This window comes from Globicephala melas, chromosome 10 (assembly GCF_963455315.2).
Source record: "Globicephala melas chromosome 10, mGloMel1.2, whole genome shotgun sequence".
In the NCBI taxonomy this organism is placed as follows: domain Eukaryota; kingdom Metazoa; phylum Chordata; class Mammalia; order Artiodactyla; family Delphinidae; genus Globicephala; species Globicephala melas.
Window position 1 is genome coordinate 64,209,848 of NC_083323.1, and position 121,896 is coordinate 64,331,743.

The 121,896-nt window shown below is 48.8% G+C and overlaps 2 protein-coding genes across 5 annotated transcripts; one reads left to right on the forward strand and one right to left on the reverse strand.

The window, feature by feature from the left end:
* Positions 1 to 8,158: 8,158 nt before the first annotated feature.
* Positions 8,159 to 14,643, reverse strand: TMEM106C (transmembrane protein 106C). 4 transcript variants are annotated; one of them, XM_070046423.1, is made up of 8 exons: positions 14,512 to 14,643; positions 13,826 to 14,040; positions 12,833 to 12,896; positions 12,176 to 12,335; positions 11,946 to 12,086; positions 11,454 to 11,503; positions 10,696 to 10,749; positions 8,586 to 9,815 (listed from the first exon to the last, which is right to left on the reverse strand). In XM_070046423.1, the coding sequence occupies exons 2-8, from the start codon at positions 14,010 to 14,012 to the stop codon at positions 9,719 to 9,721; spliced, it is 753 nt and encodes a 250-aa protein (XP_069902524.1). In that variant the 5' UTR covers positions 14,013 to 14,040; positions 14,512 to 14,643; the 3' UTR covers positions 8,586 to 9,718. The 4 variants fall into 4 exon arrangements, with proteins under 4 accessions (XP_030691132.1, XP_069902524.1, XP_030691133.1 ...); XM_030835272.3 differs by lacking the exon at positions 11,454 to 11,503 and having other exon boundaries at positions 8,159 to 9,815; XM_030835273.3 differs by lacking the exon at positions 11,454 to 11,503 and having other exon boundaries at positions 13,826 to 14,089; positions 14,512 to 14,623.
* A 51,414-nt stretch (positions 14,644 to 66,057) lies between these two features.
* Positions 66,058 to 120,501, forward strand: VDR (vitamin D receptor). Its single transcript, XM_030835286.2, has 10 exons — positions 66,058 to 66,102; positions 87,314 to 87,397; positions 90,299 to 90,446; positions 100,790 to 100,920; positions 108,255 to 108,439; positions 108,637 to 108,757; positions 111,932 to 112,103; positions 117,630 to 117,781; positions 117,951 to 118,067; positions 119,339 to 120,501. The coding sequence occupies exons 3-10, from the start codon at positions 90,301 to 90,303 to the stop codon at positions 119,596 to 119,598; spliced, it is 1,284 nt and encodes a 427-aa protein (XP_030691146.1). The 5' UTR covers positions 66,058 to 66,102; positions 87,314 to 87,397; positions 90,299 to 90,300; the 3' UTR covers positions 119,599 to 120,501.
* The last annotated feature ends 1,395 nt before the right edge of the window (positions 120,502 to 121,896 follow it).

Here is a 121,896-nt window from a genome sequence, read left to right on the forward strand (position 1 = left end):
TCAGGAGTTTGGGGTTAGCAGATGCAAACTGTTATATACAGGATGGATAAACAACAAGGTCCTACTGTATAGCACAGGGAACTATATTCAACATCCTGTAATAAACCATAATGGAAAAGAATATGAAAAAGAATATATATTGGGTGGGCTAAAAAGTGCCTTTGGTGTTTTAAGTAAAAATAAAAGACACATTTTTCATTTCCACCAAGAACTTTATTGAACAACGTATTCACCCTTTTGTTCCACTATCTTCTGCCATTTTTCAGGCAACTTCGTAATTCCATCTTCCCAAAACTTTTTATCTTTTTAAGCAAAGAACTGTTCCAGGTGCCTTTTACAGTCTTCCAGGGAATTGAAATTTTTTCCATTAAGAGAATTTTATAAAGACTGAAATAAATGGAAATCTGAAGGTGCAATGTCTAGTAAATATGGCGGATGAATCAGAACTTCCCAGCGAAGCTGTAACAGTTTTTGCCTGGTCATCAAAGAAACATGCAGTCTTGAATTATCCTGATGGAAGATTATGCATTTTCTGTTGACTAATTCTGGATGCTTTTAGTCGAATGCCATTTTCAGTTGGTCCGGTTGGGAGCAGTACTTGTTGGAATTAATTGTTTGGTTTTCTGGAAGGAGCTCATAATAGAGGACTCCCTTCCAATCCCACCATATACACAACATCACCTTCTTTGGATGAAGACCGGCCTTTGGTGTGGTTGGTGGTGGTTCATTTCGCTTGCCCCATGATCTCTTCTGTTCCACATTGCTGTACAGTATCCACTCTTCATCGCCTGCCACAATTTGTTTTAAAAATGGAACATTTTCATTAGGTTTCAATAGAGAATCACACGCAGAAGTATGGTCAACAAGGTTTTTTTTCTTTTGCTTAACTTATGTGGAACCCAAACATCAAAGCGACTGGCATAACCAAGCTGGTGCAAATGATTTTCAATGCTTGATTTGGATATTTTGAGTATGTCAGCTATCTCCCGTATGGTATAAAGTTGATTGTTCTCAATTATTGTTTCAATTTGATCCGTATCAACTTCAACTGATCTACCCAACCGTGGAGCATCATCCAGCGAGAAGAAACTTCACAAACCACTTCAGACGTGTTCAATCAGTCACAGCACCTTCTCCATACACTGCACAAATCTTTTTTTGGGGTTTTAGTTTCGTTTTTACCTTTCTTGAAATAACAAAGCATAATATGCCTAAAATGTTGGGGTTTCCCCCCCATCTTCAGTGTTAAGATGGCTACACAAAAATTCACCAATTTTGATGTCTTTTTTTAAATGCATGCTGACATGACAGCTGTCACATACAATCTAACAAAATTGTTTCAGATGAAGTTAAAGACAACTAAGTGCCACTAGAGCCATCTTACAGAAAAAAACCAAATGAACCTTTTGGCCCACGCAATATATGTATAACTGAATCACTCTGCTGCACAGCAGGAATTAATACAAATTGTAAATCAACTATACTTTAATAAAATTTAAAAAAGAAACACACTCCTTCCAAACCTCAATCCAGTACAGATACAATGGTGATAGCAATGACACCAGAGCCAACCACTTCCCCTTTCTATTTTGGTGTTGCCGAGAGCAAATTCTATGTATTTGTCCAAGAATTAACAGAGAGCATGATACAACTACGCAGAGCATCCCGCAGTGCAGTATGGGATGCTGAGAATATAAACAGGTATGAGAGTTTGTAGCATTATTAGATAAGACTTACTGCTGTATGTTTACAAAAGTTAACTGCTCTCATTTGAATACCATAGCTGCATTTAAAGATAACATTGACTCCCTCTTGTGAGAACACCAGAATCACAACTAACTGCTGAACAATCATCAACAGGAAGACACTGGAACTCACCAAAAAAGATACCCCATATCCAAAGACAAAGGAGAAGTCTCAGTGAAATGGCAGGAGGGATGCAATCATGATAAAACCAAATCCCATAACTGCTGGGTGGGCGACTCACAAACTGGAGAACAATTATACCACAGAAGTCCACCCAATGGAGTGAAGGTTCTGAGCCCAATGTCAGCCTTCCCAACCTGGGGGTCCGGCAACAGGAGGAGGAACCCCCAGAGACTCAGACCTTGAAGGCCAGCAGGATTTGACTGCAGGACTTCGACAGGACTGGGGGAAAGAGACTCCACTCCAGGAGGGCACACACAAAGTAGTGTGCACACCAGGACCCAGGGGGGAAGGAGCAGTGACCCCAGAGGAGACTGAACCAGACCTACCTGCTAGTGTTGGAGGGTCTCCTGCCGAGGCGGGGGATGGCTGTAGCTCACCACGGAGACAAGGACACTGGCAGAAGTTCTGGGAAGTACTCACTGGTGTGAGCCCTCCTGGAGTCCACCATTAGCTCCACCGAAGAGCCTGTAGGCTCCAGTGCTGGGTCGCCTCAGGCCAAACAACCAACAGGGAGAGAACTCAGCCCCACACATCAGCAGACAAGTGGATTAAAGTTTTACTGAGCTCTGCCCACCAGAGCGACACCCAGCTCTACCCACCACCAGTCGCTCCCATCAGAAACCTTGCACAAATCTCTTAGATAGCATCATCCACCAGACGGCAGACAGCAGAAGCAAGAAGAACTACAAACCTGCAGCCTGCAGAACAAAAACCACAATCACAGAAAGATAGCAAAATGAAAAGGCAGAGGACTATATCCCAGATGAAGGAACAAGATAAAACCCCAGAAAAACGACTAAATGAAGTGAAGATAGGTAACCTTCCAGAAAAAGAATTCAGAATAATGATAGTGAAGATGATCCAGGACCTTGGAAAAAGAATGGAGGCAAAGATCAAGAAGATGCAAGAAATGTTTAACAAAGACCTAGAAGAATTAAAGAACAAACAAACAGAGATGAACAATACAATAACTGAAATGAAAAATACACTAGAAGAAATCAATAGCAGAATCATTGAGGCAGAAGAACGGATAAGGGACCTGGAAGACAGAATGGTGGAAATCACTGTCACGGAACAGAATAAAGAAAAAAGAATGAAAAGAAATGAAGACAGCCTAAGAGATCTCAGGGACAACATTAAACACACTAACATTCACATTATAGGGGTCCCAGAAGGAGAGAGAGAAAGAAAGGACCTGAGAAAATATTTGAAGAGATTATAGTTGAAAATTTCCCTAACATGGGAAAGGAAATAGCCACCCAAGTCCAGGAAGCACAGAGTCCCATACAGGATAAACCCAAGGAGAAACTTGCCGAGACGCATAGTAATCAAATGGACAAAAATTAAAGACAAAGAAAAATTATTAAAAGCAACAAGGGAAAAACGACAAATAACATATAAGGGAACTCCCATAAGGTTAAAAGCTGATTTCTCAGCAGAAACTCTGCAAGGCAGAAGGGAGTGGCACAATATATTTAAAGTGATGAAAGGGAAGAACCTACAACCAAGAATACTCTACCCAGCAAGGATCACATTCAGATTCGATGGAGAAATCAAAAGCTTTACAGACAAGCAAAAGCTAAGAGACAACACCACCAAACCAGCTCTATGACAAATGCTAAAGGAAATTCTCTAAGTGGGAAACACAAGAGAAGCAAAGCACCTACAAAAACAAACCCAAAACAATTAAGAAAATGGTAATAGGAACATACATATCAATAAGTACTTTAAATGTGAATGGATTAAACACTCTAACCAAAAGACAGACTCACTGAATGGATACAAAAACAAGACCCGCATATATGCTGTCTACAAGAGACCCACTTCAGACCTAGGGATACATTCAGACTGAAAGTGAGGGGATGGAAAGAAATATTCCATGCAAATGGAAATCAAAAGAAAGCTGGAATAACTATACTCATATCAGATAAAGTAGACTTTAAAATAAAGAATGTTACAAGAGACAAGGAAGGACACTACATAATGATCAAGGGATCAATCCAAGAAGATATAACAATTATAAATATATATGCACCCAACATAGAAGCACCTCAATATGTAAGGCAAATGCTAACAGCTATAAAAGAGGAAATCAACAGTAACACGATAATAGTGGGGGACTTTAACACCTCACTTATACCAATGGACAGATCATCTGGACAGAAAATTAATAAGGAAACATAAGCTTTAAACAACACAATAGACCAGATAGATTTATAAGACATTCCATCCAAAAAAGCAGATTACACTTTCTTCTCAAGTGCGCACGGAACGTTCTCCAGGATAGATCACATCTTGGGTCACAAATCAAGTCTTGGTAAATTTAAGAAAATTGAAATCATATCAAGCGTCTTTTCCGACCACAATGCTTTAAGATTAGAAATCAATTACAATCAATTTGTAAAAAACACAAACACACAAAGGCTACACAATACGTTACTAAATAACCAAGAGATCACTGAAGAAATCAAAGAGGAAATCAAAAGATACCTAGAGACAAATGACAATGAAAACACAATGATCCAAAACCTATGGGATGCAGCAAAAGCAGTTCTAAGAGGGAAATTTATAGCAACACAATCCTACCTCAAGAAACAAGAAAAATCTCAAATAAACAATCTAACCTTACACCTAAAGGAATTAGAGGAAGAACAAAAAACATAACCCAAAATTAGCAGAAAGAAAGAAATCATAAAGATCAGAGGAGAAATAAATGAAACAGAAACATAGAAAACATTAGCAAAGATCAATAAAACTAAAAGCTGGTTCTTTGAGTAGACTGGGATCGACATATCTACACTAATATGTATAAAATAGATAACTAATAAGAACCTGATGTATAGGACTTCCCTGATGGCGCAGTGGTTAAGAATCCGCCTGCCAATGCAGGGGACACGGGTTCGAGCCCTGGTCTGGGAAGATCCCACATGCCACGGAGCAACTAAGCCCGTGCACCACAACTACTGAGCCTGTGTGCCACAACTACTGAAGCCCACGTGCCTAGAGCCCATGTTCCGCAACAAGAGAAGCCACCGCAGTGAGACGCCCGCACACTGCAATGAAGAGCAGCCCCCATTCACTGCAACTAGAGAAAGCCCATGTGCAACAACGAAGACCCAATGCAGACAAAAATAAATAAATAAATTTATTTAAAAGGAACCTGCTGTATAAAAAATAAAATAAAATTCAAAAAAATAAGTAAATAAAATTAAATTTAAAAATTGAGAAACCATTAGCCAGACTCATCAAGAAAAAGAGGGAGAGGACTCAAATCAGTAAAATTAGAAATGAAAAAGGGGAAGTTACAACGGACACTGCAGTAACACAAAGAATCATAAGGGAACTACTACAAGCAACTCTATGCCAATAAAATGGACAACCTAGAAGAAATGGACAAATCCTTCGAAAGGTATAACCTTCCAAGACTGAACCAGGAAGAAACAGAAAATATGAACATACCAATCACAAGTAATGAAATTGAAAGTGTGATAAAAAATCTCCCAACAAACAAAAGTCCAGGACCAGATGGCTTCACAGGCGAATTCTATCAAACATTTAGAGAAAAGCTAATACCCATCCTTCTCAAACTCTTCCAAAAAATTGCAGAGGAAGGAACACTCCCAAACTCCTTCTATGGCGGCACCATCACCCTGACCAAAACCAGACAAAGATACTACAAAAAAAAAGAAAATTACAGACCACTATCACTGATGAATATGAATGCAAAAATCCTCAACAAAATACTAGCAAACAGAATCCAACAACACTTTAACAGTATCATACACCACGGTCAAGTGGGATTTATCCCAGGGATGCAACGATTCTTCAATATACACAAATCAATGTGATACACCACATTAACAAATTGAAGAATAAAAACCATATGATCATCTCAATAGATGCAGAAAAAGCTTTTGACTAAATTCAACACCATTTATGATAAGAACTCTCCAGAAAGTGGGCATAGAGGGAACCTACCTCAACATAATAAAGGCCATATATGACAAACCACAGCAAACATCATTCTCAATGGTGAAAAACTGAAAGCATTTCTTCTAAGATCAGGAACAAGACAAGGATGTCCACTCTTGCAACTATTATTCAACGTAGTTTTCAAAGTCCTAGCCCTAGCCACAGCAATCAGAGAAGAAAAAGAAATAAAAGGAATACAAATTGGAAAAGAAGTAAAACTGCCACTGTTTGCAGATGACATGATAGTATACATAGAGAATCCTAAAGATGCCACCAGAAAACTACTAGAGCTAATCAATGAATTGGTTAAAGTTGCAGGATACAAAATGCACAGAAATCTCTTGCATTCCTATATACTAATGATGAAAAATCTGAGAGAGAAATTAAGGAAACACTCCCATTTACCACTGCAACAAAAAGAATAAAATACCTAGGAATAAACCTACCTAGGGAGACAAAAGACCTGTATACAGAAAACTATAAGACACTGATGAAAGAAATTAAAGATGATACAAATAGATGGAGAGAGATACCATGTTCTTGGATTGGAAGAATCAATATTGTGAAAATGACTATAGTACCCAAAGCAATCTACAGATTCAATGCAATCCCTATCAAATTACCAATGGCATTTTTCTTTTACAGAACTAGAACAAAAAAATCTTAAAATATGTCTGGAGACACAAAAGACCCCGAATAGCCAAAGCAATCTTGAGGAAAAAAAAACGGAGCTGGAGGAATCAGACTCCCTGACTTCAGACTATACTACAAAGCTACAGTAATCAAGACAGTATGGTATGGGCACAAAAACTGAAATATAGATCAATGGAACAGAATAGAAAGCCCAGAGATAAACCCACACACCTATGGTCAACTAATGTATGACAAAGGAGGCAAGGATATACAATGGAGAAAAGACAGCCTCTTCAATAAGTGGTACTGGAAAAATTGGACAGCTACATGTAAAAGAATGAAATTAGAACACCCCCTAACAGCATACACAAAAATAAACTCAAAATGGATTAAAGACCTAAATGTAAGACCAGACACTATAAAACTCTTAGAGGAAAACATAGGAAGAACACTCTTTGACATAAATCACAGCAAGATCTTTTTTGACACACCTCCTAGAGTAATGGAAATAAAAACAAAAATAAACAAATGGGACCTAATGAAACTTAAAAGCTTTTGCACAGCAAAGGAAACTATAAACAAAAAGACAACCCTCAGAATGGGAGAAAATATTTTCAAACAAATCAACAAAGGATTAATCTCCAAAATATATAAACAGCTCATGCAGCTCAATATCAAAAAAACCACCCAATCAAAAAATGGGCAGAAGACCTAAATAGACGTTTCTCCAAAGAAAAGGCACATGAAAAGCTGCTCAACATCACTAATTATTAGAGAAACGCACATCAAAACTACAACGAGGTGTCACCTCACACCGGTTAGAATGGGCATCATCAGAAAATCTACAAACAATAAATGCTGGAGAGGGTGTGGAGAAAAGGGAACCCTCTTGCACTGTTGGTGGGAAGGTAAATTGATACAGCCACTGTGGAGAACAGTATGGAGGTTCCTTAGAAAACTAAAAATATAACTACCATACAACTCAGCAATCCCAGTACTGGGCATATACCCAGAGAAAACCATAATTCAAAAGGACACATGCCACATGCACCCTAAGTTCACTGCAGCACTATTTAGAATAGTCAAGTCATGGAAGCAACCTAAATTACCATCGGCAGATGAATGGATAAAGATGTGGTACATATATACAATGGAATATTACTCAGCCATAAAAAGGAACAAAATTGGGTCATTTGAAGAGATGTGGATGGACCTAGAGACTGTCATAGAGACTGAAGTAAGTCAGAAAGAGAAAAACAAATACCATATACTAACGCATATATGTGGAATCTAGAAAAATGGTACAGATGAACCAGTTTGCAAGGCAGAAACAGAAACACAGATGTAGAGAACAAATGTATGGATACCAGGGGGGAAAAGCAGGGGGGTGGGGTGGGGGTATGAACTGGGAGATTGGGATTGACATACATACACTAATATGTATAAAATAGATAATAAGAACCTGCTGTATAGCACAGGGAACTCCACTTTGCTGTACAGCAGAAACTAATACAACACTGTAAAACAACGATACCCCAATTAAAAAAAAATGAGTAATCAACTTGAAAGTTCTAAAATAAAAAAATAAAGATAACGTTGAGAAGCAAGAAATGCTACTGAGGCACATGGTCACAAAAAATTATTCAAAACTGAAGTACCAATAGGAGTAACCTTGTCAAAATCACATGAAAAATACGCTAGAGGATGTTTGGAAAATTGGAAAACAAAAAAATGTAGCAATGTGTACATCTTCATGTGTTCAGGGCATGTCCTCAAAAATGGTGCACATCTGCTTCCATACAAGTCGTGTTCCATCATTTACACACAGAACCGTCATCACCATCGTGTACTACAGGCCGTTAAAGGATCCAGGTTAACAGGGAAACTCGGCTTTCAACCCTCAGCTCTTGGGTTACTCAAGCATGGTCAGCATCGACCAAACACCATGAAATTTAGCCTTAGCCTGAAGATTCAGAGTGCAAAGATCATTGATGTTGAAAATCAAGCTACGTGAATGAGGACAAAAAAGAAAATAGACCCTGTGCCACCACCTGTTGCTGTTAGGGTTTCCCGAGGCACGAGTGCTGGAGAAGGAGCTGGAGCCCACCTCAGCGGAGTTCTGAAACTGACTACTCAAGCTTCCCCCTAGATGCCCTGCCACCGTGGGGCTGGAGCCTGCGCTTTGGGTGGTGGAGAGGGTGGAGACAGTTCAAGAAACTTTCAACTTCAAACCAGGTCCTCTTAATTAGCAAGTTATTCCTCCTCAGGGAAGCAGCTTCTCAATCCTCAGGCATCACTGCTCTACCTCGTCCAACCTCCAGGGGGCATTAAGTGCTCTGTTCTACAACAGCGATAGGCCAACCTGTCACCATCAGAGGTAGACGGACTGCGATAGGAGCTCACGGGGACAGTACAAGCAGGGCTTCTTCTCTTCCCTTCCCATCGTGTGCTGATAACACTTCACAAGCAACTATTCTACGGTCCCCCAGAGGTGCCTACTGAGACATCCAGACAATCAGAGGAGACACAGATGAATCAAAAGCAGGGTTTACTTTTCTACCAAATTCTCCAATCCATGTTCCAGCCAATGGACGAAGGGTAAATCAGACCCCACAGACTCTTGGTAAAAACAGTTTTAACTTTCTACAGGAAAAAAAAAGTTATTTTTTTTTCTTTAATAAAGTTCCTAGGCATTTGGAGGCAGATGAATAAATTTCACATATTGAATGGTCTGTGCTTTCTTCTTTAATGTATCCAAATACTCCCTCCCTGCTGCCTCTTCTGTGATGAGGCCCCGAAAACAGTTCTGCAACTGCACCGACCGTCTTATTTCTGGATCACTCTATCGTCTGATACCCTAGAACCATGGTATGATTGTAACTGATAATGTCCCAAGAACAGTTGAAAAGATCTCAGTTAAACTCTTCAAACCTTCTTTGAGTGCCTACTATTTGCTGGGCATAGGCTAGGCACTAGGCGGTGATCCTGCTGGTTCTGAGAAAAGTAAATGGCGCTACAGAGAGGAGTTTTCCTCCCTAGTGGCAGGAGGAACGTCTGCTGGGGACTGAGAGAACCAATTTCTCCTCTGGTTCTACCCCCTGGGGTAGGTACAGGGCTCAGGCCCTGGAAACAGATGCTGTGTCTCTTCTGACAGGTGCTGCCATGGAAGGACCACGAGCAGTTTCTAAACAGCTGTGGAATTTGCTCCACAATCCACATAGTGGTGTGTCTCCAGGGAGCTCTGGGTCATGTGGCCAATGTAGGAAATCTTCACTGAAGTTCTAGGGAAAGGAAAACCAACGAGAATTAATTGTTTCTGAGACGAAATAAGTAAGAAACATCGCCCGAGTAATTTCTTGCAAGCTCAGGCAGGAATATCCACAGGTCCTAGATACGTATCTTCATGGTTACACAACCAGGAGGTCAGAGGATCTTTCCACATCCCCAGAGACACTGTGCCCTGAGCTGACCCTCTAAATATGTGGTTCTGAACCGGGGACGATTTTAACCCACAGGGGACTTCTGGCAACGTCTGAACATTTGGGGTTGTTACAACTGAGTGGGGGAGGAGGTGGTGTTACTGGCATCTAGTGGGTAGAGGCCAGGCTGTAAAACGTCCTACAAGGCACAGAACAGCCCCTCGCAACAAACAACTGTCTGGCCCAAAATGTCAATAGTGCCAAGGCTAAGAAACCCTGCTCTAACCCTGCTATTTCAAATGTCTGCAGCAGAACCTTGTCACTTGCGAATTTAACAGTCACGGTTCTAGAGATTACGCTACCGGTCCATGACAATGTGGTAAGTTGTGTGGCTACAGAGTAAGTCTGGCCAGATGCCCAGGGCTTATGCCTTGAGAAAGCTTTTCTTTCCTTTACTAGTTCCATCAGGATTCTAAAGGGATCACAAAACTCGACCCCATTTCATGGAGAAAATTCTACAACTAACCGTTCACTGTGACCCTGGTGATTTGTGACAGGGATTTGGACACTGTATCTAAACGACAGCAAGGCTCTGCCGTGTCTGTGCCTGTAAGGTACTGGGCATCCCCTCTTTGGTCTGTGGGTCCCACGGGCTCTCCTGAGCAAAGGTGGCCAGCTCACGTGGCCTGACGGTCCAGGCTCAAACACAAAGGCCCTGGACACAGGGAAATGAGCAACGTACCGCATGAAGACCACTGTGCTGTGCACCAGGATATCGGGTAACCTGCAGAAGAAGCTGCAAAACAGCAAACGGAGAAAGGTTGTTTTTGTTTTTGTTTTTTTAAGAAAAGGCGACTCAGCAGGAGTGCTGAGTTACACTGTCAAACTGAGGAGCAGTCAGCCCCGTTTGGGCACCTCCCCTGCCCCACACCCGCCCTTCTGGCTTAAGTGCTGTCCTGGCTCACTAGTTCCGAGTCCCCACAAGTGTCCTTCCATCCTCCCACATCACCATCTTTTTGTTTGTTCATACCCATCACAAAATGCTGCAGCTTGGACATGTTTCTAGTGCCCTAATGTTCTCTTTAAGAAATTTGAGCACTTCAGTCACATATCAAATACCACATCCTGGGCTTCACTGGTGGCACAGTGGTTGAGAGTCTGCCTGCCGATGCAGGGGACACGGGTTCGTGCCCCGGTCTGGGAAGATCCCACATGCCGCGGAGCGGCTTGGCCCGTGAGCCATGGCCACTGAGCCTGCACGTCCGGAGCTTGTGCTCCGCAACAGGAGAGGCCACAGCAGTGAGAGGCCCGCGTACCACAAAAAAAAAAAAAAAAAAAAAAAATACCACATCCTCCAAATAAATTTCAAGATGCCCAAAACTAGGGAACCCACAGGTCCAAGGCTGGAACTTAAGGCAGGACCGGCCCCCAACAATTGAGCTCAACTCTGAATCCCTTTCATCCAGTAAAAAGCACACATGTAGAGAACACTGTCCTTACTACACATAGGAAAATGGTCCTCCCATCTCAGCCTTCACGGTAAAATTCACCTGAAAATAAGACACCAGAGTCAGTCTGTGGCTAAGGAGGCTTGACAAAGAACAGTACTACAATCTGCAACACAAGGACCTGAGAGCATTCTTCTATCACATACAAAATATTTCCCCAAGACTGTCCCTGATCCAGACGATGAGCCTCTAACAGATCTTCCAACCTCTTCTCTGTTGAGAGGCCAATGGACCACACGGCCTCTCCTCGATTGCTGGCAAATCGCTTTCTCCGACAAATTCTTTTGTTCCTGTAACACTTAAATGCTAGCTGATTTTTTCCCTTAATTTTTCATAATTACAGAGCTCATCACGTCTTCCTCATCAACCAGTTGCTACAAGTGGAAATGAGGAGAGGAAGAGGAAAGTAATGAGGTGATAGCATTCCACAGTGCCTACTCTTTTCTCAGGCCCACGGGGCCAGGATCCTAAAAGGATGGCATACCAGATGCTCGCTCCGAGGTGGAATGAGGGAGATGTTAGTTGTCACATATGACCCAACCACGGTGTTCATGTACTGAACCTGGCTGGACAGGCTGGTCACCGCCACAGAGTAGAAGTTGGAGTTCCTGATTTTCAGGGTGGCCTGCATCAGAGCAAGAGAGGAAACACGTGTAAGTGTCCTGGCTACAAGACTCACAGGTGCACACCCAGGAAGGGAGGCCCTAATCTTACCGTGATGGCGAGGATTACAAGGGAGTCCTGCTCATTAAACGTGACTTTCACCACTTTGATGCCGTCATCATCCACGAGGACCGAATGTGGAAACAGGAAGAAAACCACCAAACCAGATGCCAGGAGACAGAGCAGAACAGACAGGAGGACATACTGCTTCCTGCAAACGACAAAGCACATGACCAACCCAGGCAGTCAGAGATCAAGGTCCAATCAGTAAAGATTAAATGCAAAAGCAGGAATGAGGCGGGGAGGGACAAGAAAGTGAAAAGAGCAAGGAATCTCAAACCAGGAAAGAGTACGTGGAGCGGGTTCACAAACCCATCTGAATGCTGTCTGCCGTCTGGGAAGAGAAGCTGAAGAGAGGAACTGTGTGGACAGAAACATCTCTTCACCTGCCAGGACACCCTCTTCTCCAATTCCTACTGATTCAAGTTCCTTCATTTGGCCCTCTGTTCTCAAAACATTTCTAGCTTCAAGTTCCCTTCCCCAGACTGTGATGGGGGCAGAGACATCTTGCTTGAGCAAACAGTATTAAAGCAAGTGGGGAATTTACAGGAACAGATAACGTTTTCAAGAAGTTAACTGGCATTCATACACAGAAAAAGGGACTAGGGACCACCGTAGGCATTAACAGGAGAGACGCAGGTGACTCACGTTCTCTGAGGACGCAATCTCTGATCACTGTGTGGGATCAAAGCCACCAACTCATTTACTTGCTCTAGAAAAGAAACAAACACTTTCGGTAAAATAAACCCCACGTGTTGTAGTACTTTCTATCACATACACAGTAGCCTGTCACAAATATATTGTCTGGAATTAGACGTTTCTAAGATACCAGTTTTATATTTGGGGTCTAATGAACAAGAAACAGTATGTAGAGAGTGCTACAAATTACAAAATATCTATCGGTGCTCCCACGGCAGTGACGTGGAAGTTGAGAAATCTAGGATCTCGTTCTGGCTTTACTGCATGGCCTTGAGCTGCTGCATGGCTTTCAGCTATGGCATAGCCTTGGGGAAGTCATTACCTCTCTAGGCCACTGTGTCCTCATCTGTAATATGAAAGCTTTGGAGTAAATGGTTTCTAAGGTTCTTACCAGCTCTAAACCTCTGTGACCCTCCATCTACCCTGTTAAGACTTCTTGAGAGCCAACTTAGTGATAGATGATTCTGTACCCAATCCAGGCTCCACGCCTGTGCGTGTTTTTCTCCCTCCCCTTGACTTATTTTTCAGATCTTAGGTCGTTAATGATTCACTACCTGCTTCCTTGAACAGAAGCTTCCAAGATGGTGTCTGCTCCTCCCCCACAAAGCCACGCCAGGCCTTATGAGCGACAGCAATAAAGAAGTGCGCCTGTCAACAAACCCCACAGTCTAGAGCAAGCCAAACGTTCCAAACCAAGGAAACAACGAACAAAAGAGTGCAAGTGAAGAAAAGCAAGGCTTTCAAATACTGGGAAACCTAGAGAAGTTGTGGAACCTGCGCAAGTTTATCAAGGCAGCTCAGCTGGCTCCACAGGGCATGGCCTATGACCGTGGTACTGCCGCCCAGGAGAAAAGTTCTGGCTGGGAGACCGGAGAAGCCCTCTGGGCATCCTGGAATTCTCCTCGGGGAATCATCCTTCCCATGATCACCAAAGACTCTCACCTGTTGGAATGTAGCCTGTCCCCTGGCACGTGAGACAGGTGATGCTATCTCGCCCTGTGAACTCCACATATGGGAACTGAGCAATGGCTTCTTCCTGCTCCCGTTCAGCCAGCAAATCCTCCCTGTCATCTGCCTTCTTCCGCTTGCAAGAAGGGGGGTGAGCATAAGCGGACTGCTGGGACCCCATGGCCAGGATGTGCCACTTGTGTCATGTCCTAGGATGCAAAGAGGCAAGTGAGCGCGTGTTGGTGGCCGTGCATCTTTCTGTGAGAAAAGTGAGAACACAAAAATGACCGAATTGCCGTCCTGAATGTGATCCCAAACACCTGCACAATTTCTAGCAGGCTCTTTTTGTAGCAGTGCTCCCTAATCTCCCTCCGACTCCTGACACACACAGCCGGAGAAACGGGGCGCCCGCTCCTCACAGCCCCACGGCTCAGGTCACCCCAGCTCCCACGTGGTCCAGCTTCACCCCTTCCTGTCCGCTATTTGCAAACTCTGTGCCCTCCTCGAGAAAACCTCCCCAGCAATCAACAGGCACCAAATTAATAACAGGCCTCAAAGATTCCCCACCCCCCTCCACTCCCAAACCCAGGAGGCGGGCTCAGGTCACGCCCCTTGGCAAAAAGCGCGCTCCGAGCCCACCGGAGTCGCCCAGGAGGGAGCAAATGCCGAAGGCTCCAGACCTGCAGGGCACGAGCTCCCGGCAGCTCCTTCACGAGCCGGACCGCCAGCCACCTGCCCGCTTCAGCAGGTTTACCTTCCTCTTGGGTCTTCGGAACTGCCCGCACTCGATGCGCACGCGCAGAATGGCAAGCTGGCCCGGGGACGCCGGCGAGAGCGCGCGCGTGCGCTCTTCGCGGCCCTGCTGACGGCGCCGGGAGAGGGCGGCAGAGAGCTGGGGGGGTGGGGTTCGGGTTGGAGCAGCGCTTCTCGGGGCTTGAGGCTGGTGCAGTGGAGATGATTGAGTCCCCCAGAAATGCTGGGAAAGGCTCAAGTTTCCAGAGGAAGAGGAAGGCGGAAAGAGCCGGCAGCCAAAGCCATTCTCAGCTATTCTCTGAGCATAGGGGTTGTGTGGAGACGCCGAGGGTGAAAAGTGCATCAGACAAAGAACCTGCCCTCATCCTGCTTTAGGGCGTCCCCTTCCCCAGCCCTAGACACACACACACACACAAGGCATGCACATAAGGAGTTAGAGGACACTTTTTAAAGGGCGGGTTTCTTTGTAGGGACTGCCTGGTTGCGCTTCGCCTGCAGCAGAAGGAAGCAAGCGAGGGCAGACTTTAAGCAGGTGAAGTTATAAAGACGATGCTGGGGAGAGGAGAGATTCTGAACTGGGTGAATGGGGGGCATGCCCTGCAACGTGGTGGGAGGCTGGCGACCTTCGAGGTCTCTGCCATCTCCACTTCTCTCTCCTCCTTCTCCTGTGAAGAAGGCTGATGCCACTGCTGCTGTCTAGGCACCTGTGCAACTGCTGGTCCCAGTCAGCCCACTGAGTCTTTAGAGTAAGAAATGGTAAAGAAAAAATTATTGAATGACACTGGTTGGAGACGGTAAGGCAGACTTTGTTCAAGGTGGGCAATGGTGATAGGTGTGGAGGGACAGCTGCACCAATGGGGTCTTCCAGTGGGGGAGAGAGATTGGGTTCAAGTCTGAATCAGCAGGGTAACTGGGAATTTAGAGTCAAGGAACAGGGTGCCGGTCAGTGGGTGGAAAATTACTAAGAGAAAACAGCGGTGAGGGGAATTCTGGCTAAACTGACCTAACGGGATTATTGCTGAAGACACACCATGGTGGTCAGACATTACCTGGGGGATGATGGAGGATGAGGAATCCAATCAGATATGGAAGGTGATCAGATTTTGAGAGGGGTTCTTGCTAAGCTGACTTAGCAGGGTTTGTGCAAAAACTGGATTATACAATAAGTGCACAGATGGGCCTAGGAGAAGGTTCAGGAACCTGACTAAAGTTTGGTCAAGAAAAGAATATTTGGCAGAAGCAACAAGAAACCACTGCTCCTCTTTTTCCATCTACGGCCCGTACCTTCCCCTTCCTGAAATCGACCTTCACCTCTCTCCTTGCAAGCTCTATACCAGTTTATATTCCTCGTTTACACAAATCTGATTTTGTTGGAGGCAACGATTTGCTCAATGAAAAATACATTTCCCTGCCTACTTACCATATGACACAGTTTGAGCCAATGAGGTGTGTGGGACTTCCAGGAAAGCTCTTAAACGTGATGGAGACTCAACCTGTGATTTGATCTTCCTCTTCCTGTTTGGAATTTAGACTTGATGTTGGAGATGGGGCAGCTATCTTGTGCCCATGAGGCAAGAAGTGCATGTTAAGGAAGGCTGGGTAGAGGGATTAAAAGAGCCTGGGTGCCTGATGACCTTTGGAGCCACACTCAGGCTCTGGACTACCTTTCTTCTGACTTCTCATCACATGAGAAAAATAACCAACCCCACCCCGACAAATTGTGTTTTGTGTGTGTGCGTGTGTGTGTGCCTTTCTCATAGTGGGATGCAATCCTAAAAGATACAGACGCAGAGCTAGTTAAGGGGGAAGCCTGGATTTTAACACAGGCAGTCTGACTGCTTTACCCAAACACCATGTAGGCCACACTTAGGTTTCTATCCTCTTCTAACATCCGCCTTTAGGGCACATGCCTTTAGAGAGAGGGAGGCCTCTTGCCTGTCTGAGGCCTGTCTTCCAAGTTCAGCTTTCTTGTCTGAAGACCCACTTCTCACAGGGAATTCACCTGGGGAATCTGGGGAATGAGCCCATCCTTTAGTCACATGGGGATTGCCTCACTTTGTGGCCTCTGCTGGAACCCTGCCAAGGGCAAGAGGCAGTGAGCCTAATGTCCACACTGTGGATGGACACTGCAGAGGGTGGTCCAGGCTGTCCCAGGCACAGGGAAGGTGAGGAGGCAGCAGCCTGATTCATACCAGCTTAAGAGGAAGAGAAGGCCAGGGGAAGATTGAGGGCTGTGGATGCTTCATAAAGGAAGAGAAACAGGCTAAGGGCTTGGGCCTGTGGTGAGGAAAAGCGGGGCCCATGTTGCTGGGGACTGTAAAGGGGGTCTGGGGGCGTAACCAGCAGAACCCTTGAGGCTTTCTGTCCACTGTCTGGGACAAATAGACTGTACCCTCCAGTGTGGCTCTTCCCTGTTCCCCCAGCACCCAGCTTGAAGCCTGAGGCATAGCAGGCCCTCAGTAAACACTTGCAGATCGACTCCACCTGGAAGCTGGCCCGCACCGCCTGGGGGAGTAGTCCCAGCATCCCCCACGGCCGTCCAGGAGGCCGTCTTAATTGGGCAGCACATTCCAAGGAGACACACATCCCTTCTCTCTTGTGCCTGGCTTCCAAGGCTGTCTCAGCACCCCAGTTATGAGCAGTGAGGTTACTGCAGACGTGAGCTCACGGGGGGCTCTCTGTGGGGGGGGGCAGGGTGGAGTGGGACAAACTGGGGATCCCTGCCCTCCCAGCCTCCTCGATTTCTCCAGGTGTGTTATGTACTCCCGGCCCCACAGGCTGAGGGCAGTCAAGGTATTGAGAGGCCTGTGGTCCTGAAAGGCCCTGCACGTGGGAAAACCGAGGGCTTAGAGTTGGAGGTGTTCTGCATGGTCTTCATTCTGCCCCCTTTACTAAGTCCACAGTGGAGAAAACTTGCTTGAGGTTAAATGACACCCAGTTAGTGAAAAAATCCAGACCAGAACCAAATCCTCTATTTCCTTGTTCAGTATACTTTCCAAAGAGATCAGGGGACCAGTTAGAGTGTGGGCAGTGAGGGGCAGAGCCAGGTCGTAGCCCATTGCTCCAGCCACCGTGGCCACGGGCAGATTTCAGGGGCACACGACCCTTTTTATTTAAGGGATTCTGTGTTTATCCGAACTCACATCAGAGATCTCACCGTTCAAAGCTCTGGTGCATGTGTTGCTCAGATAAAGAGGAAATCGATCCCACCCTCCAAAGTTCCAGGTCCAGTTCTCTAAAGGAAGGTCTAGAGGGAGAAGGGGAAGAAGATGGTCCCTTGCGTTTAAGAACCTCTTCCAGCAATGGAGCATTTTGCCACTTGTGCTTCCATCTGTGTGAAGCAGCTGTTATTTCCATTTTACACTGAGACACAATCGGGGAAGCTGATTGCCCCAGCTATAGTGGTAAGGTCAGAACTGGATCATGGATTTTCTGCTCCCAAGTGCTGTCTCTTTTTACTTTACTGTGCTATTTCCTAGGAAGATTGGCTAAGAAAGAACGTTTACAGGCCTGTTCTAGGAAGAGAAGTGGCACAGAGGGTGCTTATACACAGTAGCGGTCTAGGTTGGGGGTTTGCACTGTGTCCTGGGCCCATAGCTGTGTCCTGGGCTCATAGCAGCTGAAGGCAGGAGCTCTGCCCAGAGAGGTCACCTTGATAGAGAGACCCCTTGGGATGCAGGGGCTTGTGTGTGCAAGGAACTGACAATCCACCTCCAGCCACTGAAGGTCTTAGCCTTTTACCGAAGCTGCAATGAACCATGGTGGTCCTCCGGGCCAAGGTCTTCCTCAGCTCCTTTCCCAAGGGGCGTAGAGGAGGGTGATTGTGGGGCTCATGCTCACCCGGCTCAGGGGTGCACGCTGGAAGAGCCAATAAAGTGTTCTGAGTGCTGGCTGCATGGAAGGCATGAACCTTCTTCCACAAACCCAGGTGGACAAAAGATGTCCTAGTAGAAAAATAATGGAAACCAACCTAAATCCAGCTCAGAGCCCCATCCTGACTGGCTGGCAGGGGATTTGGTCTTGGTCCCTGAGGCTGCCTTCCCTTCCCCAGGATGTCTCAGGAACCCAGGAAGCGGGGGTGGAAGGGCCTCTCGCACTCAGCCCACCGTGTCGCGCTCTCTCCTCGTTCAACACCCCATGGACCTCTGATCTGGGCGATGGTACTGCTTTCTTGGGGCCTGGGAATCTTTGCTCAGGCTGGCAGAGCTGGTGCCCAGGGTCCTGCATGCCCAGTGCACAGGCCAGACCCAGCCAGGGCAGGGGTCTCAGAGCCTCCTGGCCCCCCCAGTGGGCTCCCTCGAGGGAAGCCCCTTCCCTGCCTGGGGCAGGCTCCATCTCTCCCTGCCGTCCCCATATCTTCCTTTCTCTCCTCAACGGCACCTCAGTAGCATCTCTCTAATGAGCTGAGCCATTGATAGAAGACAGTTTAAGAGGTAGACTTAAAGCAACCTCGTAAGAAAATTTCTACCCCACATAAATCAAAGAGACCCAAAGGGCTGTTATCTCCTTGGAACAGGGGGACAGGAATACAGGGAAAACAAAACAAAACAAAACAAAATGACATCTTAAAAGGAGCACCTGAACCAGATTCTCTTGTAGGGGGACTTGGCAGGTGGAGGAGACTAATTCCTCACCCCTGAATACTAATAACAACTCTCCCCAGGGTCTATGTGATGGCTGCGGGGGCCTTGACCCTTATAACTGCCAAAAGTCCCTCCCCTGACAGTGACCTGAGATGAACACACTCTAAGTCACATCGGCATATGTGCTATACACACGTAATGTAAACTGAGTGGCCCTCCCTCCCCTCCAGGAACTGGCACCCCTAAGCATCTCCCTCCACCCAAGAGCTTCTGGACCGCCTCCTGAATGGGAATTATGTTAGGAGCTGGCACCCTCGGGGCAGGTGTGGGAGGAAGGCTGCCTGGGCTGGAGAATTTGGGAAGCCTGCCTGAGCAGGGAGGCCAGAGGTGGGCTTGCTGGATTGCTGGATTTTTTTTTTTTTTCTCCCCGTACGCGGGCCTCTCACTGTTGTGGCCTCTCCCGTTGCGGAGCACAGGCTCCAGACGCGCAGGCTCAGCGGTCATGGCTCACGGGCCCAGCCGCTCCGCGGCATGTGGGATCTTCCCAGACCGGGGCACGAACCCGTGTCCCCTGCATCGGCAGGCGGACTCTCAACCACTGCGCCACCAGGGAAGCCCGGATTGCTGGATTGTAACTCTATAGTGATGAGACCAGTCATCATCATTGTATCATCATCACTGGCAGCAGTGAGCCAGTCTTCCTGGTTGACCTCCCCCAGCACTGCGTTTCTCACTCCTGTGCCAGCTTCAGGGACAAACCTGGTGGCTGAGCTGCTGCACATCTGATTATCATCAGAAACTGCCGTTCAACTCCTGTCCGTATCTGCTGCCGCGCTGGGCACTTGCGTAGGGCCTCAGCCAGCGGAGCCTCTGCCCAGAGGAGGGACCGGCCCTGAACAAGAAAGCATCCTGCGCAAAGCAGGCAGTGAGGACGCAGGGGGTGATAGAAATAGTGGAGCTCCAGGGAGAACCTGAGGCCAGGAGGCAGAGGTAACCTCCAAGAGGTGTTTAGAGAAGCAAAATCCATACCCAACCCCATCCTGAAAGGCAACTCTCTGAAATAGCTCCTGGTGTCTTCCCTCCCTCCCCATCCATAGTCTGTGATCGGATTCAGGCCTTCTACTTCCTTTGCCTAGGCAATTGTAATAGGCTGCAGAGTAGGCTCTCTGACTTTCAAAAGTGATAATTTACTGAGTGTCTATTATGTGCCAAGCACTGGAGTAGGCACGTCGCACACAGTGTCTCATCTGGCCCTCTCAGCAGCTCTGCAGGCTGGGCGTCATCAGCCCCTTTGACAGACGAGGGGTCTGCAGCTCAGAGAAGTGAAGCGACCTGCTGCGCCAGCTGGGGTACAAGCACCACACCAGCCTCGACGGCTTGCTCTTCTAGCCCTTCCTCCACAGTCCATGGGTCTAGGGGTCCTTTGCTGAAATGCCAACGTGGTGGTATCATCCTGTCTCTTAAAACCTTCTGTGGCTCCTCAGAGGCTGCAGGAAAAGACCCAAACCCCTTCCACAGCCTGCGAGGCCCTTTCCACTCTCCTGCCGCCCTCTTCCCACTAACCACACACTCCGACCACAGAAGACTATTTGTAGCTCCCTAAACACGCTGGGACTTCATGTGTCTGCTCGTTCTGTCCTCTTTGTGCAGGATATTCTTTCCTCCCTGCCCCACCTCACTCCACACCCCGTTTCCTCTTCCCAGAGAGATCCTACGCAACCATCCAAACACGGCCCAGCGGTCACCCTGAAATCTTCTCTGCACCCCCATCCCCTGCTGTGCCTACACACGCGCTGCTTGGTGTCAGCACCACTGTCCTCACATCTTTCTGTCTCTGCTGGACTCCTCTCTAGCACCTGTGATTTCTCCACTATGTTATAATTCTCTGGTACCCAGGCTGAACGTCCTGTTAGACTGTAAACTCCGTGTGGGCAGGGTTGGTGTCTCTGGAGCCTAGAGGAGAGCCTGGTGGAGAGCAGGAGCTCCATGAATATTTGTCGAATGAGTGGGTGAGTTGAGTGAATGAATGGCAAGCACCTCGGGGCAGGGACGGTGTCACAGTCACAGGACACGGTCTGTGTCCCCATCTTGTGGCAGGTGCCTGGCATCCAGTGGACGTGCAGTCAAGGGTGAATGAATGGAGGCGACAAAGAGGAGGGAAAGTTGGACTCAGAACGCAGTGCAGGCCTGGCACTGCTCGATTCCTTCCGCCAGGGGGCGCGAGAGGCCCAGGAGCCGGGGCCCTCAGACTGTTGGTTCTCTTCTCCTTGAGGCTCAGCCATAACACCCGCAGAGGTTTGGGGTTGTTCTCCTCCGCAGAAGGATTCTGGAGGCAGCCCGGATCCGAGGGAAGGAGCCCACCCAAAGCTGGTTTACTGCAGCAGCGGACCCGGCACTGGCCTGGCCTGCCCTGCCTGGTGGCACCGGAAGGAGCCAGCTCCCCATCCTGGGATCCGGATGTACCCAGGCAAGGACCACCTTGGGGCAGGTGGGTGCTGGCAGCTGGAGGCTATGGCTGGAGCTGAGTTGGTCCAGAGCCAGGAAAGGGCTTCACATCATGGACCTGGGGGAGGTAGTTTGCACAAATTCCTGGACAGTAAGCAGCTCTTTAGAACTCACAGCTTTGTCTTCCTACCCAACCCCATGCCATTCAAGGCCAACCTTCCAGGGAATCGGGGTTGGGAGACAGTGCCAAGCAGGACATAGTCCCTGCCCTCCAGGTGCCCCCTCCCTCCCCATGGAAACCCTACACCCGAGTGTGACCTTGGGTACCGACCTTAACCCTTTCTGGGCCTCAGCTTCCTCATATGTAGCATTGTTAAAATGATGAAACGAGGTAATCCATGAGAGTCTCTTAGAATAATGCCTGTCAGGCTATCAACATTCAATAAAGGGCAGCTATTATCAGCTATTATCGTGATGATGAGTCTCTAGCAACAAGCCTTTAGAAGCTTGCATGGAAGGCCCACAGGAGACCTCCCAATGCCACCATCTTTGGATGAGCCTTGAGCACCCACCCAGCTGGGCTTCCCAGCTTCCCAGCTGGCAAGTCCTTAGGTATGGAGAAGAGGGCTGAGTACTCTGTGCTCATGGGGACTTCAGACCTGAAAGGGAACACACCAAACAGGTCCAGAGGGAGAACTGAGGCTCAGAGAGGCCCAGTGACTGGAAGAGGTCACAGGGACAAGTGGAAGCAGGGCCCAGTCCACTGACCTGCCACCCTACCTCTTGGGTTCTTGGGGCCCCATGGCTGTGTGACCACCTCCTGGGCCATTCATCCCAACCAAGACAGCTTGGTGAATTTGATCTAAATTAGATGCCGCCAAACATTTGTATTATAAAGAGTTTTTAGAGTGTTGTGCCTTTTGCCTCTCACCCGCTCCTGTGAACGGGTGTGCCGGGGGACCCGTACAAGCAGGAAGAGTGAGAGGGTTGCATGGGAGGTGTCAGAGGGAGGTGAGAAAGCAACCCAGGCTGCTGCAGAGATGGAGGGTGAATCTGGATCATGGTCCACAATGGCCAGGCCTGGGCTCAGCTGTGCGTTCTTCCCTCTGGGCACTGGGCAGGGGTAAAGCCAGCCTCTTGAGTGGTGGGGGCCATATGTTGGGAGCTGGGCCTCTTGGGTCTTGTTTTTGTCTCTGCTCCTGCCTCAGCTTTCTCGGCTCTATACCTTCTGTCCCTGCCACTGAGCATAGGCTCAAAATCCTCACTATCCTTCCAGAAGTAGTGCTTGCATTACCTCCTCCATGAAGCCCTCCTTGATTCTGACCCTCTGCCAGGGGCCATCTCTGAATTTTCATGTTAACTTGTTTATACGCTCTCATGGGGTTTTTGCTTTGCCTCTTGCACTATGGTACAGAGGCAGCAGATTACAGAGCTGAGTGCATGGATTCTGGACTCCCTGGGCCTAGATTCTGATTCTAGCCTTTACCGGTTGTATGGTGGGGTAAGAGTTTCTTTTTCTTTTTTTTAATATTTATTTATTTATTTGGCTGGGCCGGGTCTTAGTTGCAGCACATGGGATCTTCACTGCAGTATACTGAATCTTTAGTTGTGGCATGTGGGAACTTTAGTTGTGGCACGTGGGAACTTTAGTTGTGGCATGCAGGACCTTTAGTTGCGACCTGAGGGATCCCTGACCAGGGATCGAACCTAGACCCCCTGCATTGGGAGCGCAGAGTCTTAACCACTGGACCACCAGGGAAGTCCTCCCTTTTTTTTTAATATGAGAGTTTCTTAGTTTCTGTGTGCCTCAGTTTCCTCCTTTGTTCTAGATGGAGAGAACAAAAGTACCTTCCGTACAGGGCTGATAGGACTTTAATTGAGTCATACATGTGAAGTGTTGAGGCCAGGACCTCGAATGTAGGAAACATTCTCTAAGTGTATGCTCTTGTTGTCAGTGAAGTGTTTGCATCTGCTCCTTACCTCCTCATGAAGCCTGCAACTCCTTGGGGAGAGGTCTCATTACTTAAGCTAATTTGTGTCCCCCCAGGATCCCAGCAGACGGCCTGGCCACTGTGGGTCCTCACTGACCATGTGTGGAATGGTGATGGGACCCGAGGGCCCTCTCTCCTTCTGCTGTCCCACCCAGGCCCCTGCAGAGCGGGACTGCCTCCGTGGCTGAGGCCTTCCCTCTCACTGCCCCGCCTGAGCTGTGGCAATTTTCCCTGGCAGCTCCCACGTTCTGGACTAACTTTAGGGTTGGTTTCCAGCTGTGGTTGGATTTTTCTGTTTGAAAAATATTTTAAGCAGCTGGTGGGGAAGGGGTGGAGAGGTGGGAAAAGAATAATAAATAAGCTCGTGAAAGGAAGATTGTCTAAATGGCTTGGAGTGGCCGCTTCCTCCAGCTTGGTCTCTGGGTTGTGCCCAGGACTGGGGAGCTATCAGGTGGTTGGAGATGGGGAGGGGACACCCTGGCGGCTTCACAGGCCGAGGAGAAGGACTCCCCTCCCCTCACAAGCACCTCTCGTACTTGCCTTCACTGTACGCCCGACACGGATTCTGTGGATGCAAGAAAAAACAGATGAGAAAGAGCTAGTTCTGCAGCAGGCAGGCTTGAGGTTAGACCGTGAAAAAAACTTAATATCAGAACCTATCCCAGATTACGTCACTCAAGACTCTGTGTCACTCCAGAGCTCAACTCTCTTCTTAGCTCTTATTGAGCAAGACCTCAGGCAGCCTGTCCCCCGCCCCCGCCGCCCCTGTTGCTCTTCGTTCCCCTGTAACAACAGAAGTTCCATCTTCCTGCACCCCAGTTTCGTCAACTTCCTCTTCCCTTTCAGCTCGGCTCTGCCACTGAGGCCCTCAGGCTCTTTTCTGAAGTCTTCACCTCTGTTACTTCACAGGTGGGAGAGGAGCAGGCAGCAGCTCGGGCTGATGGCCAGGACCAGAAGCCCACGGGCTGCCCCACACGCAGATGGAAGGTTCCTGCTGCCCCTTTGCTGGCTGGGGAGGATTGTGGAGACAGAGGCCCATAGAAAAGCAGGGATGGGAGACAGACTAAATCACAGAGTCGAACAGAAGCCGAGTCAGAAAGAGACAGGGAGCAAATCAGATGCGGGGGTAGAGAGTGAATTTCCCTGCCATGGAAATTCCTGTGGCCTCTGATGGCAGGGTGGGCTCAGCCCTGAAGGCTGTTGGGTGCTGGGGCCCAGCATGGGGTCTCTGGCCTGGGAGGGCGGGTTGGTGGGGGGACGCCTGCCTTCCATGCCAAGTCTCCTGAGGGCTCCCTCCACTGGAGTCAGAGCCAGTATGGGGGGGATGCCATCGTGCGGACTGGGCTCTGGAGCCCCGGGATGCTTTGGGTGGTAGAGAGTTCTCCCCATCTAGGGGAGCCAGCAGTGGGGCCGGGAAAAGCCGGGAAGTTGGGGGCAGAGCTTCTGGGCACAAGGTAGGACGCCAGTGGAGCAGGAAAGTGCTGGGCCTGAGGACCAAGGAAGGGACCGTGCTGTTGAGGAATATGGGGTGGTGGCCAGTGCAGAAAGGAGGTTGCCTGGGGTTCAGGGAGCTTTGCAAGGGCAAGGATTATGCCAGCCAGGAAGTCTGGGTGGGCAGACGTGCCTGTGGTTCTCAGCACTCTGCGGCAGGGAGGAGCCACGAGGGAGGGCAGAATTGACCACTTTCTTCAAGGCCTCCCCCATAGGATCCACACCCCTTAGGCACCTCTGCCCTCGAGGCCTCCCCTAGCAAGGAAGACAACACTGGTCTAGATTTATAACTGAAATCCCTGCTTATTAGCTGATCCTTGCCACCCAGCTAACCCTGACCATGGCGAAATTCAGAGTCCCGGACGCTGCTCAGAGGGTATGAGAATGGGAATTTATGCTTGTTAACATTATTTTACATTTATGCTGAACATGAAACTTTCCAAAGCATTTTTTCTTATTATGAAACATAACATACGTATGTTAAATATATATACAGTTTAATAAATAATTATAAATTAAACATCCATGTTTCCATAGCCCAGGTCAAAAATTAGAGTACTGCCAGCACCTCAGAGGTCCCTGTGTCCTTCCCTGATCACAGCCCTATCCCTCTGCCCTGGAGGGAACCAGGATCCTGACATCTGTGATCCCCATTTCCTTGTTTGTCTTCCAAAGCGTTTAGTCTCTTAGATATTATCTTCTTTGAGTTTCACAATAACCTTATTATTCCCATTTTACAGATGAGAAAACTGAGGCTCAGAAGGTTTTAACAACTAGCCCAGGGTCACCCAACAAGTAAGCGGCAGAACCAGGGTCATATTTGGACTGGCTGATGCCCAGGTGGTTTCTTAGTCAAACCAGAATCCAAAAGAAACCCTGGAACAACCCCGGTTTGGGAGATGGGTGCCCCAGTGCCCCAGTGCCCCAGAGAAGGGGGAGGCCACATTCACGGCCAGGCCACAGGCTCCCCTCCCGCATTTGTTGACTCTCCTGACTGCCCAGGGTCCTGCTGTGTGAGTACCTGGCAGGAAATGACGGAGGCCCAGGGGAGAGCATTTGGAGGTTGGGGAAGCAAGAGTAGCTGGGGCCTGATCTGGGATGGGATCGATGCCCAGAGGGAGCTTCGGGCCCTGCCAGGCACATGCCAGGGGAACCCTGCACTGTGGGGTTGTGCCTGAGCCAGGTGTGCGCCCACGTTTCTGCCAGATTTACCAGGTGTGCCCTCCTTGGTGGGCCAGATGTGCTTGGTGTGAGCACGTGTGTATGTGCGTGTGCGTGGGGTGTGTGTGTGCGTGCGTGCACCTGGCATGTCTGTGTGTGTGCCCAGCTCTGTCTACACACTTGGGCTGCTCTGAATCATCTCCCCCACCCTCATCATTTTCCTTTGCATTTCAAAATTATACATGCGTAGTACAAAAACTTCTAATACAAAAGTCTCTCCTTTTACTCTAATTCTAATCCAAATGGCCCCAGGCATACGTTAGCACATTTATCCTTCTTTCTAAGCACATTAAAATATGTAGTTATTTAGGTACGCATATCCAAATGCAGTGGTTTGAGGTTTAGGTATTTTTAAGAAAATTGTATCAGAATCTTCTTATCGTTTTCCCACTTACTATACTTTGGTCATCCTTCCTGTCAGGATGCATGGATGTACCTGACTTTTTAAAAAAGTTGAAGGGTACTCCATTCAATAGATGTACCATCGTGTGTTTTAACTGGGTGGACCCCTCCGCGTCGCAGATCCCCCAGAAGCTGAGATAGTCGGGTACGACGGGGGGTGGAGGACACCGAGACTGGCCTCACTGTGGGGGAAGGCCAGGCCCAGCTGCCCTTTGACTTCCTGCAGACGGATTCCCCTCAACGCCCTCCCCCGCCTGAAGCCCACGCCTCCTGTCCTCTGTCCTTTGTCCCCTCCCCCTTCTCTCTCTGCCCAGTGCTGCAGGTTTGGGGGGCTGCTGGGTGAGCTCCTGGCCTCCAAGACCGTCTGATCTCAGAGAGCTGGGCTCGGGGGACCCCAGAGTTCAGGACACTGCACGGACACTGCAAGGGCAGTGAGCTCGCCTCCTGCCGAGGCAGCCCCAGGAGAGGGTGCCATGATGATGTGGAGGCTGGCACTGCCCCAGGCCCGGATGGCAGCTTCCTGCTTCCCACAGGGCACGGGTGATGGGCGCTGCGCCAGGCAGGCTCGGTGCCCCCGCCCCTGCACAAGTGTCATGGAAAATCCGAAGCCTTGATCTTCGTTCTTGATCGCTCCTCCGGACTTTTACAACTGGAAACTTGCAGCCTCTTTGTTCCCATCAGCTTGGGAGGGAGGTGTTGGGAGGGGAGCGGGAAGTGGCTGAGTCAGCAGCTGTGGTTTCAGAGCCTGGTGCGTCCAAGGACCAGGCACGGCCCCCTTCTCTCTCTTACCCACACTCATAGTTTTCCTATAAACAGAGGGCACTTCTGTGCCAGGAGGAGTGAGAATGGGCACGGCCTCTGGGTATCTTCCTGGGCAAACTGTCTCCCCTCGCCCAGTGCCGGTCCCCCAGGGGTCCAGGCACTGGGTCCCTTGCTGCCAACACCTCTACTTCTCTAATGTCCTGGTGGTACGTGGTCCCCAGCCGTGCTCATTCCTCGGGCAGGCCCAGTGTGTCTGTTTATACCGCGGGATCCAGTGAGGAGTTTACGGTAAGGAAACCACTAGGGGAGTTACTTCCCTCCCCTGCGCCTTGCCCAGCTCCTTTGGGCCTCTCCCCCCGCTTTTCCCACATGGCCAGAGTTCATGGAAACTTCTCAGGTCAGTGATTCTCACCTTCCTTTCCTCCTCGGGAGAGAGGGGCCCAACCCCCCCCCCAACTCTGGAGCCTGGTACCTTCCTTCCCTCAAAGTCCTGCTTTCCTCGGCGATGGCATGCCATGGGGAGGAGGGGCAGGCGTGGGGCTGGACCCAGGGCAGAGCCTCAACCCCATGGCCTCACCCGCATCTTCCGGCACCATCTGCTGGATGAGAAGATGTGTCTCTTGCTTCCTGTGATCTTAGAGGTGAGCCTGGGAAGTAGGAGGTGAAGCAGAGAGAGACTGGGGCGCATTTGCCCCAAAGTGAGGGAGGACAGCGGTGCTGAAACAAAAAGGGAGAAGGACCCCAAACCAGCCCACCACTCAATCAATTCATAGATGCTGTTAGATCGGCATCCCCTCTGAGGAGCCTATAATGTGCTGTGTGGTAGGGGTGGGGGGAGATCTGAGGGAGGCTGAGGGAGGCTCGAGGCGCTTCCTGAAGTGGAGTGGGACTCCGCCCCTCCCTGACCACAGGCAGTTGGGGCTGCTCTGGCTGAGGCTCGGTGGGGCTCTGCCCTGCTTGTCTGTCTGTCCGGGTGGTGTCCTCATCTGGGGTCCAGAGCAGGCGGTGCTGTGCGTGGGGCAAGAGGGGACCGAGCCCGCCGGCCTCGGCACTGGTGCGTGGGCGTCACCTGAGGATGCTCTGTCTGCGGGAACCATCGCTCCTGGCCGGGCCAGAGCAAGAAAGAAGAGCGGCGCTCGCCCCTGCAGGCCGGGGAGGGGTGCCAGGGGCTGAGGGGCCGCAGACCAGGCCTCTCCGCCCCCCACATCCGATCTGCCTCACCGCCCAAGCGGCACAGATTATTTTTGCTCCTTCAGACTCTGCCAGGGCCTTTGCCCCATCTCCAGGAGTTACTCAGTTACCAGCATCGGTTTTCTATTTCCAGAGCAAGGCAGGCCCTCCCCTCCTGGCTTCCTTCACCCAGGCCCTGGCATTTCCTCTGCATCCAGCCCTGGGAGGGGTCCAAGGGCAGGGGATTCCTCATCTCCATTGGAAGAGGAAGGGGCATCTGAGGGAGGACCAACCCCCTTCCCCTTCACACCTTCTCTCTCCGGCTTCCTCCTGGAATGTTTCCATCCGTACAGGGATGGGTCTTCTAAAAATCCCTCTACCACACCCACACCAGGGGCGGGGGGGGGGGTGCATGACACTCGCTGCTTCTACTTCCTCCCCGGCCGTCCCCGCTTCACTCCACCCCAGCCTGGCTTCTGCCCCACCACCATTCATATTAAATTCACCAAACTCTTGCCTCAGGTGTCCCCTCTCTCAGCAGCTTTAACTCACCCTGAAGCCCTCCCTTCTCCAGGCTTCCCCACATGGTGCTGTCCTGGTTTTCTTCCTGCTTCGCTGGTGGCTTCAAGGAGATTCTAGTGCCAGTGCCCTTGGACTTGGTCTTGGGCTCTTCTCTCCATGCCTCCACGGCTGTAGACACCACACACATGGTGGCAAGTCCACATTTCTAACTGGCCCCTTCCTCCTCTTTGAGGTCCGATTTTCAGAGGCAGGTGCCACGTGGCATTTCTACTTGAGGTCTCCGGATGTTTTGAAATTCGCCTGTCCCGACAAGAACTCTTGATTCTCACTGCTACCTACCCCACCAGGCTTGCCTATATCACCTCCACCTTCCTAGTTGCTAAAGACTGTGGTCCCTGATTCCTCCTCACATTCCACATCCATTACATCATCAGGTCCAGCAAACTCTGCCCCTAAAGCGTACATCTAATCCACCACTTCTCTCAATTGTCACAACCTCCCCAGCTTTTTCTAAATTACCCTCCTCTCCGTACCTGGAATCTATGGTGGCCTCATGACTGGTCTCCCTGCTCCCAGCTTGAGGTTCCTCCATTTCAATCTCCGTGAAGCATAAGAATCATCATTCAGACCATAGCAGACTTTCCCCACAGCCTTTCCTTTCAGCCTGCCCGTGTTTGTGTGTGTGTACGTGTGTTCAGAACGTTACTGCGGCCTCTCAGGCAGGCCCTGAGTGATTCTGGACTTTTCTCATATCCCTAGCTTCATCTTCTGCCCTCCTTACTGGCCGGGCACTCGGCTCTTTCAGTTCCTAATGGTCAAAGTTCTTTTCCTGCCTCAGGACCAAGAACTTCCACTCCCCCGCCACCTGCTCCCCACTCCCCCAGCAGCTGGCCCCATCCTCATCCTTTAGGTTGGCCTGAGTGTCATGTCCTCAGAAAGGCTTTCTGCACTGTCCTGTCTACACTAGCCCTCCCAGGTCTCAGCTGTCAGAGCCAGGTCGGTCTGTGGGGCTGGAGGAGGGGAGGGGAGGGGAAGTCTCCCCGGGACAATGCTCCCTGCAAGAAGGAACAGAGCACAAACTTCCAGCGGCCTCTTTACACCCAGGCCCAGGGGTTCTGCCTAGACGCAGGATGGAACAGGGCGTCAGCACGTGTTCAGGGGTGTCCTGGTCTCACCAGCCTCTCCCAGTGACATTAAACATATTGTGTAGTGACCTCAATCCCCCAGAGGCTTCCAAGGCCTGGGGAATACAAACAGAGTGGAGAAGGGGCTGGCGAAATGCTTGTGCCACCCTGACCCCCTCCCATCCCAAGGGTCTCCGATCCTTCCAACTCTGGGGCTGCAGGCAAGCTCACATCCCTTTGCTTGGAAACCCCAGATCTCATAGCCTTTCAGATCAGGTTGGGCTCCAAGAGGGCATCCTTGCCCTCCTCTTCCCTCCAGGAAGGCCAGGCTCCTGTGGCATCAGAGGTACATGGGAAGGAAAGGCTGCACAGCCTATCCTGCTCACCCTTCCCAGGGTCTTCCATGCCTAAGGAGTAGAAACTCCTTCCCATTTTTGTCCCTCCCACTGGCATTTGTGGCAAGTTACAGGTAGTCCAGGTCTCTGAGAACCAAGATGACCTTGTTTCAGCTAATTCTTTTTCTGTCTTTCCAAGTCCCCATGGCTCTATCTATTTTCCTTTGTGTCTCTCTGTTGCTTCCCAATTAATTAATAATTTTCAAGGAGATGTAGCTTGGGTGTGGGGAATCCCCTCCTTGTGTCCTCACGGGACTGACACGTACGATTTCCCAGCATCGGGTCCAACACCTAATGAATGAGTCCAGAGACACACTTTACACATTTTCCTATTTACATATGGTCTGATTCCTAGGGCTGCTTCCCACATGTGCAAATACACACATAGTCACACATACGCACACTTACGCATACACATTCTCTCAGCCATGCTTGCACGTACATTCACACACATACGCTAGCACATGGTTGCCATCCATCTATCTATCCTATAACAGGAGGCGTTGGTGTGTCAGGAAAGGGCCCACTGTCACTGACACCTGTGGGAGAATTCATCCTTGGGCCCTTTGTTGAACAAACATCATGATGGGCCATTTGAGTCCTGGAAGGCAGTCCTCCTCGAATGGGATAGGCTTGGACTGAGACAAAGAGAGAATCAACAGGAATTTGTGGGTGAGGGCTGTTTAGCTTAGAAGGCACTTGGATGAGGAAGGAGCCACAACATGGTAGGAAGCTTGAGCCCAAGTAGAAGACAATTCCCCATGACAGGAATGTGGGGGAAAGGAACAGCTGGAAGACTTTTAAGGACAAAGTTCTAGTAGTCAACATTAGGAGATATTCTGTTATGTGGCAGAGAACAGCCCCTCTGTTCCTTCCACATCCACAGGGAAAGTTGGCTGCATCCACTGACTTTGGTGAGTGATGTTTGGGAGAAATCAAGGAAAATGGACTGAATTAGATGCTTGAATCCATGCAGGTGGAGAGTGGAAATGTCCACAGGAGGCAAGATATAAAAGAGAAAATCCCACAGAAGCATGAACTTAGAGCCAGAAGTGACTGGGGTGGCCAGGGTGGGGTGGGGGGACATTGGGCCAGCCCCCTTCCCATCCCAAACATTCCTAGAGATATTGGGAGGGACCCTGGATTTCCCACCATCTGCGGGATGAATGTTTGAGTTGATATCTCATCTCAAAGAACAAATGACCCAAGTTGAGTCCCATGGAAATGCACATATTAAAACGTGTGTGTTCACACTCACATAAGAGTTTCTTTCCCCTTGATAGAGCGTGAATGAGGCAGTGATTTGGCAAGTACCAGGTTAACTCTATAAATGAAGACAGCCAAACCAGAATATTTAGGTTCAACAAGCTACTACTGGCCTGAATGATCTGGTTTGGCCTTCTTGACTTAGCAAATTAACCAGAAAATTGCCAAAGCCCTGCACTTGTGCTGGACAGACACAGTTTTAGCGTGGCCTGTATCCTTATAGATACATAGATATCTCTCCACACACGATTATTAAGTAGATCTCTCCACGTTATTACAACTAATTTATATTTGCAACCAACTCGATGATTGTCCCAGATTGGTCCAGAACCAATCTTTCGTAGAGGGCTGGATTTCTACAGCTGCCTAGCATGTGACTGAACCATGGGTATAAAACACTGAAAAAGTAGGACACGCTAAACAAAGAAAAGGCCATGATGGATTGCTTCTGTTCTTGTTATTGTTTTCATTCTCTATTAATGTGTGTCAGAAAATGAGATGACATTTACTGTTAGCCTAAATTGCACATAATTGGCAAAGAAAGCCTGCTTTTATAACAGAACCCCAAATCAAAGCACCGAATAGGAAAGTTCTTAAAGAAATAGGAAGAGGACAGGTATAACGGAAGCCTTTTGAGTCAAAAGAGAGATTTGCATTTTCACCTTAGTTTTGCTAGGGACTTGTTTTGAAAACTTGTCAGTGTCACCATCTGTACCATGATGGAGTAGGTGCTTTTGAGAAGTCCCTTCCAGCTCTACAATACTGAGACTCCCCAAGAACATCTAACTCATGTGGGTCATCAGGTGTTTGTGAGAATGGTCTGATATGGTGGACATAGTAGGCCTCAAATGTTAACGTGAGTATTAAAATGTGAATCACGTAAGGATCTTGTTAAAATGCTGATTCTGATTCACTAAGTCTGGGTTTGAAATTTCTTATTTCTAATAAGCTCCCGGGGTAGGCCTATGCTTCTGGTTCGAGGACCACACTTTGAGAAGCAAAGGCACTAAACCTCCTGGGTCTGACGTGAGAAGTCCCAGGTCTGTCCCCAGTTTCTTATCTTTGCTGAGCCTCAGTTTCCTCTTTTGCAAAGTAAAAACAGTCTTAAATACATACTCCCAGAGTCTGTCGTGAGGCTCATAGGAGAGAACATATTTTTGATAGAGTGTCTTACAAATGTTCGTTATTATTGTTTTGGGGTGGCAGAGCTTCACCTTCAAAGACTCCCGAGTGCTGCTGTCATGGCGGGTGGACCGATGGAGTGATAGCAGCCAGCATCCCTGCATCCTCGCATCGGTTCCACAGCGCGCTCACGTGAAGCCTCTTCCCTGGAAGCTGTTATTTGCAGAGCCAGATGCTCTGTGTTTCTCCCTCTTCCCCCCGATTGCTGGTCTGCTTGTTCTCCTGGCCCGTGACCCAGAGAGGCCACATGGCTTCCAGCTGTGCTGGGGCATCCGGAACACATTCCTCCTCCCCTCCACCCTTCCACCCGTCCTCCCCACGCCCCCTCTCGTGAACTCTCCCTTTAGCTCGCTATGTGCTCAGGGCTGGCCCAGGCAGAAGTCTGCACTATGCGGTTTTAACTCCCTGTTTCTCCCTCAGGCAGCCAGTGCCCTCATGTCCTCATGCCTTCAGCTCACTCCACCCAACCCACCCCATCAAATCCTCACGTTGGGAAAGCACCTGATTCTCGAATTCAGGGTTAGCAATGGCTGGTAACACTTAGGGTGACCTCTCCTGAGAGGACAAAGCCAGGATGCGGTTAGAACCACAAGGGAACAGTTCAGGCCTCAGTGCCTGGAAAGGGTGTCTTTGGAAGGGGTCAGGAGGCCTCTCTACTACCTCTGAAATCCTAGACTTCGGTGTCCTGCATCTGTCAGCCTTGCAGTGTTCCATTTTCAGCCAGAAACATTCCAACCTTGTGGTATTCTTGATCTTACTCCTGACCCGCATGGGTGTTTGTGAAAGCTGAGACCACCTCCTTTGATTTCATAGACTGATGTGAAAACCTGGCAGGTCCAGGCTTCTTCACCACATAGAAGCTTTGACACAGATGTCATGATGAACCAGGGGTTTCCAACCTGCTTCCCCCCTCGACAGCCTTGTTAGTCGGTGGTCACGTGTGGGACAAAATCTCCTCCAGGTGCCCTGGGTGATGAATACGAACCCCCCGCATCCCTGCCCCAGGTATAACTCTACCCTTTTCACTCTTATTCAGACCCGTCTCATGCAAGTAAGGAAGAAGAATATTATTATAAGGTAACTTTAATTTACTCTGATTATTATTTTTTTTTAAGTATGGGGTTTCTAAACTTTGGTGCTTTATTTAACAGCAAGAACAAATAGTGACCTCGGATAGCTGTTGAAGAAGAATATTATTATAAGGTAACTTTAATTGACTCTGATTATTATTATTTTTTAAGTATGGGGTTTCTAAACTTTGGTGCTTTATTTAACAGCAAGAACAAATAGTGACCTCGGATAGCTGTCCATGGACTCTGTTTGCTCCAATATTGGGGCCACGGACTGCCTGCTCAAGAAGAGGATTTGATTTTATGTAACAAACTCACTGAATATCTATTTTGTGCCAGGCTGCCAGCCTTTGAAGATACAAAGATAAATAAGACATGGGCACTGCGTAGCCAGCTGGAGAGGGGAGGGAGAGCTGTCTCCCCTAAGGACGTGCTATTCTTTCAGGCTTTTGTCGTATCTACACCGCCTCTAGTTGCCATTAGGCTGTTTCTGCCACCTCTTTTTTTCTTTTTTCTTCCTAAATGAATCTTGCTATTTTCTTTTCTTTAAGTGTGTCAAGTTCAGTAATCTTCTCAGAAACCAGCTTTTGAGTTTGTCCATTATTGTCTGTCTCTGGATTTCTTAATTTTGCTTTTATTTTTATGTTTCTACTTTCTTTGAATATTCTCTTGATTTGTTAAATTGAATATGTAACTGATTAACATTCAGCCTTTTTTTATTATCAATATATTTTAAACTATACATTTTCCAATAGAGTGTTTTCACGGCACCCACAAATTTTGAGGCGTACTGTTTTTATTATTTAGTTATACTTTTCATAGCTGTATTTTTTTTTCTTTGGCCTATAAATGATTTCTGAGAGCATTTGAAGTTTGCCAAATAAAAATCTTGTTTGTATTTTTGAAATCGAATTTTTGTTTTACTTCATTGTGGTCACAGAATATGTAAAAAAAAATGTTTTTGGTCTTTTTTTGAGACTCGGTTTATGGCCTACTTTTGTGAATATTCTGCAAGTGTTCTTGAAAAGAATGTATATTCTCCAGTTTCGGGGTGCAAGATTTTACACGTGGCCTTCGGATGCAGACAATAATAAGTTCTATTGTAACAATTCACGGTTTATGTTCTTATTCAACTTTTTTACTTCTTAAGACTTGAGTTTCTGCAAAAGCTAAATGGAAATCTCCCACTCTAATTGTGGATGTGTTCATTTCTCCTTGTAATTCTGTCAATTTTTGTTTCAAGTATTTCAAGACTATATGGCATGCTAAATGCAGGCAGGTTCAGTTATTACTATATCTTCCTGGTATAATATCTTTGAGCAATGATTCTCTTTATCCCTACAATGCTTGTATATTTTTCTTGCTTTAAAGTCTCTTTGATAATAATTATTAATATTATTATGGCTGTTATTAATATTGCTCTATCAACTTTTTCTATCATTTCACTTTCAACATTTTTGTGTTATTATGAATCACGAATAAAATATAGATTGACTCAAAAATCCAATCTGAGAGTCTCTGTCCTTTAGCGGGTACGTTATATCTATAAGCATTATACACATTTACTTTTTTGTATCCCTGGGTTTTAAACAGGAGGTATCTAGACGAATTGAGGATGACATGGCTATTCCCAGGAAAATGAATGTGAATTTTTCTCTCACAATTCTCCTGAGCCCTGGTCCTGGGAGTTACCTCATCCCGTACTTATTTTATCTTTATCATCCATTTAAGGTGCAGTCCCTTTCACTGCCGCCTGCATCTATAAGCCCTGGATCTGTCTGTGTACCTCTGTCCCCACTGCTTGGCTCCCACAACCCACAGGAGGGCGTTTTACTTTGGTGGTCCATTTCCTTCAGCACATATGAGGGATGCACGAATGGGCTGACGCAGTTCTGCACGGTGAGTCTCACTGGCATCTACAAGTCTGAGACAAACCCTCTGCTTTCCCAGGCTCTGTCCACCTGGATCTTCCTCTGTCCTCCCCTCCCACAGTGTCACTGTGCTTTCTCCTATCTCATAGGTCCCTTCATAAACCTCCCTCCTTGCGTGCACAGGGGCGCACGTGCATGTACACACACACACACACACACACACACCCTCAGATTCCTCTGCTGACTCCAGTGTAGACTGGCTAAGGAGAATTTTTCTCTGTTGAGTGTCAGTGTCAGGAATGTCTCTGCATTTCTTTGAAGTCAGCAAAACAGATATTTTTGTTTGGGGAGGGGAAGTACAGGTAGGGACAGTGATCTACTGACCAAATGGTGTTGGTGGGGGAGACATAAGAAGCACTAATGTTTACTCAGTTGTGGGTCCCACAAGAGGGTTGGGCTTGGAGTGTCCAGGCTCTCTCCCCACCCAACCTGAGGTCAGACCTCAAGCTGAGCTTGAGTTGGGGGGTTGGCGTTGTTCCTGAAAGTCCCACCCTCGAGGCTTAGGGGCTGGGGACTGGAGGCTGCCTGAGAGTCTGTGGTCTGGGGAAGCCCTGCAAGGTAGACGGCAAGGGCCCTGAAGTGCGTGCAGCACATCAGGAATCTGTGGGACGTGATGTGGGCAAGTCAGAGGAGGCCCCAAGAGACCTGTGAGCAAAAGGTCACCTAAACTTTCACAACCCACAGTACCTTCTGCCCAGAAGGGGGGCTGTCTTAGGGCCTGATCAGTTGCCAGGTGATTCGCAGGGACACAGGGAGACAGGGGTGGCAGATGCTGGGGGTGGGTGTATTGAAGGGGACTTTATATAAGTATCATCAGGGTCACGGCTACCATCTAACCTTCGCTGAACTGGCAGGATCTGAAGACCAGCTCATCAGAGACCCTACAGGGGGCGGGGGCAGGCGGTGAATTCCATTGTTTGAAAGGCTTCCTGCTGGAAGGAAACAATGGAAGGGGCCAGGTTTTCTTGGTAACAAGAGGGTTCTCAGAAACTATAACCTGTGTTAGGGACCAAGCAACCCCATTAAAAATGTATGTTCACACCAATCAATGACCCAAAATGATACAAGTCCTAAACAATGTGCTATGGTCAATCATCCGAGTTTTCAGTACTCAAGGATGGGATAAAAGGGAGCAACCTTGTGGGTGGACACACCTCTATGACATATTCTTCTGATTAAGCTGAGAGATCAAAGCTTCCACCTGTGCTGAACCCCAGCAAGCTCCTTGGCCCTCTCATCGACCCCAGGAATGGGGACATTTTCTCACTTGGGTCGTCCCCAAGCACACCCAGATATCACCAAGCCACCTGGCATCAGCTGGTCAAGACTGACTTGGATGGACAGATCTAGATAAGGATGGCACTCTAGGCCCAGAAGCAGGGTAGCAAGAACACAGCCCACGGCATAGGGTATGTGTCTCAGGCAGCTCAGCACAAACCCAAATCTTTCCACGGACTCTGTGCAGGCCCCTGTGTCGCCTACTTGCTCGGCTGAGACAGACTCAAGGTTTGTCTGCAGGCTCTTGGAAGTGCTCTCTGCCCCCCTTGACTTGCCTTGGGCCCTGATTCCTGTGGTGCGGATGGAGAGAGGAGTCGTCGGGAGCGGAGGGGACACGGAATTCCTGGAGAGCACCCAGATGTCAGCCCCACTCAGAGGAGGAAAACAGCTCTGGAAGAAAGTATCTCAGCGGCGGGTGTACGGGTGGGTCCCTCCGGCACATGCAGCGAGAGTAATTGGTCACATTACTGATTACCGCCATGGCACGTGAGGTGTGTAATTGGGCTAGGGTGTGTGTGTGTGTGTGGTGTTGTGTGTGTCTGTGTATGTGTGGTGTTGTGTATCTGTGTATGTGTGTGTGTATGTGTGTGTATGTGTGTGTGTGGTGTTGTGTGTGTGTGTGTGTATGTGGTGTGTGTGGTGTTGTGTGTGTGTATGTGTGTGTATGTGTGTATGTGTGTGTGGTGTGTGTGGTGTTGTGTGTGTGTGTGATGTTGTGTGTCTGTGTATGTGTGTGTGTGTGTGTGGTGTGTGTGGTGTGTGTGTGTGTGATGTTGTGTGTCTGTGTTTGTGTGTGTGCGGTGGTGTGTGTGTGTGTATGTGTGTATATGTGTGTGTATGTGGGGGGTATGTGTGTGTATATGTGTGTGTATGTGTGTGTGTATGTGTATATGTGTGTGTGTGTGGTGTGTGTGGTGTTGTGTGTGTGTGTGTGGTGTGTGTGGTGGTGTGTGTGTGTATGTGTGTGTGTGTGTATGTGTGTGTGTGGTGTGTGTGGTGTGGTGTGTGTGTGTATGTATATGTGTGTGTGTGTGTGGTGGTGTGTGTGTGTGTGTGTGTGTGTGTGTGTGTGTGTGTGGTGGGGACCGGAACCTAACAAAGCAAGTCTAGGAAATTGCGAGCTGGCTCGTTAACAGGGAAAGCACCCTTGCACCTGGTGCTCAGCCCTGGGGGCCTTGGGGCCTGGAGTCAGCGGTCAGAGTGAGGCTGGAGGTACTGATGGTACCCAGAGATCCCCAACTTTGGATCGCTTGCTTACAGTGGTTTTCTCTTGCTTCACTATAAGCTAATAAACTCGAAGTCACATCTGGCCCTTAGTTCGCCTTTGGACATCAAACCAGGGAGGATCTGATGGTGGCTGCCGACTCCGCCCAGCCCCAGTCCCCCCACCCATCTTTCCAGCCTGCGCTTAATGGGTCCAAAGTCTGGCTGAAGGCTTCATGCCAAGCTCATGGGCTCCGGGAGTCCCTGGGGAGCCATGGGGGTCTGGACGGCAGAGGATGTGACGCCTCCAAATGTGTCTCGCTTGTGGCCTCAGGCAGGCGGCAAATACCATGGGGCAGCTTGGTCTCGGGCTCAGCTTCCACCCTCCCCACTGGTCACGCTGACCCAGGCCTCCCAACCCCATCTTGGCCTGTCCTCTGTGTCTGGGGACCCAGGGAAGAGGGCCTGATTGTGCAAGTTTGGGTCCAGACCTCTGCTGTGGGGACTTTCTCTGGGCTCAAGAGGGAATTTGGGCCACGGGGTAGAGTAAATAGGCCATGTTCCTGGGAAGAACTGCCCTGACCAGCTGCTTGAGGTTGAGGGAGAGGGCCCGGTGTCCAGACCCAGAGCCAGGGGGCCAGGTCACACAGAATCATCTGGAGGAAGGGGAGACTGGACTCAGCTAAAAGGTGAGTCCTCTCTTGGGCCTCACGCCTTCCCTGGCCCTTCATATGGTGCTTCCATCGCGGACCTGGTCCTTAAAGTCCCACAGGGCTGGAGAAGCTTCCCCTGAAGCTTGTTGGGGGCTGGCTCAGCTGTGGGATTAGGCTGGAATGCTTAACCTTTCTGAGATAATGCTTAACCTTTGCTGAGATAATGCTGAGATAATGCTTAACCTTTCTGAGCCAAATGCTGAGAGGGAGCAGGGGGTTGTCCAAACTGGACAAGGCAGCCCGGAGTGCGTGTAGTGGGATTTGGGTCACTTAAGGACTCCATCTGTCCTAATAGTACTGACTGTGGCTCTTCATCAGAATTAATTTTAAAGTCTCTGGATGGTCAGAAACCTTCCTAGGATCATTCTAAGCCCAAGGAGGATATTTTAGGAGAAGAATGTCCTTATTTAAAGCTGAAAACATTAAAACAGTGTGATTCTTGCTGTTCTAGTAAATTTATCAATCCCCTATAATTTTCTTGACCCAAAAGATAACAAGCTGTGCTCTTAAAGAAAGACTTAACCACATCCTTCCCCTGTGCCATCTCTTTGCTGCCCCTCTCTCTCCAAAACACAGCTTTATAGCCCTGGCACAAATGGTCAGTCCAGCCCACAGCTCTAAGCATGGTTTCCCACCACTCTGAGTATGTAGACCCTGAATAGTTCAGGCTGCAATCTCTGGAAAATCCCTAATGTCCTTGGGCTAGAAGCTCCCACAATGACATATGATACCCCTGTGTTCACTCCCCCAAACTCTCTCCTCATATGGGAGGTGACTGCACTCATAGAGGGTCTCTGAACGGGAGGGCCAACATGGGGGCTTGGCTGTCATGGGGTCTTTCCCCTTTCAGATCATCCCTCCTCTGGATCCCACCAGCAAGAGTAGAGCCATAGCGAGGGTCCCAGGGTTAAAAGCAGTCACGTTGAGGCCATACGTGGCCCAGGTCACGGCAAAGTCAGCATCGTGGCAAGGCCAATGAGCCTCTTGCTTCCCTGACATGTTGATGATTTTCTGTTCTTCATTTCCACCCCTCTCCCAGATCCATTGCCCACCTTTCTCTGCCCTGTTCTGTGCCCCAGGAGGATGACAGCTCTGGACCACATCTTCCTGGGCTCCCTTGCTGACTGGTTTCTGATAGGATCCAGCTAGGGGAGGCACTTTCAGGGGGTCAGAGGGAGGAGAGAGAGATTAGGTACTTCTCCCTGCTCCTCCTTGCTTCAAAACTAATTCTTTGGTAATAGTTCCATGCCTCCATGACTACTGTTTCATCCAGGCGGCCCATTCTCCATGGCTCCAGCTCTCATTGGGCACTGGTTACTTTTTTCTTATCCTTAGGACCATTGAGGTTGAGGTGGTAATGATTTCCTGTCACTCCTATACTCCATTTTTGTTCCCTTAACCTTGCCCACACATCTGTCAATGACCTTTCTTCAAAGTCTCTTCTGGGAAAATTATATTTCCAGCTGGGACTCTGATGGACACACCTCACCTCTTCCATTTCCTAAACAGACAGCACTTCTTTGGCTAATAGGATCCTTGGGTCAGTCGCAGAGCCTCCCTGCCCATAATTCTTCCATTACTTCCTATATGAGACACCCAGGCTCTGATCCACTCTGTTCCTTCCATTTGAGAAGATTCTACTCCCTCTCACCATCAGCCAGTCCTTTCAAAAGGGCCTGGTGGTGGACACTGGTGGACATTGTCAAGGCTATGGCCGTACAACTGTGTCCTCTTCTGGCCATCATCAGGCAGGACTCCTGGGCGTCTTCCTACCTGAAGGGAAACAGTGCCAGAGTGAAGAGCAGGGATGATGCAGGTGGATATTAAACAGGAAAGGAAAGAAGAGAAAAGAAAGACAGATGCATTAAAAAATTGTATGGACATCCCAGACACTAGTCAAATAAGAGAAGTATTTCCGTGTTGGTCAGGAGATGATGGAGCTGGTAGGAGGGAAGGGAAGGTAGAATGTGGTGCTCAAGATAAAGCCCAAACTCCTCGACATGCGTGACATTCAATGACTTTCCTGGTCTGACTCAAACTCAGCTTTGTAGACTTCCAGGCTACTGCCTGTGCACTCAGGCACCCCACATTTCCAAGCTACTTGCTCTCCCCCTAAGTCTCTGGGCTTTTCCCTCTGAATAGAAAATGCTTCTCTTTGAGATTTTTATTGCTGTGTAATGAGTATCACATAGGTAATGGCTTAAAACAACACCCATTTATGATCTCACTGTTCTATAGGTCAGGAGTCCAGGCAGGCTCCACTGAGGTCTCTACTGAAAGTCTCACAAGGCCAAAATCAAAGTGTTGGCCAGGGTGGGCTCAGATCTGGAGGTTCTGGGGAAGAATCTGCTTCCAGGTTCATTCAGGCTTTTGGGAGAATTCATTACCTCATGGTTGAAGGACTGAGGTCCTGGGGTCCTGGCTGGCTGTCAGCCAGGAGTCTCTTTTAGCTTCTTTAATCCATCCTCATCCCTTCCCCTGTGGTTTCTCTATCTGCAAAGCAGCAATGGCATGTTGAGCCCTCCTCATGCTTCAGATCTCTCTGCATTACTCTTCTGACACCAGCTAGATAAAATCCTTTGCTTTAAAGGCTCGTGTGATTAGATTAGGCCCATATGGACAATTTCCCTTTTGCCATATAATCATAGGAGTAATACCATCCATCTTAAAATTCTGCTCGCCACACTTTCTGTCCTTAGTTCAAATGCTACCACCACTGTAAAGTCTTCCTGGTTAATTCACTCAGAATTAACTGCTCTCCTAGCACATCACTGGTCCTCCATTCAACCTCTTATCTCATTGTATTCAATATTAATGAGCAGTTTGAGAATAGGAACCATGTCTTACTCATCTTTGTATCTTCTGTTGCACCAATGCCTCCCACTTAGTAGGTGCTCAATAAACACTTATTAAAAGACAGGTAGGAAGGAAGGAAGAGAGGGAGAGAGGGAGAGAGAGAGGGAGGGAGGAAGGAAGGAAGGCAGGAAGGCAGAGGTAGAGGCTATAAGGGACATAATGTCTAGCACCTGAAAAGTCACCTAGTCTGAAGGATTACATCTCTATAAAGATATTGAGGACACTAGGACCACTTCATTTTTTTAAAACAAGTTTCTCCCTCCTCCTCCTGTTCCTGTTCCTACTTTTCCCCTTTCTCTTATTTCTCCTTCTTCCTCAAACTTGATTTGGAAGTTTCAGACTCAGCACTCATTTACTACACCAAGGGGTCGAGAATTAATGTTTGATACCTTTGTTTCCCAGCAAAGTGCATAGTCTATTCGTTAAAAGAACCAATTCAAGAAATTCGTCCTAAATTTTGTAAGCCCAGCTGTCATTCCCTCTCTCAAAGGGCCGGGGTCAAGAGGCCAGGCCACAAAGGACAGAGTCAGGGCACAAGCTCCTCCTGCAGGGCTTCTAAGTTGGCCTTTTCTGATTCTTCTCACATGTTTCCAGTTTCCTGTTCTTCCTACCCCAGCCCCAGGTACCAAGATGGAGAGAGGTAACCCGATTAGGGAAATGCATTCTTCTGATGCATTGACACTTAAAAAAACCTAATAAGTGTAATGCACAGATATAGTAAACACAGAAACTGAACAGAAAGATTAGAGGAAAGGTAAAAATCTCACTCTATGCAACCCTCACCCAACCTAAGTTTCAGACCCTAAGTTCGTAGAGGAACCTCTCTCCAAATGTTGTCTCCGTTAACAGTTACTTATAACTCCTTCCAGAGAAAAAATTTTATGGTACCTGCATTTCAAGCTCAATAATAATACTTCTGCAGCTAGTACACAGTTTAACTGGGGCCTGATTTCCATAAAGATCATTTTCTCTTCTCTGAACTAGTAAGCCAATTTAGAAGCGGTTAACAAAACCATTTTCCAAGCAAATTAAAGTATTGAACCCATTTACAGTTCATCCAAGATGACGATGAACCGTGTTATTTTAATCCCCCAGGTAACAGCTTCCTCTCCTCCTCCCCACCGCCATGCCCTTCTCATCTCCCAGTTCATCTGTCTGCTACTCAGATGAAAGTAGTCAAGAAGTTCAGAAAGACATTTTCAAGGACGTTTCAATATTTTCTCTCCAGAAGATAGAATGTGAACAAAACCATCTCCCTGGTACTTTCCCATCTGCCTTGACCTCAGCCCTTCATGGACGCAGCAAGAAAGCAATGACTGGGACATTCAGATAATTAACAGCCATAGTGTCGTAGGCACGAGGATCCTTGTTAGTTGCAAAATAACATCCTTGCTAGTTACATTCTAATTTAGCTGATAGGATATAATTTGGAACATTTATTGAAGTTGTGTTTGTGTGTGTGTGTGTAACTTTGTTTTTATTCAGGTTGGCAATCTTTCTGTTTTGTTTTGTTGGGTTTTTTTTGCAGTGCGCGGGCCTCTCACTGTTGTGGCCTCTCCCGTTGCAGAGCACAGGCTCCAGAGGCGCAGGTTCAGTGGCCATGGCTCACGGGCCCAGCCGCTCCGCGGCATGTGGGATCTTCCCGGACCGGGGCACGAACCCGTGTCCCCTACATCAGCAGGCGGACTCTCAACCACTGCGCCACCAGGGAAGCCCAACCTTTCTGTTTATAAATAAAGCTTCAGTAGAAGCAAGTGAGGCCAGCGGTAGGTACATCTGGGCTGAGCAAGTTCTTAATTCAAAGACATATCCTAAGAGAGATCTAATGATCTAGATGTTGGGGGTCAACCTTGGGCAAAGGTCTCCATCTACTACTTCAGATACCTTTTTCATCCCCACTCCCATTATCTATACATCTTTTCTCTATTTATACCTTCATGGATCATCTTGACTCTGCAATCCTCTAAACTAGCTTTCAGACAATCTAAAATTCATTTAGGTATAAAGTCATTCATAAAACCTAAAGCAGGGCTTCCCTGGTGGCGCAGTGGTTAAGAATCCACCTGCCAATGCAGGGGACACGGGTTCAAGCCGTGGTCCGGGAAAATCCCACATGCCACGGAGCAACTAAGCCCGTGCGCCACAACTACTGAGCCTGCGCTCTAGAGCCCGAGAGCCACAACTACTGAAGCCCGCGTGCCTAGAGCACGTGCTCTGCAACAAGCTAAGCCACCGCAATGAGAAGCCCATACAACGCAATGAAGAGTAGCCCCCTCTCGCCGCAACTAAAGAAAGCCCACGTGGCAACGAAGACCCAACGCAGCCCCCCCAAAAAATATTTCCTCCTTCTAGAACTTGCAATCTCTTAAAAAAAAAAAAAAAAAAACCTAAAGCAGTATCTCCAAAAGTATAAGCAATAAAAAAATTTTCCACTCAGTGCTCCAGGGAACACTTCGGTTTGGAAAAGCCTGAACACTACGTCTCCTGCTTGAAGAGCTCCAATACAGATTCATGCATGAAAGGCCCTGAGAAGTCTTGTGTTGAAAAAGCCTATTTAATGTTGGTTCCTTCATTCGTTCAAATATTTATTGAGTTTCCACAGTGTGCCACATGTTTTTCTAGGCACCAGAGCTATAGTTATGAATAGGATAGATATGGTTTCTCATTTTAATTGGTGGAGCAAATAATACACAAGTAACACTAGTAATTTCAGATAGTGTTAAAGATCGTTATGAAGAATGTTAATGGCATGGTCAAATGTGACATTTGAACCAAGATCTGAATGAGTAGTCAGAAGAAGCCAGCTATGTGAAAAGCTGGGAAGAGCATCCCTGGCAGAGGGACTAGCAAATGCAAAGGTACTGAGGCTGGAGTGAGCTTTTGCATGTTTGGGTCTGAAAGATGGAAGACAGGTGCCCTAGACCAGAGAGAAGAAGAGTGGTACCAGGTGAGATTTGAGGGGCAGGAAGGGGCCAGATCATTCGCAACCTTGTCATCTACAGTGAGCTATTTCCCAGCATTTTCCAACCTTATTTGATCACGGAACTTTTTTTTTCTGGTATAAACATATCTGTTAACATCCCATAGAACTAGTATGCTGTGGATTATAGGTTGCAAAACCCAGGTCTAAGGCGTTGTCTCTCTCAGAATGTTTGCATCTTTTTGGAGGAATCTGCATTCCAACAGGGATTTATTCTGATAGAATAAAGCTCTGACGTAGAGTTGCAGACTTCAGCTAGCAGATTGGAGAGTATTTTCTTTTCTCCTTTTGAGTTTTGTTTGAATGATAAAATGTGCCTCAGTTGTCCAAGATTATTTTAAAAGTTTATGAAAGGTTATTTATGTAAATTATTGCTTTCGTAAGTTCTTTTTTTTTTTTTTTTTTTTTTTTGCAGTACGTGGGCCTCTCACTGTTGTGGCCTCTCCCATTGCAGAGCACAGGCTCTGGACGCGCAGGCTCAGCGGCCAAGACTCACGGGCCCAGCCGCTCCGCGGCATGTGGGATCTTCCCAGACCGGGGCATGAACCCGTGTCCCCTGCATCGGCAGGCGGACCCTCAACCACTGCGCCACCAAGGAAGCCCCTGCCCTTGTAAGTTTTAAATGTTTTAATGCTGATGCTTCTTGAATGTTGGCTTTTTTATTGATAGTATAGCCTAAAAAGTTTTGAAATGAGTATGAATGACAGAAAGAGAGAAAGGAGGGACAAGCCAATTAAGATTCTTCTGTGTGGATAAGAAGGGGGTTGGAGAGTTTTCGGCTATTATCATAGAGTTAAAGATAAAAGCCAGTTATTCCCTATCCTCATTGAAGAATGAATGAGCATGAGCCCAGTGAAAGGAATTGAAATCAGATATCAGGAAGACACTGAAGACAAGGAGAAGAATGTGGTACTGTACGGAATTACTGAGAAATCGTATAGATTGTTCTGGCAGCTCAAGAACTTATAAGGACATGGACAGGCTTCCCATCTGCCTGGGGAGATTTTAGTTTAACTTCCTGGAGTCTCATTTTGATGCCAAAGCAGGGGAAGTGACAGTAGGAGGGTAGGTAAGTTGGAGAAAGGACTATTTCAGAGTCTAGGAAAGTTAACGAGAAATAAGTTCACCACGTGGAAGAACTCAGCATCCTAAGCAAATCCATAATATTAAGACAAAAAACAAAGGAATAATGTCTGACATTTATTGAGTGCTCGCTACACCTCAGACAACTTGCTTAGTGCTTTATTTAATTTAATGCTCATGATACCTCAGTGGAGTAGGAAAAATTAGTGTGCCTGGTATTTTCACAGTAAGCATCTTTGCCACAAGACTTTTCACCACAAACGTTTTCGCTGCATAACTAATTGACCATAAGGCAATTTTGCCATAAAAATAAAATAACAACAACAAAAAAGAGACATTAAAAAGGACATAATGAAACATGAAAAATGAATAATAAAATTAAAAAGACTGTCATGAAATACAAAATATTTGAATAGATTTAAAATGTGTGCATAATCATGGCACTACTGCACAAATAACTGATTTTATTTCGTGGGTTGTACCAAAGCACATGGCTTCCAAGTCATTTGTTTATAGTATTTTATGCATTTTTTTTTTTTTTTTGCTTGTTGATTTGTCTCCTTGTTCAGCATTGCGCTTCTTCTTTTTCCATAAAATTTCTTTATCCATTAAGAGATGTATCAATTTCCAAATCCTAGGTTACATATTTGTAAGCTGAGCTTTATGTTGCCTTGTGAGAGCCTCTATACTGCTGGCTGTTCTTGGCATATGGTTACATGTCCGTTGATAGACGTTCCAAAGTTCTATGGGAAATGTGGGTTCAACTCTGTGCCTTCAAATCATTGCAAAGTGATATGTTATCTTTTTCTAGTATAGTGTGCAACCTAGCTTTACACTCTCTTATTTCACACTTTCAGTAACTTTGATCACTGTATTTTCCATCAAGCCAATATACGTCCACAGTTGTTATCACCCACTACTTTAAGACTGCCACATCTACTCGTCACTGTATAGACCATTATGAAAGCTAAGATCTATGTAATATAAAAATGAGAGTACTGTGTCAATGCCAAGGAGTTGAAACCAAACTGTCAAACCAAACTGCCAACCAGTTATTTTATCTTTTAAATTGCCTTACAGCCAATCAGTTGTGCTATGAAAATGTTTACGGTCAAAATGCTTGCGGTAAAGGTGTGTACGGCAAAGACGTTTACAACAAAAGTACCTGGAATAAAAAAAAAAAGATCCCAATTATATAAATGAAGAAGGTGGGGATTCAAGTGGTTAAATAACTAGCTCAAGGTCATGCGGTTGTTAAAGGGCAGGACTGAGATTTAAACTTAGATCAGCTTGAGTCCGGAACTACAATACTTAATCACTACCCTATACCGACAAAACATGGAGACAAAACATTGATCGTTAACTTGTTGGATCTGAAGGTAAGGTGGGAAAAAGGAATCTTTTTATCCCAGGTCTGGATACAGACCCTTAAGCAGCATATTTTTCTTGTCTTGAGATGGAAAGAACACAAACAGCAGAACAATAAGAGGAAGACTGGGATGCTGTGAGTGGGCAAGTTACCCCCCAAGAAGGCGATGAGGTGTTGGCCTGGAGAACCTCAGCTCGGATAACAGGATGGATTTGGGAAGTAGAGCCGGAGGCCGCGGAACTTGGACAGAGGTCCAGGTGTTAGCAAATCCAGTCCCAATGGGAATGGAATCGAGCGGATCTGACTGTGCCACGTCAGGAGGAAGCTTGTGCTCAGAAACGACAGGGAAGGTCCAGAGGGTACTCAGGAAGAAGACCACAACGACAATTACCTGGAATGACCCGGCAGAAAATGAAAAGACTTTTTATTGATTTATTTATTTTTTAAATTATATATATATTTTTGCAGTACGCGGGCCTCTCACTGTTGTGGCCTCTCCCGTTGCGGAGCACAGGCTCCGGACGCGCAGGCTCAGCAGCCATGGCTCACGGGCCCAGCCGCTCCGCGGCATGTGGGATCTTTCCGGACCGGGGCATGAACCCGTGTCCCCTGCATTGGCAGGCGGACTCTCAACCACTGCGCCACCAGGGAAGCCCGAAAATGAAAAGACTTTTAAACACAAATTGAAAATGAGAAATTGGGTGGACTGCATAATAAAGTCAGCCTTAGTGAGAAGTGGAAAAGGGATTCTATCTACTAAATGTTCCCAGCTCACACTTAACCGTCAGAGTTATGTCCACCGGGCTTCCTTGGGGGTACAGTGGAAAAGAAGAGCCTGCCAGTGCAGGGCACACAGGTTCGAGCCCTGGCCGGGAAGATCCCACATGCCGTGGAGCAACTAAGCCCGTGCACCACAACTACTGAGCCTGCGCTCTAGAGCCCGCGAGCCACAACTACTGAAGCCCGCGCGCCTAGAGCCAGTGCTCCACAGCAAGAGAAGCCACCGCAATGAGAAGCCCGCACACAGCAACCAAGAGTAGCCCCCGCTCGCTGCAACTAGAGAAAGCCTGCGCACAGCAACAAAGACCCAACGCAGCCAAAAATAAATTAATTAATTAAAAAAAGAAAAGGAAAGAAATTTAAAAGAAATATGTCCACAGAAAGAAAGAAAAGGAGGAAGGAAGGAAGGAAGGAAGGAAAAAAAATGTCCACATAGCTTGCTCATCAGCACATCTTTCATTGAGCTAGTTAGTTATTATTGACTAATGGGCACACATACAATACACAAAAGAAAGTACTATTACACACACAGTTAAGCACTAATACTAATATCATAATGAATACTCATATACGTAGATTAAGAAAGAGAATAATATCAGTATATCAAAAGCCCCCGTATGCTCCTCTCCGCATAGTTCACCATTATCCTGAACTTTGTGTTAATCATTTCCTTGTCTTTATAGTTTTGCCACCTGTGTATGTATCCCTAGATATTAGATCATCTAATTTTGCATATTTGGGACATTAAATAAATGAAACTATTCTGTACGTATTCTTCTGTCGCTTGCCTCTTTTACTCAATATATTTTGGAGATTTACCCATGTGGACATGTGTTGTTTTAGTGCCTTCATTTTTCACTGCCATGTGGTATTTCATTTTGCTTAACATACCACTATTTATGTGTTCATTATACCATTGATGGATATCTATTTTTCCTCCAGGTTATTATTATTTTGGGGCTGTTGTAAATAATTTTGAAGTGAACATTTTGTGCCTATCTCCTGGTGCACATGGACACACATTTCTCTAGAGCTCCTATCTAGGAGTGGATTTGTTGGTTGTAAAGTCTGAGCACATTAAACTTCACTAGGTAGTCATAAGCTTTCTGTGTTCTCTATTGCGGTTCCAATTTACCCTGCCTTCAGCAGTGGATTGGAGTTCTGATTGCCCCACGTCTTTGCTAAAACTGGAATTGACTGACTTTTTAATCTGGGAGGTGTGAAGTGGTATTTTATTGTGGTTTTAATTTGCATTTCCCTGATTAATAATGAGGTTGGACTCCTTCCCAGCCCCTCACCCAATATGTTTATGGACCATCTGTGTTTCCTCTACCACGAAATGCCTGTTCATGTCTTCTGCTCATCTTTTTATGTGATAATTTGTATTTTTCTTATGGACTCAAAGTTGTTCTTTATATATCCTTGATACAGATCCTTCATTGGTTATCTATGTGGAAAATATCTTGTTCCCCTCTTTGGCTTGTCTTTTTATTCTTTTGGTGGTATCTTTTTGTAAATTGAAGTTCTCCATTCAAATACAGTCAGATTTGTTAGTCGTTTTCTTTTATTTAGTTTTTTAAAAAATTAAAAAAGTTACTCAGCCATAAAAAGGAACAAAATTGGGTCATTTGTTGAGATGTGGATGGATCTGGAGACTGTCATACAGAGTGAAGTAAGTCAGAAAGAGAAAAACAAATATTGTATATTAACACATATATGTGGAACCTAGAGAAATGGTACAGATGAACTGGTTTGCAGGGCAGAAATTGAGACACAGATGAAGAGAACAAACGTGTGGACACCAAGGGGAGAAAACAGTGCGGGGGTGGGGGGGTGGTGTGATGAATTGGGAGATTGTGATTGACAAGTATGCACTGATGTGGATAAAATTGATGACTAGTAAGAACCTGCTGTATAAAAAAAATAAAATTAAATTAAAAAATTAAAAAAAATTTATTGGAAAATTTTAAAAATAAAAAGTTTTATAGTTGATTTACAATGTTGTGTTAGTTTCTGCTGTACAGCAAAGTAAATCAGTTATACATATACATAGATCCACTCTTTTTTATTTATTTATTTATTTTTATTATTTTTTTTGCGGTACGTGGGCCTCTCACTGTTGTGGCCTCTCCCGTTGTGGAGCACAGGCTCTGAGGCTCTGGACGCGCAGGTTCAGCGGCCACGGCTCACGGGCCCAGCCGCTCCGCGGCATGTGGGATCTTCCCAGACTGGGACACGAACCCGTGTCCCCTGCATCTGTAGGCGGACCCCCAACCACTGCACCACCAGGGAAGCCCCAGATCCACTCTTTTTTAGATTCTTTTCCCACCTAGGTCATTACAGAGTATTGAGTAGAGAGTCTTTTTCTTTAAGTTTGCCCATTTTCTTTTTTGTTTAAGGAATCCTCCTTTTAAACATTCAATGAACTTTTAATTTTAGAATAGCTTTAGATTTGTAGAAAAGTTGCAAGGGTCTTACAGATAGTTCTCATGTCCCCCACACCCCGTTTCCTCTATTGTTAACGTTTTACTTTATTACTACAGTGCATTTATCACAGCTTATGAACAAATATTGATACAGCATGGTTATCTAAAGTCCATTTTAAAAAAATTTTATTGAAGTATAGTTGATTTACAAGGTTGTCTTAATTTCTTCTGCGCAGCAAAGTGATTCAGTTATACATATATTCTTTTCCATTATGGTTTGTCACAGGATATCGAATATAGTTCCCTGTGCTGTACAGTAGGACATTGTTGTTTATCCATCGTATGTATAATAGTTTGCCTATGCTAATCCCAAACTCCCCTTCCTTCCCTCCCCATCCCCCCTTCCCCTTTGGCAACCACAAGTCTGTTCTTTATGTCTGTGAGTCTGTTTCTGTTTTGTAGATATGTTCATTTGTGTCGTATTTTAGATTCCACATATAGGTGATAACATATGGTATTCATCATTCTCTTTCTGACTTACTTTGCTTAGTATGATAATTTCTGGGTCCAACCATGTTGCTGCAAATGGCATTATTTCATTCGTTTTAATGGTTGAGTAATATTCCATTGTATACATGTACTACATCTTCTTTATCCATCCATCCAGGTTGTTTCCATGTCTTGGCTATTGTGAATAGTGTAAAGTCCATATTTCATTCAGATTTTCTTAGTTTTTCTGTTCCAGGATCCCATTCAGGATACTACATCACATTTAGTCCTCATGTCTCCTTAGGCTCCTCTAAACTATGACAATTTCTCAAACTTCCCTTGTTTTTGAGGATCTTGACCATTTTGAGGACTGATCAAGTGTTTTGTAGAATGTCCTTCAATTGGGATTTCTTTGTCTAAAAGAACTGTTAGACAGGATTATGGATTTTCAGAAAGAAGACCACAGAGGTAAAGTACCATTTTCATCGTATCATATGAAGGATATATGCTATTAATATGACTTATTATTGATTACATTAACCTTGATCCGCTGCCTGAGGTACTGTTTTTCAGGTTTCTCCACTGTACGGTTACATTCCCTACCCCTTTCCATACTGTGTTCTTTAGAAGGAAGTCATAATGGACATACCACACTTAATAAGTAGGGAGTTATGCTTCATTTTCTTAAAGGGGGAGTATCTATAAAGTATTTAGAATTCTTCTGTATGGAAAGTGGTCTATCCTCCTCTATTTACTTATTCAATCACTAATTAACATTTATTTATTTATCATGGATATTTATTTATGGAACATGAATAGTAGAAGCTTAGTTTCTCACTATTGGAGAGGTTACAGATAAGTAAGGGGACAAGGCTGGAATGAACCATGTAGCTCTTGATGAGAGTTGGAGACATTAATATGAACCCATGGGGCTTCCCTGGTGGCGCAGTGGTTGAGAGTCCGCCTGCCGATGCAGGGGACACGGATTCGTGCCCCCGTCCAGGAAGATCCCACATGCCTCGGAGCGGCTGGGCCCGTGAGCCATGGCCGCTGAGCCTGCGCGTCCGGAGCCTGTGCTCCGCAACGGGAGTAGGCCACAACAGTGAGAGGCCCGCGTACCGCAAGAAACAAAAACAAAAACAAAAACAACAAAAAAAAATATGAACCCATGTTTAGCTTAATAGAGATATAGAAATAATTATAGATGTATGTATACACATGTATAGTATACATACATATATTTCCTAACTCTGTCTGCTGAGAGGGTCTACAGTACCCCAATAGCTATGAGCAGACCCAGTGCCAAGATTTTAATTTCTAATACCATTCACCAATAAAAAGAACCAGGGATTTTTAGAGAAATGGCTTATTCTAGAACTGGGCAGGAAATATACAGGATGAGCCTGGAGCATCTTATAGTGCCAGAAAGTAAGGAAGTACTCAAAACCCCCCAGAATGATGGGGGTATGTTAAAGGGACACAGCAGCCTTCAGAGCTCCCCATGGCCAAAGCTGGAATAATTTTAACAACACACTAAATGAGGGAGTATTGGATTATTACCCAAAGTATAAAAGAAATCCATTTTTAATGTGAAAGTCCTATTAGTAGTCTTCTATATTACCTACTAAGAGTTTTCTAGGTCTGCATTTTCCCATTTAAGGCTTGAATCAACTTGTAATGGGTTTGAGTGTACTGTTTGAGGTAGAGATCCAATTTAATCTTTTTCTAAATGGATAACCGTTTGTTCCAGCCCATTCAATAGTCCATCCTTTCCCCCACTAACATGCCATACTCATTCTGTTACAAATAGGTCTCCATACACGTGGGTCTCAATTCTGAGCCACTGATCTAGTTGTCTTTCTCTGCACTGATAACACACAATATTAATTATTAGAGTTTTGTATTATGATGATGTTGGGTAGAGTGAGCATCCCACCTTGTTCTTTTTTTTATCAGGACAATTTGGCCTGCATTTGGCTCTTGATTTTCCAAATAAACTTTAGAACTAGCTTACCCAGTTCCAAGAAAAGCTCTGTTGGGGTTTTTATTGGAATTGCATTGAATTCATAATTCCATTTGTAAATAATCGACAGCTTTATTATATTGAGTCGCCTTAGCCAAGAACATGCTGTATTTCTTCATTTACTTGATCTTCTCTAATATATTTCTATAGAGATTTATATTTTTCTCCTTGAAGAACTTGAACGCCTTTTGTTAGATTTTATTCCTAGGAACTTTATATTTTTGCTATTATTGTAAGGTGCTTCTTTTCACGCTTTTAAATTTTCCATCAGATAGTTCATGGTATATAGAAATGCAATTGCTTTTACATATTTCGTATTCAGCAATTGTCCTGAATTGCTATTAATTCTAGAATTCGTTTGTAAACGATCTCGGGTTTTCCAAACAGATAATCACATCAACTACAAATAATGACAGTTTAGCTTTTTCCTTTCTAACCCTCAAAGCTTTCACTTTTATTTCTTGACTTCATTTCTATTTCTTGACTTATATCAACTGTCTCAGACTTCCAGTATGATGTTGAATAGAACCAGTAATAATGGGCATTCTCATCTTGTTCTAGATCTTAACAGAAATATTTCAAAGTGTCATTATTAAGTATACTGTTTTACATATGTTTTATCAGGTTAAGGAAGTTCCCATCTCTACCAGGCTTGCAAATTTTTTTAAAAAAATCAAGAATGAATGTTACATTTTATTGAACACTTTTGGGGGGGCATCTGTTTAGATAGTCACGTGGCTCTTTCCCCTCTTTAATCTCTTAGTGTTTCACACATTGCTGGATTTGGTTTGCTAACATTTTGTCTAAGATTTTTCTGTCTGTGTTTATGGGTGAGATTAGCTTGTAATTTTCCTTATACTGTTATTATCTGGTTTTAGAATCAAAGTTATACTAGTCTCATAAAATGAGTTAAGGAATGTCTTTTCTTGAATGTTTTCTAGAACTTCCTACATGTACCACCTCTTGTGCCCACCTCACACCCTTTTTGCCCTCCAGCTATGGCAGCGATAACCAGGTTGATACAGGTGTAAAGTGACAGAATCTTGCCTCAGCTACCCCACCAATCTCTCACTTTCTGTCCTATGGCTTCTCCACTGTGGATGTTGAGGGGAGCCTGGAAAAACCCCTAGCACCTGAGGGTTTGCAAATCTGGAAGTTCAAGAAAGTGAATAACCTACGGGGCAACCCTTGACCAATGGAGGATGGAAACTGGTGGCTTTCCCCTTCCATCCCTTGGGCAAACAATTCTAAGGTACATTCCATGCAGCAAGATTGAGCCTTAGTTGCCCATAGTAGTGACTCCCTTGTGTTGGCTGTTCCTCCTTCCCTGTTTCATTTTTCCTGGTTCTCCATTTCCAAAATAAAACATTTCACTTTCCAAAATAAACCATCTACACCCAAATCCTTGACTCTGGCTTTGCTTTCTGGAGGAACCCAGGCCACAACAACTACCTGTAATTAGGTTGTGTGGCCTGGTGTTTTCTTTGAGGGAACAGTTTTTTTTTTTTTTGCAGTACGCGGGCCTCTCACTGCCGTGGCCTCTCCCGCCGCGGAGCACAGGCTTCGGCCGCGCAGGCTCAGCGGCCATGGCTCACGGGCCCAGCCGCTCCGCGGCATGTGGGATGCTCCCGGACCGGGGCACGAACCCGCGTCCCCTGCATCGGCAGGCGGACTCTCAACCACTGCGCCACCAGGGAAGCCCTGAGGGAACAGTTTTAACTGCCAGTTCAATTCTTTTTCTCTAATGCTTATACAACTATTCAGGTTTCTATTTCTTCTTTAGTCAGTTTAGCAAATTGTATTGTTCTAGGAGTTTATCCACTTCCTTGAAAACTTCAAATTTATTGGCATAAATTTGTTTTTAATATTTTCTCAACTATTTAATTTCCACAGCATCTCTAGTTAGATCCCCTTTTCAACTGCTAATATTGTTTCTTTTCAACTTCTTTCATTTCGTCTTGATTAATCTTGCCATAGGTTTGTCTATACTGTTTCAAAGTTGTTTCAAAGAACTAACTTTTAACTTGTTGACTTTTTTTCCCTATAATGTATCTTTTTCAACTTAATTTGGACCCTGTTCATTTTTTTTTTCTTACACTTTTCTGGGGCCATTTTGCTTTTGTTCCTCCCTAACTTCTTAAACAAAATTCTTAGCACATTAATTCTAAGCTTTGAAATTTTTCTAATGTAAGCATTTGCAACTATAACATATGGACTTGGAAGCCACACCGGCTGAGTTCAAATCCTGGCTCTGCCACTTGCTAGCTGTGTGGCTTCGTTCACTTTTCCGTGCTTCAATTTCCCCGTTTACGCCTGCCTCAAGGGTTGTTATGAGAATTAAATGAGTGAAATATGTAGAGCTCATAAACCAATGCCTGCCACACAGGAAATCCTAAGTAAATGTTAGTATTATATATTTTCCTTTAAGTACTATTTTAGCTACTTCCATAAGTTTGGATACATAGTATGGTTATTATTAAATTCTTACTAATTTCTCTTTTGCATTATAATTTATTCTTCAGAAGTGTGTTTTTAAAATGTTAGTTGTCAGTATTTACAGTTTTCCTCCCCTCCTGGACCTATGAGAAGATTACACTTCATAGACCCCTGGGAGTTCATCATAGCCAAGGGACTTGCTTTGCTCAATGAAATGCGAGTGGAAGCATTTAAGAAAGCAGTATGCAATTTTCCATGCTCTTTCCCTTTCTTCAGGGATTGGGGAAATACATGTTGAGATACAGGTGCCACTAGGTCAGAGCAGTCTGGAACACAAAGTCACACATAGTGGACAGTTGCTCTGGAGGGCTCTCAACACCTTGAGCAAAAAATAAACATCACAGTGTCAAGCTACACAAGTTTTGATGTTGTTACCACACCATAATCTAGCCTATCCTACTTGATATTAATTCTATTTTAATTGAATTATGGTCCAAGAATACAATCTGTTTGAAAGTCATCCTTTAAAATGGTTGGGGCTGGATTTATGGCATACTAGGTGTCCATTTTCCATAAACATTCCTTGAAACGTTTGAAAAGAATATTTATTCTCTAACTGTGCGTGCAATGTTCCTTCAATGCATATTAGATCAAGCTTGCAAACCATCTTCTCCATCCTCACTGATTTTTTGTTTCCTTAATCTATCAATTCCTGACAGAGGTAGTAAAAATTTCCCACTCTGATAGTGGGCTTATCATTTTCTTATCATCTTGTCTTCTTGTTCTATATTTTTGGGGCTATGTTATTAACACATACAAATTTAGAATTATTTTAGCTTCCTGATGAATTGACTCTTAACAGCTTATATCTGGAATTCTAAAAATCTGATTTAGCTTCATCCTTCACTGGAACATTTACTTAATTACAACTCTGGGATTATTGACATATTTTGATTTATTGCTACCATCTTATTAAGTGCTTTATCTTTTTTTTATGGATATGTAAGGATATTGACAACAACACTGGAATAGCAGAGGAATTGAAAATGCTATACATTGATCAATGGGAAACTAGCTAAATTAATTATATTGCATATACACAATAAAATACCGTGAAGGAAGCAAACACATATATAGTTTTTGGTTGAACCATAGACCATTCTAAGTGCTCTACATTACATATACTATCTCACATAATTTCCCAACAATACTACTACTATCCCATTTTACATATGAGACAAGAAGTTAAGTAACATGCCCAAGATGACACATATATATATATTTTTTCTATGTCATAATATTGACATTCAGTCCAGTTATCTTCCTAAGTGCTTTATCTTGATTTTTATATTCATTTCTTTATACTTTTCTTGACTTCTTTTGTTCCCCTTTACTTGAAGTTATCCACTTAATATCATTTTTTTAATGATTAGCCTAGCTATTTCTTTATATTCATTCTTACTTTAATAAAGTGTGTAATGAATCAATTTCTGTGTCTCCCTCTTGAACAATACAAAGATCTTGAAAACACATTAAACTTAATCATCCCTACCCAACCTACCTGCTTTTATCATCGATTCTTTTAGTACTAGCCTTCCCCCACTACACATAAATAAGACGTTATAATTACTATTTTAAACAGTTACTGTTTGTTGGGATTTACCTAGGTATTCAACAATCTCTTTACTCATCATTCCTTCTTGTATTGCAGATGGTCAATCTAAGATCATTTACCTCTGCTTGAAATAAATCCTTGAGAATTTCCTTTAAGTGAGGGTCTGTTGGTTATAAATGCTCTCAATTTTTACTGGAAAATACTTTTGTTTTCTCTCATTATTGAAAGATAGTTGCATTGATATAGGATTCTATGTCCATAGTAATTGTCTTTCAGCACCTTGAAGATACTGCTATATCCCTGTCTTCTGATCCGCATTTTTGCTGTTGAGAAGTCAGCCATAAGTCTAATCACCATTCCTTTGTCGGTGATCATTCTCCTTGCCAATGTTCACAATCTTCTCTTTCTTCTTTGATGTTTAGTTTCCTATGGTGTTCCTACAAGTGAATTTTTTCTTATTTATCTTCTTGGCATTCACTGAGCTTCCAGAAGTTCTCTAAAGTTCTGGGAACATCTCAGCCATTGTCTTTGAATATTACCTCTTTCCTATCCTTCTATTTCATTCCAGAGCTCTAATTTGACACAGTCCGATTTTCTCTCTCCTTTATGGCTTTTACTCTTTCATATTCTCCATGTCTTGTCTTTGTGGATTACATTCTAGGTCATTTTTTCAGCTCTAGCTTCCAGGTTACTAATTTTTTCCTCAGCCATATCTAATCAGCTATTAAATCTATCCACTGAGTTTTAAGATTACACTCTTATTATTTTTTATCCAGAAATTCTTTTTGCTTATTTTCCAAGTCTGATTAGTTATTTATAGTCTCTTATTTCCTGCTCACTTTTTTGAGCTTCTCTTTTGTTTCTTTAAAACAAACAAACAAAAACCTTATATTCTGTGTCTAAAACTTTAAATATCTAATGCCTTTGTCGGTCTATTTCTGCTGATTTTCACTCAACGTGCTTTATTTCCATGTGTGTTTTGTGACTTGGCCCATAAGCTGTAATTTTCCCTGAGATTTCACCTGTGGCAAGCCTTTGAGTACTAGGATGTGGAACAGAGTGGATTACAATTGATTCAGCAAGTTACCTGAATAGTACCAACCTAGGATAACTTTAAGTTTTCTGTTTGAGTTTTTGGTTTTGGGTTTTTTTTTTTTTTTTTTTTTTTGATCACATAGCACATGAATTTGGAGTGCAAACCCAGCTGAGCACTGGCTTGTGGTTGTGAATTCTGAGGGAATATTTATTATTTTTCCTACCATCCAGAATGACACAGGCCAAATTCCTTGCTGCTCCTTTCTATATGGATGTTTATTTCTCATTCTCTTTACACAGAGAGTTCTGGGGTATACCCTTTGAGAGCCCAAATTTATGCAGGATAATCCTTTGGCCAAACCTCTTGTCCCATGACCTGTGAAACCATCAAAGTAAAATCTCAAGGCTCCCAAGACTCTCTCAGGGTGAAGACCAGCTTTGGTCCTTGCTTTCCAACCTGTGTTCCTATTTTCACTTCATTTTGAGTTCTGCAGATTTCTTTCTTTTGTGCTAGCTTGGTGATACATTTAAGATTAAATGTTGTTTAATTTAAATGGTTGTCTTTAAAATTTTTATTTCAACTGAAAGGGTCATTCAAGGTATCTAATCCATTGTACTATTAGAAACGAAACATCTTTTTTAGACTGAGGTTGAGACAGAGGTAATGCAACCTTGACACATACAATTCTTTGTCAATTGTTCTGGTTCCAACACCACTCGTCCTCAAGTGCCCTCTACTTAAAGGGTGTATGCTATTTGGGAGAAAGAAACATGGCAATAAATCCTTAATTGCTGCAGATCAAATGTCAATGTATAGTATAAGGCAGTAAGATAACAAGTGATTAGAGGGGAGACTATTATTAATCACAAAGCAGGAATTGTATCTCCTCACATTCAGGGGTTTGACAAGGAAGTAAACCAGCTGTAGGCACCAGATTAGCCTCTCTATCAGGCTAGATTGCATTGTCACAACTGACAGGGTATATGGTATCAGTCCACAGTTTAAGCCTCATGGAATGGGAGAGAAGATGGGAGAGTGAAAGTAATGTAGAGACATGTGTTTCTCTAGAGTTCCAGCTCCCAACATGGCAGAAGTGGTTGAATTACTTTGATCATCTCTAGGAAGCTACAGTGGAGATTTTGGTATTTGCCTTTGGAATTCACTTCTAATTCCTGTCAAGATCAAGCATAAGGTTCTTGGGAAGAGAAGAGGACAGGGAACTGGGATACCAAGATTACTTCAAGGACACAGAACAAAGACTCAGTTGCTATAATTCATTGTTCTGGGTCTAGCATCCTGCTCGGGAACTCCATCCCAACCCTGTGAGGAGCCTACAGCTGGCGTTTTCATGCCTGGGCACCTGGACTACTTGCCTAAATGTTCTCTCTCAACTCATCCTCACCCATATTTTGGGTTTCACTAGAAGGAAAGGCAGGGAGAATGTGGGGGAGTGTTGGCAACTGAGATATTATTCTCCTTTCTGGGCAGGTCCAAGTCATAGACTCACTGATCATCAGCCCTTGATGGCCCTCAAACTCCCCATCTCTTGACAGATGAGGAATCTGGTGATGAATAAGGTACAGAGGCATGTGAGATATGTGAAGTAAACTGGGGAGCAGAGGGAGGGCAGGAAAGAATGATCTAGGGAGGAGTAACTGATTTGTCTGGACTGAGAAGATGGGTGGGATAAAGGAGGGTTAAAGGGTAAAGAGATGGAAACCCCTGATGGTTCAGGCCTCTTCTCCACATTCTTTCTGGGCTTGGCAGCTGGTGCTCAGAGGTCAGGCAACCCCTTCTTCCCAGGTTCCAGAAACCCCAACTGAGCGACACCTCTCCTCGAGAATGTGGGTGGAAGGAAGGTCCTTGGTGGTGCCCAAGCTAAGAATTTAAGGTCTATTCTCCTACTTCTAGTTACCCACAAGTGGCCACCAGACCCTTTCTCCCAACCCTGGTAGCCACTGTTGGAAGAGCCTGTCTTGTTTGCCTCTCTGGTTTAATCTGGTTGGGGACATGTGGCATCAGACTATTGGCAGCTGTGGTTCCAGACACACACCACAGTCAATTCCATCTGTATCTTGCCTCAGACTCTGCTTAAATAAGCCAATCAGATCAAAGAATTTAGCTCCCCTGCCTTCAAGAGACTCTCCCTGCCCACCCCCCTCCCCCCACACACAAAGTGCTTCCATTTCTCCACAAAGCAGAGGGAAGAGGAGGCACAGGGTGGTGGAAAGAGCAAGACCTGGATTTCAAGGAAGGAGACTTGGCCTCTAGTCCCTGCTTTGCAACTCACCAATTATAAACTTGAATGGGTCACCTAAACTTGCTGAACACTCTGGGTCCAAATCCTGTTTCTCTGTTCTCTAGAGCAGAGATCTCCGAGGGAGGATATGTTACACGATCCACTGGGTATGGGAGGACAATATCAAAGACTTCCTTTTCCTTTCTTTTTTTTTCTTTTTTAAAAATTAAGCTTTAGGACTTCTCTCATGGTGCAGTGGTTAAGAATCTGCCTGCCAATGCAGAGGACACGGGTTTGAGCCCTGGTCCAGGAAGATCCCACATCCCGCAGAGCAACTAAGCCCGTGCGCCACACCTACTGAAGACCGCGCACCTAGAGCCCGTGCTCAGCAAAAAGAGAAGCCACCACAATGAGAAGCCCATGCACCGCAATGAAGAGTAGCCCCGGCTTGGTGCAACTAGAGAAAGCCCGTGCACAGCAACAAAGACCGAACGCAGCCAAAGATAAAAACTAATTAATTATTTAATTTGAAAAAATTAAGCTTTAGTATGTTTAACATACAGATTGACACCGAACCCTCACTTGGTCCTCGTATCAGATGGTCTCCGTGTCAGGTATGTTGGGTGAGGTATCTGAGTGCAAAGAAGTGTTAGGGAAGTCAGTAAAAAGTATCAAGAACATCAATTGAAATACGAATTTACATTCATTAACGTTGATGATGAATCACACCGTAACTGTGTAGTTTGACTTGAAATATGAGTTAATGATAGAACTTTTGAAGTCATATTCATATATGGGGATGGCAAAAATTTTTTTGCCAATAAGGTTTTACAATCAGAAATGTCTAGAGACCACTTCTTGGCTGTAGGACATGTGGATGATACAAAGCAGCACAATACCACTATCATTTAGTCCAGAGCAAACTCTGCTGGAAGTGGAGATGGACACCAGAAACACCAGGCTTAACAACGGTGACATCTCTAACAACATGGAACGATGAGGCAAATACAAAGAGAGGGGCGTCCATGCTCAGTAGTGTTCGTCCCAGGTCAGAGGCCAAAGGCAAAGGAAAACAGCTGTCAGGAGCCACCTCTTTCTGGAGTCAAGGCCCCAGGGAAGAGTTGTTTAATGCATTCCTGGGCTGCTTATGGAATGTTCTTCCTGTTCTTCTGGAGAAAGAAGCAGGCATGCCCAGGATGGGGCTTGTGATGCTTCTGCTTCTTGGTATGAAGAAAAGGAGAGCTTTGCATAATCGCCTTAGTTGGAGACTCTCCTCTGGGTAAAGGGGGCTTCCTTAGAAAACAGTCAGTCATTTCCTACTGACTTCTTCAGCAGTGATGTGACACTAAGGGCACTCTCACTTGCTCCCAGCATACCTACTCCAACGCCTCAGAGCCTCTCCACCCACCTGCCTCACTAGGCTCTCCAAGATATGCCTCCCTAGAGGAGCAAAATAAGAATTCCCCAAGGGCCAGGGGATAGGGGCACTTCATTTCCTATTAGAGTGATCATAATTGTTGCAAAACTTACAGCCACAGACCCTAGGTGGGAAAGAATCTTGAGCCTCTTGTTTATTCCATTGGTCTCTGTAGTTGATGTCAGGGCTTGAAGAGTCATCATTGTCTGCTGGGGTTTGGATGGGAGCCCAGCAAATACCTGGGATCCTAGGAGTGCTCTGGAGCTCCCTCTGCTTGGAGATGCAGGTGGGAGCCTCCATCTTCCTTCGTCCGGCCCCTAGGCTCTGCTTAACCATGCCAGCAGACGCTGTGTGCGGGCCAGCAGGCAGGCAGCCTAGGGCTCAAGGATGTGGGAGCAGATGGGAAAGACAAGTGCCAAAAGCCCCGAGGATGGAGACATGAGCTGGGCTACTGGGAATGGAGCCCTGGAGCCACATGCATTTGGATTGAACAATCGGGGGTGAGCTACACTTTCTAGGGCAAGCTGAGTCTCTGGACACTCACTTCTCGTGACATTGCACACTACTCCCCCACAGCTGTCCTGTTCTGGGGAAGTTAGGATTTCTGAGATGCCATAAACCTTCCTGAGGCTGAAAGAAGCCCCCATGCTAGAAAATGCAGGAGCATGGTAGGATAACAGCTGAGTTAAGGCCATAAAGGCAAACATTGGGTAGATACACATTGCCTCAGTGACCTAATCCTGACAATGTGGCCTTGGAAGTAGAATCCTCCAAAGCCTTGGAGCCCCCATGGGCTTCTGAGGGTGCTCTGTGCAAGCCAGGCTGGGCTCCCAAAGGCCTTTCTGTGAATCTCATGTTGCAGGTTCTAAATGAAGGGATCTCACAGTAATAGGGACTTTTTCAAACTTTGGGTCACAACCCACGGTGGTCTGTGAAATCAGTTTGGTGGATCCGAAAAGATCCGAAAGACAGAAAGACAAAAAGAAGGGAGGAAGGGAGGAAAGAAGGAAGGAAGGAAGGGAAAAATAATGGAAAACATTGCAGGGTATCTCTTGTTTTATAAAATGTATATCTGCATGGGTATACTAGATCATGACAAAAAATTGTTTCTTACTAGGGGTTGCAGTTAAAATTTTGGTAAACACTGTCCTGGGAAGACCCTTTTGTTTGGGTTGCTTTCATTGCTTACAGCTTCTTCCATTTATTTATTCCATTTTCACCATCCGGAACATAAACAGAGAGAACAGCCCTAACATGGCTTAGAAAAGATAAATAAGTTCACCTTTCTGGACTTGATTTTTTTTAATCTCTAAAACAAGAGAACTAACTGGGATGGCCTGGTAGCTTCTGTCTTTATGAATCCATGACTCTGTGTCTCTCAGATGTTCTGGAGTTTGCTGAGTGAGTCTTTCCTTCATTCCTACCATACCTATAACCATAAAATATTTAAGGAGAAAAAACGGCCCTAAAAAAGGGAAAAAGAAACAGATGGGTGTGCTCCAGAGAGGGCTCAAAGGGCACATTTTTACCTGGAGAGCAGCCTGGAAGAGGACAGGGTCTGGAGGGACAGGTGGGAGGGAGCAGTTCAGGTATTGGGGGAGGATAAAAAGAAGTTGGTTAGGGATAGAGAGATGGGCTGATGAGTGCATATGCTGGGCACTGTGATCACATCCATAATCCTGCAAATCTGTCAGACTCAGAACCTGAGTTCTCCAAGGCTGGGTTATCTAGATTGGTGAAACAGGTGGAAAGCATGGAACAGTGGAAAGTGCAGAGAGATCTGAGTTCAAGTGGCTCTGTCACTCACCGGCTATAAGAGCTTTGGCAACTCCTCACATCAGTTATACAACAGGGAGAGTACTTTCTAGCTGGCCTGACTCAAAAGGTCATGATGAAGATCAAACGAAGAGCTGTGAAAAGACACTGCCAATTACTGTGGAACACTTAGGACTCATCTTCTACCACATTTTGATAAGGTTTATTTTCAAGATGCCAGGTTCACCTGTCTGGCCAATTAAGCATTACGAAAGTGACTTCTGAGTGATCAACCTCTTCTAGAGGCTCATGGAACTTTCTGAGGATGTCCCCAAAGTGTTGGTTGTTAGAGATTTCCTCTGACACTTTCCTGCCCACGAGATTCACTGCTAGCTTTCCCATGATGCTCTGGGCAAGGGGATTCTTTCTTTTACTTTCATTACAAGCAGCTAATCCATCCATCAGACTGGCAGGACCTCCAAAGGGGCACTTCCTTTCATCTGTTTCTCAGAATGGATAGCCCATTCCCAAGGTCAATCAAACAATCTGTGTCTCTTCTATTTTTTTTTTTAACCTGTCCAGAGAGAAAGTGTCCATGATACTCCCTTAATGAACTGTTACGGTGCTTAACAAACTTCACGGTTTGAAGGTCCTTTTTTCTGTTTAGCCTCAGTCCATTTCTCTTGATCCAGTTATTGAGAGTTTGAGAGGGGCTGGTTATCATACAGTCTCGCATAACTGTTTCAGAAATGGATCAGAAGCTATCATTTGCTGAGCTGTCGTACTACCCTTCATTGAATAGGTATGTAACGTTGGGCAAATCAACCTCTCTATACCTCATTTCCCCACCAGCTCAGCTTGTCCCTCTGAGCCATGGTCTCCTCCTCTGTAAAAGGTGAATGACAACATCTTCCCTGCCTAAAGGGGGTCACCAACGGCTGGATGACTTCCTGGGCATATCTATTATAGAACATTACATTGTAATTACTATTGATTTCTATATTCTCCCACTGGACAGTGAGCTCGAAGGAGGGAACCACATCTTTTTCGGCTCTCCTCTAGCATCTAGAGTGGTGTCTAGCACATAGCCAAGGAAACGGAGTAATTTTTAGCCAAGATTTTCTATGGCGAATTTTCCACATCCACCTACAATCCCAGGTCTCAGATGTACTTTTATTTTTTTCATTTTAACATCTTTATTGGGGTATAATTGCTTTACAATGGTATGTTAGTTTCAGCTTCACAGCAAAATGAATCAGTTATATATATACCTATGTTCCCATATCTCTTCCCGCTGGCGTCTCCCTCCCTCCCACCCTCCCTATCCCACCCCTCCAGGCGGTCACAAATTACCGAGCTGATCTCCCTGTGCTATGCGGCTGCTTCCCACTAGCTATCTACCTTACGTTTGGTAGTGTATATATGTCCATGCCTCTCAGATGTACTTTTTACCTCCTTCCATCCCTTCACACCAATGTCGGATGGGATGGATGGGTGTGTGGGGCTGGGGTCCAGGGCCCAGGGAAGCTGAGACTAAGCTTGTTTGGATGAGGTTCGCGACGGGCCGAGAACGTGGTCGGCCGTGGTCGCGCCCGAGGGGACATCGAGTAGGGGTGACAATGCAAACCCAGCCTCCTCTTCGGCCCCGTTTTCGTTCGCTCTTTTATACCAGCGTGTGGGATCGGGCTGAGCTCCCTGACGCTCTGCAGGAGTAACACGACGGCGGGCTGCACTGGGATTCTCCAAGAGCGCTCAGAGAACCTTTGGTGCCCGCCGCAGCTCCTCTCCACCCCCACCACAGAGCCCCGCAGACGACGGAGAAGTCCTGGCCGGGTCAGCCCAGGTGGGGGTGACGCACCTGGAAGAGGCGTCCGCAGCAGGCTGGGTAGAACCACTGCGGTGGGGGGAGAGGGGAGGCATCACGGATTATCGCAGGCAAAACCGTGGATCTGCACACACATAACCATCGAAAGCTCTCACGCACGGAGGGCAGAGTTTGCCTTGCCCCGTGGACGGCAGCCTTGGAGGACTGGGCAGAGTCTCCCAGGAGACAGTGCAGTGGTTGATTCTAAGTCAAGATGGTTGCAGCGCAGTTGGAGCGTTGGGCAAGAGAGGACTAGATCTGTGGGCGGGGCCCAGGGGCGGGGCGGGGCGGGGCCTTGCGAGGGGCGGGGCCAGGAGCTGGGCTGTCTCTGCTTGTCAAAAGGCAGCCGCCGATCCCCAGGCGCCGGGAGCGCGGAGCAGCGTGCCCACACGCAGTACCAGGTGCGGACCCGGGACCGGCGAGGAGAGGGGGCCCCAGTATCGGGATTAGGCGCGGGGTGGGGGCGTCGGGGGTACCGGGTCTGAGTGCCCGTGTGCAAGCACTAGAGTCTGGGCGAACTTGGCGACCGAGATCTGGGCTGTCGTGCCTTGAGGCTGGGGCACTAAGGGGACCCTGAGGTCTGAGAGAAAGCTGAAGTTCGTGCCAGGCTGGAGAGGGGAGCAGCGACCTCCTCGGGGCTCAGGCAGCGGATCACAGAAACGGTCCTCCAGCAGGGTGCTCGGCACTTGGGCAACAAGAAACATTTGTTTCCTTCCTCTGTCGGGCCGCCTCGGCATGGACTGGAGGAATAAGAAAGGGAGGGATGGGCTCTGTAGGGTGCTGAGGTCTTCTGGGGATGGAGTGTGTATAGCCTTGCTATCTTATAGGACCCACGCATGGTTACCTGCGATGATGGAATTGGATCTTTTAAGTAGAGGTTTTTTTGTCCTTTCCTTTTCTTTTCTCGCTTTTTTTTTTTTTTTTAAGCCACCAATTATTTTAGACCTGGCTGATCCAGTGCACTGGACTTATTTTCTCAGGAAAGTCCATCCATAGATGTCCACAGGAATTCAGGGGCAAGCATCTAATCGAGTAGGGGGCTCAAGGAGTAGCTTCTATTGGGGGAGTGAGGAGTCCCACATCTGTGGGTGGTGGATGAAGAGGATTTCAGGGGAAGTATCTAGGAGGGAACATCCTATGGTCTCCGGGGAGCAGTTTGACATGGACCCCCTCCCCCCATGGACCACTGAGGCTGAGACCTAGGCTGCCTGGTCTGGGAGAGCCCTGGGTCTCTGAACCCAGGCCCTTCCCTCATCTTCTCTTCCTCTTCCTCCTTCTCCATGCGGTGAGTGAGTCAACCTCCTGTCTGGGCTCAGCAGCCAGAGGGGCCAGAGCCCAGGCAAGCAGTTGGGCAGGCATTTTCCGAGCATTGCAAAAGCTCTCCTGGGCAGAGTTCAGCTCTGCACCAGCTCCCTGCTGGAAGGCGGCTTCCTCATGGCCGGTGGTGGCCACTCCTGAAGGGGACACTCTGCACAGCAATGATTATGGGATGGCTATGGTATGACTCCAGAATGGGTTGACTGGGAAGGGATTGTGGCTTTGTGGTAAATCCACATCTCTTATTCTCCTGGGATCAGGAGGTGCATCCCAGCACGGCAGAATTTTCCAGCCCCTCATATGCCATTTCTGCCTAGTGATCTTGTTAGCTGCCTATGTGTGTTAGGGAGGTGGGCATGCACAAGGGATTGGGAAAGACTCTGGGATAAGGGAAGCCGTGGTGCTGGCAAAGGTTTTAAGTCGGGCTGGGAAGTGGGGGTGGTTTGCTGAGGTGGAAATGGATTACCTGGACACTGGAGCCTCAACTTTACGAACCAAGAGGGCTGTGTTTTGGGGGGATCTTCCTCATCCCATCCCTGTCCAAGTGCTGGAGGGGATGGTGAGTCCTTCTGGAATGGTGTCAGGATTGTACGCAGCCAGACCAGGAGGCTATTAAGACTGCAGATTGCTCTCTGGCTTTTGCTTTGGGTGTTTCAGATCCTTGAGCAGAAGTAGGGGCCGCATTTGGCCCCCACTCAGTGGCCTCTCTGGACCCATTTGAAGACAACCCACAAGCAGGCTGGGGGGCTGACTCAAACTGCAAACAGCTGGGGAATTCACAGTCTGTGCTCTGGCTGGGTCCCATGACTTCAGTTTGGCTGTCCCTCATCAGCCATGACTTGGACCCTTTCCAGGGTAATGGATAAGAAAGGGGGGAAGAGAAAAAGGATGAGAAAAGAGGAGAGTGGGATAAGGAAGGCGGGAAAGAAGAGGGTTAGGGCTAGGGAGCTTTCCTCGCCACTCACAGCCAAGACCATCACACTCTATTCGTATAAATACTGTGGAAGGTCTGATGCTGTTTGAGGTGCCCTAGTTACTTGTGTTTATGGTTTCTCGGTCTTCTTTCCCTATTCGACCTCAGAACTGATCTCCTTTGGGCACCGAGTCCCAGAGGAAGCACCAGGAGGACCTCTTGGACCCACACCGTCCGCTCCCAGAACATATAGCCGGTGTTAAAGCCAATGTCTTTCACAGTTGGAGGAAGGCCTGGGGTCTAGTGGGCCAGACCAAGTGGTTATCCAAGACAGGAGAAGGACTTGCGGTTGTGCATTTCTTTACCCCACATCCTGAGGAGGCAGAGGTCATCCTGCCTGAGAGCCAGAGTTTCTCTGCAAGAAACTGGCCGGTGCTTACATCCAGCAGGTGGGCTCTAGTGGCCGGAGAGCCAGAGTCATGAGCACCTGGAGGTCTGAGCTAGGATGGCACTCCAGTGTGTTGCTGGACAGGATGAGCTATAGGAGCTCCAGCTCTCCATTTATTACTGTTTACGTCTGGTTTGGATGCAGGTAAAGAGAAGTAAGGAAATGACAAGATTTTCTTAAGAGCCTCTTGTGTGCCCAGCATGGTACTAGGCCCTCTGAGGGATAACAGGGAACAGAGCCCACCAGACCGGGCCTCTTCTTCCTAGACGGTCTGAGCTCAGGCTGGGCAGTGGCTGGCGGTATCTTCTTCCACTACAGTCCAGTTCTCAGGGGGTCCAGCTGGACAGGAGCCAGCCTGGCTGTAGCTCTGGACCACTAAGGTCTTGCTTCTAGTTACGCTTTTCTCCGGTTCCCCATTGTCTGTCTCCCGTCTCAGTGCCCTCTTGGATGTGCTAGAGAGAGTGACTGTATAATTTATTGCCCAAACTGGGAGACTTCTGAGAGTGAAAGGGGTGTGATGAATAATTAAACCCAAGCTGTTCAGGACAAATTGGAACATTGAGGCATTCTAGCAAACCCCACCCCAGACCCAGCGGAGGTCACGGCGATGAGGGGAAGATGGGTGGGTGTGGGTTTAATGAGGAGAAGATGGGGGTGGTGCTTAATGATGAGGGGAAGATGGGGGTAGCCTGCTCTGTGGTGTCATCGCTAATTGCAGTCTCTCCCTGAGGGCAGCACTGCTCTTGGCCACCCTCTCTCTGGACTAGCCTAGTGTTCACTCCCTTCCCCTTGCCTGCGACTTCCCTTCACCCTTGACTTGTGAGTGGCCTCACCTTTGGTTCTCCTGCCCCACCCCTACCTCAGACAGGGACAGGAAGGCCTGCCAACTCGCCTTCAGGTGCCCCTGGGGAACTGGGATTTATACTAAAGCCAAGACTCAGCCTCACGCTTCCTCTTCTCTCTTCCCCCAAACCTTTAGTCTCTTCATTCTGTCCGTCCATCTTCCCAGACCTCCGGGGGCCCCACTGTCCCGCGGGAAACTCAGCCTTAAAGCGGGTAGACAACCAGGAAGGGTAGGGTAGTCAAACCTTGCCCATGTGGATAAAGGGCACAGGTCACTTGTAATCAGGTTCTGGGGAAATGCTAAGCAAAGTGGAGGTCAGGGCCGAGAGCAGCTGCATAGCAGGGGAGGGAGCCAGGTCCCCTGGACACTGGAGCTTGACTCTTGGCTTGTCTGACGACTGGGAAAATGGTCCAGGGGAGGGACAGACTCTTCTCAACCCCGACTAGAGGCGTTGGTGGCGGCGGGTGACTGCAGCCTGCTGTGGAGACATGTGGAAGAGAAACTGCCTTCCCTCCTTGGTCCTTGCGGCCCAGATGCTCAGGGCGGGTTCCCTGGAGAGTCCCCAGAGGTTCAGCATGAGAGACGGGGTGCCGGCCATGGGGGTGGAGCCTCCTTGATGACTGTGTAGTGACTCTGTCCACTGTGGCAGGAAGGCAGTCGTTCTCATCACCGACAAATGAAAACGGCAGGTGAAGACCTCTTGGGAAGTCCCACCCTTTGAAGCAACTTATGGGGAGGGGAGAGGAGAGAGCTTCAGGGGTGGCAGGGGTGGCAGGCCGGTAGGTAAATGGCAAAGGCAGAAGGAACAGATGCTCGGGGAGTCTGAGTGTGTGTCATACCTTCGCAAACCTGCCCGACAGGTCCCGTGCCAAGGAATAGACCAAGCTGTCTATTCCACAGTCTTTGCCACACAAAGTCCCCCTTCTGCACAGGGCAGGGGCCTGGTCCTGAGCATGGTGTAGGCAGCTGCACCAGTGAGAAAGTGGAGTTTGGGCAGGACCCAGCAGCCGGTTCCTGGGAAGCTGCTGCCTCTCATTGGCCTTCTGATGACAGGTTGAAGCTTTGAGGTGTTATGCGAAGTGTGATATTCTAGGCCCTGGGAGGCACCCATGAGGCCCAAAGCTTAGCTGGTGACACGTCCAGTGTGTGCCACCTGCTGGCACTGGAGTTGTAGCTCCAGGAACAGCTGCTTACTGAGCACTCAGCCCAGTGGTACCAGGTGCTGGGCCCCAGACGCCGCGTGCACTGCCCCCCAGGGCTGTCACGGCTTGTGAGACGAGAACCACCACTATGTTTGTTTTACAAAACTGGGGAAACCGAGGATTGGAGAGGTAGAGCCATGTGCCAAGGGGACACAGCTGGTGAGAGGGAGCGTCAGGACTCACACTGGGTCTGTCTTAACCTCAGGGGACCCTGCCACCTCTGCCCTTACCAGGTGGCCGCAAGCATTCAGGGCCTCCTTACACATAATAGGCCTGCAGAAATGTCCCTGAGCAGCAGGCTTAGATTACATAGCAGTTTGAATGAATTGACCTGGGAGCAAGTTCAGTTTGTCCAAAGGTTACTCTGGGGACAGTGGCCTCTCAGAGGAGACTCCCTCTGCCACACCCTCAGGCCTCGGTGCCTCTCTGGCAGTCTTGGGTACCTCACTTGGGTAAAAACAGCAGACAAGGGCTTCCCTGGTGGCGCAGCGGTTGAGAGTCCGCCTGCCGATGCAGGGGACACGGGTTCATGCCCCAGTCCGGGAAGATCCCACATGCCGCGGAGCAGCTGGGCCCGTGAGCCATGGCCGCTGAGCCTGCGCGTCTGGAGCCTGTGCTCCGCAACGGGAGAGGCCACAACAGTGAGAGGCCCGCGTACCGCCAAAAAAAAAAAAAAAAAAAAAAACCAGCAGACAAGAACCCGAGGGAGATAGCCCTGTGTGGAGAGATTGCAGGGATCAAAGAAGACTTGGGAGGTCTGGAAGGCGAATAAGAAACTCTCAGTTTCAAACAGACCACTTCATTGATGACCTTCTATGTGCTAATTGCACCAAGGAAGAAAAGGCCATTGTCCCACCGTCCAACTGGGAGCTATTCTCACCTTGTTTACCTCTTCCTCTCCTGGCTACCCCTTAAGGAACACTCCCCAACCTACCCACCTGGAAAGAGAAACAGACTCCAGCCTCACCTGACGGCCTCTGCCAGGCACTGTGCTGATCACTTTCCTTGTCTCCTTTAATCTTCCCAGCTTTCCTTGGGAGTAAGTTACTAGTGTTCTCTCCAGCATGCATATGGGAAACGCAGGTTTAAAGAGATGCAGTAACCTGCACCGTGCTGTAAAGTGAACCCATGACCACAGCTCTACGCTGTGTGCCGGTGATGGGCCTGGCTGTACAAACCACTCTAAGCGCCAGAGCCAGAGCCTGGAGACACGTAGAAGGAGGAGAAAACACTGAGCCAACCCCTCAGCTGGGGTTCCCAGGGTTTCTTGGTAAATGACTGAAATTTTAGATAGTGCTATTAGGAGCTGTGCTAGCCGCCTTGCAGAATGGGAGAAACGCTGGTTTTGAGTTAGACACACTTAGGTTTAAATTCTGGCTTTGTGTGTCACTTTGTAAGGTTTAAATTCTGGCTTTGTCACTTTGTAGCTCGTGACCTTGGGCATGTTTCTTAATCTCTCTGAATCTCAGTTTCCTTATCTGTAAACTGGGATAAGAATAACTCCCTTGCAGTGTTGTGTGAGGATTAGAGATGATACAAGTGGGAGCGCCTGGCACGATGTAAGCCCCGGAAGAGCTTGTGCAGACAGTCATTCACTAGATATGCACTGAGCACCTACTGTGTGTCAGGTACTATTCAAGACACTGGGAATTTAACAGTGAAAAGAAAAGACTCTTTCAATTGTTTTCAAATTTCGTAGACCAGAAACTTATCATTTCTGAGAGGTCCTTTTAGAAGCCAGGAATGGCTAAACTCAAATTCAGTAAATTGATTTCTCTTTCTGTTATGTGTTAGCTGATGAGCTTGGAAAAGTCGTTTAGCTTCTCCAAGACTCTATTTTTTTAAACTGTGAAATACATCATACACACAAGAGTACACAATAGGCCTATGTATACATTAAGGAATAGTGTAATATATCCTGACCCACCACCTAAGTTCGGTGGAACGTTTACAGAAGCTTAAAAGCCCCCTTTCCTCTTCCCAGTTGCATCCCCTTCCTCACTCTCCACCACACTGTAACTAATATTATGAATTTTAGTTACTATTTCCTTGCTTTTCTTTGCAAGTTATCATCTCTGTATGCTTTACAAAACAGTGTATTGTTTAGTTTTATGTCTTTGGAGTCTACCTACACGTGTGTTGTCTGTGATGCACTTTTTTCACTCAATAGCATGTTTCTGAGATTCATCCGGCGCTTTGAAGCACACAGCTGTATTGAGTAGTTTTCAGTGCAGTGTCGAATTCCGTAAGAATACGCCACAATTTGTGCACCCTTCTTCTTGCTGATGAACATCTGGGCTGTTTCCGGTTTGGGGCTATCATGATAAGCTAATACTGCTAGGAAGACGTTGTGCTTGTCTTCTGGTGCATGTGTAGCCTTTTCTCTAGGGCACATACCTAGGAATGGAGTTGATGGGTCACACGGAATTCCCTGTTTGGCATTACTCTACATGTCTTCCACTGTGACGGTACCAAAAACACTCCTTTAAGTAAACACTCCTTTAAGATAAAAGTTCCCATGGTTCCCCATCCTTTTTAACACTTGGTATAGACTTCATTTCTAAAATGAAAAAGTTGTACTAGGTGAGCTTCTTTTTTTTTTTTTTTTGCGGTACGCGGGCCTCTCACTGTTGTGGCCTCTCCCATTGCGGAGCACAGGCTCCGGACGCACAGGCTCAGCGGCCATGGCTCACGGGCCCAGCCGCTCCGCGGCGTGTGGGATCTTCCCGGACCGGGGCACGAACCCGTGTCCCCTGCATCGGCAGGTGGACTCTCAACCACTGCGCCACCAGGGAAGCCCTAGATGAGCTTCTAAAGTCTCTTTTGGCTACAATAAGTGTATCATTCTTAACCTCAGGACCTGGTTTCTGGCTTATGTGTGTGCCTGTCTGATGTGTGGTGCACAGGTGGCCCCGTAAATGCCACAGCCTGACTCTGAGGCCCTTTGCAGGGTCCCCAGGTGCAGCTGAAGCCCTTCCTCACCGGGCTTCCACCGACAGTGGGTGAGGGATCCTGTGGCTCTGCATCCTTCCCAACAATTGCTGTTCTGTTCAGTTCAACCGAGAGGCTGATGTCAGGGCTGAGAACATACCAGGTGCTCAATTAATACCCACTGAATTGCATTTTTGCCAAATGGATTGGGAGGGATGTATATTTTCCCTGAACATTGATTTTAAGAACAAGACATGCAAGTATCAGAATCATGTATGTGCTAGTTAGTGAACACATGTATGTGTTAACACGTGTATGTGTTCACACACACACACACATGTATGTGTTAGCTAGTGCTAACTAGAGCGCTGGGGCTGGGGACAGGGATGGGATTTATGTCTGTCTTGGGCTTCCTGATCATTTGAAGCTCCAGGTGAGGTGAACCGAGGTTAGTAGTCTCCACTGACCAATTGTTCAGAGTCTGGCCTTGAAATTTGACCCTCTGGCTTGTCTGGTTGGAGAGCAGGGGGCGTCTGGAAGATGGGGTGAAGAGAACAGAGGAGGTGCCGAATAGGCTGGGCAGAAGTAACTTCCCACCTCTGACAGAAGTTCGGAAATTCAGAGCCTTTTGGAGCAAAGACCTCTGCCCCGAAGGTGTTTTCCAGCATCATCCTGGCCAGCCTGGAACCGTCCCATTCCCCCTCCACTGGCACCAACTGCGGCCACAGGAGGAGGTGAATGCCCACAGAGAATCCCCTTCCAAGAGTTGAACACTCTGCCCGGGAGTGGAGGGTACCGGTTTGAAAGGTGTTAGATATACTCAGTGTCTTGGAAGCCAGATAAGCAGCCAGCTGCCCACCCACCCAGCCACCCACGGGACAAAAGAATGTGGCTGGTCGGGCAGTCGCATGGGCCACCCCAGCCCACAATCCCGTAATTACCCATCGAGTCTGTGCCTGTCAGCTCCACGGGCAGGCGAGCGCCTCTGCCCTGGGCCTTATCTTGGTGACCAAGCCCATGCTGGGCTCAGCGGCAGGGCCTCACCTATCCTTCAGCCACTTCTACCCCCGACTCTGCCCCAGTGTCTCTCTCTGTACCAATCTTTGACCCTTTTGAAGCGCGCATATCATATAATAGCTGATAATCATAATAAACCAAAAGGTTACTATAACTTAATATGTTCCAGGCAGCGGGTTAAATGTTTTTCGTGCATCTTCTCATATACGCCTCTCAATAATCCTGTGAGGGAGGTAATATTGTTATCCCCACTTTACAGAAGAGGAAACTGAGTTTGAACAAGTTAAGAGGCTAAATTTCTTGCCCAAAGCCATCGAGCTCCCAAGTCAGAACCAGAACTTAAATTCAGGTCTTTCTAAGACCCGACGTGGGGTCCTTCTTCGCCTGCCACTGCCTGTCCTGCCCTGCGTCCCGGTCCTTCAGCTCCCCAACCCCTTCCTGTCTGAAGAGGGCTGGGAAAAGAGGCAGCAGTTGGTGCCAGTGGAGGGGGAATGGGACGGTTCCAGGCTGGCCAGGATGATGCTGGAAAACACCTTCAGGGCAGAGTTCTTTGTTCCAAAAGTCTCTGAATTTCCGGACTTGTGCCAGAAGAGGGAAGTTACTTCTGCCCAGCCTATTTCGCAAGCTTGCCAACTTCTTGGGTGCCATGATGTTGAGAATTGGGGGATGGGCTGCCTCAGGTAAAATTCCATTATAATGAATGCCATCTAAGATCGGAATGACTTGGTTAAAATGGAATTATTTTAACCTGGGTGCAGTGGAAGAACTCAAATATGCAGCCTGAGAAACTAGAAATGACATGGAGTTGATTCGCCCTTGAGAGTCTCTTAGGGAGGCTCTGGGAGGGTTTGGAGCCTAGGAGAAGGGTCAGATGCACCCCAGTTCCTCCTTGAATGCCAGGCTCCCCGGTGGTTGGGCAGGACTTGGAGGGAGCAAGGCTGTGACTGTCCAGTTGTCCATTTCCCCCACTGTGCTGTGAGCCCCTGAGAACAGCTCTGAACCCCGTCTCTGAGGTGTCACCACTCCACACAATACCTAACTCATCATGGATATGCTCAGTAGATGTCTATTGGGTTGTTTTTTAGGTAGACCGGGTCCCCTAAGCTAGAAAAGAGAGTTGGAGGGCAATCGCTTCGTGTGACTAAAACATCCTTAAAACTCTGGACTGCAGCTCAGATGAATTGAACCAACTGTGCATAATAACAAGCGCTAACACTGAGCAGGTGCCACGTACCAGGCCCTGTGCTGAGCACTTTACATACATTATATCTCATTTAATCCTCACAGATGAATGAGGTAGGTATTGTTATTTTTCTCATTTGACAGGCGAGGGAACGGAAGCGTAGAGAGCTCAGGTCATTGGTTCTGGTCACACCTCTGGCAGGGAGGGAAGGCAGGGTTGGCACCCTGGCAGGCTGCCTCCAGAGCCTCTTCTCTCAAGTGTCTCCCTCATCACAGAGCTCGGCTGAAGCTGGGGGCTTGTTCCGGGAACTAGGGCCAGGTAGGTAACAGTGAGTGCAAAGCCTGGTGGGATGGCACAGGCCTGGTCTAGAGGGACAGCCCCGCCCCAGGCCAGCAGGGTGGCCACTGGAACTGCAGCACAGTGTGGCCAGATTATACAATATTTTTAATAGGAAGCGGGACATCCAGGTTTTTTCCAAAAGTCAAATCTCTCTCTTTTTTGGAAACATTGACAGGCAATTCAAAAACGTATAATCACTGGTGGTGATGAGTAGGGGGGTGACAGACAGAACTCATTCATGGTCAGGTTTAGTCTGTAGGCCTCCTGTGTGTCCTCTGGTAGCTCCTTTCCTTTAAGAGATGACTGTTACCTGGAGAGGGACCAGGAAAGCCCTAGTGTATATAGAATTCCTTACTAAAGGCATGAATGATTCCTCTCCATGGGTACCCCTCCCATCGTGTGATAATACTTTACAATGCAGAGTGTTTCTTTCTAGAGAGTTATAATGAAATCTTTCAGTCTGATGATAAAAAATAAATCCTCCCCTTTCCTCCTTATCTTTCTCTCTCCCTCCCTCCTTCCTTCCTTCCTCCTTCCCCCTCTACTGTGTCTTCCCAGTCAGATATTTCCCTGTAGATATGAGAAGGAAGGTTCGATGTAGAAAAATCAAAAGGAAACTAACAGTCAAAGAAAGGGTCTCTAGCCCCCGCCCCCCCCCTCAAAAAAAAGTGACATTTTTGGATTGGGCTCGGTAGGCAATGAATGACGCTTATCAGGCCGGGTCTGAAACCCTCACTGCACTGTGGGCTCTCCCGGGCTGTGAGGACCTCATGCTGTCAGAGATGGGATCACGGTCCATGTTATACTTCAGAATGTTTTTTCACAGCTTTCCCCTTTACGCCTGAGAACAGGCCTCCCTCTCCCTCTTAAATACCTGGGAAAATCATTGTAAACTAATAACTAACATTGGTATGCAGTATAACAATTTTATAACACACTTTTTTTTTATCTCAGCTGATACAACATTCCTGTGTGATAGGCAAATGGGTGTAGAATTCCCTTTTGGAGGCTTGGTAAAGTAGCAATGTTTAATTCTTTTCCTTCCATTCCATAAGGGAGCCATAGCCAGGGAGGACTGAAACCTGGTGTGCGGGGAGCCCCTGGCTCCCGCAGGCCTTCCCATACCTGCCGCCCTCACCCCTCACCTGGCATCCACAGGTGGGAGGGTAGGGGGGAGAGCTGGTAGTCCGGAGCCCCTGCCTGAGGTCTCCACCTCCCTGAAATTCCTACTCCAGGGTGAGTGTGGTGTGGGGCACGGGGAAGGCCCTAAACCAAAGGGTGGCCCGTGGCCAGCCTCCTCTCCACGCCCACCCCGACTGCCTGTCACCCTGAGCTATTATTCCCCAAGCTGGGCAGAAAATAGCTCACTCAAGAGAATTATTTTTGTCTCTGTTAAACGTCAATCCTGGATTACTGAAAAGCCTGGCTGCAGAAGTGTGTTTCAGGACAGGAGGAGTACTGGGAAAAGTGGTGAGTCGGGGAACAAAGGGGAGGCGGTGGGTGGAGGGGTACCACCTCTTCCCCCAGGGGCTGCGATGGCCACAAGCTCTGGCCTTCTTCCCTAGAAAGCTGCTCATCAGGCTGCCTGACCAGCGGCCACTCCAGCTGACAGTGTGCAGCCTGCCCAGCCAGCTGGAGTGCAGTTCACTCACAGCTCCTTTGATTGAGTGCAGGCCCTGAGCTGGTCCATCAGATTCCTTCTCCAGGGATGTTTGCCTCTGCCCGAAGGAGTGTTGAGTGAAGGGAGTGGAAATTCTGTTACCTGGTGTGGAGGTCCAGGCGGGCAGCTGGGGGGCTGCAGACAGCCAAGGATGTTTGCCTCTGCCTGAAGGAGTGTTGAGTGAAGGGAGTGGAAATTCTGTTACCTGGTGTGGAGGTCCAGGTGGGCAGCTGGGGGCTGCAGACAGCCAAGGAGGGAAAGAAGTTGTTGCTCTGGAGTATAGACCTCCTCCCCCTCTTAAATACCTGGGAAAATAATGGTAAACTAATAACTAACATTGGTACGGAGTATAGCAATTTTATAACACGCTTTTTTTTTTTTTTTTTTTTTTTTTGCGTTACGCGGGCCTCTCACTGTTGTGGCCTCTCCCGTTGCGGAGCGCAGGCTCCGGACGCGCAGGCTCAGCGGCCATGGCTCATGGGCCCAGCCGCTCCGTGGCATGTAGGATTTTCCCGGACCGGGGCACAAACCCGTGTCCCCTGCATCGGCAGGAGGACTCTCAACCACTGCGCCACCAGGGAAGCCCTAACACGCTTTTTTTTTTAATCTCAGCGGATACAACAGTCCTATGAGAGGATTGTTGGAGACCTGGTCTCAGCTTCTCCTGTACCCTGAGGCAGCATTGAATGCCACTCTGTGTAGCGAATCTGTCCCATCTTTGCCCCTGGGTACCAAAGAAAAACAAGGAAGAGGAAGATAGCCAATGGGTAGGGTTTAGTTTGGAGAGGGTTCATGGGTTAGGACAAAGGCCACTACTTCCTACCACTTTGTGGCCCCAGGGAAGAATCCTCCAGCGGTTTGGCCTGAAACATTGAAACAAGAGGGTTATCTTCAATGATAGCTCTAAGGGGAAGGCTGTGCTTGTGTCATGTCATGGGCCAGCAGTGAACGTGGACGTCTGGACCCAGGGTAGGGGCTGGCGTGTGCCCACACATGCAGCAGACTTCCCACACATGTCCATGGCACAAGTTGTTCGTGACCATAGTGGTTGGTGCCCTTAGAGGGATTCCTGGCAACAGGGAAATGACCTTGTTGACTGGGAGAGAGGAGTAAGCTGAGCGCGCTGGCGGACGCAAATGTGGGGAGCGGTGGGTTCTGTGGTAAGGCAGCTCTCCCTGTGCCCGGCAACCGCATCTGGCCACCTGGACAGATTGACGCATCAAATAAGGATTGACTGGGGACGTGCCACTGAATTGTTCACAACTTCCATCTGCCCTTGTTGAATCTTTTGTTCTTTCTTTGGGTTTTCTCTCACAAAAAGTATGTTTTCCTATTTAGCTGGGCAGGATTTTCCAGAATTCTCTCCTCTACCTCTCCTTTCCAACTCAATTACTGATGGAATAATCCCAGGGGAAAGCATCCCCCCGCAAAGGAGAACAAGTGGTGTACACCAGTGCGGTAGAAGAGGCCCGCTGCCTTCCTGACCTGGGGGGCCCTTTCTCCGTGAGCAGTTGGGAAGGAGGCCCATTTTTACTTCCTTCACAAATCTCAAGGTCAATTCTGGTTGGAATGGGAAGCTGAATGGAGTCTGAAAGTCTTTGGTTGCAAAATATCATTGCAGTAATTTAAAATTCCTGGTATTCAAGACTCAGTGTGTTTACGAGAAGTACACTCGGTAAAGGAAAGAATGGAATTTACTTCCGACTGAAATGAGTGTGGTCAGTTGGTTTCTTTCTTTCTTGCGTCCCCTCTCTCTCTCCAGCCATATGGAGCTAGTTTCTCCACCTCCAAAAGGCTCTTTCCTTTTTGCCTCATAGCCTTTGCTCACATGGTATCACCTGCCCGGACCCCTCTTTACCCTTCTCACCACTGCCATGTTAAACTATGGTCCCTTCTGTCTCAGTTGAGGCGCAGAGAAGTGACGTCCTCTAAAGAGCCTCTCTCCCTCTCCAAGACCAGGCCAGGTGCTCTCCCACGTGCTCCTGTCACACCTGTGCCTACCTGTATTGCAGTGCGGATCTGAGTTGGAGATTCCTGTTTGTCTCCCTCAGTAGACTGTAAGCTTCATGAGGGCCGGGTCCCTGGGCGGCTCACCATGGTGTCTCTGAGTCCTAGCATACAGCATGCCACATAGTCAGTGCTTAAAACCAGGCAGGGGTCACCATCGTAGATAAGGCATCAGAGGCCAGAACCAATACCCAGCACAGTGTGAGGCCAAGAAGAAATGTTGTGGCCTCCTCGGCCCTCCAGTATGGTCCCCAAGAAGAAATCTACACGGCACAGCAGGACGGCTGGAATTCTGACCAAACAGAAGCCCTGGAAAAGCTCTGTTGGGGAAATCATTCACACAGGAACTGAGTAGCGGCTTGCGGGTGTCTGCTGCTACCCTCTAAAGTAAATGGGAGCCTCCCCACTTGGCCTCTTCCTGAGAAACCTCATGAATACGTGAGAAGTGTTCACCTCTTCACTAATAATGCAGAAGAGAGACAGGATGCCTTTGGGTAAATCAGCCCCTTATGGGACTGGAGCCGTCTGGTAGAGAGTTACCCCAGCCCCACCCCTCTCAGAGGACCCTGGGATCCCTCAGGGATTCTGACACAGGCCTCAGAATCTATCCTAGGATAAGTGAATGGCTTTCCAGGGCTGCCAAGAGCCAGGGTGGCTGCAGCCCTTACTGCCCCACCCCCGGCTCCGGGCCCCTGGCCTCTGCCAGCCTTTCCCATCACTCTGCCTTCCAAGGCCTGCTGTGGTGGCCGTGAATGGGGCGAGGAAGTGCCGCTGCCCTGACAACCGAAAGGGGGCGCCCCCGGGCTGCTGAGCAAGGTCCCACGAAGGGGAGAACAGATGCCCTATAAGCCCTGGATGCCGGAGAAGGTAGGAAAGAGACTCATGGGGTGAGAGAGGGAAAGGACGCGCTATGAGCAGAAGCAGTGAGCGATCGGTGGCACCTTGGGAATCACGGCCTCATCTTCCTTGTGGAGAAAAAGTCCAGATGTGTAGCCCAGCTTCTCTGCTTGTCAGGGAGAGATTAGAACCATCCATTCTCCCTACCCCAAGCAGCCGGATTTCTGGGAGTCGCAGCCAATGGGTGGGGTCGTCCGTTTTCTCCCAGTTCGGCAGACATGTGGCTCTCTGGGCAATGTTTGGGGTGGAGCCTCGGGGATGGAGAACAGGCTTCCTGGCCTCCACGGCACACCTCTGGGCCCTGAACTCTCCGCAACTGTACTAACAACAGTAACTGCTCTAATAATGAGAGCGAACATATAACGCTCCAGTGTGCCGGGCCCTGTGCTGAGTGCTGCACAGAGATCTTGGTCCCCATGACCACCTGTGACCTGGGCACTGTCATGTCCCTATTTGTAGATGAGGACACAGGGACGGGTTCTGGGGGAAGCTGGACAGTAGTCAGGTAGCCAAGGGTGTCAGGCGAGGTGATTGTGGAGGTGAGCAAGGGATCTGAGGCCAAGGATCCCGAATATCTCGCTTGGAGTTGGCAGGACCTGGGACTTGGGTACTACCTTTCCCACAGTGCAGGAAGAGGCTGAGGGATTCAGACATTGCATCGATCCCAGCAGGCGTAAACCTGGGCCTACATGAACTTGGGCTGGGGACCAGCAGTCAGAAAGATGCTTAAGCTGGGGAGAGGGTCATGGGGCACTAAAAGCTGGCCTTGGGAATCGCTTGGGAGAAAGCTCTCTCCTGTTGTCCTGGGGCCATTTTCTTTTTTCTTTTTTTTTTTAGAAAATCAAGGAAAATCCCATTTGGCCATCCGTTACATCAGCAATCCCAGGGGTTCAGGTGTCCCCAGAGGAGGGCTAGATCTGCTCTCCCTGTATTCTTGGTCCTTTCCCTTTGGGCTGCCTCAGTTTCTACTCCTTGGTCTCCAAGTCACTGAACAAAGAGCCTCCTTGTCCCATCAACTTCCACCTGTGGCAGATGCCCCAGGGAAGTACTCCCACCCTAGTATCCCAGGAAAGCCACCCAGAGGAGTGAGATACACCCAGGCCAGGTGTATCCTGCCTCCCTCTAAAATAGTCCCGGACTGTCTTGAGTCCGCATCCATTTTTTCAGGCCAGAGAAGCCGGATGTGGGAGCCGAGTTGGTCAGGCAGGAGAGAGTGGGTACCCCTCACCCACCACTTTGTTTTTCTGTATTGCTTGTAAGGATGGAGTCAGTGCTGGGTGGCCTCACTGCAGTCTGCCTCAGGGCCTCCTCGTGGCCTCTCCACAACTCCCCTCCTCTGAAGAATGAAATTCATGCCCCCTCCCGTGGCCTGTTTCTCTCCCACCTCACTCTGTTCCCCTGGGAACCTGCTCGGGCTGGTGATGAGAGGTCTTGGGACCTGGCCAGGGTGGGGTTGGAGAAGCATCCTCCCTCCTTGTGTGGCCTTTGACAACTCGCTTCCCCTCTGGTGGCCTCAGTTTCTTCTGCTGTAAAACCAGAGAGATTGGGCTGCAGCTACAAATGGGCCGGTTCCTTATGCTTCACCGGCCACTGTCACTGCCCACGCTTTCCGGCGGGGACAGGGCATGGCCTGCCTGTTACCTGAAGAACAGTAATCAACCCAGAAATCTTGTTGACAAAGCTGAGGGCTGAGTTTCCACTGGAAAAAGGCAGCCTGCAGGAATAATTGTTGTTGATAAGAAGTGGAAATATATCTAAGTAAGCTATGTATCTCCTGTCCCACTGCCTAGAGCTTCGTGGGTTCCTGCCTCTGGGTTTTGCTCAGCTCCAGGAAGCTACCAGTACTCCCAAGAGTGACAGGACCATCTGCTAAGAAAGAGCCTTGATGAATGGCCAGTAGAGTGGGAGTCTGCAGCATGGCTTCTCTGGAGTGACCTGCTAACCCGTGACACCGTATGGGGTGTCAGTCCGTGACGTTTACCAGGTCCTCAAAGGCGAGGGATATTCCCCAAGAAGTTAATTAAGAAGCGCCTTCAGGGGTAAAGTTATTCCTGAAACTGCTGGATCACCAGCCACTTAATTTCCCATCCTTCAGTCAGTCGTTAAACAGTTTGGTCCACCTCAGGTGTGTTCTTAGAGCTGCAGTGCTGGGGGCCAGCCTCCCCTGGAAACAACTGAGCCTAAGACAGAGGCGGCAGGCTGCCTTGACAGAAGTTACTCACACTCTTCCACAGGGCCCTTTCCTTGGGCTGGAAACTTCTCTCCAGGTGTAGCCAAGGAGGCAGATGCTGTCCGCACTCACCACCTTATTCACTGCCCTTGTGGGAATCATGATCGTACCTGGGACGTTTATGAGGTCTAAATCAAAGTTAAATGTAGCCAGGCTAGCTTCCTGTGCTTCTCCCCGAAACCTCACTCGCATCATAAACTTTGTACATTTATTCTATCTTTTCATGACAATTTCCCAGCAGATGAGGAGTGTGCTTCTTTTTCTAATGTGTGTGGTAGTATCACATGGTGGCCCTACCAACCCCTCCTCCGGAGACACTGTGGGAATGGCCTAGTAGATTCATCTTAGATGGCTGCGGAGAGCTGGTCTAGGACCAGTGGTTGAAAACTGTAGGGGCTATTTCATCTGTGCATAATGAAGAACTTTCTAAGCATAGAGCCATCCAAAGAGTGTGGATTACCGTGGGAGATAGTTCTCCAACAGAAAAGATATTTAAGTCCAGGCTAGAAAACTGGCTAGAATATTATAGAAGTGATTTAAGATGGTTGGAGTAGGTGGTGTTGAGTTTCCTTCCAATCTTGAGATATTCTGAGATGACTGGTATCCACTGGGTTTTACTTTGGAAATTGTAGTCTTCAGAAAATAATTTCCGAATGTTCTCAGCCATGTTTAAAGTGTGTGTGTGTGTGTGTGTGTGTGTGTGTGTGTGTGTGTGTGTGTGTGTAGGAACTGGGGAGACAGTGGGGAAAGAAAGAATTGGGCCAAGATCTAACTCTACAGTACACTTTCCTCTTTCCTTGCCCTCATTTCCACTCTATCCCCCCTCAGCTTCTTCTGGGAAGTAATGCTGAGACTTTCCTGGAGAAAGAATGTGGGCTTATGTTGGGGATGGTGAAGAAGGAAGAAAAGGCATCACCTCAACTGGCCATGATACTGCTGTGCCTAAGTTATGCTAGGATAAAGAGACAGCAAGTAAGAAGTTGGGTAGGTCATACAGCGTTCAGCACTCTATGGGCAGAGTTGCAAGGATAATGAAATGAAAACAACAAGAAAAGGGCGTGCACGCATAAGCACGTGTGCACTTGTGGCTGGCATGCTCACAGGCCCATCCGCTCCAGAGAGAGCCCAGCGTGTGGTTGATTCCATGTGGGCCAATTTTAGGAAGAAGAGGAATTTTCTCCCCCTCTGCTGGGAAATCACTTAGCCTTACATTTCTTTCTAGGAGGAGAGGGAACTTTGAGCTAATGTCAACAATTAGAAAGCCCGTTTTGATCAGTCCAGTCCCAACCGTGCTGAGGGAGGCCCCTCTCCTGGGCTCTCAGTCCCCACAAGACCCAAAGGGGCCACATCACTCCCACCCTTCCTGCCCCTTAGCATCTGGGGGTCAGTGGGCCTCACCTGTTACTGGGAGGGCTGGGGAGAGCGCTCAGTGAAGGAATTTCACTTCCTGAATGGTCTTAAGGCCTCATCATGATGGGAATTCAGCCTTGGAGTTGCATACTTTCAGAGCTAGAAAAGACCTTAGAAGTCAGACCTCTGTCTGCCGCTTGGTCCTCCTAGAGTCACAGCTGTACTGCCCTCAGGACTCCGAAGAGGGTCTAGTGAATGCAGCAGAGTTAAACTGAGCCCTGTAGCACACTTCGATCCTTGTCTTGCCGGGGCTCTCCCCAGGACACCCTGCAGTCCCCACCCTACAAGACTGTTCTAGGTGAGACTCTGCCTGGGGATGCCCATGCAGCAGAAGTCACTGGAAGTTGGGGTGTCTGTTGTGTGAGCTGACGGGCAGATGTGTGGGAGAGGCAGTTGTGGCTTCGATGACTGGAAGGAAACACATTATCTCCTCATTTCTTGCTAAAGCAAGGTCAGGCCTGGGGTCAGGCTCAGGCAGGGTTTTTTTTTTTTTTTGGCTGTGTTGGGTCTTCGTTTCTGTGCGAGGGCTTTCTCCAGCTGCGGCGAGCGGGGGCCACTCTTCATCGCGGTGCGCGGGCCTCTCATTGTTGCGGCCTCTCCCGTTACGGAGCACAGTCTCCAGACACTCAGGCTCAGTAGTTGTGGCTCACGGGCCTAGCTGCTCCGCAGCATGTGGGATCTTCCCGGACCAGGCCATGAACCCGTGTCCCCTGCACTGGCAGGCGGACTCTCAACCACTGCGACAGGCAGGGGGTTTGATGTAGGATGCTGACCACGGAGGAATGGAAGCCAGGGGCTTTCTGCAGAGCTGAGCTGCTACCCCTCTGCTTCTCTGAGGCTCAATATTAGGGGTTTGGGTATTTCTAAAGCAGGGCAGGAGGGGTTGGCTCTGGGGACAGCCCCAGCAAAGGCAGTGGGATGCTCTTATACTCAGAACGTGAATTGGGGGTGGGGGGTGTATGACGTGGCAAAGTGGGTGGTGTTAAGCTGGGGGTTTTTCCACTTGTTTTTTTTTCACCCTGTGTCTTTGCCCCACTTTCCATGCACTTGGACCTACAGGCTAAATCTAGGACAATCTTTCCTAAAAGGACCACCCAGTAGTGCAAAGTTGCATGGGGAGGAGAGGCCCATCTTTTGAATGGGGTTTTCCCAGGTAAGAGGGGTTGGCTGGCAGAAGAGATATCCTGGCTGATTTGGGAGCCTTGGAAGGAAAAGTGCCACGACGTTCTTCCGTCATGACCTGGGGATTGCCATGTCTGTTCCTCCCTGACTTAGTGGAAGTGAAGGGTGTCCAGGGCACAGGGTGAGGAAATGACTGAGTTATCTCCCTTAGGAAAAGTAGAGCAGAGACTCGGGGCTCAGCTGCCTCGGTTCAGATCTGGGCTCCAAAGGCAATCGTCTCTGTGCCTCAGTTTCCCCATGCCTAAAATAGGGGTAATAACAGTACCCGCCCGCGAGGTTGTTGTGAGGATTAAATGAGTGAGGGTACAGTGCCCGGCGTGAGTATTAGCGCCTGTGCTGGTGATTATTGCTGGGATGGGTTGAGTTGGCAGGAGGCAAGGGCAGCCCTTGGCCGTTGTGGGCAGCCAGCCTGTCCTCGTTGGGTCCCTGGCATCACCACTGGCCTGGCCGTGGGACCCTGGGCAAGTCTCTCAAAGTGCCCTACCTGGAGTTTGGTTTTGCCATCTGTAGAATGAGACTGCCCCTCACCTCACAGGACTGTTCGGAGGTTACATGAGCTCCCGGGTGGCACATAGTAGGTACTCAAACACCTTCTCTTTAAGCTCAGGGCTGGTAGGCTACCTGGATCTCAGGTCTGACTTCTAAATATCTTAGGGGCTGAGAGCAGGAAAGCAGTGGTCCTTTCTGTACCCATTTGGTCCTTACCTCAGCCTTCCTGAGGAGCAAGCAGGGAGTCTGGGAAATTGCTAAGGCCATGGGATAGCATCTAGAAGAGCCCGGTTGGCTGGGGGGCCGTGGGCAGTACAAGCAGAGGGAGCAGAGGAGAGCCTGGCTTGGAGGAAGTGGCCACACGTCTGTACCCTGCAGGTACCCCTCCTCCACCCACGGTGCTTGGGAGTGGGCCAGCCATGTTCACGTTATCTCAGCAGGGTCCACTGACACTTTCCTCAGTTGTTCCTTGGGGGTGGGCAGTGCCTGAGGGGCTGGTAGATGGGTCAGTGGGCTGGCAGTCTTAGGACTGGGCCCAGGTCTTGGATACCCCTTGGGCTCTCCCCTTCTCTGCCTAGTCGGGCCACTAGGAGGCAGTGAAACAAAAGCTGGGGGTCTGAACCTTCCCCACATGGAGTTTGCCTGAAAGGCCTTTGCCAGGGTTCCGGGTCAGGCACCTGCATATCTATTATCTCCCCAGCCACTTCCTATTGGCGTCAGCGAAGGGAGGAAGTGTGTGTGTGTGTTTTCTGTCTGGGTGGGCAAGCAGCACTGAGTGTGGGTGGAAGTGGGAAGGGTGAAATTCCACCAGCCCCACCTTGGTGACCCATCACGCCACTAAGACCCAGAGTCTGGACACTAGAGTCAGCCCACCGTCAGCCTTCGCCGAGGCCGGAGGTGTTGAGCATGTCTGGGGAAGAGCTAAAAGTGGCAGAAAACATCCTGTTTGAAAGCAGTGCGTTGCTGTATTTAACCCCTGCAGCACCTGCCCCGCCTACACCCAGTCTCCACAGACTGCAGATCCCAGACACCTGTCTTTGAAGCTATCCCAAGAGGCCAGGGCTAACCTGCACCATTCCCAGCTCCCGAGGCGCCTCTGCCATCGCCCGGGCACCGGTCTCCTTCCCGCCCTCAGCAGCCTGCCAGGCACCCCTCTGGCTCTGCTTCTCGAGCATCCCTAAAACCCCGGCGTGGGGCCGTGGGAGCAGTCGCGCTCCCTTGGAAGAAGCCCTCCCTCCCTCCCAGCACTCTCTGCTACGCTTTCCATTTGCCCATGTGCTGGATGCCACTCCCACTCCTTCCCACTGCTCTTGCTGTCCCCGGCCTCAAGGGAGGGCTCTTCCTGGCTGCCGCTGGGCTCCCACCCCTTCAGTCCTGCCAGGGATGACACCGCATGTCTGCCCCCACCAGATCACTTCCGTCAAGTTTTCAGTCCCTGATCTGGGGACTAAAGCCCCTGGAAAGAGCCTCTCATCCTGCTTGACGAGCTCTCTAGCGGTGAGGCCAGCGCTGAGCTGTAAAGTGCTTCCCCTTTTCATTTCAGGGTCCTTTTGGTTGGAAGCGTCTGTGAGCCCTCACAGAAGGGCACCTCTGCGCTCGACTTCCCTTCCCTCCTCTGCTCCTTCAGGTGGGTGTTTCCTCCTCAGCCACAGCCTCCTGGCTTTCTGTTATCCGGGGGCGAGGGGAGGCGGGCATGGGCAGGTGGCGGGCAGGGGGAAGAGGAGATACTCCCTTGCCCTTGGCAAACGTGGGTCGGTCCAGTCCTGTGTCAGCAGAGTCCTCAGCATCCCGCGGCCAGAGACCTGGAGCCAGGCTGATCGGGGTGAGGCCTCAGTGGGAAGGGCTTGCAGATGCCCAGGCCAGGACCCCAGCGGGCCATCCAGCATGGTGAGGTTTCCTATCCAGCTCCCAACTCCTTTCTCTTTCCTGCCCTCCACGGTCTCTGCCTGTCACTCCTGGCACTGCCAGCTCTCAGGCCATATGTGCCTGGGACTCTTCTCCACCTCTGGACTCTTGGTCCTGGGCCCTGGCTTCTTGGTAGCAGCGCATAACCCCAAGCAGGGCTGAGTTTTCTCTCAACTCACCTGAAATTGTCCTGTTCACTCTGGGCCTCTGGCTGCCGGGTCCAGCCTTCTGTCAGGCCTAACCCAGTGCCTGGGGTCCCACCCCCGGGCCAGGAGCCTTCCTGCCATCACTGTGTTGCAGGAAGGCGCAGTTGCCCGGCTGTGGTGCTGTGTTGTTTCAATTCTCTTGCATCATCACATCTCCAGTGAGCCCAGATGATGCTGAATACTTGTTGGACTGATCTGACTGATTCCCTTCCACTCTCACATTTAACTTCTCTTTTTTCCACCAAATCCACCGGATGTTTGGTCGCTGGATGACACGGACTCTGTAGCAACATCATGATGACTGGGAATTGCATCATCTCAGCTGACCTGGGGTCAAGCCACAAGCATCCTAGACAGTTTCTCTTCTTACCCCAATGGTATTGGGCCTCTGGGATCCCTGCCCACGTCTGGGTTGTGGGTGACACTCCAGGAGCCTGGAATCAGCCTGGACTTCATATGGGCTATAGGGACAGTGTTGACAAACCCAAAGGCACTCGCTTTTATTTTTAGTTGTTTTACAGTTATGCAATGTTTTATGTAGCATATAAAACAGAAAATAGAGTTTTAGTAGTAGTAATAAGAATAATAAGACACTGTATACCGACCAGTCAGAGAAATGGAATACGGTTACTGCATAATGCCTCTGCATGCCCTCCCCAATCTTACTCCCTCAAAAGTTTCTGTTAATCATTCCTTTGTTCTTTTTTTTTTTTAAAGTGTTTCTCTCTCTGTCTCTGCATGTGTATATATATAAACGTTATCGTTTAACAAGTATCAACCTAGCTGTGATAGGGATGGGCAACAGGGTCACTATTATTACTTTAAAGTTCCCAGGAAAAGAAGAGCTGAAAGAGAAGGTTAGGGAATCCAATACATCTGTCTGTGATCAGGGCCCCTCTGCCCCTGCAGGACTGACAATACCTGTCCTTATCTGTCCAGCTTCCTTTGTTTGGCTTGAAGCTCTTGGGGAGATTTTTCTTTTTGTAAAATTAAGTATTTGTTTTGTGCGCTTTGTAATTATAGTTGCTAGAAAACCTCAATGTTTGGGCTTCTCTGGGCCTCATTTGGAAATCAAGTGATAATAATAGTACTTGCCTCATTGGGGTGAGATGAAGATGGACTGAAATAAGACCTTACCAGGCATGGATGTGCCAAACCTCAGCTCAGGTTGAGAGCCTAGTCATTGGAAAGAAGCTTGGAGCTTCCCAAGGGCCCCTGGAAGCTGCCTCTCCCACTTAAGTGGGAGGACATGGCGCCAGGGTAGGAGGGGTTAGGGTGCTTCTCTCCTCACCACTGGCTTTCTCTCTTGTTTTTCTTCTGTCCTGAGGGACCCTCCTGCCCTGGAGCCAAGGCACTTAAACCTGTAACAACCCATGTGAGGACTCAGATAAAACTGGGAGGCAGCAGGGTCTGAAACTATTTCAGGGAGGCAGGAGGGACCCCAGAAGCAGCTCTGAGCTGACAGCAGTGGGGGTCAGAGGCAGCAGGAAACCAAGGCCCCAGTTTGCCCAAAGGAAGACCTGTCAGCTGCTTCCTGAGAAGGATCTCCCAAAGCTATATATTTTGTTCCCTCTATCTCTTTCCCCGCTTTCTTCAAGTGTGACATCCATCTCTAGATAATGCCTATTTATACAAGCCATCTCTGAAAACAAAATTAGTTCACTGTGTATGATTCACATTACTCAGAAGGACGTTCAGAACAATGTGTTGAATTGATATTGGAAAAAAAGGGAGAGAAAAAGACTGATGAATTTGGCACCAGGACCGCAGGAGCACAAGTCCTGTCCATCCTGAGCTGCAGGGCGGCGAGGGCCTGACACGATAGGGTCTGATTTGGGCATGTAGTCTATCCTCTTCCCCTCGCCCTGAAGGAAAGGGGGGCTGAGGGTTTCCCTCTGCGTTGGAGGCTGTTGGAGGGCCCTCGTCCCTCCTGGAGGGGACACTAGGCAAGAGAGGCCTCTGACCTGCGGCAGGTCCGCTGCTGAGGTGGAGCTGAGACCAGTGGTGTGCGTATGTTCATTCGCAAAATCCTTCCTCACACCCAGTGAAGAAAAACACACTCTTCAGATGAGGGCAGTGGGGTGCAAAGAGGCTGAACATCTCACCCAAAGTAGCCCAGCCTGTAGGCTGCAGGCGCAGACTCTGCTCCCTGGCGCCTTGGTTCCAGGCCACGCCGTGAGCATCACTGCAGCGCCCCGCCACAGGTTTGCTCCGAACCGGGTTAGGAGCCCACCTTCTGCTCGAGGCCGGCGCAGTGTCAGGAGGGTGAGCTGGGGACCGAGAGCCACTAAGGGAGGGCACCAAAGAATCCTGCTCCGGCCTGGGCCCCGGGGAGCTGCCCAGCTTTGCTGAGCTCCTGGCGGAGGGGCCGCCAGCCGGCCCTGGCACTGTCTCACCCCTGCCTGCTGTCCTTGCAGGGATGGAGGCGATGGCAGCCGGCGCTTCCTTACCTGACCCCGGCGACTTCGACCGGCACGTGCCCCGGATCTGCGGTGTGTGCGGAGACCGAGCCACTGGCTTCCATTTCAACGCTATGACCTGCGAAGGCTGCAAAGGCTTCTTCAGGTAAGTCCTCCCCAAGGGCGACGGGGAGGAGAGCAACGGGGTTTCCCAGGAAGAGACCCTGCGTTTTCCGCGTCTCCTTCCCTACCAGGCGCGGGAACACGCCAGCTCTCACAGCCCCCGGGGGCGATAGTGTCTCGAGGCTGTCTTCTTCCTCCTCTGCCCTCAGCTCCAGCTCGTCCTCTGACTCTCTCTGAAACTGCTTTCCTGAGGTGGCATGTAGGTCCCCATCCTTCCATTACCCCTTTACCCCGCAGCCCCCTGCACCGACTCACATGTCTGTCCTCCCGGAGCAAACCTCCTATCAGTTGATGATCACAGCTTCCTAATCCAAGAGGCCGGCATGGCCTTGGGGAGGCCCAAGAACTTGGCCTCAGAGATTGCCTCTCCCCACCCCCCATAAAAATCAAACCATTCCCTGGAACAAGGGAAACTGCATCCCTGATTTGACCTCCATAGTTGATCTGTGCCCAGATCTGCGTCCACGGCTTGCTTGTCCCAGGTTGGAAAGCCAACCTCAGGAAGCACAGGCATTCCTGTTTGGTCAGGGCCAGTTTCTCTATCAGCAGCCTTCTCTCTCCTCGTGTGAGCCCAGCATTACCAGTGTAAACAGTGTGGGAAAGTACCAGAAAGGCTAGACAAAGGCTGTTCCCATCCGGAACCAGGGAGGGAGGATAGGGAAGTGACGAATTACAGGATGGGATTGTGAACCATGAGAAATTGGCATCTGGCATATTTTGAAGAGAGAGAAAGAGAGAGAGGGAGAGAGAAGCCGGCAAGAAGGTGACCAACAAAGAGCTTCTGTATAATAGTCTTGTTGGAGGTGAGTAAAACTAAGGGCAAGGCTTTAGCCATCAAAGAGAGGAAAGTCAATCAAGTCTAGAACAAGGACTCCCATTTCCCTGAACGGGCGTTGAGGGCAGAGCGAATCAGAGGCCTCAGGATGTCTGCGGTGCTCTCCTCCAGCTCGGGGACCCCCGGGCTCTATATATACAGGCTCCCGACTCACCTGCCCTCTGTCTCGGGAGCTGGCAGGCCTGGAGTTTCACTGCCTTGAGCAACCGCTGGGCCACGGGCAGGGCTTCTGCGGGTGCTAACTGCCTGTGTGGCCTGGCACTGGTTGCCTACTCAGCTCGGGAACCAGACCGGCAGCGTCGCTGGTTCCAGGTCCTGTTGCCACGACTCTTGTTCCTCTGGTCTGAAGCCCGTGCTTTCTGCAGGGTGGGCCTTCCCGAGCCCAGGCCTTGTGTCCCAGGTGCCACCTGGACATTTGCTGCCAGGGCCTGGGGATGGGGGAGCTGCCTTCAGAGTGAAAATGGAGAAGGGGTCTGGGTGCTCGCTTCAGGGCCTGTTTCGCATCTTAAAACCAGGCAGAAATGTGTGGGCTGTAGTGCTACCGTGCCGTTAATTAATTGTCTGTCTTTGCTCAAATCTCTCGACTTCTCTATGTTTCAGTTACCCCGACCCCTCTAGTATATAGAATAAACGGAGGATTAATGAAATAACATATACAAAGGTGTTTTGAGAAACAAAGCACAGTAGAAATATATACATATTTGAGCCTGATGGGTCAATACTGATGTCCTTTGTGGAACCTTGTCCTAATAAACAGAAGTCTCTCCAGCCATCCACCCTCCTTTTGTTTTCTCTTTCACACACTGCCTCCCAGATTTTAATGAGCAACTGTGATCCGAGCACTGGACTAGGAGCTAGGGACATGGAGACCCAGACAAAGGTCATATCTCGTCAGTCTGTAACCCAAACGTCTCCAGCTGCTCTCAGGGCTGTTTGGTTGATTCAGGGACCCCACCCCAAATCCCCTCTCTTTCCAGGTCACCACCCACTGGGGTTCTGCTCTGAGAGATGGGACTCTTAGGTGGCTGCTTATTGGACTATGACATGTGGGAGTTCCTCACTAGAGTAGCTCTGACCCCTGTGCATCTGGGCTTGCTGCCCTCAGACACACCACTAGGCGGTGAATCCTTGGGACAGACCCATTAGGCATCCGAGTGGAGGGAGGACAGTCTCCGTCATGTCCAGAGCCAGGTGATGCCGAAAGGACAGGGACGGCAGGTTTGCACCTCCAGGGCACCACGGACCAGCAGTGTGGCTCGCTGCACGCGGGCACATTATGCTACCGTAACCCAGCCTTAGCCCCTCTCTCTGAGATGCCTCAGAGTTCTGCTGCTGGCTGCTGGCCACACCCCCTCCTGCAAGGCCTAGCATTACCGGCAGCAGGCTGCTTTTATCTTGTTACCCTGTCCTCGGTCTACCTTGTATCTTCACTATCTCTGCCTTGATGACTGAGCCAGGCTGCACTTTCTGAAAAGCCAACACCTCTGTTGTTTGGCTTGAATTTTGTTTTATAAATACACGCACACACGCATGCACGCACCGCTGATCTTCACTGTCTGTGGAGTCCGTATCTGCAAATTTGACTACCTGCTAAAATTTACTTGTAGTCCCCAAATCAATACTTGCAGCCCTTCTGTGCTCATTTGTGGACACGTGCAGAGTGGAGAAAACTTCGAGTCTCCCGATGCGCCCGTTCCCAGCTGAGGCCACGCAAGACATCCTGCCTCTGCCTTGGCTCTCACGCTGTAAACAAGTGTCTTTTTCTTGGTCTATTTAGTGCCACCCTTTTTGCATTTTTGTACCTGGTGGTGATTTCACCGTTCAAGATGGCACCCAAGCCTGGTGCTGAAATTCTGTCCAGTGTTCCTAAGCACAGGAAAGCTACAAGTTGCCTCGCAGAGAAAAGACGTGTTAGACAAGCTTTGTTCAGACGTGGGCTATAGTGCTGTTGGCTGTGAGTTCAACATTAATGAATCAACAATATGTATTAAATGAGGTGCCTTTAAACAGATAACACACATGAAACAAAGTTATGTACTGAGGGATTGATGAAAACGTTGTGACCAGAAGCTCTCAGGAACCTAACCCGTGTTCTCTTAGGAGCGATGGTTCAATATTTGCTGATGGTTCAATATTTGCTTGATAGAACATAGCTACCTCAAATAACAAGAATAGACTGTCTATATGTAATGTCTTCTCTTCTTTCCCCTCCCTTCCCCTACTTCTCCTCCTTTGCTTCATACAAATTCTGTTTGATATTCTTCCACTTTAGTCTATTTCAAATAGTTGTTTGAGAATTCCATTGTCACTTGTATCTGTTTGTGAAATCCTGATCCTGGGAAGGAAGGCCTCTGTCAGTGGGAGGTACTTCTCTGTGTCGGGTACCACATCCTTGAGAACACAAAGATAACACAAGTCCTTGCTCTCAAGGAGCTCACTCAACCCTACGGTAGCAGTTCTCAAGGCAAGAGCATTACTCTGGTGTTGAGTCACTGGCTATTTTCTAAGCCCTGGGGTATAAGCCCATTTGACCATTTCGTGTTTGGTTGACTTCTAAGTCAAGCTAAACCGCTCTAGAAGGTAGAGCTCTGGTCATCCCAGCAGGTCCAAGACTCATAATCAAACCGAAGTGTGATTATGGGGGTTGGTCAGTTCTGTTGATCCATGGTCAGACATTAGAGACTATTGCCGGCCAGTTCCTCACACACACATATATATATAGTGATGATCTATGGATGTGGATGAATCTCTGATCATGAATGGCTTTGTCCAGATCTTGATATAAGGGAAAGGTGTAAAGGACAGAGAAGAAAAATCAGAAAGACCCTTTTGATGAAGAGAATGAAGAATACTGGCGACGTTTAAGAGGTGGACTTGGAAGGCAAGGCTGAGAAACAGATCACTGCTCGCCTCTGTACGTCGTCTCCCTCCTCCTCAGGACACCGTGAAGCTGACATGTGCAGCAAATACCAAGCCAACAAAGACAGTGTGGAGAAATGCCTTCTTGTTTGTGAGCCCCAAGGTTCTCAGGGACCTTGTTGATGACGGGCCTTGGGGAGCACAGGCTGGTGAGGATCCAGGAACGTGAGGAGTGTTCTGGCTTTCAGGAAGTTCATCCTGACAATATTTGCAGGAGCTGTGCTGTGAAGGGAGCAGAGCAACGGGGCAGGTGTCCAGCGACTCAAAGTGCTAAAAGGCAGTAGAGTAAATAGAGAGGGGAGGGGTGGTCGTTTGGGGCGTTCTGTGGGCACAGTGAATGAGTCACCAAGAGGTTGGTGTTGCTGGAGAGAACTTTGTCCAGGCCAGCTGGCATCTGGCCTCTCTCCATAGCTGCTCAAAGATGTGAACGGAAGAGAATGAGGGGGTCAGCTGTGGATCAGCTATGAGTGATGTTTGGAAGCTTCGGGGGAGGAGGCCAGAGTAGCTGGAGAGGGAACGCCACTGGAGGTGTCAAGAAAGGCAGCTGGGCTTCCCTGGTGGCGCAGTGGTTGGGAGTCCGCCTGCCGATGCAGGGGACACGGGTTCGTGCCCCGGTCCGGGAAGATCCCACATGCCGCGGAGCGGCTGGGCCCGTGAGCCATGGCCGCTGAACCTGCGCGTCTGGAGCCTGTGCTCCGCAACGGGAGAGGCCACAGCAGTGAGAGGCCCACGTACCGCAAAAAAAAAAAAAAAAAGAAAGGCAGCTACGTGGACATGAGGGAGAGGGCACATCTCTTTCTGGTCAGTGTTTTATTTCCTTAGGAAGCCAGCACTCTCCTCAGGGCTCACTGGTGTGAATTCCCTCTCGACACACACTGGGAATCCTCTCCGTGCGATGGCAGTAGAGGTGCCAGTGGAGAGGATGGCCATATGCTATCCCCTACTTCCAACCCGCCCACCTCAGATCCTGCCTCTATCCCAGTGGCTTCTGTGTCCTACAGAAGTCCTTCAAGCAGCCCCTGCTTCCTGCTCGTGGACTTTGGAGGGCGTACTTTTGACGGCTGCTCTGGCTTGGACTGAGATATGGTGGATTCGTGATAAGGACCATATCATGTAAGAATATCAGAGGCTTTGGAATCAAACAGATCTTGATTCTAATCTCAGCTTTTACACTTTTTAGCTGTGTGACATTAAGCAAATTGTTTAGCTTTCCATTGCCTTTTTGTACCACCTGTAAAATAGGGATAATACCTATCCTAATAGGTTGTTGAGAGCATGGGAGAGAATATGTAAAGTACTGGCAGAGAAGGCTCTCAATAAGTGGTACCTATTATCACTGTCCCTTTGTAGTGTCTGAGTTTCTGAGAACAGACAGTCCTTTCCTCTCCGCTATCGTGGAACCTGGAACACGTGTGACTTTGTGTGTCAGCAAGGGTCTCTGATTAAAGGTCCCCAAACGGGAGTTAAATATCAGGTATGAGAAAGGAAGGGCTGGTCCGGGGGCTCTAGAGACCTTCATGTCAGTCAAGGACTCTGTGAGACCTGGTTGGTGCTCTGAGAAACTGGACATTGCTCGCTGTAACTCACACAAAGACTGTGGGTCTAGACATCAGGTGCAACAACACATGAAGCAACGGTACGTTTCGAGTTTCTCTGCCTGCAGAGCCCCACACCAGGCACCCCAGGCGTTGGTGTGAGATGTGCTCTTTGCTTCCAGGGTCTCGGATTCTCACTGCTTTCTTCGGCCACCCTTCAGCTCCCACTGCCCCTCCCTGCCAGCTTCTCTCCTTTCCCTTTATTTAGTGCTTACTTTGTACCAGATCCTGCTTCCTTTATTTAATCCTTACAGCAACCCGCTCTGTAGGGTTGTTTCCATTTTACAGATGTGGAAACTGAGGCATGGGCATGGGGAGATTAAGTAACTTACGCAAGGTTGTACATTAGAGTTTAAACCCAAACAGATCCATCTAACCAAAGTCTGTGTTTCATTTAAATTTTTAAAATAGCTATAAAGGGTGGGGTTTTTTGTTTTTGTTTTTTGTCTGGTTAAGTAATGCCTGTGAATGGTTTTTTTAAAAAAGATGTAGACAGTTCAAAAGGGAACATAAGTGAAAAATAAGTCTCCTTCTCAACCCAACTCTCAGGTCCCTACCCACAGGATGAATTCCTGGAAGTGGCTTTACTGTGTGAAAGGTTCTGTGCACTTTATATATTGGTAGATACAGGCATACCTTTGCAGATACTGTGTTTTTTACAAATTGAAGGTTTGTGGCAACCCTGCATTGTCAGATGATAATTAACAGTTTTTAATGATAAAGTCTTTTTTAATTAAATTGTATTCGTTGTTTTTGTAGATGTAATGCTACTACACACTTAATAGATCACAATATCGTGTAAACATCACTTTTATATGCACCGGGAAACCAAAAATTTGCGTGACACGCTCTATTGCGATATTGGCTTTATTGCGGGGGTCTGGAACCAAACCTGCGATGTCTCAATGTATGCCTGTATTGCCAAATTGCCCTCCACAAAGAGGCCTGTGCTCTTTACCAGTGCTAACCTACCTTCCCTTAAAGTTGGTTTTTCTTTTTTAACCCACCTGCTGAGAACCCCTTGATGTCATCACACACAAATGTGCCCAGTGGGTCTCATTATCAGACCACACAGGCAGGCCTTTCATATCAGGAGCTCTGTAAGACATCTGCATCCCGACTGGGCTCTGGGATTTCTGTGACACTAGAGCTGCAGTGGAGACAAAGCTCAGAGCTAGTATTTGGCCCCAGTTTTGGGTTTTACAAGGTGTGTCTCTGCTGTCAGGGGTTACCTACTGAAAAAGGACCCTCCTGTCCCAGGCCCGAGACCCTGCCCCAGGCTCTCGATGCTTTTGTGAGCTGCTTGTCTCATGTTTTGATGAGTCGGTCTCTGGTGCAGGAATCCGTCAATGTCCTTTCTCACCCTGGCTTTCTAGAAACTGCGTCTATATTTAGCCTGGTTGCACCACCCCTAACCACCCCCCCTTCCTGAGCTGGAGTATAATTGCCAACCATCCAGAAAATGACAGGGTCCAGGCTGAGAGCGCTGCTGAGGAAATGGGCTCCCTTGGAAACCCAAGGCTCCTGTTTCTCAAAACCAAACCAGCTCCCAGACCATTAGTGTCAGGAGGAAGGTAGGGCAGGGCGTGGATCTTCAGGACAAAGCACAGAGCCAGGCCTGGCCAGTCTGGCTGCCCTATGTCCTCGTGGGCAGAGGCTAGCTGACAGCCACATGTGTGCCAGTGCCCTTAGAAGGCGGGAGAACGTGGAAGAACTGGGCTTCAGAGACCAGGGAAACTGTGTCCTGCCAAACAGCCATGCTGGGCCAGACAAGCCAGAAAGGCTGGCCCCAGAGCCCAGGCTCCGGGAAGGGCCTGGGTCTGACTGCTGGAGTTGGTGAGAGAGCTTTCCCTGCCCCAAAGGCTGACCCCACACCCCAGAGCATGACGACGCTGTCCGTGATGTGCAGCCTCCGTCTTCCCAGCCACTGTCCAGCACTTGCCTCTGATTCTGTCTGTAGAGGAGCCACGGAAGAGCTGGTTACTGTTTGCTTTCGTAATAGTAACTTCAGAGCTCCATATGTTGATAGGCTGCTTTCCGCTTTGCTCAAATAATGTGCACAGTACAGGGCTGGTGGGCTTCAGGACAAGGTGTGGCAACGGGTGAAAACCACAGGCTGCATTCTTACCACCCGTCTGAGCGCTGCTGTGAGCCTGGCCAGTAGAATTTCTAACATCTTTCTTCCTCCCTCCCTCCCTCTCTTTCTCCTTTCCTTCCTTCCATCCTTCCCTCTCTGTCTCTGTCCCTTTCTCTCTCTCCCTGTCTCTCCCTCCCTCCCTCCTTCCCTCCTTTCTTCTCTCCCCCTTCCACCACCTCCTTTCTCTCCATCTCTCCCTCCTTGTCATGGTCTTGGTCCTCCTCCTCTTTCAATCTCAATCCTGTTGGGCTTCATACTCCTAATATAAGGTTGAAAGCAAGGACACTGGTCCCCCTCCCCCAGTATTTTCTTTTAACCCAGCTCTGCATCCTCTGGGTTCCCACCCCAGCCTCTCTGGAATCCACTGCTGTCAGACAAAGTTGGGCTGAGCAGCTATCTTCCACTCTCCTGTGTGTGGAAGCCTGGGGTAGGCTTCAGATTTACAATATGAGAAAGATAAGAGAAAGAGAGTGAAGTTTCAAAATCTTTTTCCAAGCAAATTTGCAGTTGGGGGAGGTGCGCACTGGTGAGGGGCAAGGGGCAGGCCCCGTAGAGCCTGAGGAAGGAGAGACGGGCCTCGAAAGGACACTGGGGCCCCCCCATCCTGGGGCCTCGGGAAGCTCTCAGCCCCCAGCGCAGGGATGTGAGAGGCTTTGGCTCATGTGTCTAGAGGTGCCGTGATGTGTGTTCTCCTTGGTGCCCGCGGCCCTAGAGAATGAACAGGGTGACCTCTGAGCCAGACAAGACAGTGGGTAGGAGGACAGAGCAGCCCCTCAGCTCAGCCCCCAGGCTAAATGTGTGGTTGTTTAAAAAAAAAAAAAAAGGAAATGAGAGTTTGCTCTAATTAGAAACTTCTGGTCCTTGAGTAGGGTTAGAGAATTATGGGCATTCTGGGGCCCGAGCATTTGGGGTATAACAGGTGGCACCTCAAGTGGGAAGGAGAGAAGGGAGTAAAAGGGGAGCCAATCTCATGTCCGGGAACAGATCGATGTGCCCTGCGGTGATGACAGTATCTCATTTCAGGTTAACCAAGGTGCTTCTATGTTCTTCTGTTCCTCTGGGAAGCTGCGGTAAACGTATGGAAGCACAAGGAAAAAAGGCTTTCTGTTTCCATAGGCAAGAGCCTGGGATACAGTCTCTCCCTGAGGAGTCACTGCAGGGGCAGGACACGGCCTTCAGTGGGCTGGACTGGGGGCTAAACCACCCAAATAGCTAGCACTCCTCCACCTCCCCGTATAGCCCAGTCTGCTGGTGACCCCTTGGGTGTGAGGGTTGTGATGGGAGGGTACCAGGGCCGAGATCCAAAGCCAAGAGCACCTGCTTCCCAGACCACTGGGTGTCCTTTGCCTTGAGCTGTGCTCAAGGGCCAGCTGCCTGAAGCCGTTCGCCTGTGAGCTCAGCTTCATCGAGCTCCTTGAGTTTCTGGGTATGAAACGGTATGTCCAATCCAGGAAGCTAAAAGCTAAGCCTCACATTCCTGAGGTCCTAACTTGGGAGCCTCAACTCTTTGCTAAATCGCCTCAAGTAAGCCTCTTCACCTCAGGGGTCCTATCCATAAAATGAGGGGTGCCCTAAGGGTCTTAGAGTCTGACTACCTATGACTTCCTGTTCCTCTAGTCTCTTCTCCCCTCTCCCATGGGTCAAGTTGGTTTGGTCCCCGTATGTCCATGTCGACTGATGAACGTGTTTGTCCTAAATCATATGTGTTCCAGTGAATGTGAACAGTAAGTCATTTTTTCACCAAAAACATAACTAGTATATGACAACTGGAGAAGACGACATCAGTAGCTTATCTCCAGGAGAGGGAAAGGGTCGAGCCCGGACCTTGGCTTCTAAGGCTTGGGCACCTCCACAGCTCCTTGAAAGATGCTGCTGCTCACAGAGAAAGTGATTCTGCCACCATCTTCCCCCAGCTAAATCCTGGCCCCTGTCCTGGGGCAGAAGAAGCGGGGCCTCCCCTTGCTGGGGCTGGCGAGAGTAAGAGGAACCTCCAGGATACAGATGCTGAGAAGCCTCTGGGGAGCTGTCCTTTACGCAGCCTCATGAGCGTCCCATGTGCCGTGGCTGGGAGCAGGGGAGAAAGCCGGAATTAGGAAAATGAGCCTTTGGGCTTGCAGGCATGCCTGTGCGCACGCACACGTGTGCACACACACACACACAAGTTTACATAGGCTGTGGGGTGGAGCGGGGGGTGCCAACTGAGAGCTAAGAGCTCTTCGGTAGTTTTCTGTTCTTACAGAACTCTTTAACTTCCTCTACCTTTCTGAAAGCCGAGGCCAGACCTCGAGGCACCCACCTGCTCCTGTGGCTGCTTCTCCTGCTGGGCAGCTCGTCTGGGTGTCTGAAGCTATGGTTTGGGCCCTTTCTCCCTTCTCTGTGCACCTGTGCACATGTCTGTCCCTGAACCGGGGATGCTCGAGTCACAGATCTCTGACTCTAGAAGACTTAAAGAGATAAAGCTGAGACCAGCTTCATCGCCTCTCATGAATGCACTAAAGGCAGTGAGGGCAACTCTACAGATTTCAGTATTAAAATGGTTTTTTTTGCTAGCTAATTCACTCACATTTCCTGTGTAATAAAAAGAAAGGGAGAAGAAAAAAGAAAGAAAGGGAGGAGGAGAGTACTGTAAAGGTAAGTAAAACCAATGATGGGGGCAGAATAGGAAATGACTGGGCTGGGCCGCCATCCTCCTTGGGAGACATAGAGCCCCGGGGTGGGGGGTGGGGGGGGGGCATTGGCAGGTCTCCTGATCACAGCCCTCTCAGGCCACTCTCCCACAGGGCAGAGCCGAGGGGCTGGGAAGCAGGTGACCCAGCCGAGGGTCTGTGCTCTCTCCGCAGACGGAGCATGAAGCGGAAAGCACTGTTCACCTGTCCCTTCAATGGAGACTGCCGCATCACCAAGGACAACCGCCGCCACTGCCAGGCCTGCCGGCTCAAGCGCTGTGTGGACATCGGCATGATGAAGGAGTGTGAGTTTCAGGGGCGGGGCCTGGGCGGGGCGAGGGCGCGGTCAGGGGGAAGGTGGCTGCCGTTTATGCAGGTTTGGCCAGCAATGTCCTCTTGCCCTTCCTCTGTAGCTGCCGGCATTTGAGGCCTGAGTCGGGAGTCCGGGCATGAGTGGGACCAGCAGCATCAGGCAGGGTGGCTGGAACTCCAAGATCAAAGGCCCAAGGAGTCCTGCCAGCCTTTTTAGGATGTGTGTGTGTGTGTGTGTGTGTGTGTGTGTGTGTGTGTGTGTGTGTGTGTGTGTGTGTGTGTGTGTGTGTGTGTGTGTGTGTGTGTGTCCTGAGGCCCAGGAAGGGCCCGTCCTGTGCGAGGCCTGTGAGGAGGGACAGGCAGGGCACTGCCTACATGAGCCCCCCCAGGTTTGTCTTCCTCTAAGACGTCATCGCCATTCTTACAGCAGCCTCTTTCCAGGACCTTCGGGGAAAGGATGAGGGTTAAGGACCCCAGGGTACTTTGGACTTTGGGAGAGAGGGCTGCTGTGAGTGGGGAGGGGCAGGAGTGATGGAGAGGAGAAACATTCAGAGCCTGGCTGTCATGGGGGTTCTGCCCCACCCTAGCCTTCCAGCCACTCTGGCCCAGTGAGCAGATCCGAGGGCTGGTGTCCAGGACTAGGTGGAAAGATCCTGTAAGGGGAAGCCCTAGACTCTAGGAGGACCCTCTAGGTCCAGATTGAAAAAGAGGATCGATCCTCTAGGACTTCCTGCCCAGCACTGGCATTGCAGAAGAGGACCAATGTGGCAGGTTAACAGGTTCTGACCCACTGTTAAAAGCAACCCTTGAGGGGCTTCCCTGGTGGCGCAGTGGTTGGGAGTCCGCCTGCCGATGCAGGGGACACGGGTTCGTGCCCCGGTCCGGGAAGATCCCACACGCCGTGGAGCGGCTGGGCCTGTGAGCCGTGGCCGCTGAGCCTGCGCGTCCAGAGCCTCAGAACCTGTGCTCCGCAACGGGAGAGGCCACAACAGTGAGAGGCCCGCGTACCGCAAAAAAAAAAAAAAACAACCCTTAGGGACTTCTCCGGCAGTCCAGTGGTTAAGACTCCGTGCTTCCAACTCAGGGGGCGCGGGTTGGATCCTTGGTCGGGAACTAAGATCCCACATGCTGTATGGCGTGACCAAAACAAAACAAAACTAAGCTAAACTAAAAATAACCCCTGGACTTTGCGTTTGAGCTCTAGTGCCAGTTACTTGCTAAGCAGAGTAACCATTGAATTCAGTAGACCCTGGGAAGGGCTGGCCAGGCCCTCCCCTGGGCTGGAAGCAAGGGCACTGGGCTGGCCTGGTCACGGGGGCCCTCGGCACACTACTCCCTGCTCTGTGCCTTTTGCTCACCCCCGTCTGTGAACTGTACCCTGATCCCTTCCAGGGCCTGGGATGGGGGCCGTGCCCTGCTAAGCTATGGGCCTGAGGAGTCTCAGGAGGGACATTCAGATACAGCCACCCCTGGAGGCCCTCCTGGCCATGGGGCCAATTCTGGGGGGCGGGGGGTGGGCATTGGAGACGTTAGGTACAGGGGAGACGTGTCTGGAACAAGGAAAAATCCACAGGACAGGGCTGAGGGGATGGGAAATTTCTTCCTTGATGGGAAAAAATGCTCTGTTTTTGGGAAACAGAGGCCAAGTGGTGGTCCCAGTGAGGCCTCCTCGGGCTTTGACAGGCTCCCTTCTGGTGGGCCATGGCCCCTCACTCCCGATACCAGCTCCCCAGCCAACGCCAGCAGCCCGGGAAGAAGCTTCCAGGCCATCGTTCCTCCTCGCCCCCATGGGAGCATGCAGGCCTGGGCACGCTGATCACTCCTAGCCCGGGTCCCCTGCCCCGCCCAACTCCTGTTTATCCTGGAGTCATGGAGGCTCAAGGCCTGGGTGCCTCGTGGAGCTTCTCACACGTTGGCTTAGTGCAGCCTGCTCTGTTCAAGGTGCCAGGCTGGACGTAAACAGGAAGCAGTGTGCGCCGCCCCTGCCCCTGCCCCCTCCGAGCACACAGCCTCCACAGGGCAGGGGGCCATGGTTCTAAGGCTCCAGCCAACCAAGAATGGCCCAGAGTTACACCTGGAACTCAGTAAGGCTCTGCCGCAGGAGTTCTGGTCAGGGCCAGCCTCACTGATGTCCCGGAAGCGCCTCTCCTTTGTCTCAGGAGAAGAGATGCTCCGTCCGCTTAGAACAGGAAGCACACTTAGAAATCATCTGAGACCCAGAAAGGCAAAACTATTAACACCAGGATTGGAGTCAGAAGGCGTGTTGGGACTAGAATCCATCCCGTTGTCCCTCCTGGATCCCTCCTGGTCCCCGTGGAGATTACTGCATCCACCGTGATGAGCAGGCCTTGAGTGTTTCAGGGTGCTTCCACCCCAGGAACACCACGTGGTAGGGGGCCAGCGATCCAGAAGTGGGTGCCCACCCCCAGCCCCCGGTCAGCTTTGTGCCTCAGCCAACCTGATCTCAGCCTCAGTCCCTCGGACGGAGCCCCGTGCCCCCCTCCTGCTCTATGCCCAGGGCAGCCATGTGCCCACCACTCTTGCCGGGCTAGTGCAGGGAGCTGTGCTGAGTTAGGGATGGGCTGGTAGAGCTGCGTTTTGGGGTCTGGGCCCCAGAGCTCCATTTGTAAGAGAAATGTTGGGCCAACGTGAGGCTTCTTCTTCCCACTGCCCCAAAGGGAAGGTCCTCCAGGAAGAGCTCTATTTCCTGCCTCAGGTTAGCCAAGCTTTGGGGGGCCTGGAGCTCCCCAGCTCAGGTCCCCTAGGAGAGCCGCTTATATATCACCCAGGCTGGCTGTCATCCCCAAGGCCTAGCCTCCTAGAGACAGCTGAGTGTCAACATTAGTAAAACCACAGGGCACCCCGGGGCTCCCTCTGAAGGGAGCTGCAAACCCAGGCTCCTTTCTGCTTGGGACAGGGAGGTGGCCGTTTCTTAGAGGAGGCAGAAGAAGCTGAGGAGATGCCTGTAGGAACCAGTGTTTATTGACCACTTACTGTACCAGTGTCGGGCACTAGTACTTTCTTGTTAAAGTCTGACAACAATCCCTAAATATGTAAATGCTTCTGTTTTTATTTTTTGTGATAGATGAGCAAATTCAGAGAAATTAAAATATCATGCCTCCAAAGCTAATAATCTAGGCCTGTTTCCAAAGGTCAAGCCTGTGGGCTCCACCCCAGCACAGCCCCTCGGCCCCCCTCCCCTTTTCTCCCCACTCCCCTCAGTGGGCCAGAGCGCCTCCACTGTGCATTTCCAGGCACTGCCTGGGGCCCTAAGAGACGGGCAGAAGAGCGTTTGTTCCCGCTAAACACTCTGTCTCTCTTCGAGTCCAGGTTGACTTGATGTCCTTGGAGCCCAAGGCATTTCACAGTTGAGCTCTGGCCTCTTGTAGACCTGGCCTGCACATGTGAACTCGTTTAATGTTTTTATACATGTACATCTTTTCTGCCCAACATGAGCACAGCCCCTGGCACATAGTAGGTACTCAGTAAATGTGTGTTGAATGATTGAATATTAGCTCCCCATTATGCTTCTTTGTATCTCTGCATCTCCCACTGATTTATCTACCAGGAAGATCTCCCAATCTGATATTGTCAATGTCATTCATTTGGGAAAATTTTATGTCTGTTTCCCTAATGCTGTCCTTAGGCCACCTGTGGCAAACTGAAATGTTTTTACGTTTGTTCGTGCTTTCAGATCTTGACTCCCTAACTCTATTCTAGACTTTATGGAACAGGGAATATCTTGCATGGGATTAACTTGAGCAAAGCCATTTGCACACTCAGCAAGGACCTGGGAAGCGACTAAGCAGCCATATGGATTTCGCAAAACCCCTGTACACAGCTCATGTCTTTTATTCACTGGAGAGCCCATCGATGGGCTTTTAACTTGAGTGGCTTTTAACTTCAAAATGTGCCTCCTAGTGAGAAATAAATTTCTATTGTTTAGCCAAAAAAACACAAAAAATAAAACAAACAAACAAAAATGTGTCCTCCTACATGATAATAATGGTATTTTTAGTAGCAATTCATTGAGAAAATGATTCTTTAAATCCTATGAAATTAACAGCCGCTTTAAACAAATGACTTATTTCATAAGTCACAACAACATCTGCATATGTGAGAGAATTATGACTTATTAGTCCCCAGAAAATGTTGCCTGGAGGGAGGCCCACGGATTGGCAGCCTTCATTTGAAACCAGCGGATCTTAGCATTTCTTCCTCTAGTACCGCATGTGGGATGGTGGTCACTGTTCACTAGAAGTGAGGGAGAAGATCAGTCAGTGTCATAAGGTTAACCTCAAATCTCTTCACTTTTTCCTTTTAAGGTAAATCACTTACAAGCTTTGCGACTTTGTTTACTTTTTCATACTCTTCAGATGGATTGGAACACCTTGTGTGTCAGGACTCCATGGCTGAGGACCAGGGTCCTGCTGAACATTCATGGCCAATTATAGTCACAGGCAGTATGGGGTAGTGGTTAGAGCCAGACTGCCCAGGCCCAAATACCAGCTCCACCACTTGTCTGCTGTGTGACTCTGAACAAGTTTTATAGCCTCTCTGGGCCTCACTTCCCTCATCTGCAAAGCGAGGATAATAGTACCTGCCTTAGGGGTTATTATAAGGACTAAGTAATGTGAGTTAATATATAGAAGCAGTTAGAATAGTGCCTGGTACATTCAAACAAACCTCTATGTTTATTAACAGTATTTTTTATTACATACAGCTTGATCACCAGGATTTCCAGCTCCCGACAGATGAGAAGTAACTCTTAAGGGGGATAAAGGCATACTTCTAGAAATACACAAATAAGAAGAGACAACACATAGCTGAAGCGAGCGGGCTAGACTGGTATGAAAAGTAGTACGAGAACTCAGAATCACAGCTGAGTCATATAGTGCCTATAGGGAAACAGCCCGTACAATTCTGAGGTCATAACCTTGTCCCTGCAAAGTCCAAGAATTATTCAGAATGATGCCTCTGAATCATCAGGCAAAGGTTACATGATGTTACGGGTGTTCTGTCACAAGGCATTCTGTCTTGAAAATACGTCCGTCACAATGATTTAGATTAAAAATGTAAGCTTTGCTCAGTCATCTGGTGACCTGGCATGCGGCGTGCGCCATTCCGACATGGTAGGGAACGCGCAGCATTGCTATACTTCGCACCGTTCTTTCCTGAGCCAGGATGACGACCGGCACATAGTAGGTACAGCCAGTGTTGGTGTGTTGGGTGTCCAGTGCGTCAGACTATTGAGGAAGCCTCACTGGGCTAGCCTTGGTGCAGAAGACACAGGCACTGTAGGATGTGGCCCCCACCCTTAGGTAGCCTGCAGTTCCAGTGAAGGAGACCTTGAACTTCTTAGGCTCTCTCTATAAAGGTATTTACTGGGACCTGTACTAACCGTAAATGTAACAGAGTGAAAAACGATCAGGTGCCAGTGTGTGTGGGAAAAACGGCTCACTGCAGATCGAGGTAATAGGAAAGCCTCTCGTCGTACGAGAGGGCTGTGAACTGGGTGCTGGAGAACCAATAGAGCTTGCATGGCTACTGGGGAGAGAAGACCCAGCTGGACAGGCATCCAGCACAAGGAGAGATGCAGTGGCAGGTCATGTTCACAGGTCAGCAGTCCCAACGTGACTAGAGCAGAAGCTGTGTCCAGTGGCACCGGGAAATGAGGTTGGAAAGTTAGGGAGGAGGGGAATCACGGAGAATCTTGACTTCAGTTGGGGCATGGTAAGCAGGAAGGATCCAGAAAAAGTTTCTGAGCAGGAGAGTGACATCGTAGAATCACAGGGGGTTATCAGAGCCCTGTCGGGGCTGAGAGGCATGCCTGTGGGCACACAGAGCCAGCCCCCCACCCCTCACCCCGGCTCCGCCTGCCCCGCAGGTGAGCAGGAAAGACCCAACACCTAATCTCAGCTTCCCCAGGCTAGGGCCTCACACTCTGCCTTAAAAGGGATGCCCCCTCGCCCACCCTGCTCCATCTCTTGGGGTCTGAGCAGACACCCTCTGTGGGAGGAGGGCTGGCAGCTCTTCGGGCAGGTGAGTCAGTAACCTGGGCGTGGTGTCCACCCCAGTCTTCCTCTTGGTATAGTTTGTTTCAGCTCTGGAAGAAACAGGCCATCTTTCGCAGCAGGCTTCCCTTTCCTGCTGTACCCACTCCCAGCCCGGACCGGCTCTCCCTCCCTGCCCCCGCCAACCTCTCTCGTCTTTCCCCCACCCAAGGGGCCTAGGCCAATAGGCCTTTCTCGAAGCCGGGCACCCACCCACTCTGGGGTTCTGGTTCCTTTTCCTGCTCTTGTGAAACTCTCAGTTCTGTGGGCAGATGCCCTGGTAAGACCAGCACAGAGCAAGCAGCTGCAGGCCGAGGGCCCCAGCGCCCACTCCTGCCGTCAGCGCTCTGCAAGCCCCAGCCGGAGGTCTGTGTGCCGGGCTGCTGTGCTCAGCACCGCTGCTCCCAGCCCCGCCCTCCCGGCAGCTGCCCCAGCACAGCCTGCAGGGGGCAGGGGATCCCCGAGGTGGGATACACTGGCCAGTTGCTGGAGAGAGCTTCCCAGGTTAGAGCTGTGAGCTGCTACGCTTGGGGACTTCCAGAGGACTCGAAAACTTCCCTGGGCAGTCATTCCAAGACCGGATTGGCTGAAGCAGGAGTTGTTTGGGCCCAACCGAAGAGGCAGTCTTTCTACGTTGGTCATAGTAGATCACCAACATGGCAACTTGGATGTGGGGAAGGCCGTGTGACGTCTTCTCAGCACCTCCTAGCCTCTATCGCCGTGACTGTGCACCCTCCCTCCCCACAGCGTCTCCCTCAGGATCAGGAAATACAGGAAGGGGGTAGAAGCTACAAGAACAAACGTTTAGTAAGCGTCTGCTCTGTGGTAGGCCTGCATTCAGGTCTCAAAGCAGTCGGTCCTTTGAGATCGGATCCCCACATACGCATGCCTTATGGAGGAAGGAACAAAACAGGGACTTAGAAGAGATCATATGGTCCAAACTTCTCATTTTAGAAACAAGCAAACAAAAGCCTTGGAGAGCTCAGTCTGTGCAGAGTCAGACACCTTGTTATTGAGATCCCAGGCTCCCTAACAACGCCCAGGCATCCCATCTCCCCAGTCCTCTATCTCCTCCTCTCTCACGCGTCTGCCTTTTCAACATAGAACACGCAATCTTCCATTCGTATTGTGGGCTTGGGGTCCCCGTGGCCGGCCGGCCCGGTGAGCTCCAAGTGTGAGGCACAGCCCCTTCCATCTCGTGCCTTTACCTGGAGGAAGGTTCCTTGGAGGCGCTGCAGGGGAGCCCTCCTGACTCCCCCCTTCCTGCCCCACAGTCATCCTGACTGATGAAGAGGTGCAGCGGAAGCGGGAGATGATCCTCAAGAGGAAGGAAGAGGAGGCCTTGAAGGACAGCCTGCGGCCGAAGCTGTCCGACGAGCAGCAGCGCATCATCGCCATCCTGCTGGACGCCCACCACAAGACCTATGACCCCACCTACGCCGACTTCAGCCAGTTCCGGGTACAGCACGAGCCACCAGCAGAGCCCGGGCTTGGAGGGGGACGGAGGGCCAAGAGGCATCTAGGCACAGAACCTGGGAAGGGATGGAGGCTGGCCTTCTGACACTGGGGAGGACTCCCCCTCCTGTCGGAGATCAGGGCTGGGGTAGGAAGGTGACCTCCAAGTGTGGGCCTCTGACGCTCCACCTTTCCCTCCAGCCTCCGGTTCGAGAGGGTGAGAATGAAGGGAGCCATCCCTCAGGGCCTTGGTTCATACACACGCCCAGCTTCTCTGGAAACTCATCCTCCACCTGCTCAGATCGCTACACCTCCTCTCCAGGTAAGTGGGACTGCACGCCCCCTCCCAGAGAGCCCAGAGCTTCCCCAGCCCACCTGTCCTTGGCCGCAGCTGGAAGGACAGCACTTACATACTGTGTGCCAGGCAACGTCCTCAGAGAAAAACCTTTTTTAGAGAAGAGGCGGGGCTTTCCTGAGGGCCCACGTGGAGGACTCTGAGGAAGGGGCCAAACAGGGGTCTGGTGGGCAGGGTCTGCCTTCAGAGCCTCTGTTCTTTCCTCTAAGCCAGGCTTCGGCCCCTGGCTCCCTCCCTGGGAGTGACCCGATTCCTTTAAATGGTACTTTGACGCGGGCCCTTGGGGGTTTTTTGTTTGTTTCATTTGGGGTTTTGTTTTCTCCAGTTTTATTGAGATATAATTGACATATAGCATTGTATTAGTTTAAGGTATGTAACATAATGATGTGATATATGTATATATTGCAAAATGATTGCCACAGTAAGTTTAGTTAACCTCACATAGTGACAAAGATGTTTTCCCCCCTGTGATAACTTTTAAGATGTACTCTCTTAGCAACTTTCAAATATAACAAACAGTGTTGTTAACTACAGTCACCAGAGCCTGAGTCTTTGGAAGGTGGAATTCAGCATGGAAGGAGAAGATGTGGGTCCCACTACAGCCCGCCTTCCTCTCAAGCCCTGGGGGGCCCCTAAGGCCTTGGAGGACCTGTCTCTTCCAGCTCACCCTTGCTTTCCTCTTATAGTCCTTTCCTACATTTCTCTTCATCTTCCTGCCTCATCCTCCCCCTGCCCTTCCCTTCATCCTTCTACCTCTCACCCAACCCAGCTGCCCTCTGGTTGGGGCCTGTAGAAAGGCAGGGATGGAAAAGCCCCCTCCCCTCTGGGGAACTAGAATCCTCAGATATGGTACTTCCAGACTCATTGATAGATCTGTGCCCAGATCCAGAGGAGGTGGGAGGGCTCCCTGTGTCAACTAGACAGAGATAACAGTGGAGTTGGCCGTGTGTCTACTCACCTGCATGGACCACTGCACAGATAACTGATCCTCTGAGCCCCTCACCTTGTAGTTAACCTTGTAGTAACCCCTCCCCTGTGGTAATTTTCTCTACCCACTTTCCTGCTCTTTTTACTCTATGGTATATTCATTTTTATCAATGAGGGTCAATCTGGGGACTTCCCTGGTGGTCCAGTGGTTAGGACTCGACACTTTCACTGCCGAGGGCACGGGTTCAAGCCCCGGTCGGAAAGCAAAGATCCCACGAGCCTTGCGGCACAGCCGGGAGGAAAAAAAAAAAAAAAAAGAGGGCCAATCTGCATGCTATACATTGGTCTGTACTTCAACTTTTCATAATAATTTAATATTATTTAGAAGTTTTGATTTCTTATCATAGGTTAATTAATTTGAGGTGTTTACCAACCCCCCATGGTATGTTCAGTATAGCATATATTTATTGAAAAATTCAAACTAGTTAACATTTTTAACTTTAAAAAAATTATTATATAAAAGTAATATGTGTTCATTGTAGACATTCAGAAAATATAAACTAAATTATGTATATTATATATATTATATATAATCTTTAATCCTACCACCCAAAGATAATGTATCTTTTCCCAATTTTTTTTATATATATTATTTTTATATATATATTTTTATTTTATTTATTTATATATATAAATATATATTATTAAATATATAATATATATATTTTTATATATAAATATATATAAATATATTTAAAAATATACAAAATATATATAAAAATATGTATATATAAATATATAAAAATATATATAAATATATAAAATATATATTATATATATTTTTATTATATATATTATATATATTATATATAATATATAATATATATAATATATATAATATATAACATATATATTATATATATTATATATATTATATATTATATATTATATGTAAATATATAAATATATATAAAATATATATATAATATATTTATATTAAATATAAAATATATAATATATATATTATATATATGTAAAAATATATGTTTTTATTTTATTTATTTTATATTTTTTTATTTTATTTATTTATATATATATTATTATATATAATCTTTAATCCTACCACCCAAAGATAATGTATCTTTTCCCAATTTTTTTTAACACATATATATGTTCAGAAATGGAATTGTGCTATACGCAGTCTGGTAACTTGCTTCTTTCTCTTGATAGTATATTGTCATATCTTCATACCATTCAGTACACACCTAGAATATAATTTTTAAAGGCTGCATAGTATTCTGGGGTGTAATGTACATAACATATCCAAACCCCCATCACTGGATATCTAGATTTTTTTTCCCAGCTCTTCATTAAGATAACAGTATGCTTGTGGCTAAATATTTGCACTTATTCTGAATTTTTCCTTATGTTGAATTCATGGAAGTAGGATTACTGTTCATAGAGTGTACATAATTGTAGGCTTTTGGCCATCACGGTCAGATAGCTTTCTAGATTAGTTGCACAAATGTATGCCTCCTTTATACCCCAGAGCTGCACAAGGATTGCCTAATTCCCTGCATCTTTACAAACACTGGCGTCAACATATAAACGTACTTGCTTCTAGTTTAGAGGTGAAAGGTAGATGTTCTTCTTGGCCATTCTTTGATCACTAGTGAGGTTGAACATTGTTTTCCACAAGTTTATTGGTTCCAAATACATCTTTTTTTTTTTTTTTTTTGCGATACGCGGGCCTCTCACTGCTGTGGCCTCTCCCGTTGCGGAGCACAGGCTCTGGACGCGCAGGCTCAGTAGCCATGGCTCACGGGCCCAGCCGCTCCGCGGCATGTGAGATCTTCCCAGACCGGGGCACGAACCCGTGTCCCCTGCATCGGCAGGCGGACTCTCAACCACTTCGCCACCAGGGAAGCCCCCAAATGCATCTTTGATTTGAGATCATTAGGAACAACATGTAAACTCACATCTTAAAGAAGGTCTCTTATCTCAGAGTGTCTCTGATATTTGATTTTCCTGCCCCACTCTGCTGAAGGAAGACACAGAGAACCCTAGGGGGAAGCCTGGGCTGAAGTGACCTTGGAGAGAGATGGTGACTGTGGGATTCCCAGCTGGCCCTGCTGCCAGGGTGTAGGAGGGCCTCGCGGGGCCTTGCAGAAGCCTGGCTCAAGTACTTCCTTCTCTTCCCTCATCCTTCCCCAGATACGATGGAGCCAACCGGCTTCTCCAACCTGGATCTGAGCGAAGAAGACTCTGATGACTCTTCTGTGACCCTGGACCTGTCCCAGCTCTCCATGCTGCCGCACCTGGCTGACCTGGTCAGTTACAGTATCCAGAAGGTCATTGGCTTTGCCAAGATGATCCCAGGGTTCAGGTAAGGAGCTTCTGGGACATCCAGGGAACAGAGTCAGAATCCTAGACTGAGCCTGAAGAAGGCTTGGAAATTACCAATCTACTGCTTCCCAAGATACAGCCTCAGGCCCTACCCCAGACCTCCTGAGTCAGAATCTCTGGGCAAGGCCCAGGAATCTGTATTTAAGAAGTGCAGCCCATCCATCATTACTCGGCAGGCCAGCACTGGAGAGCCATCCATCCCTTATACTTTCTATGTGATGGAACAGGAACCCAGTGAGGTCCAATGGCCAACACCAGGATTTCTAGTGTTGGAGCCCACGTGTCAGAGCCGGGTTAAGAACTCTTAGTTCACTGCTGTGTCCACTCCAGCTGCCTTGGATCTATTCCTCATATTATCCTTTTCAATTAAACCTACAGTGATCCTGCACACCCAATTCTGAAACCAGGATGAAGTGATAGAGAGGAAAAAGGGTTGGGCTAGTGATGTAATTTAGGAATCCTAGAGGGAGACGCACTCGTACATATAACCTGGGCATCTTTCACCCAATTTACCCTTCACTCAAGGCTGTTTCCTAATCACACTGAGATCTTTTTTGCCAAAGTAGGTAAGTATAAGGAGCTCTACTGGAGTAAAGACCCTCCCTTATGGATTCATTCATACAAATTTCATTCATTCATTCAAATGTTCTATTGTTTTGGTAATAATGCTATCTATAATACTTATATTTAAATGGTCATACAGTGTTAACTATTCTTAAAAGTACATAAAAGTTGATGCTTTTACTAGATATGTTGGGAGGCAGCTGTATCTATATTTGTGTATATCAATAGCTTCATTCTTTCTAAAAGTTCATTTGGAACACTGTCACCAAAGAGATATACATTGTGGTCAAGAAATAAGTGAATAAACTTCCCTGGCAGTCCAGTGGTTAAGGGTCCACCTTCCACTGCAGGCGGAATCCCTGGCGGGGGAACTAAGATCCCGCGTGCCATGTGGCGTGACCAAAAAAAAAAAAAAAGAAAGAAATTAATTAATATCGAGCAATACTCTCATCATTTCAAGTAGTAGCAATAGTTGCAGCTCTAGCAGAAGGGGTAGAATGCTTCCTCAATACTGATGCTTGGATTCAGCGCTAGAATACTGGGAGATGGAAAATGACTAGACGTTGGCCAGCTCTGGATGGAAGCTAACACGAGGTGCCGTTTATGGTTTGGTGAATCTCTGGTGCGTAGGGAAGCCATCAGCTACTGTCTAAATTGCTGCATTGCCAGCTAAGTGATGGTAATTCACACAGCTAAACCCAGCGCATCCCAGTTTGTTTCTGTCCTGAGACAACCTGCTCTGTGTTATTTTATGCCTCACACCAATTCAAATAGCAGGGATTCACCAATGTTCTTTCCTGGAATTAATGTGAAAATGATAAAGGAGAGAAACCATCAAATGGTATTGAGACACTCTTACTGTATCGCACGTTTTGGTTACATCAAAAAGAATAAAGGCCACTCTGCAGGCAGAACGGGTGTCACCTGTGAGGTCAGCATCGCACTGGGCCTGGGATTCACCCTCCAGAGTCTTTCCTTGGAACTGATGGCAACATTGCGCTTAGTACAAGTTCCAGCTCCCTCCCCCACTCTTCTCTTTACTGTTTGCAAACTGCACGTGTTCCCAAAGTCTTGTTTTGTGCAAACAGTTAGAGAAAAAACACTTCAAGGTGTTGATGGATACACTGTGGCGGGTGGCTCTCGTCCTAATCCCAGGAGGAGCAGCCCTCACCTACGCAGTCCCCAAACCTTGCCCAGTGGGGAGCTGGACCAGAGGGCACCCGAAGCCCTGTCCAGATGCTAAGGTTTGGTGGCTAGGATTGCCCACGTGGGAAAACTGTCCTAAAAGGAAAGTGACCCATTTAACCGGATTACCCCAACACAGCCCCCTCCACTAAGTGACCTGAGCCCCAGTTCTTCTCTTGGCCCCCATCCCTTCCCTTCGCCACATATACCCTCGCACAAAATAACACCACCTGCCCCTCAATTCCTCTCCCCAAGGATGAGCTGAAGTCTACTCCCTCCCTTCCCTTTCAAGCCTCATCCTTCAGAGTTCCCTGGTCTAGCCCTGCAGTCCTGGCCGAAGTGAGGTATATGTGAGCAGGTATTGGAGCCGCCCAGCTATGGAGGCAAAATCCATTAAATCGATCCTAAACACGCTTGGGTTAACTTTTCTGGCTTCAGCATGTCTTGAGAAGACCCAAAGTGGGATGTTTTCCAACAAAAATGGAGCAGGTTTCAGCAAGAGCTCTGTGGGGACTTTTAGGTGGATGCCCCCTGGGAATGGGTGGAGCTGATGCTGCACCTGACGGGGGCCAGAGCCCAGGCTTCCACAGGACCCAGGCGGGGGCAGCCCAACAGTTCTCTGGTTCTGCCGGTTCCTGCACTTAGAGGTTCTGTTTTTCCAAGAAGTGAAAGAACAGTGGCTGCGTCCCTGGTGGCTTTGATCTTGCTGCCTGGAGGCGGGGGTGGAGGGTGTGGGGAGGGCAGGATGAGACGTCTGTGTGGGTGAGTGGAGGGGAGAGTACAGGACAAGATTCCAGTGTGGGCGGGACTGGATGGACTGTGCTGGGTGTGGACTGCCCTGTGGTGTGGCCTTGGCCCTGCCCCTGGCTCCCACCTCTTCTCCCTCAGCCTCTCGGTCTGCACCCCACAAATCCCCCTCCTTCAGCCCTGCGAAAGAAATGCATGGAGGAAGTGGCGTCAGGAGCAGAGACTCCACGGCCAGGCGCCGTCTTGGATCCGAAAACCAAGGACCACAGGTTTCACTGCCCAGAGGGGCGCATGAGGGACCAGGCCCCAGCCCCAGAGGGCTAAACGCCTTCAACCTCACTGCCATTTCCATCCCCAGGGGCTCCTTCCTGGGTCACAGGCCTGGGGTCATAGTGCTTCCCTCCTCCTATGCCCTTTCCTCTATATTCACTTATTCATCTGTCCAACAATCAGCTTGCTTATTACATAAACTGTGAGGGATAAAAGGTGACTAGGACACAGTCCCTGGCCTCCAGAGGTACAGCGTCTGATGGAAGAGATAGACATATGAATAGTCACAGTGAAGAGATAAGGGCACCAAGAGGTACCGAGAGAAGGCAGATGGGGAGAGGCTGGACCCTGCCTAGGGGGGTGGGGAAGACGAGACATCCCCAGAGCACCTCACAGGTGCCCAGAAGTGGTCACAGGTGTGGAAACTGATCAGTGTGTAAATATTACTCAGGTCCAGGGAGGAGGCCCAGAGCCGGAGCTGGTGCCCATCACAGCAGGAACGAGGTCTCTTACTGAGTTCCCCTTTATCTCCACCGCTACCGCCACCCACTACCATTTCCAGTTCTGGCTGTGAGCTGCACTTAGAAAGTTCCTGTATTTCCAGGCTGTGGGTGGTAATTTGAGGTCATTCTAGGTTTGCTTTCATGGAAGTAGTGTGTCTGGATCACAGCAGGCAGTGATCCCGCTGAAATCTCTCTAGCCAGGCACCCATGGGATGTTTGTTCACTTCTGGCCATCCATTTTGAGTGGGCCATTGAACCAAAGGTTATATACAAAGATGTTCCTCATGGAATTCCTTATAACAGCAAAACTTAGAAGCAACCAAAGTGCCCAAAAATAGGTGGGTGGGAGACTGTATTTTCCAAAGATTTGATAATGAACTTGTTTTACTCGTATAATCAATTAAAACCCAAATGAGGGTGGTGTTAGTTTTTATTCTTTCAGTGTGGATTGAGCACCCAGAAAAAGGTGACAGATTGATGAGACATCTAGATGCCATGGCATCAGGGCTGTTTATTCCAGAGAAAAGGCAAGGAGGGACATGTGGCTTTCCTTAAATGGTTAAAGGGATGTCCCACGGCTAATGGAGAAGTCTGGTTCTGTGTTCCTTGAGAGGACAGAACTACAAGCAATGGATGAGTGTGTGATCACGTGGCTTAGAGCCCAATAGAAGAGGCTATTAACCCAAAAACCAAGCACCTCATGGCTGTATCCAGAGGCCAGAAGCTCCCTGGCACTGGGGGAGTCCTGCAGAGGCTGTGTGAGAGCCGTCTATCAGAAACGCTGAGGAAGGAATTGGACCACATAGCCTCTAAGTGGGGCCTTCCAACCCTAGCACTTTGTGATTTTCCTTCAGTGCAGGCCCTTTGGCGGTCATCTAATCATGCAAGCCCTTTTACGCCTCCTCATACATCACCTGTTGATACAGGACTCTCATCAGTTAATATCCGTTTCCCACCTTTTTACTTTCCAAAGTGCAGCCACAGGGGATGACAGCCCATCGACAGGATATCCAGGAGGAAATCCACAGAAAGAGAAAGGGAGGAAAAAGAGGAAGCAATTTGATCTGTGGGTCCTGCCTTTTCCTTGTCATTGTTCAGACAAGCCCAGCTCGTGACTCGGAACAGTGGAACTATTCATGAGCCTCTTTACTCATCAACACATAGCTGTTGACCCTCTCCTCATGCTCAGGGCTCAATGAACGGTGTGAGGGCAGCACTAAAGTCATTAAGAGCTGGTGCTGGCCCTCAGGTAGCTTACGATGAAGAGCCAGAGACAAGTATCTAAAGGACGGAAGCAAAGAAGGGGAAAGGGCAAACTAGGATTACAGGCAACGTGCAGCAGGTCGGAAAGGAATGGCTCTAATTCTGTGAAGAGAATCGAAGGGTGGAGGGATCCAGTGGAGACCTCACTGGATTCAGGACCAGAAAGGTGGGGTGGAGCAGAAGATGGGCGCTCTAAGCTGGAGCTGTCCCATGTTCAAAGGCATGGTGGCATGAGAATGCCTAGCATCTGAATGTGGAGTAGTCCGATGGAGGGTTGGTGGAGTCTGTGATGGGAACGGGGGCTGGAAAGACAGGTTGGAGCCAAGTTACGGCGTATGGGCTTGATCCTGGGGCATTTGATAGTCAGTGGGGATTTCTGAGTGCAGGAGTGACACGTCCCTGTAGCAGTAGTAAGAAAGGTGAACGAGAGACTTGACTCCAGGAGTCCAGTAAGAGGCAACTGAAAAAGATGCTGGAGCTCTGAATCAGAGCAGCCCAGTGGGAGTGGGAGTCCAGAGATGTCCTGGAGACAGAGTTGACTTCACTACGGGAAGGACCGAAGGGCAGGAAGAGGGAGAGGGAAAGAAAGCATGGGAGCCACTGGGGATGGCTCTGGCCATGCTTTTGCAGACGACCATATTCATGCCATAGCCCTGGGAGCCTCTTCAGGCTCTATCTTCCTAACCCTAGAAGAGCCATGGCTGCTCCGACCTTGGAGACCCTGGAAAGTCGCTGGGTTTTCCGTGTCTTAGTAGCTGAGCTACATCAGTTGGCGTTTGGTCACAGCTTTGAGTTGTTCTCAAGTCGTTCTCCCTCAAGAAACAGCCTCGTTCTTTCCAACCAGGCTGCAAGCTCCTCAAGGGAGGACCCAGGGCACATGCTGGTCACCTGGCAGGTGTATACCTGTCAAAGCACTGCACTGGTTCGCATGAACCAGTAACCTGACCTCCCCCCCGCCGCCCCCTCCCTGGCAGAGACCTCAACCCTGAGGACCAGATCGTGCTGCTGAAGTCGAGTGCCATTGAGGTCATCATGCTACGTTCCAACCAGTCCTTCACCATGGACGACATGTCCTGGACCTGCGGCAGCCCGGACTACAAGTACCAAGTCAGCGATGTAACCAAAGGTGCGTCTGGGCTCTGCCTCCTCCTGCCCCGGCTCCACCCCTCCCGGGGTCATGGGCCCCACCAGGCACATCAGAGGGAGTGCGGCAGCACCAGGGAGAGAAGGGTGAGGGTCAGGCCGGAGGCGGGGTGGGGTGGGTGCCCACAGCAGCTGGCCGTTCTCTCTCATAGCCGGACACAGCCTGGAACTGATCGAGCCCCTCATCAAGTTCCAGGTGGGGCTGAAGAAGCTGAACTTGCACGAGGAGGAACACGTGCTGCTCATGGCCATCTGCATTGTCTCCCCAGGTACCTAGCAGTGTGGGGAGCAAGAAGGAGGAAGTCCTGCTGGGGGCCAGCAGGGAGGATTGGAGGGAGAAGTGAGCACAAGGAGAGACCAACAAGGAACCACCCACTTTGCTGGGTCCGCCTGGTCGGTGTGCTGTGTGTCTGTTGACGGTTCCCTCACTACCCTTGGCCTTGCCCTTGCAAGACCATTGGTGATTCATGGGTGGAATTCTGAGGAACCAAATAGATGGGGCATCTCAGGCCACAGACAGTATTCAAGCTCTGCTCTTGTGTGAACTGGACTGACCTCTGCTGACACTTGAGGTCCCCTGGGGATGGGGCACAAAAGCCTGGGGCCTGATAGGAGGTTCTGCTGGCCCGACAGACAGTTTAGCTGCCTGATTTTGGAGGCAGGGTGCTGTGATCCTTGAGCTCTTCTGCCTGTTTGGGGTGGGAAGAGGGAGAGAAGCGAGGAGGGAGGTCTTGTGGTTCTGGGGATGCTGGATTCCTGATGAGGCCTCCACTGGGACTGTGTTCAGAGACCAAGCCAGTGGCCTTTCTCCAGGGATGCTTTCCTGGGCTGGGGGCCCAAGGAAAGGACATGGGCGCCCCTCCTCCTGGCCAGTGAGCATTCACTCATTCATTCGTTCATTCATTCACTCAGCAATGATTTACTGGGCTTCGGGCAGGAACCAGGCACTATGCTGGGCATAGGGACTCAGCGGCAACCAGGACACAGACTCCTCTCCCAGGAAGTGTAGAAAGAGACATGAAACAAATACTTTATTTTAAAAATAAAGAAGTACACGATACATGATGCTACAGAGGGTATAGCAGAAAGTGGGAACCTGATGTCGTCTGGGGCATGGAGGCACGGGGTCATCAGGGATCGCCTTCTTGAGGAACGTCCTTTAAGCTGTTACCTGAAGGGTCAGCAGAGTCAGGCAAAGGTAAGGGAGCTGAGTTCTGGGCAGAAGGAAGACAAATGTGAAGGCTGGAGTGCAGAGAGCATGGCTCATCGGGGTCCTGATGAAAGATGGAGCACAGAGACAGAAGGAGAGAGAATAGGTGGGGACAGGCCCAGATGGCCCGCAGACGGACCTGAGACTTGATCCTAAATGCCACGGGAAGTGGCCGAGGGCCTGGGGAGGACTGTGGTGTCACAGGTCAGCAGCCGTCCAGGAGTGACCTGGGAGGATGCTGAGGCTGGGGGTCTGTCTGTGTGGGCGGGGGGAGGCCGAACGGTGAGGCAGCTGTGGCTCAGAGCTCCTCGCCCGCCCGTCTGCCCACAGACCGTCCCGGGGTGCAGGACGCTGCGCTGGTCGAGGCCATCCAGGACCGCCTGTCCAACACGCTGCAGACCTACATCCGCTGCTGCCACCCACCCCCAGGCAGCCACCTGCTCTACGCCAAGATGATCCAGAAGCTAGCGGACCTGCGTAGCCTGAACGAGGAACACTCCAAGCAGTATCGCTGCCTCTCCTTCCAGCCCGAGTGCAGCATGAAGCTCACGCCCCTCGTGCTCGAGGTGTTTGGCAGCGAGATCTCCTGAGGAGGGCAGCCTGCCCTGGCGCCTGGGCGGGGCTGCCTCTCTGGGGCCGGAGGCTGCCCAGCTCTCCCCACTCCTGGAGTTCAGCCCCTCCTCTCCCACATCCCCTCCCTGCCCAGCCCGTCCTCCCTGCTGCCCAACCTGACACCAGGTCCCCCTTACCTGCAGGCCACGGGCTGCCCCCAGTGCCTCGAGACCTCAGTCATGAGAAATTGCTCTTTATTTGACAAAGAATCTTGAATGGGGGCAGAGGGCAGAGGCTGAAGGTGGGCCCGTGCCAGGGGATACCCCCTCCCACACTACAGAAGTGGCGGCTGGCTGGTGCCGAGGGGACAGGCAGACGGGAGAGACGCAGCCATTCCTCAGGGACAGAGATACCCTCACCTCTACCCAGCTCCAGGCCCACACGCCCAGAGCCTGGTGGGATCACCCTTCCTTCGCCCCACCCACGATAAACACTGACCCGTGACCCACACCTCATCCTGCTGCCACTCTGTCCTGGGCAGTGTGCCGCGTTGGGGCCTTCTCCCTCTGCCTTCCTACCCTGGCCTGCCCAGGACACTCACTGCCAAGGAAGACCAAAACCAAGGTGACTAAAGTCACAGCCTCCCCTCATCCACCTCTGCTGGCCAAAGGACATTTGCCTAACCCTACGGTGCCCACCTTCTTCCCAACGCCGTGGTAACATTCTCCTCCGGAAGTAGCTGTGGTAAGATGGGCTTTCTCCCCATGGCGGGGGCCACTGGCCCAGAACCCGTGTGCTGAGAGGCCAAGGAGGGAAGAGAGCAGGGCCCAGGCAGTGAGGGGACAGGCAAACCCAGCCTGAACGTAAGAGTAGTCGATGGAGGCCACACCCGTCCTGCCGCCAAGCCCACAACTCCTCAGCCTGGAGCTGAGGGGTTGGCCGAGGCGGGGGCTCTCCCTCCATCAATCCACATGGCAGGACTGAATGGCCCCAGGCTTCAGAGAATCGTGGGCACCATCCTCATCCTCACCCTGCCAGTGCCTTACATCCCGCCCCCCCCCCCCCCCAGAGAGAGAACCGGCCGCAGGCTCCAGGGCCCTCGCGCAGCGGCCGAGGGCGCTGAAGGGGCCTGATCCTGGGATGGCCAAGCGTGGTGACCCAGAGGCCATCCCACTGTCTGAGCCCCCCAGCAGCCTGGAGAAGCAGGTGCTGCTCTGCTTACCAGCGGGGCCTCATCTTTCCCACCTGGCAGGGTGGGATGGGGGAGAGGAATTTCCAGACCCCCAAAAGCCCAAGCCCTCCCTGCCCACCTAGTTCTGCTTCTAACACTGCTGTCCCCCGAAGGCAGTGCTTCAGCACCCCGGGTGGGGGGACAGCGGGTTGGCCTGGTGGCTGGTCAGTGAGAGCACTGGGGGGGAGTCGGGCGGGGTACTTCCTTATTCCCACTCCCCACCCTGACGTCAAAAGGGACCTGTGAGGCAGGGCGGGGTAGGGCCACCGAACCTCAAACTCCCCGTATGCAGAGCAGCTCAGCAGGTGGGCACTCACAGCCCGTGTACCCGGTTGGGCTTCTCTGGGGCATGGGTGACAGGCATGCCAGAGCAGAGCAGAGAGGGCTCCTCCAGGATCGACAGAGGGTCCTTCAGATCATACTCAAGTTTGGGGAGTTCAGCCGCGCTTGCTTTCTCAGCCAGGAGGAGGTGGTGTCAGCAGGATGCCCCTCTGCCTGCGTCCGCTGTTCCCTGAAGACCCCGGCAGCAAACCAGCTTACCTCCACGACAGCCGCCAGTGTCTGCTGGCCAGTGTTTCTTCATCTGACAGCCACCGTCCCTACTGCGGAACCGTCCTTAGACTCAGTGTGATGTCTGTTAGATGGGGGTGTCTTCAGACTCCATTTGGTACCACATTCTAATATAGCGGGTAGTAGGCGCCACTGATGAAGCGGTATTTATGGGTGATGACCTACGTTGTGAAAATTCTACACGTTAATTACTGTTGTTGTTATTTTACAAATTAGGGAGAGACCCCTGGGATTTGATTTTAGCTGCAGAACACATTGGTCCAGTTGTCAAGTCAGTGGTAGAAAGGGCTTGAAAATCTCTGACCCAGTTCAATCCCCTTGTTAAAGAAAACTGACGCTGAGAAGGTGTGACTCACCCAAGCTCGTGTAACTAGTTCAAAGCAGCCCCAGGACTGGACCCGGACTTTGGACTTAGGGTCCAGTGCTGTTTTCACTACATCATGCTTGAGCTCAGACTCCATGTCCCACGCCCCTTGTGGCTGACCTCATCCCTGGGGGAAGCTCTGGGTTTTAGACAGAGCATGTCCAGATCCCA

Bases quoted from the DNA above. Each gene is read 5' to 3' on its own strand.
- TMEM106C (XM_030835272.3), bottom strand. From the start codon at position 14,012: ATGGGGTCCCAGCAGTCCGCTTATGCTCACCCCCCTTCTTGCAAGCGG. The intron at 12,087-12,175 runs GTAAGATTAGGG...GCTCTGATGCAG, and splicing joins TTGTAATCCTCGCCATCACG to GCCACCCTGAAAATCAGGAA. The intron at 9,816-10,695 runs GTACGTTGCTCA...TCCTTTCCCTAG, and splicing joins AGCACAGTGGTCTTCATGCG to AACTTCAGTGAAGATTTCCT.
- VDR (XM_030835286.2), top strand. From the start codon at position 90,301: ATGGAGGCGATGGCAGCCGGCGCTTCCTTACCTGACCCCGGCGACTTC. The intron at 90,447-100,789 runs GTAAGTCCTCCC...CTCTCTCCGCAG, and splicing joins GGCTGCAAAGGCTTCTTCAG to ACGGAGCATGAAGCGGAAAG. The intron at 112,104-117,629 runs GTAAGGAGCTTC...CCTCCCTGGCAG, and splicing joins AAGATGATCCCAGGGTTCAG to AGACCTCAACCCTGAGGACC.